We start from the raw sequence: 144,179 nt of genomic DNA, 5'->3' as shown, positions 1-144,179 counted from the left end.
AGCTTTCCCCGGTGTCTGCGTCTGCCTCTCGCTCTTGCTCTCTTCCGAGTTGCATGCGCTGCTGCTCATCTACTCGTCTCTCTCTCTCTCTCTCTCTCGCTCGTTCCTTCCTTGTTTCTCCACCTCTCTCTCCAACGTTCATGGCTGCCGCCCTTTTTAAGAGTGCAAAAGGATTCGTTAATTGCATCCAGGTGCGCGATCCACGCACCTGATCTCATTTGTGCCGCTCCCGGCACATCCCACTTCGCCGCTCGCACGCCCTCCCCGCCCTCCCCGCCTCCTTGCTGCCATCTTGGGCCGGGCTCCAGCGTGCCCTGCATTTCTTTCGGACCGTCGGCTCCGCCTCTCCACACATGAAAATATAGCTAACCTCAATGAACCCTTCCATCCATCCATTTTCTACCGCTTATTCCCTTTCGGGGTCGCGGGGGGCGCTGGCGCCTATCTCAGCTACAATTGGGCGGAAGGCGGGGTACACCCTGGACAAGTCGCCACCTCATCGCAGCTCAATGAACCCAAAAAAACCTTAAAATAAGTATATTCTCATGAATAACAAGTGCACTTTTCTTGGTAGGAAAAAAAAATATAGACCTTTTTGCTCAATATGTTGAAAAATATTCTTAAATGAAGGAAATGCTAGTGCCATTATTTTGACATAATGATATGTGCTCTGCATTACATTTCTTGAAACCAGCAAACTAAAAACTAATTTATTGTTCTTAGTGGAAAGGCAACAAGGCAAGCGCTTGTTACTCTCGGGGTTTCCTAGTCGCTCAGGCAAATCATATGGTCTAAAAATGCATTTTTCCATCGACAACATGACATCATCGCGCCAAGTGCGTTCTCTTTAAGTCAATTAGTGCACATATATACAGCCCGGCCCCACGGCCAAAAATGTTTTAAATTGTAATTTTGTCGAATTTATCTGAATGTGCATGAACCTTTTCTTTTCAAAATTGTTAGAAATGTTAAATGTTTGAACATTAACTGTCAGTTTACTGTACTGTGCCAACTGTAACGACCTGGTCGCATCGTGGTGAGGATTTCGTTTTCCCAGGGATTCAGACAAGCTTCGGACACAGCGTGCAGGTAGGAAAAATGATTTATTAAGAAATAAATCAGACTTTGACAAAACTAAAAGAGCTAGCATGGGAGCTAGAAAACAAAAGAGCTTAGCGTGGTAGCGGGCAGGAAAACAGAAATTGTTACTTGTTGTATGAAAACAAATTAGGAAGCACGACTGACTGACTGGAGAAGGCAGGCTTAAATAATGACAGTTATCACAAAACAGGTGCACGTCCGGAACAGGCGGCAGGTGAAAATAATGAGTAACTATGGAAACCAACTGAGAGGTGCACAAAAAGGAGTCCAAAACCAACAGAAAACACAAAAAGACTCAGAAATCTAAATCATAATATGATCCGAGCAGCGGATCATAACACCAACTGTTTTACTTTATTAGTACATATTTTCTATTGTTTCATTGAAAATAAAACAGCAAAGTCCATTTGGCTGTCATCTGTTTTATTTATGAGACACAATCGTGTCAAAGTCATGATTTTTTTTTTCATGCTTGATATAAAAAATGATGACTTTAAAAAAAGTAGTTTTGTACTTGGGAGTGTTGATGACACAGCTTTGCAACACTTAATGTTCTAGTCTCAAGCATGTTTTACTCAATATAGGTCGTACAATGTCAGCAACAAGCTGTCATATCTTACTGAGATCATTTAGGACCAAAAACCTTTAAAAAAAGTAAAAGACTCTAACATAGAATCTGCTTCTTTGATATGGGGGTTTGAACTCACGACCTACCGATCTCAGGGCGGACATTCTAACCACTAGGCCACGACGATGTAGGCTTTTATTTAAACTTTAGCTGATTACTACAACTAAATACATGCATCTCCTATTCTTTTTAATAACATTATTATTCTGAAGGTAACCAATAATAAATAAAACACTTTTGAACAGGTGCGGTAGGAACGGATGGATGGATTCAAATGCATGAGAATGTTTTATATTTTCAATGTTATTTTTAACACGGTGATTACCAGTGGAATTATTCATTACTTATCGTGTTGAGCAATGTCAGCTAAGATTTTTCTGAGAGCCAGATGTGGTCATCAAAAGAGCCACATCTGGCTCGAGAGCCATAGGTTCCCTACCCCTGCCATAGTGGATCTAACATAATAGTGAGAGTCCAGTCCATAGTGGATCTAACATAATAGTGAGAGTCCAGTCCATAGTGGATCTAACATACTAGTGAGAGTCCAGTCCATAGTGGATCCAACATAATAGTGAGAGTCCAGTCCATAGTGGATCTAACATAATAGTGAGAGTCCAGTCCATAGTGGATCTAACATAATAGTGAGAGTCCAGTCCATAGTGGATCTAACATACTAGTGAGAGTCCAGTCCATAGTGGATCCAACATAATAGTGAGAGTCCAGTCCATAGTGATCTAACATAATAGTGAGAGTCCAGTGCATAGTGGATTTAACATAATAGTGAGAGTCCAGTCCAAAGTGGATCTAACATAATTGTGAGAGTCCAGTCCATAGTGGATCCAACATAATAGTCAGAGTCCAGTCCGTAGTGGATCTAACATAATAGTGAGAGTCCAGTCCATAGTGGATCCAACATAATAGTGAGAGTCCAGTCCTTAGTTGATTTAACATAATAGTGAGAGTCTAATCCATAGTTGATCTAACATAATAGTGAGAGTCCAGTCCATAGTGGATCTAACATAATAGTGAGAGTCCAGTCCATAGTGGATCCAAAATAATAGTGAGAGTCCAGTCCATAGTGGATCTAATATAATAGTGAGAGTCCATTCCATAGTGGATCTAACATAATAGTGAGAGTCCAGTCCATAGTGAATCTAACATATTAGTGAGAGTTCAGTCCATAGTGGGTCTAACATAACAGTGAGAGTCCAGTCTATAGTGGATTTAACATAATAGTGAGAGTCCAGTCCTTAGTGGATCCTCCACGGTGTAAGCATCCAACGGTCGGGGGCAGCCGGTGGGAGGAGGCAAGACAGTCCACAGCTGCAGGAGGAACGACGCAAGCTCTCAGCTCATGTCTACGGTAAGAGCCGACTTATTACCACCATTTTCTCAGCGAAACCTGCCGGTTGACATGTGGTAGGGAACCATGTTCGCTTGACCGCTCTGTTCCATTGTAAAGCTTCACCCTCCTCTTTCGGGAATATAAACAAGGTGTTTGTGTTGCTAAAGGCGGCCGCAATACACCGCTTCCCACCTACATCTTTCTTCTTTGACGTCTCCATTATTAATTGAGCAAATTGCAAACGATTCAGCAACACAGATGTCCAGAATACTGTGTAATTATGCGATTAGAGCAGACGACTTATAGCTGGGATCGGCGCTGGATCAAAATGTCCGCTACAATCTGCACGCGTCATCAAACCGCGATGTTTTCAACAGGATACTCTGCGCGAAATTTAAAATTGCAATTTAATAAACTAAAAAGGCCGTATTGGCATGTGTTGCAATGTTAATATTTCATCATTGATATATAAACTATCAGACTGCGTGGTCGGTAGTAGTGGGTTTCAGTAGGCCCTAAAATTTCTTTGTTCCCCCTTGAAAAACGAGACGCTGCATCTCACGAGGTTGTCCATTAATACATTCCAATTCAAACATCATTATAAGCCTGTAATTGACATTCATGTCCATGATGCGTGTATTCTATTAATAATTGTGTTTGTTTCTGTATTTGGACCTGACACCGCATATTAATCAACGCAGAATAAATTGTAGTAAATGCGCTGGATGTATAATTAAAACAGTCATCACAACATATCATCATCATCGGCGGTCACTCGAGCGAGTATTTCGATCCTCCTGGTAGGGGTGTATCCCTTTATGAGGGATGCCTGTAAGTAACTTAGTTTAACGTGGGGAGACTGGTGCACAGACAGTCACCACACCATCCTTGACAGAATCGGGTCTGGGTCCAGTGGCATGGAGTCCAAGACCACTGGGGACCATTTTCTGCTGCGGCCTTCTTCCGCCGTTGAGGTCTTGGGTCGTCACTTCCCCATAAAAAAGAAAACTAATACATAACCAAACTGTCAGGGAGAAGCCGTAAGAGGTCGTAAAAGAGTTGAAAAAAAGAGGGTTCTAAAGAGAGTTTAAAAAAGAGGGTTTGTAAAAGAGTGCCAGGAGGGGAGTATGTTCCTGCTTCCTCTTCGCTTTTGTAGCTCTTGGGTCAGACAATATCTTTCTGTTGATTACAATACATGAAAGAAACAGAACACATTCATGTTGCTTTCCATCCTACACAGTGGAGTTTCACAATCCTTCTTCTTGGTAGGTTCAAATAATTTTTTTTGGCTTCTCGCTGGGAACTCATTGAAACGCAAACTTTTGCGATAACTTAGATGCAATTATTCTAACAGTTACGCTAAAAAAAAAAGAGGCATCCTTTACTCTTTGCCAAAAAACAAGACAATATTCCGCTTCTACGAACCATAAACACACTTGTGACATTTAATTAAAGGCCTACTGAAATGAGATTTTATTTAAACGGGGATAGCAGGTCCATTCTATGTGTCATACTTGATCATTTCGCGATATTGCCATATTTTTGCTGAAAGGATTTAGTAGATAAAGTTGGCAACTTTTGGTCGCTAATAAAAAAGCCTTGCCTGTACCGGAAGTAGCAGACAACATGCGCGTGACATCACGGGTTGTGGAGCTCCTCACATCTGAACATTGTTTACAATCATGGCCACCAGCAGCAAGAGCGATTCAGACCGAGAAAGCGACGATTTCCTCATAAATTTGAGCGAGGATGAAAGATTCGTGGATGAGGAAAGTGAGAGTGAAGGAGTAGAAGAAAAAAAAAAGACTAGAGGGAAGTGGAAGCGATTCAGATGTTATTGGACAAATTTACTAGGATAATTCCGGAAAATCCCTAATCTGCTTATTGTGTTACTAGTGTTTTAGTGAGATTATACGGTCGTACCTGTATAACCTGACGGTCGGCCGTCCATCCATCCATCCATTTTCTACCGCTTATTCCCTTTGGGGGTCGCGGGGGGCGCTGGCGCCTATCTCAGCTACAATCGGGCGGAAGGTGGGGTACACCCTGGACAAGTCGCCACCTCATCGCAGGGCCGACGGTCGGCCGGCCCCACACATTCATTCAGCACCAGTCGACGGGTGGTGGCGATGTCTATCTCTGCTTCCCACCTACAGCTTTCTTCTTTGATGTCTCCATTGTTCATTGAACAGATTGCAAAAGATTCAGCATTACAGATGTCCAGAATACTGTGGAATTTTGCGATGAAAACAGACGACTTAATAGCTGGGAACGATGCTGGACAAAATGTTTCTACAATCCATGACGTTATGCGCACGCCTCATCATACCGAGACGTTTCAGCAGGATATTTCGGCGCGAAATTTAAAATTGCAATTTAGTAAACTAAAAAGGCCGTATTGGCATGTGTTGCAATGTTAATATTTCATCATTGATATATAAACTATCGGACTGCGTGGTCGGTAGTCGTGGGTTTCAGTAGGCCTTTAAATTTTCTTATGCACATTTTACACAATTTGTTAATTGTAATTCATCCTGTTTGCACAATTTAAAGCCGCTAACGCTTCATCTTCCTCTCTGGCTCTCTTCAAAGGCGGACGCTTTCCCTTCCCCTCTCTCTTATCTGTCTTTCTCGCCTCTGTGTTTTGTATTGTCTTTTAACTTTTCCTGCAGCCTTTTCTTGCGCTGCTCTCCAAAATCGATGAATGTGTCTCAACAATGGAATTGATCTACGGGCCACTCAAAGAAATTGACAAGCTCTCGAGTTCGGGGCAACCTGCCTGTCCTGATGGAATGGTCGTTGTTCCTCGGCACAAGACCTGACTCCTTGGACAAGCGGAGTGCTGAGTGCCTGGCCGCCCTTTCAGTCAAGGACGTTGAAGCCATCTCCCGGAATCGTGATAGCAGGACAAATTGGAAGATGCTGGCAGCCGTTGAAAGTACTCCAAAACTGCCACAAATGATTGGAAGATGCAGGCAGAGCTGTGGGCACTCAAGAGTTTTGTGATTTTGCTCTAAACCGTAAACTGGACAACATCTTGGAGATGCCGTCTGCTCCGCATGACAAAATATGATTAATTTTAGGACTAGAAATATACAGTTGGTCTGAAAAGTATTTAATAATGTTTTCCCTGGCCGCAAGCGACGTGGCAAGGCTGTTACTTCGAGATTTCCCTAAACCAGGGGTGAAGTGACTTGAATTATATTTATATAGCGCTTTTTCTCTAGTGACTCAAAGCGCTTTACATAGTGAAACCCAATATCTAAGTTACATTCAAACCAGTGTGGGTGGCACCGGGAGCAAGTAGGTAAAGTGTCTTGCCCAAGGACACAATGGCAGTGACTGGGATGGTGGAAGCGGGAATCGAACCTGCAACCCTCAAGTTGCTGGCACGGCCACTCTACCAACCGAGCTAAACCGCCATAACACGGTCACCAACACGGTCGCCCGTAAGGACCAGATGAGTCGCCCGCTGGCCTGTTCTAAAAATAGCTCAAGCACACTTGATACACACTTAAATAAATTGCCAGAAATAGCCAATTTGCTCAATTTACCTTTAACTCTGTGTTGTTATTATCAATAATGAATGATATTTATCTTTGTGGAAACACTGATCATCATAATGATTTCCCACAATAAATATATATAGAAACAGATAAATATTTTTATAAATATATTTCTACTCTTTAAAATTCAACATTCAACCGAAAAAAAAGAAGAGAAAAACTAGCTAGTTTGAATCTTTTTGAAAAAATTTAAAAAAGAATTTACAGAACATCATTAGTAATTTTTCCTTATAAATATTAATGTTAGAATTTTGATGACATAATTTAAATAGGTTAAAATCCAATCTGCACTTTGTTAGAATATACAGTATAACAAATTGGACCAAGCTATATTTCTAACAAAGACAAATGTTTTTTTTTTAATTTTGATCATAATAAGTTTGAAGAAATATTTCACGTCGAAAAAACAGAAGCTAAAGTGTAGAATTAATTCACAATGTATTTCTTATTCTTGTCACGTGGGGGTCGCATTTTAATGCGGGATCGTTCCTCCAACGCAAACATAGACACTCCGGACAACAACTAAAAGGTAAGAATGATTTAATAACAAAACTCTGGTACAAAAACAGACGAAAAGAAACGCGTGGCGAAAGCACAGAAGCTAATGCTAACACTAGCACAGGATCAGGTAACAAGAAATCTAGTAAATACCAACGAAACAGTTGCATACCGCAAACAAGGGACCAAGACCGACTGACGGGACAAGGCAGGCTTAAATAAGGAAGTAATTAACAAAAACAGGTGTGCGTCTGGAACCCTCAGCAGGTGAAATTAATATGTTGCCATGGTGACCAAACTGACTCACAAAAAGGTACACAAACAACAAAGGGAGTCCAAACTAACAGAAAATAACCAAACTAAACATGATCCAGACTACGGATCATGACAATTCTTCACAATAAAAAAATAAATTTACTTCAATCAATCAATCAATGTTTATTTATATAGCCCCAAATCACAAATGTCTCAAAGGACTGCACAAATCATTACGACTACAACATCCTCGGAAGAACCCACAAAAGGGCAAGGAAAACTCACACCCAGTGGGCAGGGAGAATTCACATTCAGTGGGACGCCAGCGACAATGCTGACTATGAGAAACCTTGGAGAGGACCTCAGATGTGGGCAACCCCCCCCCCCTCTAGGGGACCGAAAGCAATGGATGTCGAGCGGGTCCAACATGATACTGTGAAAGTTCAATCCATAGTGGCTCCAAGACAGCAGCGAGAGTCCCGTCCACAGGAAACCATCTGAAGCGGATCAGCAGCGTAGAGATGTCCCCAACCGATACAGGCGAGCGGTCCATCCTGGGTCTCGACTCTGTACAGTCAGTACTTCATCCATGGTCATCGGACCGGACCCCCTCCACAAGGGAGGGGGGGACATAGGAGAAAGAAAAGAAGCGGCAGATCAACTGGTCTAAAAAGGAGGTCTATTTAAAGGCTAGAGTATACAAATGAGTTTTAAGATGAGACTTAAATGCTTCTACTGAGGTAGCATCTCGAACTGTTACCGGGAGGGCATTCCAGAGTACTGGAGCCCGCAGACTTGAACATTGATATAAATTGTCAGGATAGAAGAGGAAGGAATTTAAAAGGTAAACAAAAGTATATGTGTTTAAAAATCCTAAAATCATTTTCAAGGTTGAATTTTTTTCTCTAAAATTGTCTTTCTAAAATACTGAGTCTTGGCAGCGCGGTTCGCCAGAAAAAGATCCAACATTACCCGGTCGGTGCAATTGGCTAAACAAGCCTGGTGATGATTGCCTACAGAGCGCTCATCGACTCCTGCCCTCCCCCGGCGCCATAGCAACTGTGGATGGAAATAAAAATATTGAGAGCGAGCAGAAAAACAAGGAAAAGCAGGGATGCAATGACAGAAATGTAACAGACATGTTTAAATAAGAAATGATTCTCCTCATAAAACAAGGTTCGCGTGGATTTCCTACTAAAAATAAACCTACGTTCCACTCCAGAGAAGTAGAATTGTAGATGTAATAAAGCATTTGCATGCAAAAATTGTCAGGTTCAAACACTGATGACGTCTATTAACCAGACAAGAAGCAAGGAATCATGCGGAGACAGAGTTCAATTTAGCTCATGAGGAGACACGTATTTCAGCCTGTATTCTAGTTCCAGTTCCAAACTACGTTCTTAAAAATCAAGCCTCCTCTATTTATTAGGAAAGTCCCTATTACATCTCTGTCGCTGAGGGGAGGGGGTAAACTCGACCATCAGAATCAGACAATATCACACATACGGCGTGGCAAAGTTGGTAGAATGGCTGTGCCAGCAATCCGAGGGTTTTTGGTTCAATCCCCACCTTCTAGTCACGTCCGTTGTGTCCTTGGGCAAGACACTTCACCCTTGCTCCTGATGGGTCCAGGTGAGCGCCTTGCATGGCAGCTCCCGCCGTCAGTGTGTGAATGGGTGAATGTGGAAATACTGTCAAAGCACTTTGGGCTGCCTTAAAAAGGGGTAAAAAAAAGTGCTTTAACATATTTACCATTTACCATACTTTATTAACCTCTGAGGGTAAATTAACATTTTCAGCACAATCCCATTCAAGATCAGACAAACGTTACAGGGAGACAAGGTCAGAGTTAGTTGGTGACGAACCCCACCATGCAGAGATGGAGCGAGAAAACATGACTTATTAAAAATACTAAAACAAGAACAAACCGAAGGGGTACACCAAAAAGCGCGCACGAGGCGGATAACAAACAAAAAGGCCTAGCGTGGAAGCTAGCAGGTATCGAGCAAGAAACAGAAGTCGTGCTTATAATATGAACACAAACTTGGAACCAGGGAACAGAAGCGACAATAATCCAGCAAGTGACTGGAGGACAAAAACAGGCTCAAATAGAAGCGGGCTGATTGACACCAGGTGTGGCCAGGTGCCAATCAGCCGCAGCTGAGGGCACACGGCACTCAGGGAGACAAACAGGAAACTGAAACAAAATAAGAGCGCTGACAGGGACCAAAGACAGGAAATACTAAACACACACAGAGGAAAAACAAAAACACAAACAAACCGTCAGGGGCAAGTGTGACAAGACAGAACAGGATTGCTCAGTAGAAGCATTTAAGTGTCACCTTAAAACTCATTTGTATACTCTAGCCTTTAAATAGACTCCATTTTTAGACCAGTTGATCTGCCGTTTCTTTTCTTTTTCTCCTATGTCCCACTATCCCTTGTGGAGGGGGGCCGGTCCGATCCGGTGGCCTTGTACTGCTTGCCCGTGTATCGGCTGGGGACATCTCTGCGCTGCTGATCCGCCTCCGCTTGGGATGGTTTCCTGCTGGCTCCGCTGTGGACGGGACTCTCGCTGCTGTGTTGGATCCGCTTTGGACTGGACTCTTGCGACTGTGTTGGATCGATTATGGATTGAACTTTCACAGTATCATGTTAGACCCGCTCGACATCCATTGCTTTCCTCCTCTCCAAGGTTCTCATAGTCATCATTGTCACCGACGTCCCACTGGGTGTGAGTTTTCCTTGCCCTATGGACTGAACTCTCACTATTATGTTAGATCCACTATGGACTGGACTCTCACTATTATGTTAGATGCACTATGGACTGGACTCTCACTATTATGTTAGATCCACTATGGACTGGACTCTCACTATTATATTAGATCCACTATGGACTGGACTCACACTATTATGTTAGATCCACTGTGGACTGGACTCAAACTATTATGTTAGATCCACTATGGACTGGACTCTCACTATTATGTTAGATCCACTATGGACTGGACTCTCACTATTATGTTAGATCCACTATGGACTTGACTCTCGCTATTATGTTAGATCCACTATGGACTGGACTCTCGCTATTATGTTAGAACTGGACTCTAGGGGAGGGTGTCATTGTGGCTTGTGCAGCCCTTTGAGACAGTAGTGATTTAGGGCTATATAAATAAACATTGATAATATCGTCCTTGAATCGTAACAGCAACCAAACATTCTGAATCAAATCTAATTGTTGTTCAAACTAACTGTTGCCCCTCGCCTCCAGAAAAGGATTGAAGAAGTTGACACATCGTGCAACGACTGTCACAAGACGCTTCCAAAACATATTTGAAACACACAAAAGCTCTGATTCCATCACACTGAATAAAAAGAAAATGTTCTGTTTTTAAATTACTCCAATCATTTTTTTTTAAATCACTGTAATGCTGCTCTGTCTTTGGCAGAGTTGACAGTTTCTTTTCAGTGGAGCCCATTAAAATCAAGGTGATTATGGCAGAGTTGACATGTCCCCTGCACTCAAAAAAAACAGTTTTTTTTCCACCCTGCACTTTTTAATGTCCCAAAAAATAATGTTAAGCTTTTGAATGGAGACAAGTCAAACACTCAAGTTTAAGGCTGTAATTGCTGTCAAAGGTGCAACAATAAAATATCGAACAAATGCTGTGAATACTTATGTACATGTGATTCTTTGTTGTTGTTTAATATAATAATAATAACACTTTGGCAAAATAATAGAAAATGCAACTTTTCACATTGTCATTATGGGATATTGTCCGTAAAAAGTTGAGGACAAAAATGTATTTGTTTTTGTGTGTGCTGGAGATGGCGGCGAGGAGGCGGAGAATGCGGGCGAGCGGCGAGGCAGAGCGTGCCGGGAGCGACGCCGCAAGCGAGATCAGGTGTGTGGATCGCGCACCTGGACACGATTGACATATCTCCTCCTAATGTATTAAAGTTTGCAAGTTTATTATTCTAAGGTCAATGGTCAACAAAGCAAACCAACAGTTGTACATTCATAGATTGAAAATAAAATGTTGTACATTCATGGATTGAAAATAAAAAATGTTACAGATTGAAAGGGTTTAGGCTGAAGTTAAACACTTATTGCACCTAACCTAAAGGGGAGAGGGAGGAGAGAACGCGGCAGAAGGAGTTGGAGAGCACGCAATACCTGCAGCAGTGAAGAAAGAGCGGAAGAGACGGAGAGCAAGACGGCGACGACGACGACTCAAAGGCGGCCGAGGAGCGAGCAGTGGAGGAAGGAGCTGAAAAGCGACCACACCTGCAGACAAAGCTTATTTAGAAATAAAGCAAATCAAACCTGCTCAAGCCATGTCCTTCCTTGATGGTCCTGGGAACCCAAGAGTCCGTCACAGTTTTATTTTGGAATAAGGCTGTATCATAATAAAATGTGGACAAAGTGAATACTTTCTGGATGCACGGTAGAAACCTCAGGGATTTCTGCCTGTTTTATTCATTTCAATATTTTTATTACTGCGTTTTATGTAGAAATGTCCGATATATGCTTTAAAAGTGTCATACCTGGGTGAAGTCTGGTTTCCTGTTTTGTCATTTCCTGTTTTATTTTGAAATACTGACTCTCCCTCTCGTTTCAGATCACCATGTTCTATGTACCCTTTTTGTTCAGGTAAGATTAGTTGTTCAGCATTGCCTCCCTTGGAGCGCCTTTTGTTATATTTTGCATATTGTTCACTTTGCACCCCTTTTCCCTCCACTACTGGAGTGTTTTGACTTCATTGAGATTTTGTTAGTTTTTAGGTTTAGGTAAGCTCAGCTTTTGATAGCCTGTTTAGTTTCTCTCTTTTTGGACCCTTTCCCTTGTTCGAAAAATAAATCTTAGTTTTCAAACTCCTGCATCTGTTTCCAGAGTCCTGTTCAAGTCTTGACGAAAATGTAGTATCGGAAATTATCGGTATCGGTTTCAAAAAGTAACATTTATGACTTTTTAAAACGCCGCTGTAGGGAGAAGTAAAGACTGCCAATAAACCTTAAAGGCGTACCGACCCAGTTACAGAATATCAACGGCTTTTCACACACACAAGTGAATGCAAGGCATACTTGGTCGACAGCCATACAGGTCACACTGAGGGTGGCCGTATAAACAACTTTTACAAATATGCGCCACACTGTGAACCCACACCAAACAGGAATGAAAAACACATTTTGGGAGAACATCCGCACCGTAACACAACATAAACACAACAGAACATGTATACGGCATAGCTCGGTTGGTAGAGCGGCCGTGGCAGCAACGTAAGGGTTGCAGGTTCGATCCCCGCTTTCACCATCCCACTCACTGCCGTTGTGTCCTTGGGCAAGCCACTTTACCCACCTGCTCCCAGTGCCACCCACACTGGTTTAAATGTAAAAATTAGATATTTGGTTTGACTATGTAAAGCGCTTTGAGTCACTAAAGAAAAAGCGCTAAATCAATCAATCAATCAATCAATCAATGTTTACTTATACAGCCCTAAATCACTAGTGTCTCAAAGGGCTGCACAAACCACAACACAAACCACTACCACATCCTCGGTAGGCCCACATAAGGGCAAGGAAAACTCACACCCAGTGGGACGTCGGTGACAATGATGACTATGATAATTCACAACCCCTTGCAGCACTAACCCTTCCGGGACGCTACAGTATACACCCCCGCTACATAACCCAACCCCGTCTACCTCAACGTCCCTTCTTGGCACTCAGTATAAAGGGTTGGAATTGGGGGTTAAATCACCAAAAATGATTCCGGGCGTGGCCAACGCTGCTGCTCACTGCTCCCCTCACCTCCCAGGGGGTGATCAAGGCTGATGGGTCGAATGCAGAGAATAATTTCGCCACACCTGGTGTGTGTAACTTTAACTTTTAACTTTAACCTCCTCATGCTCTCTCAGGGAGAGCACGTCCCAAATTCCAAGCTGCTGTTTTGAGGCATGTTAAAAAAAAAAAATGCACTTTGTGACTTCAATAATAAATATGACAGTGCCATGTTGGCATTTTTTTCCCATAACTTGAGTTGATTTATTTTGGAAAACCTTGTTACATTGTTTAATGCATCCAGCGGGGCATCACAACAAAATTATGCATAATAATGTGTTCATTCCACGACTGTATATATCGGTATCGGTTGATATCGGAATCGGTAATTAAGAGTTGGACAATATCGGAAAAAAAAGCTATTATCGGACATCTCTGATTTAAATGTTCTTCACGTGTTCTGCATACACCAGGGGTGTCAAACTCAAATACAGAGTGGGCCAAAATTTAAAACTGAACAAAGTCGCGGGCCAAGGTTGAACAAATGAACCTTTTAATAGGGACCCAAACAAGTTTTGCATTGAATATTGAACAAGCAAGGCTTATATAACTTTATATGAGTTTCAAATAATAATATTAATGATAAAAAAATATCAATGGCATATCAAATACAATTTTAATAAAAATGAGGTGGCGACTTGTCCAGGGGTGTACCCCACCTTCCACCCGATTGTAGCTGAGATAGGCGGCAGCACCCCCCGCCACCCCAAAAGGGAATAAGCGGTAGAAAATGGATGGATGGATGTAATGGTTCTTTTCTATTTGTAGCCTTCTGAGGTAAATATCGAAATAAACATTTTCCACAGGCTAACAATACATTTAAAAATAAAATAACAATAATAAATGAATCGAACAGTCATGCCTTGAAGTAGCAAGATAAAGTGCATGAATAAATTGTGAATTATTGCTCAGTTTTCTACACTGATTTGCTTTAACACTGACAAATGGAACAAGCAACGCCTATATAACTTAATAGTACAAAATCAACTTTCAAAAAAAAATTAAAAAAACGTCAATGGTATATTAAATAAAAAATGTAGTGCCTCTTTTCTATTTGCAGCCTTCTGAGGTAAATATCATCAATCAATGTTTATTTATATAGCCCTAAATCACAAATGTCTCAAAGGACTGCACAAACCATCACGACTACAACATCCTCGGAAGAACCCACAAAAGGCCAAGGAAAACTCACACCCAGTGGGCAGGGAGAATTCACATCCAGTGGGACGCCAGTGACAATGCTGACTATGAGAAACCTTGGAGAGGACCTCAGATGTGGGCAACCCCCCCTCTCTAGGGGACCGAAAGCAATGGATGTCGAGCGGGTCTAACATGATACTGTGAAAGTTCAATCCATAGTGCCTCCAACACAGCCGCGAGAGTTCAGTTCAAAGCGGATCCAGGACAGCAGCGAGAGTCCCGTCCACAGGAAACCATCCCAAGCGGAGGCGGATCAGCAGCGTAGAGATGTCCCCAACTGATACACAGGCGAGCGGTTCATCCTGGGTCCCGACGAGCGGTCCATCCTGGGTGTCGACTCTGGACAGCCAGTACTTCATCCATGGTCATCGGACCGGACCCCCTCCACAAGGGAGGGGGGGACATAGGAGAAAAAAGAAAAGAAACGGCAGATCAACTGGTCTAAAAAGGAGGTCTATTTAAAGGCTAGAGTATACAGATGAGTTTTAAGGTGAGACTTAAATGCTTAATATCAACATTAACTTTTTCCACAGGCTAATACATTTGGGGGGGGGGTGTATTGTAGCATCCTGAAAGAGTTAGTGCTGCAAGGGGTTCTGGGTATTTGTTCTGTTGTGTTTATGTTGTGTTACGGTGCGGATATTCTCCCGAAATGTGTTTGGTGCGGGTTCACAGTGTGGCGCACATTTGTAACAGTGTTAAAGTTGTTTATAGGGCCACCCTCAGTGTGACCTGAATGGCTGTTGACCAAGTATGCCTTGCATTCACTTATGTGAGTGTAGTGGCCGCATATATTACGTGAGTGGGCAGGCACGCTGTTTGTAAAGAGGAAAAGCTGAAGTGATGGCAGGTTGTAAAGGATGTTAAAAGCAGTACCTTTATAGCACGCCTCCAATATTGTTGTCTGGGTGGAAATCGGGAGTCTCCCGGGAAAATCGGGAGGGTTGGCAAGTATGGTCCCCACATCTGCGGTCCTCTCCAAAGTTTCTCATCGTCCCATTGGGTTGAGTTTTTCCTTGCTTTGAGGTTGAAGGGGGCGGAGGAAGGATATTTTAGCGTCCTGGAAGAGTGAGTGCTACAAGGGGTTTCTGGGAATTGGTTCTGTTGTGTTTATGTTGTGTTACGGTGCGAAATGTGTTGGTCATACTTGTTTGGTGTGGATTCCGAGTGTGGCGCATATTTGTAACAGTGTTAAAGTTGTTTATAGGGCCACCCTCAGTGTGACCTGTATGGCTGTTGACCAAGTATGCCTTGCATTCACTTATGTGAGTGTAGTAGCCGCATATATTACGTGACTGGGCGGGCACGCTGTTTGTAAAGAGGAAAAGCAGAAGTGATGGCAGGTTGTAGAGGATGCTAAAAGCAGCACCTTTAAGACACGCCTCCAATATTGTTGTCTGGGTGGAAATCGGGAGTCTCCCGGGAAAATTGGGAGGGTTGGCAAGTATGGTCCCCACATCTGCGGTCCTCTCCAAGGTTTCTCATCGTCCCATTGGGTTGAGTTTTTCCTTGCTTTGAGGTTGAAGGGGGCGGAGGGTGGATATTTTAGCGTCCCGGAAGAGTGAGTGCTGCAAGGGGCTTCTGGGTATTGGTTCTGTTGTGTTTATGTTGTGTTACGGTGCGAAATGTGTTGGTCATACTTGTTTGGTGTGGATTCAGAGTGTGGCGCATATTTGTAACAGTGTTAAACAGTGTTAACAGTGATGGCAGGTTGTAGAGGATGTTAAAAGCAGTACCTTTAAGGCACGCTTCCAATATTGTTGTCCGCAAGCCAGAGTTTGACACCCATGGCATACAGTGTGAGTGACTTTTGTAGACCACCCCCACCCACGCACCCGGGTGGGAGTTTGCACCAAAGTCGGCAACAGTTTGATTTTCTCATACCCTACTGAACACTTGTGAACGCTAAAAAAGTACGCATGTGTGCACCCTCCACTTCTTGGACGTACTGTACTTAGCATGATTGCATGGCGAGGAATGAATAAAGCAGGAAAATTGCATGGCGAGGAATGAATAAAGCAGGAAAATGTTGGCGCTGATGAGTCTCTGCTGCGTAGCCTGCCTGGCGCCTCCTCCCAGTAGGCAGCTTTAAAGTATCCATCCAGACAGAGAGTGTGTTGCAGGGAGGCTCATTTAGGAAGCACTCATGAACAAAGTTGATTACGCATTCATTAAAACCCCGCCCGCCGTCTTGTTCACCTGCTCGGACTGTCCATGTTCGCATGAGAAGGTGCGTCTTTCATATATATTTATATATATTTTTAATAAGGGCTGTCAAAGGTAACAAGATAATAATGCCTTTGTCAGGCTTGGGATGAGAAGTGGACTAAGATGCAGAGACGAGGTTCTAATAAAGCTTTTATTTTGAAACAACTTTTAAACCTCCAGAGCCAGTGTAATACGCATTTAATGATTAAACAAAAAAACGTCAGCGGAAAAATTCCAGAAAGGGATAAACCGAAAATCACTCCACTATGGACTGGACTCTCACTATTATGTTAGATCCACTCTGGACTGGACTCTCACACTATTATGTTAGATCCACTATGGACTGGACTCTCACTATTATGTTAGATCCACTATGGACTGAACTCTCACTATTATGTTAGATCCACTATGGACTGGACTCTCACACTAGTATGTTAGATCCACTATGGACTGGACTCTCACTATTATGTTAGATCCACTATGGACTGGACTCTCACACTATTATGTTAGATCCACAATGGACTGGACTCACACACTATTATGTTAGATCCACTATGGACTGGACTCTCACTATTATGTTAGATCCACTATGGACTGGACTCTCACACTAGTATGTTAGATCCACTATGGACTGGACTCTCACTATTATGTTAGATCCACTATGGACTGGACTCTCACTATTATGTTAGATCCACTATGGACGGGACTCTCACTATTATGATAGATCCACTATGGACTAGACTCTCACACTAGTATGTTAGATCCACTATGGACTGGACTCTCATTATTATGTTAGATCCACTATGGAATGGACTCTCACTTTTATGTTAAATCCACTATGGACTGGACTCTCACTATTATGTTAGATCCACTATGAACTGGACTTTCACTATTATGTTAGATCCACTATGGACTGGACTCTCACTATTATGTTAGATCCACTATGGACTAAACTCTCACTATTATGTTAGATCCACTATAGACTGGACTGTCACTATTATGTTAGATCCACTTTGGACTGGACTCTCACTTTTATGTTAGATCCACTATGGACTGAACTCTCACACTATTATGTTAGATCCACTATGGACTGGACTCACACTACTACGTTAGATCCACTATGGACTGGACTCTCACTAATATGTTAGATCCACTATGGACTGGACTCTCACACTAGTATGTTAGATCCACTATGGACTGGACTCTCACTTTTATGTTAGATCCACAATGGACTGGACTCTCACTATTATGTTAGATCCACTTTGGACTGGACTCTCACACTATTATGTTAGATCCACTATGGACTGGACTTTCACTTTTATGTTAGATCCACTATGGACTGGTCTCACACTATTATGTTAGATCCACTATGGACTGGACTCTCACACTAGTATGTTAGATCCACTATGGACTGGACTCTCACACTAGTATGTTGGATCCACTATGGACTGGACTCACACTATTATGTTAGATCCACTATGGACTGGACTCTCACTATTATGTTAGATCCACTATGGACTGGACTCTCATTATTATGTTAGATCCACTATGGAATGGACTCTCACTTTTATGTTAAATCCACTATGGACTGGACTCTCACTATTATGTTAGATCCACTATGAACTGGACTTTCACTATTATGTTAGATCCACTATGGACTGGACTCTCACTATTATGTTAGATCCACTATGGACTAAACTCTCACTATTATGTTAGATCCACTATAGACTGGACTGTCACTATTATGTTAGATCCACTTTGGACTGGACTCTCACTTTTATGTTAGATCCACTATGGACTGAACTCTCACACTATTATGTTAGATCCACTATGGACTGGACTCACACTACTACGTTAGATCCACTATGGACTGGACTCTCACTAATATGTTAGATCCACTATGGACTGGACTCTCACACTAGTATGTTAGATCCACTATGGACTGGACTCTCACTTTTATGTTAGATCCACAATGGACTGGACTCTCACTATTATGTTAGATCCACTTTGGACTGGACTCTCACACTATTATGTTAGATCCACTATGGACTGGACTTTCACTTTTATGTTAGATCCACTATGGACTGGTCTCACACTATTATGTTAGATCCACTATGGACTGGACTCTCACACTAGTATGTTAGATCCACTATGGACTGGACTCTCACACTAGTATGTTGGATCCACTATGGACTGGACTCACACTATTATGTTAGATCCACTATGGACTGGACTCTCACACTAGTATGTTAGATCCACTATGGACTGGACTCTCACACTATTATGTTAGATCCACTATGGACTGGACTCTCACACTAGTATGTTGGATCCACTATGGACTGGACTCTCACACTAGTATGTTAGATCCACTATGGACTGGTCTCACACTAGTATGTTAGATCCACTATGGACTGGACTCCCACTATTATGTTAGATCGAACTTGCACCCCCTTAAGTTGCTGGCACGGCCGCTCTACCAACCGAGTTAAACCGCCATGTTGGCATTTTTTTTTCCATAACTAGAGTTGATTTATTTTGGAAAACCTTGTTACATTATTTAATGCATCCAGCGGGGCATCACAACAAAATTAAGCATAAAAATGTGTTCATTCCACGACTGAATATATCGGTATCGGTTGATATCAGGATCGGCAAAAAAGCCATTATCGGACATTTCTAATAATGTTAAATAATTGTTGTATTCCAAAAGAATAACAGATTGTATTGATAACTTCTTCCTATTTGGTTGAGATGCTCAACTGCCAATCAAACAAATATAACCGAAGACAAGACTCGGTATTTCCACTCGCGAATAAAATGTGAAAGAGATCCTTTGCTTGCATGCAGAATTCTTGCAGAAATCTTCCAAAAGTTGCAACCTGGCTGAACAATAAAGGCACATCATGTCCATCCCTACCGAGTTCCCATCTGGAGGCAAAATGATGGAGTGCCCGTGTTCTCCAGACAACATAATTACCTCCACAGGATCAGAACCAATCTACGAGTGAGCCTCGTTAACATGAACACAACTTGTTGAATTGAAGAAGAACGCTCCTCAATTTACCAGCAGCGGGGGACCCACATTGTTCCACCATCTGCACAACAAACACATTTCTATCTAAGGAGTCATTTACATGCAGCAACACATGCAGGCGGGAGCCATGGCTGCCAAACCCCCTTCTAGGGAACAGGAGGCATCGAGGGGCGTTCACAGTCCAATCGGGTAATAATACTTCAATTAGGTGACTCTTCTTCTCATGGAACGTTCTGTCTGGGCTTGAGACGTCTCACCGGGTGATTCCAAAAAAAAAAAATTCACCTCAACCTGAAAGCAGAGTAAGCAACAGCAGAACATGTAAAGCAGGAGTCACCCGAATTGTTCCTGTTTGCTGGTGTCCGGCAAGGACAAGTCACAGGTGGAACAAATCCTCAGTGCTGAACTCCTCAATATTTGCACCTGGCTCGCTGACAACAAGCTATCCATACACTTAGGTAAAACGGAATCCATCCTATTTGGGTCCCATATCAAACTTAAGAAGGTCAGTGACTTCACTATAAAAGTGGGTGACATGAGGTCACCTACCTAGGTTCCATTCTAGAGGCTAATCTTTCCTGTGATAAAATGGCAACCAAGGTGATCAAAGAACGAGATTCCTCTCTGGTCAACAAAAGCACCTTGAGGATTCTAGCGGGAACTCTCATTGAACCCCTTCCTCGATTACGCTTGCACCTCCTGGTACCCCAGCACCTCCAAAACCCTCAAATCTAGACTCCAAACATCCCAGAATAAGCTAGTCCGGTTACTTTTAGACCTCCACCCCAGATCACACCTCAATCCAACCCACTTCTCCAAAGTGGGCTGGCTCAGGGTGGAGGACGGAGTCAAACAACTTGCACTGAGCCTGGTCTATAAAATCCGCTACACCTCCTTGATACCGAAGTACATGTCAAACTACTTTCTTAACGTAAATGACCGCCATAACCACAACACCAGGGGGAGCTCCACAAACGACGTTAAACCTAGATTCCGATCTAACAAAGGTCTTAAGTCGTTCTCTTTCTATGCCACATCAATGTGGAAAGCACTCCCAACAGGTATAAAAGTAAGTGCATCTCTATATTCCTTCAAAACCGCTCTAAAACAACACCTCCAGGCAACTTCAAGACTTTACTAATACCCTCCTCCATTCACATCCCATCTCCCCGGATTATAAACAACTCAAATGTACTTGTAATGTATATACTTGTTCTTATGCTATGTGAACTCACTATGTTCTCTGCTGGCTGTACATATCCTACTAAATAAGACCTACACTGTTTCAATGTCCACATTTCTCTGTTGATGCAATTGTTGATGACTGAAGTTCTGATATCAACCAAAGCTCCTCATCCCACCCCCCGGATTGTAAATAATGTAAATAATTCAATGTACATACTATGATGATTAACTTGTGTGATGACTGTATTATGTTGATAGTATATATTTGTACCATGAATTGATTAACGTGGACCCCGACTTAAAGAAGTTGAAAAACGTATTCGGGTGTTACCATTTAGTGGTCAATTGTACGGAATATGTCCTGAACTGTGCAATCTACTAATAAAAGTATCAATCAATCAATCGAAAACCAACGCGGTGCCCGTGGGCACCAGGTCGCCCGTAAGAACCAGATGAGTCGTCCGCTGGCCTGTTCTAAAAATAGCTCAAATATACACTTACCAGTGAACTGCCTCTATTTATTAGATTTTATTTATTTACTAGCAAGCTGGTCTGGCTTTGCTCGACATTTTTAATTCTAAGGGAGACAAAACTCAAATAGAATTTAAAAATCCAAGAAAATATTGGTCTTCACTTGTTTAAATACTTACTTTTATTTTTTTTTCTTTGCTTCTTGTGAATTATGTGAACTGTGAATTATATTTATATAGCGCTTTTTCTCTAGTGACTCAAAGCGCTTTACATAGTGAAACCCAATTTCTAAGTTACATTTAAACCAGTGTGGGTGGCACTGGGAGCAGGTGGGTAGAGTGTCTTGCCCAAGGACACAACGGCAGTGACTAGGTTGGCAGAAGCGGGAATCGAACCTGGAACCCTCAAGTTGCTGGCACGGCCACTCTACCAACTGAGCTATGCCGCCCCGTCTGGGCTTGAGACGGCTCACCGGGTGATTCCAAAAACAAAATTTCACCTCAGCCTGAAAACAGAGTAAGCAACAGCAGAACATTTAAACCAGGGGTCACCAACGCGGTGCCCGCGGGCACCAGGTCGCCCGTAAGGACCAGATGAGTCGCCCGCTGGCCTGTTCTAAAAATAGCTCAAATACACTTACCAGTGAACTGCCTCTATTTTTTAAATTTGATTTATTTACTAGCAAGCTGGTCTCGCTTTGCTCGACATTTTTAATTCTAAGGGAGACAAAACTCAAATAGGATTTAAAAATCCAAGAAAATATTTCTAAGACTTGGTCTTCACACGTTTAAATAATTTCATTTATTTATTTTCTTTGCTTCTTATAACTTTCAGAAAGTCAATTTTAGAGAAAGAATAAAACCTTAAAAATGATTTTAGGATTTCTAAACACATATAATTTTTTACCTTTTAAATTCCTTCCTCTTCTTTCCTTACAATTTAAATCAATATTAAAGTAATTTATTTATTTTTTTATTGTAAAGAATAATAATTATATCTTGATTGAATTCTTCATTTTAGCTTTAGTTTTTTTGACGAAGAATATTTGTGAAATATTTCTTCAAACTTATCATGATTAAAAATCAAAAAAATTATTCTGGCAAATCTAGAAAATCTGTAGAATCAAATTCAAATCTTATTTCAAAGTATTTTGAATTCATTTTAAAAATTTTGTTCTGGAAAATCTAGAAGAAATAATGGTTCGTCTTTGTTAGAAATATAGGTTGGTCCAATTTGTTATATATTCTAACAAAGTGCAGATTGGAATTTAACATATTTAAAACATGTCATCAAAATTCTAAAATTAATCCTAATTTAAGAAACATTACTAATGATGTTCCATAAATTATTATTATTTTTTTTTTCAAAAAGATTTGAACTAGCTGGTTTTTCCCTTCTTTTTTTCGGTGTAATTTTGAATTTTAAAGAGTCGAAATTGAAGATAAACTATGTTTCAAATTTAATTTTCATTTTCTTTTTCGTGTATTCTCCTCTTTTAAACCGCTCAATCAAGTGTTTTTTTCATCATTTATTCCCTACAAAAAACCTTCCATAAAAGGAAAAAAAATGTACCACGGAATGACAGAAAGAAATACCCATTTTTTATATATATAGATTTATTTATTAAAGGTAAATTGAACAAGTTGGCTATTTCGGGCAATTTATTTAAGTGTGTATCAAACTGGTAGCCCTTCACATTAATCAGTACCCAAGAATAGCTCTTGGTTTCAAAAAGGTTGGTGACCCCTAATGTAAACAATTTGGAATTGTGTTGTATTGCAGTTCTCTTACGTGGAATTGCATACTCTCAGAAGTGCCCTGATTTACAAAATTCAAAAGCAGTGAAATTATTACGTCGGTAAATTGTAAATAAAAACAGAATACAATGATTTGCAAATCCTTTTCAACCTATATTCAATTAATTAGACTTCAAAGACAAGACACTTAATGATCAAACTGGAAAACTTTTGTTGTTTTTTGCAAATATTAGCTCATTTGCAATTTGATGCCTGCAACATGTTACAAAAAAGCTCGCACAAGTGGCAAAAAAGACTGAGAGAGTTGAGTAATGCTCATCAAACACTTATTTGGAACATCCTACAGGTGAACGGGCTCATTGGGAACAGGCGAGCGACTATCTCTTGAAACTCATGGAGAGAATGCCAAGAGTGTGTGTGTGGAGAGGCAGGGCACGCTGGAGCCCGGCCCAAGATGGCGGCGAGCGAGCGGCGAGGCGGGGCGTGCCGGGAGCGACGCCACAAACGAGATCAGGTGTGTGGATCGCGCCCCTGGACACGATTAACGTACCTCCTCTTGCTGTATAAAAGGGGAGAAGGAGGAGAAAACGGGGCTGGTGATGATGCGGAGCGAGAGCGACCCAAACGAGGAAGGAACGACAGAGAGAGGAGCAGCGTGTGCCATCCTGAAGAGAGCGAGAGCGAGAGGCAGACGCAGACAACGGGAAGGCTGAAAAGCAACACGCAAAAGACTTTTGTTTATTGAAAAATAAAAGAAGTCCACACCTGCTCAAAAGGCATGTCCTTCCTTGGTGGTCCCTGGAACCCGCAAGACGGCTTGAGTCGTTCACGGTGTGCAAAGCAGTAATCAGAGCAAAGGGTGGTTAGAATATAAAACATGTTTTCAGTTATTTCACCTTTTTTTTTTGTTAAGTACATAACTCTACATGTGTTCATCATAGTTTTGATGTGACAATCTACAATGTAATTAGTCATTAAAATAAAGGAAACACATTAAATGAGAAGGTGTGTCCAATCTATAGAAGTATTTTGCGTATATATCCATCCATCTACTTTCGTTTATCCGAGGTCGGGTCACGGGGGCAGCAGCCTAAGCAGGGAAGCCCAGACTTCCCTCTCCCCAGAGGTGTTCCCAGGCCAGCCGGGTGAAATACTCTTCCCAACTTGTCCTGGTTCTTGCCCGAAACACGTGCCCAAATAACTCTAAATTAAGTCGGTAACACTTTAGTATGGGGAACACATATTCACCATTAATTAGTTGTTTATTGACATGCAAATTAGTAACTGATTGGCTCTTAATTAGTCGTTATTAAGTACTTGATAATGCCTTATTCTGCATGGTCTTATTACACAGCCAGTAAGCCATTAACTAAGAGTCTTCCCTCAAATATTGCTTATTAGTAACCCTAACCCTTATATGTTTCCCTGGTGTCCAAATAACTCTAAATTAAGTCTCGTCGTAAGACCCACTTTTATTCTTTGGCTTTTAAGACTATGTGAGTTGTGTGGTCCTCTGTCCTCTGTTGTCCTCTGTGTTTTTTTATAAACTTTGATTTCTATATATAGCTCGGTTGGTAGAGTGGCCGTGCCAGCAACTTGAGGGTTGCAGGTTCGATTCCCGCTTGTGCCATCCTAGTCACTGCCGTTGTGTCCTTGGGCAAGACACTTTACCCACCTGCTCCCAGTGACACCCACACTGGTTTAAATGCAACTTGGATATTGGGTTTCACTATGTAAAGCGCTTTGAGTCACTTGAGAAAAGCGCTATATAAATATAATTCACTTCACTTCACTATTTTACTGTTTTAATTGATTTTACCCTTTAAAATAGTTTTTAATCATATTTGTTTTTATATTGTTTTTATTGGTTTTATATGTATTTCTTTTTTGTTTTTATTCAGTCATTGGTGGAGTATAATATATATATATATATTTTTTATTTAATTTTAATTTTATTTTATTTTATTATTTTTTTTTTAATTATTATTATTTTTTACAATTGTTTTTAACATGGCTGTGCAGCACTTTGGAAACGTTATTGTTGTTTAAATGTGCTATATAAACAAAGCGGATTGGATTGGATTGGATTAAGTTTTTGTTACTTTAATAGGCAACTAATTACCTGTGCTAAAATTTTACCTTGTTTTTATTTTTAAAATGATACAATCTAGATAAGGCGGCTGCAGCTGGCAAATTACGATATCAGACGTTCAGCACACAGACTTCAAGACAATTTACATTTCATGATTGATTACACAGCTAATTAAATTCAGAATAAATCTGATACTGGATACGAAGGTTTTGACACTGTTTTTTATCTACAAAACAACAATAGTGTGCACACGATACATACATTTTGTTTGTGGTTATGTAACTAAGCAATGATCTGCAGAGTTTAGTGTATATCACTGCTACTTAGTACCATTCAAGTAATAAACTACACTTACTGTATCTTTGTTATTTTAATATTAACGCATCTTTACCTTAAATGGTGATTCGATATGAATCACGATACACGATCGACAAACAATACTTTTCAAAACATCAGGATTCGATGCAGTTTAATGCAGATGCAAGCTTTGCAGGGTGAAAAGACAATCAAATATATAATGTTTCATGTCAGAACAAAGTCATTTGTTTATTTTTTTTTAAACACACACATACAAAAGAGGTGGAGTCTATATTAATTATGAGCAACTTCAAGGCATTGCGATCCCTAAAGAAAATACTTTTGGAAACGCTACCAGGGTAATTCCTGCTGTTTGCTCGGATAAAAGCAGACTGTGCATCAAGTAAGGCGTTACAACACCACAATAACACAAGTACAAGATACAATAAAGTGCCACCACGTACACCAAACAGCAGCTTCAGCGTGGAAGCTGAAATACTTCATTTATTTGTTTACTATGTCAAATGCATTAAATAAAAAATACATCCATCGTCATAGTGATTGCGAATGTAGGCAACATTCCCCCCAAAAAGTGCAGTTCCCCCTTTAAGTGGCGTATGCAGAGCCAGCTGAAACTTTTATTAGTAGATTATACAGTTCAGTACATATTCCGTACAATTGACCACTAAATAGTAACACCCGAATATGTTTTTCAACTTGTTTAAGTCAAGGTCCACGTTAATCAATTCATGGTAAAAACAAGGTGACATCGTGTCATGATTACGACAATCAGCTGAATAAAAAAAAATACCAGAAGCTGCATCACAAGTCCAGAATCTTCAGCATTGTTTGTAAACTCTTTAGATGCGGTTTGACATGTTGCTCCGTTGTAGTACGTCAGCACGGAGATCTTGCACGATTACAGCGGCCATATTTCGAATTAGGATAAAAAAATCCTGTGTGATTTGCACTGATTACATTTTACACCCCTAATATATATATATGTATATATACACACATACATATATATATATATATATATATATATATATATATATATATATATATATATATATATATATATATATATATATATATATATGTACGTTCTTGAAGAGGTTGGGCAGGTTGGACGTGACGTTGAGGATGTACTTGATGCCGTACTCCTCCAGCACGTCCAGGTTGGTGGAGTCCTTGGCGCAGTCCAGGTAGAGGTGGGTTTATATATGTATATATTTATAAGGAATATATACATATCTTCAATCTCCATCAATCTTTGCTGTGATACTTAATTTTGTAATTTGGTTTTGGTGACTTGGAATGAAAACATTAGCAATTTTACATATGTATGTATATATATATATATATATATATATATATATATAGATATATATAGATATATATATATATACATGCATATAAATATATATATATATACATATATGCATACATATATGCATAGATACATACCTCTACATACATATACATATACATGCATATATATATATAGATATATACTTACATATATATATATATATATATATATATATACATATATATATATATATATATATATATATATATACATATACACGCATATAAATATATATATATATATGCATACATATATGCATATATACATACCTCTACATACATATACATGCATATATATATAGATATATACTTACACATATATATATATATATATATATATATATATATATATATATATACATATACAAGCATATAAATATATATATATATATATGCATACATATATGCATATATACATACCTCTACATACTTATACATATATACATATACATGCATATATATATATATAGATATATACTTACATATATATATATATATATATGTATATATATATGTATGTATATATATACATACATGTATATGTATGAATTTATATATATATATATATATATATATATGTGTGTGTGTATATATATGCATATAAATATATATACATATATGCATACATATATGCATATATACATACATGCACATACATACATACATATACATATATACATGCATATATATACATACATACATATATATAGATATATACTTACATATATATATATATATATATATACATACATACATATATATAGATATATACTTACATATATATATATATACATGCATATGTATGTATGTATATATGCATATGTACATACATATACATATATACATATACATTTATATATATACATACATATATATATATATATATATATATATATATATATATATACTTACATATATATACATGCATATGTATGTACATATATATATATATATATATATGTGTATACATATATATATATATATGTATATGTATATATATATGTATACATGCATATATATATATATATATATATATAAAATACAAATTGCTAATGTTTTCATTCCAAGTCACCAAAACCCAATTGCAAAACAAAGATTGCCATCGTTAAGTTGTGCTGCTTCCCACGTGAGTGTGTGTGTGTGTTTTGTGTGTGCGTGTGCGTATCGGGTTCACATCTGATGACGTTGGAATTTAAAATAGCAGCTTTTGTATGTCGAGAATAGACCAGGGAGCTCGGGGGAAGTAAGGGGGAGAAATGACGCATTTCAACAGGTGATCACTGTGTGTACGTGTGTGTGTGTGTGTTTACGTGTGTGTACGTGTATGTGTGTGTGTGTCTTTACGTATGTGTGTGTTGCCTAATGCTGGCCACTATTATAAAAACCCCTTCATGTTTTCTTGAGGTTGTTTTAAAAAAAACACTGATTCGATTCTGTGAATGCATCTTCATTGGTTGCAAATCCCTCATGAACCCCGCTCCTGAATTTGAACAGCGGTCAGCGTGTGGCTTCACACAACGGCCGCGTGGTGTGTCATAAGTGTGTGTGTGTGTGTGTGTGTGTGTGTGTGTGTGTGTGTTTAAGCCTGCAGGATGTGATATGATCCTGATGTTATCCAACTGTCCTTTTCCTGGACTCCAGCAGAGCGAGCTGCCACTCTTCTTGCCTTGGCCTTTCACCCTCGCTGTGCGCTTAGCAACACCGTGCATGGCTGCGTGCACAACTGTGTGTGCATGGTTGTGTGCACAACTGTGTCTGCATGGTTGTGTGCACAACAGTGTGCGTCCCTTGACCATAACGTGCATGGCTGTACGCCAGGGGTCACAGACACGCGGCCCGCGGGCCAATTGCCGCCCCCACCTTAATATGAAAGTTTAATGTTAGTGCGGCCCGCGAGTTTTATATGAATGGCGCTTGACAGCGTTGTGTGCGGAGCTGAAGGAATCTACCAATCACGGTGTGGTATGTGGCTCTCGAAGGCCGAACATCCATGTCACTTGCGTGATGCAAGCAGAGAAACGTCTTGCCGCTTTTCCACTAGACCTGCATGCCGTTTTCCTCCCTCACCCACATGCTCACTCTCTCTCTTTCTCTCTGTCACTGTTTGAGTGTGCCCGGTAGCTTCCGAAGCACTCCGCCGAAGGACCGAGCGACAATACAAAACTGTGGTGCACTGGACCCCAGCGCTGAGACTCCGACAGAGAGGCGCTGGGAGAATCGGACATGTAACACGTTAGTCGTGATGTTAGCCGTTCGGGGCCAATTGTGCTACCGTAACTGTAAACTCCACGGCGAGCCCCCACCCATAAACCTCTCCCGGTGGCTCCAGACCGAGACAATTTTTGTTATTTGGGTCCAAAATGGCTCTTTCAATGTTCTGGGTTGCCTACCCCTGCGTTAGTGGAGAAGTGGCAAATGAGTGAAAGCGACAGAAACGTTGCCATGGAGACGAGGGTTTTCGTACATGCTTGACTGCAGTCACACCGCGAAACCTGTCCGTCAGTAATATTAGTCCCCACAACCTGGACCAATTCAAACCGTTTTTTTGTTTTTTTTAATCGTTTAATTTGCATTGCCTCACATTATTTAATTCTCATTTTGTTTCATTTATATTTTGATTTGATTTTGTGTTGAAAATAAAAATAAAAACTGTGGGGAGGCACAGCCGGTGAACGAGCAGCGGGGCGGGCCACGCTGGGGCCTGGCCCAAGATGGCGGCGAAGAGGCGGAGAATGCGGATGAGCAAAGAGGCGGGGCGTGCCGGGAGCGACGTTACGAGCGAGATCAGGTGCGTGGCTCGCACACCGGGAAACAATTAACTTATCTCCGCATGATGTATAAAAGGGGAGAAGGAGGAGAGATCGGGGCAGAAGGAGATGGAGAGCCTGCAGCAGTGGATGAGGAGCGAAAGAGAGAAAGAGCAAGACGCAGACGACGACGGTGCGGCTGAAGAGCGAGACGGAGGAGAGATCAGTGGGAGCGACGACTGCGAAAAAGACTTCTCTTATTTGAAAAAACCTGCTCAAGCGAGATGTCCTTCCTGAGTGGTCCATGGAACCCGAGCGACAGGGAAAGTCGTTCACAAAGACATTTAAACATATTTTTTTAAGTAATCTTTTCTTGCGGCCCAGCCTCACTCAGACTCTGCATCCTGTGGCCCCCGGGTAAATTTAGTTTGAGACCGCTGCCGTATGCAGAAGTGTGTACGCGTGCTTCATTGATGGAGCAGAATGACATGTCAATATCAGCTACATTCACGACATAACGTCGACATTCATAATAAAAACACCACATTTAACAATGGTAATAATATCGGAAACACGACATAGTTTTATATCTTTCGTCATTAAACCATTGAAACGTAGCGTGGGTCAATATTAATGAGTCATCACAGTACGCTGCCTTATATTTCTTGACAAGTTTGCTGTCATAAATGAGTGTCTTCCTGAAGAAGGAATCAGTGGTGACAAAATTCATCACCTAATTTTATTTACTGTACACAACATTTAATTCGACATGAGTATATAACAACTTTCAGTTCGAGGCACTACAGTTGTAAACAGTGGAACGCGCTTAAGTTGACGCCCCTCCGACTCGTTGACTGACATCGACGCAAAAGGTCATTGACGTAACGGAAAAAGAGAACAATAACAAAAACAAATAATTTTTCAACAATTTTTTGATATCATTTTCCATATTCCATATTCTTATTTAGATGAGTCTGTTTTCATAAGACCTGCGATGAGGTGGGGACTTGTCCAGGGTGTACCCCGCCTTCCGCCCGATTGTAGCTGAGATAGGCACCAGCGCCCCCCTATGCGACCCCAAAAGGGGAATAAGTGGTAGAAAATGGATGGATGGATGTTTTCAGATGATAATTTGGTAACACTTTAGTATGGGGAACATATTCATCATTAATTAGTTGCTTATTAACATGCAAATTAGTAACATATTGTCTATTAATTAGTCATTATTAGGTACCTAGTAATGCCTTATTATACAACCAGTAAGTCATTAACTAAGAGTCAATTATATGCTTATTAACATGCAAATTAGTAATATAATGGCTCTTAATTAGTCATTATTAAGTACTTATTAATGCCTTATTCTGCATGGCCTTATTATACCACCAGTAAGTCATTAACTAAGAGTCAATTAGTTGCTTATTAACATGCAAATTAGTAACATATTGGGTCTTGATTAGTCATTATTAAGTACTTATTAATGCCTTATTCTGCATGGCCTTATTATACGAGCAGTAAGCCATTAACTAAGAGTCAATTAGTTGCTTATTAAAATGCAAATTAGTAACACATTGGCTCTTAATTAGTCATAATTAAGTACTTATTAATGACTTATACTGCATTACCTTATTATACAACCAGTAAGCCATTAACTAAGAGTCAATTAGTTGCTTATTAAAATGCAAATTAGTAACATATTGGGTCTGGATTGGTTATTATTAAGTACTTATTAATGCCTTATTCTGCATGGCCTTATTATACAACCAGTAAGCCATTAACTAAGAGTCTTCCCTCAATAACCTCAGAATTATTGCTTATTAGTAACCCTAACCCTTATATGTTTCCTTAGTGTCCAAATAACTCTAAATTAAGTCTTTGTTACTTTAATAAGGAACTAATTAATCAATCAATCAATCAATCCATGTTTATTTATATAGCCCCAAATCACAAATGTCTCAAAGGACTGCACAAATCATTACGACTACAACATCCTCGGAAGAACCCACAATTAATGGTTTTAATTAGTCAGTATCACTTTAATAAGCAACTAATTAATGAAGGTGTCTGTTACTACATTATGTACACACTTGCAGTGTGTATATAAAAAGGAGGGTTTTGAAGATGTTTTAGAGACCAGGTCTGGATGAGTTAGTCAACATAGTGAATTATATTTTTATATAGCGCTTTTCTCTAGTGACTCAAAGCACTTTTACATCGAGAAACCCAATATCGAAGTTACATTTAAACCAGTGTGAATGGCACTGAGAGCAGGTGGGTAAAGGGTCTTGCCCGAGGACACAACAGCAGCGACGAATGTGGCGGAAGCGGGCATTGAACCTGGAACCCTCAAGTTGCTGGCACGGTCACTCTACCCAACCGAACTTAGACCGACTTAAACGTGTTCCACTGCACTCCTGCAAACTACTCCCAGAATCATAACATTCACCTATTTTTGTTCAGCTTGTGGATATTGAGTTTACAGACATGTTTTATCTTTTTTTAATAGTACGTACTTGTTTATTTTGTTAATATTATAGTAGTAGTAGAGATTATGGATAAGGAACCAAGTGTTAAATATATATATCATCATATAATATACAAAATACAGTACAATATAATTCATTTCAAAATCTACAAACCATTTACAGTTTCACAGCAACCTATCACTTCCGATCTAATATCAGTTCCGATCTAATTTAGGGTCTAACTCTTATTTTTACGCTACAGGGTGTGCAAAAATGTAGCCGACGGCAGGCTGCAACCGACTTGGTAAATATGTCAGTACATAAGTGTTCAACAAAGCTGTACATGTGTGTGTGGTGTTCAGAATGCAAGACACATATCAGAGTGGGATTTAGGGACACCACATTCCTGTTACAGTTGTTGTTCTCTTCAGTTCTTCAGACAGTTTTCAGTCTCTGGAGCGTTTTTTTGTGGCACACACAGACACACACACAGGACGCTGGCAGCTGTTCATTGTTTAGCTGGATGACACGCTTCAGGTAACAATCACAAGCTTTCGGCAGCATCTGTCTGGTCTCCCTTGAGCCAAACAGGTGCCCGCTCTTGACGTGTCCTACTTGGCTCAACGGGCCCCAGAAAATACCTCAGAAGTTCCTCCGTCTCGGTCCCTCCGCTGTGGACTGAGGAGTCGCTGCATTGACAGCCTTGCCGGTGTCAAGTTGGCTCTAAAATAGACTTGTGAGCTGAAGAATGTGTGAAGCTTCCCTGCTGTGACGAGCAGAAAAGTTTCCTGCATCAGCTTTTCAAAGTGGAATGTGCTCTCTTCTACCATCGGTAACAGTGGGTCGAACAAGTGAGGACCGAGTTCTCTTTCTCACCTGCAAAATCAATAATTCACTCGGCCGTGTCATCTTTTTGTGGCGACGTGACGCAGGCCAAGGACTCACATCCTCTCGCTGCTGGTGCGCGACGCCCGCTCTGGAAGGTTGTTGTTGGAGTAGAAGCTCGACGCCTCAGACGCCGTTTTGGAGGCGCTCCGAGAGGACGACCCGTTGGAGGTGAGATCCAGAGAGCAGCTTTGCGGTCTCGCCGACACACCGGCGCCTGCAGGCCCAGGGGCGACCCGGGCTTTGGGCTTGGATCGCTCCATTTCGTCTCCCGCCTGCACGACTGTGGACACGGTGGACTCCATCCGGCCTGCCTTGTAGATGCTGGTTTGGGTTTGAAAGTAGCGGGTGGACTTGAGTTCGAGGCCTTCGTACGAGCCTTGGGGGACACAGGGACAGCAGCGGAAAGCTTGTTTGAAACCTGCACGGAACCTGGGGAGGAAGTACGACAAAATTAAACGTATTCATCCACATCTATTATTGATTGATTGAGAAGTTTATTGACATTTTAAAGGCCTACTGAAACCCACTACTACCGACCACACAGTCTGATAGTTTATATATCAATGATGAAATATTAACATTGCAACACATGCCAATACGGCCGGGTTAATTTACCAAATTGCAATTTAAAATTTTGCGGCTGACGTCACGGATTGTCGAGGACATATTGTTCCAGCATCCTTCCCCAGTTATTAGCTCGTCTGTTTTCATCGCGAAATTCCACAGTATTCTGGACTTCTGTGTTGCTGAATCTAATGCAATTTGTTCAATGGAAAATGGAAAATGGAGACATCAAAGAAGATAGCTGTAGGTGGAAAGCCAGTGTTTCATTGTTTACATTCCCGAAAGATGACAGTCGAGGACATTTTGTCCTAGCATCGTCCCCAGTTATTAGCTCGTCTGTTTTCATCGCGAAATTCCACAGTATTCTGGACTTCTGTGTTGCTGAATCTATTGCAATTTGTTCATTGGAAAATGGAAAATGGAGACATCAAAGAAGAAAGCTGTAGGTGGAAAGCCAGTGTTTCATTGTTTACATTCCCGAAAGATGACAGTCGAGGACATTTTGTCCCAGCATCGTCCCCAGTTATTAGCTCGTCTGTTTTCATCGCGAAATTCCACAGTATTCGGGACTTCTGTGTTGCTGGATCTAATGCAATTTGTTCAATGGAAAAGGGAAAATGGAGACATCAAAGAAGAAAGCTGTAGGTGGAAAGCCAGTGTTTCATTGTTTACATTCCCGAAAGATGACAGTCGAGGACATTTTGTCCCAGCATCGTCCCCAGTTATTAGCTCGTCTGTTTTCATCGCGAAATTCCACAGTATTCTGGACTTCTGTGTTGCTGAATCTAATGCAATTTGTTCAATGGAAAATGGAAAATGGAGACATCAAAGAAGAAAGCTGTAGGTGGAAAGCCAGTGTTTCATTGTTTACATTCCCGAAAGATGACAGCCGAGGACATTTTGTCCCAGCATCGTCCCCAGTTATTAGCTCGTCTGTTTTCATCGCGAAATTCCACAGTATTCTGGACTTCTGTGTTGCTGAATCTAATGCAATTTGTTCAATGGAAAATGGAAAATGGAAAATGGAGACATCAAAGAAGAAAGCTGTAGGTGGAAAGCCGGTGTTTCATTGTTTACATTCCCGAAAGATGACAGTCGAGGACATTTTGTCCCAGCATCGTCCCCAGTTATTAGCTCGTCTGTTTTCATCGCGAAATTCCACAGTATTCTGGACTTCTGTGTTGCTGGATCTATTGCAATTTGTTCACTGGAAAATGGAGACATCAAAGAAGAAAGCTGTAGGTGGAAAGCCAGTGTTTCATTGTTTACATTCCCGAAAGATGACAGTCAAGCTTTACTATGGAACAGAGCGGTCAAGCGAACACGGTTGGATTGGACCAAACACACACAAAGTACAGTGTATTATGCAGCGATCCTTTCGAAAGATCGCGTTTCGAAGAGGGTCCCTTTGCGAAGGGCAGAGAAGGGCATCGCCAACACTCGTTGACTGGTGCTGAAGAAAGGTGGGGGGGCCGACCTTCAGGTTGTACAGGTACGACCATATAATCTCACTAAAACATTAGCAACACAATAAGCAGATAGGGATTTTCCAGAATTATCCTAGTAAATTTGTCTAATTACATCTGAATCGCTCCCACTGCTCTCGTCTTTTTTTCCCCTTTCTAATCTAGTTTGGGGACGGTGTGGCGCGGTTGGGAGAGTGGCCGTGCCGGCAACCTGAGGGTTCCTGGTTCAATCCCCACCTTCTACCAACATCGTCACGCCTGTTGTGTCCTTGAGCACGACACTTCACCCTTACTCCTGATGGTTCGTGGTTAGGGCCTTGCATGGCAGCTCCCGCCATCAGTGTGTGAATGTGTGTGTGTATGGGTGAATGTGGAAATAGTGTCAAAGCGCTTTGAGTACCTTGAAGGTAGAAAAGCGCTATACAAGTATAACCCATTTACCATTTAGTCCTTCACTCTCACTTTCCTCATCCACGAATCTTTCATCCTCGCTCAAATTAATGGGGAAATCGTCGCTTTCTCGGTCCGAATCGCTCTCGCTGCTGGTGGCCATGATTGTAAACAATGTTCAGATGTGAGGAGCTCCACAACCCGTGACGTCACGCGCACATCGTCTGCTACTTCCGGTACAGGCAAAGCTTTTTTATTAGCGAACTTTCTCGTCGATGTTCTCTACTAAATCCTTTCAGCAAAAATATGGCAATATCGCGAAATGATCAAGTATGACAAATAGAATGGACCTGCTATCCCCGTTTGAATAAGAAAATCTCATTTCAGTAGGCCTTTAAAGAATTGAATCTATGTAATGCTTTAAAAAGGCAAATTTAAGGCACGGAAAGCCAAAAGGCTTGTTTCCATTGAGGTTCATTAAATAATCATCACATTTGATACATTCAATATTAAATCTCTTTTGAACACCACATCAACCACATTACAAAAACTGCTTTCTTACGCCTCAAAAATAATGCCCGTCTCCGTCCATCCCTCTCCTTCTCTGCGGATGAAACCCTGATCCATGCCTTCATCACCTCCAGACTCGATTACCATGACAGCATCCTCTATGGCTCATCTTGCGAAATACTCAATAAACTCAAATACATTCAAAACTTCCTCTACTTGGGGCAAGATCTCCTTCCCAACCCGGAGATGGCACTCCACCCTTTTCCGGGCGAGAACCATGGACTCAAACTTGGAGGTGCTGATTCTCATTCCGGTCGCTTCACACTCGGCTGCGAACCGATCCAGTGAGAGCTGAAGATCCCGGCCAGATGAAGCCATCAGGACCACATCATCTGCAAAAAGCAGAGACCTAATCCTGCAGCCTCCAAACCGGAACCCCTCAACGCCTTGACTGCGCCTAGAAATTCTGTCCATCCATCCATCCATCTTCTTCCGCTTATCCGAGGTCGGGTCCCGGGGGCAACAGCCTAAGCAGGGAAACACAGACTTCCTTCACCCCAGCCACTTCGTCTAGCTCTTCCCAGGGGATCCCGAGGCGTTCCCAGGCCAGCCGGGTGACATAGTCTTCCCAACGTGTCCTGGGTCTTCCCCGTGGCCTCCTACCGGTCGGATGTGCCCGAAAGGCCTCCCTAGGGAGGCGTACGGGTGGCCTCCTGACCAGATGCCCGAACCACCTCATCTGGCTCCTCTCAAAGTAGAGGACCAACGGCTTTACTTTGAGTTCCTCCCGGATGGCAGAGCTTCTCACCCTATCTCTAAGGGAGAGCCCCGGCACACGGCGGAGGAAACTCATTTCGGCCGCTTGTACCCGTGATCTTATCCTTCCGGTCATGACCCAAAGCTCATGACCATAGGTGAGGATGGGAACGTAGATCGACCGGTAAATTGAGAGCTTTGCCTTCCGGCTCAGCTCCTTCTTCACCACAATGGATCCGTAAAACGTCCGCATTACTGAAGACGCCGCACCGATCCGCCTGTCGATCTCACGATCCACTCTTCCCTCACTCGTGAACAACACTCCTAGGTACTTGAACTCCTCCACTTGGGGCAGGGTCTCCTCCCCAACCCGGAGATGGCATTACACCCTTTTTAGGGCGAGAACCATGGACTCGGACTTGGAGGTGCTGATTCTCATTCCGGTCGCTTCACACTCGGCTGCGAACCGATCCAGTGAGAGCTGAAGATCCCGGTCAGATGAAACCATCAGGACTACATCATCTGCAAAAAGCAGAGACCTAATCCTGCAGCCACCAAACCAGATCCCCTCAACGCCTTGACTACGCCTAGAAATTCTGTCCATAAAAGTTGACAAAGGACAGCCTTGGCGGAGTCCAACCCTGGAAACGTGTCCGACTTACTGCCGGCAATGCGGACCGAGCTCTGACACTGATCATACAGGCCCAAGTGGAAGAGTTCAAGTACCTTCAGTAATGCGGACTCTGTATCGATCCGTTGTGGTGAAGAAGGAGCTGAGCCGGAAGTCCAAGCTCTCAATTTACCGGTCGATCTACGTTCCCATCCTCACCTATGGTCATGAGCTTTGGGTCATGACCGAAAGGACAAGATCACGGGTACAAGCGGCCAAAATGAGTTTCCTCCGCCGTGTGGCGGGGCTCTCCCTTAGAGATAGGGTGAGAAGCTCTGTCATCCGGGAAGAACACAAAGTAAAGCCGCTGCTCCTTCACATGGAAAGGAACCAGATGAGGTGGTTCGGGCATCTGGTCAGGATGCCACCCGAACGCCTCAATAGGGAGGTGTTTAGGGCACGTCCAACCGGTAGGAGGCCACGCGGAAAACCCAGGACAGGTTGGGAGGACTATGTCTCCCGGCTGGTCTGGGAACGCCTTGAGATCCCCCGGAAAGAGCTGGACGAAGTGACTGGGGAGAAAGAAGTCTGGGCTTCCTTGCTTTGACCCGACCTCAGATAAGCGGAAGAAGATGGATGGATGTACATTCAAAACTCTGCCACCCGCTTCCTTGAGCACATCATCCCGGTCCTTCAGAAACTCCAGTGGCTCCCCGTTCCTCACCGGATCCACTTTAAAATCCTCTTCCTCACCCACAGAGCCCCTCCACAACTAACCTCCTCTCCCAACCACTCAGAACCAAGCTCCGGACCTGGGGTGATCGAGCCTTCTCCAGTGGTACTCTCTTCCCAAACCCATCCATGACTGCTCAGACCTTCCTACTCTTGCAACATGCATATTCTGGTCTCCGGATCATTCCAGCAAACAGTCACTGTTACTGCCGGTGTTTTCAGCACAACACATGCGTCTCAAGTCGGTTCTGTTGCAGATCGTACCTGCCTCTGGTGTTTGGACCGCGCACATGTTTCTTATCAAGACTATTATTTAAGCCTCTTTTTGCCAGTTAGTCGACCTGGCGACATTGCCCTTTCATGCTTAGTTCACGCTGCTCTATTCAAGCCATAGATTCATGCTCTGTATTGTTTGTCTCATGCCTTGCCAAGAAAGTTTTGTTTATTCATGCCACAGTTAGCAAGTTTTATTTCATGTCCATAGTTTCTGTCTAAGTGTTAGTTTTTTTTATCCTGCGTTAAGTTTTGCCTTCGCCTTTTGCGGCCTTTTTGTTTTCACTTTTGAGTCAAATAATTAAATACCGTATTTCCTTGAATTGCCGCCGGGGCGCCAATTAATTTAAAACCTCTTCTCACTCCGGCGCTTACCAAAGGCATGTGGTAAATTTAGGCCTGCGCTTATAAATTTGAGTGTGATGTAAGAATACCATCGTAAAAAAAAAAACGTTATTATGGTCTTACCTTTACTTATAAATGAAGTCCATGCGCAGCTCCTTCTGATCAAAAGCATCGATAACTTGTTTATAGAAGTCTTCCTTATCTTTCTTCAGTTTTAAAAGTCTCTCTGTCTCGATGGAGATCTTGCTTTATTACCTCTTGCTTCGATTGAAAGTCCAGTTTAGAAAACTGTTTTATTTTAGATATATAATCCTCCATGTTAAAAGTGCAAGCGAGAGGAAAAAATAAACACACGCTGCTCACTCTTGCTGCTTGTTGTCACTTCTTCTGCAGCCGAGTAGTCGCAAGAAGGATCACTAGCGCCCTCTACCACCAGGAAGTAGGAGTCATTTAATGACTCATATTTGACACACATAGCTACGGTATATTAACAAAATATAGCTGCTTACTGTTCTTTTTAGCATATTCAATAGCTTGGACCTTAAATCCTACTGAATAGCTCTTAATCTTCTCCCCTTTATGCGATTTCAAATTATTGAAATCAGCCTTCTCCATTTTGAAAATGATGACTCGTGACGTGACGAGTTTGACCCGGTGGAAATTGTAGGCACATGCTAATTATTTGGCGAAACGAGTTTGACCCGGCTGAAATTCTAGACATGCGCCAATAAAAATAATACTTTGCGAAACGAGTTTGACACGGCGTTAATCCTAAGCCGGCGGTAATGCTAATAAGCAAGCACTAATTATTTTGTGAAACGAGTTTGACCCGGCAGTAATTCTAGTCAGGCGCATACTATATACCCGGCGGCAATTCAAGGAAATACGGTATGTTCCTACCTTCACGCCTGGTCCAGAGTAGTCCGTTTGCATCCCGGGAGAACAAACCCCGCAGTAAACTGCGTAAAACCCCACGTAAGAAAGATTGTTTGTCTAATCTTGAACATGTTTATGCTGAAAAAAATGTTTCTTTGTACTTGTGCAATGACAATAAAGATCTATCTACCTATGTGTATTGTCAGAGATAAGTGTTGAAGTTGAAGAATTCAAGTTTATTTTGAGAGCGTTTCAACAAATAAATGGCGCTAATTGGGTGATATGCCTGGTAAACAATGATGATGAATATTTTATACGTTGGCAGGTGTTCATTTCCATGTCCTAATGCAATGTTTACAGTATACAAATCAGACATGGTTGAGGTGATGCCGTGTGGAATCACAAGGAGAGGAGATGGAAATAGATAAGAAGAGATTTATGGTAGATGGAAGGAGATAGCCATCATTGAGATCATCCAATTTCCGGAGACAAAAGTCGATGCGTATTTTATAAAAAATGACTAGCTTTTATCAGGACGCTCACATAATTTCATCCTTCAGGCTAAATTCATTTCAGAGATGGAAACACCCAAAGTGTGACAGCACGGAGACAATAATCCGGTGGCCCCAGTGGAAAACTAAGCACGGAGTTCAACATCTGTCTTGTTTTTGTCAAACAAAGTCCTGGTGACAAAAGCCATCTCCAGTCAGTGTGAGAGTCGGGTCGTCACACTTGATTGACTTCACCAATTTTTATGTACAGTAGCGCTTTGAATTCAACAACTGTACTCTGTCAACATCCATTGCAGCCATTCACCAGTAAAGGGGTCCCCACATCTCCGGGCCCCTTTCCAAGGTTTGTTACCCTGACCCCATTTTAGGAATTTGGAGGTTTTCCTTGCCTGGATGTGAGTTTCAGAGCAAGGAATGTCTTTCTGGTTTGTGCAGCCTGTTTAGGTGCTTGTTACTAAAGGCTATGTAAATATACTTTGATTGATTGTGTCAGGCTTGTTACTGACAGTTCGTGTTTATTTCCTGTCAGCTCTCTTTTTTTAGTTCCGTTTCCTGCATGTCTCCCTCACCTGTCCCTGATTGGCAGCCTGGCACATCTTGGTTGCAGTTGCCAATCAGGCTACTATTTATGCCTGCCTCACCCTCCAGTCAGGGCTCGTTGATTCTGTCAGGGACTGGCATCGGTCTTGAACCTCAAGATGGCAGGCGTAGCCCAGGAAAACATGATTTTAATGTCGAAAAACTAATTGGGCAACTGGTAAGTACACATGTAGGGACTCAGGAATCAGGAAACAGCCAACAGGAAAAAAGTTAAATTACCAATGATCGTCAAAATGATTCTCTGCATTTGACTCAAGTGAAATGAATTATATTTATATAGTGCTTTTTCTCTAGTGACTCAAAGCGCTTTACATAGTGAAACCCAATATCTAATTTTTACATTCAAACCAGTGTGGGTGGCACTGGGAGCAGGTGGGTAAAGTGTCTTGCCCAAGGACACAATGGCAGTGACTAGGATGGCGGAAGCGGGAATCGAACCTGCAACCCACAAGTTGCTGGCATGGCCGCTCTACCAACCGAGCTATACTTATTCCCTCCTGGAGGTGAAGGGAGCAGTGGGAATAATTTTTGGTGATTCAACCCCCAATTCCAACCTTTGATGCTGAGTGCCAAGCAAGGAGGTAATGGGTCCCATTTTTATAGTCTTTGGTATGACTCGGCCGGGGTGTGAACTCACAACCTACCGATCTCAGGGCGGACACTAAAACCACTAGGCCACTGAGTAGGTAACCATGAATTGATTAACGTGGACCCCGACTTAAACAAGTTGAAAAACTTATTCGGGTGCTACCATTTAGTGGTCAATTGTACGGAATATGTACTGTACTGTGCAATCTACTAATAAAAGTATCAATCAATCAATCAAAAACCAGGAAACAGGATAAAAGGTTACAGGAAACAGGATACAGGATACAATCATCGAGCCCTGACTGGAGGCGAGGCAGGCATAAATAGTAGCCTGATTGGCAATTGAAAATTGAAAATTACGTTTTTGAAGGTGGTCTGTAGCAACGTTTTCAGCATTCTATCGGAAATTTATTGTGAGGTTTTGGATTAGAGTTCCTAAAAATCCAGATACATTTTTTCTCTCAAAATAATTGCCCAAACCTGCTCTATTGTATTGTTTTTAATACATTATTTGTTAAGATCCGTACTCCAATCTTCCCATATTATGGTTTATTGTTGCATTTTTGTGTCACCCTGTTTGCCCTCTTTATTTCCTGTTTAGTCCGTCACCATGGTAACTCATTAGTTCACCTGCTACAATCACGGTCCCTGCACACCTGTCCCTGTTGATTACGTCCTTTTTTAAGCTCGCCTTTTCTGTTCACTCATTCTCGGGTCCTAATTTGTTCTCATGCAACAAGTGACGACTGCTACTTTTTCTACGTTTATTCTCGCTAGCTCATATGCTAAGCCACCTGCCTTTTCTTAGCTCACATGCTAATTGTTTTTGTTTTCGCATTTTTGTGCTTTCATGCCAAGTTTAGTTTTCTGTTTGTATTTCCTAGTTTTCATACTAGCGTGTTTTGGTTTGCCTTTTTTATTAGGTCCAGTATTTCTGTTCAGAGCTCTCTTTTTGTTAAATAAATATTTTAAGATCCTACCTTTGTTGTGTTCACGTCACTGCATCCACGGAGGGACAAACCCGGCGTTACCATGCCCACCAGTCATCACATTATTCTTCATTTTATTTTATTTATTTATTTTTTTGTAATTACGTGTTAAAATTTTGATTTTTTTTTTTTTGTGAGCCCAGATTAAATTTATTTCAATGTGTAACATTGCCTTGGGATACAAGTATCTTGGACAAGGAATGTCCCAGAACCATTTAAAGCTGTGAAGCTGAGCTACCACCATTTTTTATCACCCCACAAAGAAATATTTTGGGTTAAAAATGTGACAGTAAACCATAACATATCGGCCCAAGACCAAGGTGAAATACAATGGAGACGAATAAATGGTTGTCAGGAGGGTCTTAGTGATCTGTTTCAGTTGAAAAAGCAAGATGATAATTATAGAGTGTGGATGCTGACTTGTTGTTGAGGCAGCAGTAGATGATGGGGTTGTACATGGTGGAGCTCATAGCCAACCACATGATGGCCAAGTAGACTTGCTGGATGAATCTTTCCTCAAACATGTCAGGAAAAAACTGGTGCAACAGGAAGTAGACGTGGTAAGGCAGCCAGCAGATGGCGAAGGTACAAACCACCACGATCATCATCTTTACCACCTGTAACACAAACATACACACCTGGTCAGACAGAATGTTGATGCAGCACAACCCTAAACCTAACCCTTGGGTTAGGGAAGACTCTTAGTTAATGGCTTACTGCTTGTATATTACAAACCCCGTTTCCATATGAGTTGGGAAATTGTCTTAGACGTAAATATAAACAGAATACAATGATTTGCAAATCATTTTCAACCCATTTTCAGTTGAATATGCTACAAAGACAACATATTTGATGTTCAAACTGATAAACATTTTTTTTTTTGCAAATAACTATTAACTTTAGAATTTGATGCCAGCAACAAGTGACAAAGAAGTTGGGAAAGGTGGCAATAAATACTGATAAAGTTGAAAAATGCTCATCAAACACTTATTTGGAACATCCCACAGGTGTGCAGGCTAATTGGGAACAGGTGGGAGCCATGATTGGGTATAAAAACAGCTTCCTAAAAAAATGCTCAGTCTTTCACAAGAAAGGATGGGGCGAGGTACACCCCTTTGTCCACATCTGCGTGAGCAAACAGTCAAACATTTTAAGAACAACGTTTGTCAAAGTGCAATTGCAAGAAATTTAGGGATTTCAACATCTATGGTCCATAATATCATCAAAAGGTTCAGAGAATCTGGAGAAATCACTCCACGTAAGCGGCATGGCCGGAAACCAACATTGAATGACCGTGACCTTCGATCCCTCAGACGGCACTGTATCAAAAACCGACATCAATCTCTAAAGGATATCACCACATGGGCTCAGGAACACTTCAGAAAACCACTGTCACTAAATATAGTTTGTCGCTACATCTGTAAGTGCAATTTAAAGCTCTACAATGCAAAGTGAAAGCCATTTATCAACAACATCCAGAAACGCCACCGGCTTCTCTGGGCCCAATATAATCTAAGATGGGAAATTGTGTTAGATGTAAATATAAACAGAATACAATGATTTGCAAATAATTTTCAACCCATTTTCAGTTGAATATGCTACAAAGACAACATATTTGATGTTCAAACTGATAAACCTTTTTTATTTTTTGCAAATAATCATTAACTTTCGAATTTCATGAGAGCAACACGTGACAAAGAAGTTGGTAAAGGTGGCAATAAATACTGATAAAGTTGAAAAATGCTCATCAAACACTTATTTGCAACATCCCACAGGTGTGCAGGCTAATTGGGAACAGGTGGGTGCCATGATTGGGTATAAAAACAGCTTCCTAAAAAAATGCTCAGTCTTTCACAAGAAAGGATGGGGCGAGGTACACCCCTTTGTCCACAACTGCGTGAGCAAACAGTCAAACAGTTTAAGAACAACGTTTCTCAAAGCGCAATTGCAAGAAATTCAGGGATTTCAACATCTACGGTCCATAATATCATCAAAAGGTTCAGAGAATCTGGAGAAATCACTCCACGTAAGCGGCATGGCCGGCAACCAACATTGAATGACCGTGACCTTCGATTCCTCAGACGGCACAGTATCAAAAAACGACATCAATCTCTAAAGGATATCTCCACATGGGCTCAAGAACACTTCAGAAAACCACTGTCACTAAATACAGTTGGTCGCTACATCTGTAAGTACAAGTTAAAGCTCTACAATGCAAAGCGAAAGCCATTTATCAACAACATCCAGAAACGCCGCCGGCTCCTCTGGGCCCGAGATAATCTAAGATGGACTGATGCAAAGTGGAAAAGTGTTCTGTGGTCTGACGAGTCCACATTTCAAATTGTTTTTGGAAATATTCGACATCTTGTCATCCCGACCAAAGGGGAAGCGAACCATCCAGACCAGGGGTGCCCACACTTTTTCTGCAGGCGAGCTACTTTTCAATTGACCAACTTGAGGGGATCTACCTCATTTATATATATCATTTATATTTATTTATTTATGAAAGAGACATTTTTGTAAACAAGTTAAATGTGTTTAATGATAATACAAGCATGTGTAACACATATAGATGTCTTTCTTTCACGAAGACAAGAATATAAGTTGGTGTATTACCTGATTCTGATGACTTGCATTGATTGGAATCAGACAGTAATGATGATAACGCCCACATTTTCAAATGGAGGAGAAAAAAAGTTGTCCTTTCTGTACAATACCACATGAAAGTGGTTGGCATCTAATTCATCCGGCTTCCATACACTTTACAAGAAAAACATTGGCGGCAAATTCCGTAGCTTGCTTGATTGACATTCACGGCACCCGAGGGTCTTGTGAGATGACGCTGGCTGCTGCCAGTTCATTATTATGAAAAAATGACAGAAAGGAAGGCGAGAAACACTTTTTATTTCAACAGACTTTCGCGCCGTCCCTTCTGTCAAAACTCTAAAGGCCGACTGCACATTTCCTATCTTCACAATAAAAGCCCTGCTTCATGCTGCCTGCGCTAACAAAATAAGAGTCTCGGAAAGCTGGCGTGCACAAGTGATGTGCACGCCAGCTTTCTGAGGCATCGCTTGTGCACGCCAGTTTTCCGGAGACTCTGTATTTAGTTAGCGCAGGCAGCATGAAGCAGGGCTTTTATTGTGAAGATAGGAAATGTGCAGTCGGCCTTTAGAGTTTTGACGGAAGGTACGGCGCGAGAGTCTGTTGAAATAAAAAGTGTTTCTCGCCTTCCTCTCGGTCATATTTTAATAATAATGATCTTGCAGCAGCCAGCGTCATCTCACAAGACCCTCCGGTACCGTGAATGTCATTTAAGTGACGTCTTGGTGAAGATTGATGATCACTAATTTTTAGGTCTATTTTTTTTAAAAGCCTGGCTCGAGATCGACTGACACACCCCTTGCGGTCGACTGGTAGCTCACGATCGACGTAATGGGCACCCCTGATCCAGACTGTCATCGACACAAAGTTCAAAAGCCAGCATCTGTGATGGTATGGGGATGCATTAGTGCCCAAGGCATGGGAAACTTACACATCTGTGAACGCACCATTAATGCTCAAAGGTACATACAGGTTTTAGAACAACATATGCTGCCATCTAAGCGCCGCCTTTTTCATGGACGCCCCTGCTTATTTCAGCAAGACAATGTCAAGCCACATTCAACACATGTTACAACAGCGTGGCTTAAAAAAAAAGAGTGCGTGTACATTCCTGTCCCGCCTGCAGTCCAGACCTGTCTCCCATTAAAAATGTGTGGCGCATTATGAAGCGTAAAATACGACAGCGGGGACCCCGGACTGTTGAACGACTGAAGCTCTACATAAAACAAGAATGGGAAAGAATTCCACTTTTAAAGCTTCAACAATTAGTTTCCTCAGTTCCCAAACGTTTATTGAGTGTTGTTAAAAGAAAAGGTGATGTAACACAGTGGTGAACATGCCCTTTCCCAACTACTTTGGCATGTGTTGCAACCATGAAATTCTAAGTTAATTATTATTTGCATTATGAGTTTGAACAGCAAATATCTTGTCTTTGTAGCATATTCAATTGAATATTGGTTGAAAATGATTTGCAAATCATTGTATTCCGTTTATATTTGCATCTAACACAATATCCCAACTCATATGGAAACGGAGTTTGTAGATAACAAACATTTCTATGAAGTATATTGTTCATACTCACGAAATGTATGATATTATTACAGACCACAAGAAAAAAAAACACATTCCCACATCAATACAAACCATAACAAGCACCAATTTTATTAACAATTTATAATTTCGTTAAGGCAAATAAAGGCAGCTTACCTTGCGTTTGGCAGTCAGCTGCTCCTTATAGCGGTCAGAGGAGTCTCCTGGGATTTCACTGGCCCAGAGCGTGAGTCCCACCACCAAATAAGCGCAACCCATCACACACAGGGGAAGGAAGTAGATCAGGATGGCCACACACACATAATACCTGTGGAAATACACACACCCCTCATTAATTCCACATGCTCTTTTGTCACATCTTGGCAAACTTCTTCCTGATGTCAAAAGTTGCAGAAGGGAAAACTTTATTTTTTAAGATCAATAGAGAAGCTTGTACGTGTGAAATGGAAACGGTATTGATTAATCGTCGAAAAGCAAAGCTCGATTAGAAAAAGCGGATAGATGCCTCTGAGAAAGAAGATGTACAGTTGAATGTAGGCCTGGGCGATATGGCCTTTTTTTAATATCTCGATATTTTTAGGCCACATCGCGATACACGATATATATCTCCATATTTTGCCTAAGCCTTGAATGTGTCAGGTTTGTCCCTGACAGGTTGGTCATGTTTTAGTTTTTCGTCTGTGTTTGTCTTATTTCCTGTCAGCGCTCTTATTTTATCTTTATTTCCTGCTGTTATCCCTGATGGCTTTTTCCCTTCAGCTGTGGCTGATTGGCACAGGGCCACACCTGGTGTCAATCAGCCAGCTATTATTTAAAGCTGCCTTCCCCTCCAGTCGGTGCTGGATTATTGTCACCACTACCTGTCAATGTCATTAAAGGGGAACATTATCACAATTTCAAAAGGGTTAAAAACAATAAAAATTAGTTCCCAGTGGCTTTTTGTATTTTTTGAATTTTTTTTTCAAAGTTTTACCGGTCTCGGAGTATCCCTAAATAAAGTTTTAAAGTGCCTTATTTTCGCTATCTTCGAAACCACTATCCATTTCCCTGTGACGTCATACAGGGCTGCCAATACAAACAACATGGCGGTTACCACAGCAAGATATAGCGACATTAGCTCGGATTCAGACTCGGATTTCAGCGGCTTAAGCGATTCAACAGATTACGCATGTATTGAAACGGATGGTCGGAGTATGGAGGCAGATAGCGAAAACGAAATTGAAGAAGAAATTGAAGTTATTGAGCGAATAGCTATTGACGCTATTCGGCCATAGCGTGGGTGTACCTAATGAAGTGGCCCATAGCATGGCTGCCTTATTAGCATCGTCGGCAAAATGTGTGGACCAAACGATCAGGACTTTCGCATCTTTTGACACTGGAGCAACTTAAATCCGTCGATTGGTAAGTGTTTGTTTCGCATTAAACGTGGGTATCTAGTTTCAAATGTAAATACAGCTAGCGTAAATAGCATGTTAGCAGTGATTAGCTTAGCATGTTAGCATCGATTAGCTGGCAGTCATGCCGTGACCAAATATGTCTGATTAGCACATAAGTCAACAATATCAACAAAACTCACCTTTGTGATTTTGTTGACTTAATCGTTGCAAATGCATCTGCAGGTTATCCATACATCTCTGTGCCATGTCTGTCTTAGCATCGCCGGTCAAATGTGAAGACACTTTGGTACATTCAATGGGCGTCTGGTGGCAGATTTCTTGCCAGTGGTGCAACTTGAATCCCTCCCTGTTAGTGTTGTTACACCCTCCGACAACACACCGACGAGGCATGATGTCTCCAAGGTTCCAAAAATAGTCGAAAAAACGGAAAATAACAGAGCTGAGACCCTGTGTTTGTAATGTGAAAATGAATATGGCGGGTGTGTTACCTCGGTGACGTCACGTTCTGACGTCATCGCTCAAAGACCGATAAACAGAAAGGCGTTTAATTCGCCAAAATTCACCCATTTAGAGTTCGGAAATCGGTTAAAAAAATACATGGTCTTTTTTCTGCAATGTTCCCCTTGAAAGTTTTCCTTGAATACTAATATTTCAAATGATCTTTTCTTCTATAACAGGGGTCACCAACGTGGTGCCCGTAAGGACCAGATGAGTCGCCCACTGGCCCGTTCTAAAAATTGCTCAAATAGCAGCACTTACCAGTGAGCTGCCTCTAATTTTTAAATTGTATTTATTCACTAGCAAGCTGGTCTCGCTTTGCTAAGCATTTTTGATTCTAAGAGAGACAAAACTCAAAAAGAATTTGAAAATCCAAGAAAATATTTAACTTGTTTAAATAAATTCATATTTTTTTTTACTTTGCTTCTTATAACTTTCAGAAAGACCATTTTAGAGAAAAAATACAACCTTAAAAATTATTTTAGGATTTTTAAACACATATACGATTTTTACCTTTTAAATTCCTTCCTCTTCTTTCCTGACAATTTAAATCAATGCTCAAGTAAATGTATTTGTTTTATTGTAAAGAATAATAAATACATTTTAATTTAATTCTTCATTTTATGTCAGAGTTGCCACTGACAGTTTGTTTGTGTTTTAGTTTCTCCTCTGTGTGTATAGTATTTCATGTCCTTAGTTCCTGTCTAGTGCTCTTATTTTGGTCCAGCTTCCTGTTTGTCTCCCTGTATCCTGTTTTGACTCAGCTGTGGCTGATTGGCATCCGGTCACACCTGGTGTCAATCAGCCAGCTCCTATTTTACCTGCTTTGTTCCTCCAGTCAGGGCCGGATCATTGTATTCTCGTTGCCACATGTCGCTCTTGTCGTTGCTTTCGTGTCATGTTGTTTTGATACAGCTACTACCTGTCGTGCTACATTTTGTCCTGGTCGTCGTAGTGATAAGCTGTTTCTGTCAGCATTAGCTATTTCCAGTTTTTCTGTTTGTTTTCCACTAGCTTCCATGCAAAAGTTTCTTTTTGTTTTTCTAGCTCCCAGTGCTAGCTCCCTTAGTTTGTTATTCCGCCCACGTGCGTGCTTTTTGTTTGTTCTTGTTCTATTATTTATATTAAATCATGTCTTCATATCCAATGCCTGCCTCCATCTCTGCATCTTGGGGTTCGACAACAAATAACTCTGACACTTCCGTTTTTTCGACGAAGAATATTTGTGAAATATTTCTTCAAACTTATTATGATTAAAATTCCAAAAATTCCGGCAAATCTGTAGAATCAAATTTAAATCTTATATCAAAGTATTTTGAATTTCTTTTAAAATTTTTGGTACTGGAAAATGTAGAAGAAATAATGATTTATCTTTGTTAGAAATATAGCTTGGTCCAATTTGTTATATATTCTAATACAGTGCAGATTGCATTTTAACCTATTTAAAACATGTTATTGAAATTTTGAAATAATCTTAATCAGGAAAAAATACTAATGATGTTCCATAAATTATTTTTGTAATTTTTTCAAAAAGATTCGAATTAGCTATTTTTTATACTTTTTTTGTGTTTTCTCCTCTTTTAAACCACTTAAGTGTTTTTTTTTCATCATTTAATCCCTACAAAAAACCTTCTGTAAAAGGAAATAAGATGTAAGATGGAATGAAAGACAGAAATACAATTTATTTAAGTGTGTATCAAACTGGTAGCCCTTGGCATTAATCAGTACCCCAGAATAGCTCTTGGTTTCAAAAAGGTTGGTGACCCCTGGTCTATGTTCTTCCTTCTCAACTCCAGAATGATGCAACGCAGAACATGCATTTGGCTTTTAATTAAATAATATAAACTACAGCTTTATTTACACATAAACACATCATTTTATCATGTCAGCATAATGTCTGTCTCATTATGAATTTAGAAAAGCTTAAATATGTAAGTATTTTTAGAAACACTTTCAACCTCTTCAGACCTGAGTCACATTGACCACAAGTGACTTCATCCTGCACACAGACTGTAGTCTCCTCCACAAACCATGCAGATGGGTCTCGGAGGCCATTTCCGTGGTTATTAGCTACAATTATGTTAAGAGCGCTGAAATTCCCCGTGGGTTTCAGGTCCGGTGGCCATGGTTGAAGTGCTGGCTGTCCAGAGTCAGGACCCCGGGGTGGACCTCTCGCCTGTGCATCGGTTGGGGACATCTGCACTGCTGACCGTCTCCTGCTGGTCCCACTATGGACTGGACTCTCACTATTATGTTAGATCCACTATGGACTGGACTCTCACTATTACGTTAGATCAACTATGGACTGGACTCTCACTATTATGTTAGATCCACTATGGACTGGACTCTCACTATTATGTTAGACCAACTATGGACTGGACTTTCACTATTAATTAGATCCAGTATGGACTGGACTCTCACTATTATGTTAAATCCAGTATGGACTGGACTCTAACTATTATGTTAGATCCAGTATGGACTGGACTCTCACTCTATTATGTTAGATCCACTATGGACTGGACTCTCACTATTATGTTGGATCCATTATGGACTAGACTCTCACTATTATGTTGGATCCATTATGGACTGGACTCTCACTATTATGTTAGATCCACTATGGACTGGACTCTCACTATTATGTTAGATCCAGTATGGACTGGATTCTCACTATTATCTTAGATCCACTATGGACTGGACTCTCACTATTGTGTTAGATCCAGTATGGACTGGACTCTCACTATTATGTTAGATCCACTATGGACTGGACTCTCACTATTATGTTAGATCCACTATGGAATGGACTCTCACTATTATGTTAGATCCACTATGGACTGGACTCTCACTATTATGTTAGATCCACTATGGACCGGACTCTCACTATTATGTTAGATCCACTATGGACTGGACTCTCACTATTATGTTAGATCCACTATGGACTGGACTCTCACTATTATCTTAGATCCACTATGGACTGGACTCTCACTATTATGCTAGATCCACTACGGACTGGACTCTCACTATTACGTTGGATCCACTATGGACTGGACTCTCACTATTATGTTGGATCCACTATGGACTGGACTCTCACTATTATGTTAGACCAACTATGGACTGGACTCTCACTATTATATTAGATCCAGTATGGACTGGACTCTCACTATTATGTTAGATCCAGTATGGACTGGACTCTCACTATTATGTTGGATCCACTATGGACTGGACTCTCACTATTATGTTAGATCCACTATGGACTGGACTCTCACTATTATATTAGATCCACTATGGACTGGACTCTCACTATTATGCTAGATCCACTACGGACTGGACTCTCACTATTACGTTGGATCCACTATGGACTGGACTCTCACTATTATGTTAGATCCACTATGGACTGGACTCTCACTATTATGTTAGACCAACTATGGACTGGACTCTCACTATTATATTAGATCCAGTATGGACTGGACTCTCACTATTATGTTAGATCCAGTATGGACTGGACTCTCACTATTATGTTGGATCCACTATGGACTGGACTCTCACTATTATGTTAGATCCACTATGGACTGGACTCTCACTATTATATTAGATCCACTATGGACTGGACTCTCACTATTATGCTAGATCCACTATGGTCTGGATGCTCACTATTATGTTAGATCCACTATGGACTGGACTCTCACTATTATGTTGGATCCAGTATGGACTGGACTCTCACTATTATGTTGGATCCAGTATGGACTGGACTCTCACTATTATGTTAGATCCACTATGGAATGGACTCTCACTATTATGTTAGATCCACTATGGACTGGACTCTCACTATTATGTTAGATCCACTATGGACTGGACTCTCACTATTATGTTAGATCCACTATGGACTGGACTCCCACTATTATGTTAGATCCACTATGGACTGGACTCTAACTATTATGTTAGATCCAGTATGGACTGGACTCTCACTATTATGTTAGACCAACTATGGACTGGACTTTCACTATTAGTTAGATCCAGTATGGACTGGACTCTCACTATTATGTTAGATCCAGTATGGACTGGACTCTAACTATTATGTTGGATCCAGTATGGACTGGACTCTCACTCTATTATGTTAGATCAAATATGGACTGGACTCTCACTATTATGTTAGATCCACTATGGACTGGACTCTCACTATTATGTTAGACCAACTATGGACTGGACTTTCACTATTAGTTAGATCCAGTATGGACTGGACTCTCACTATTATGTTAGATCCAGTATGGACTGGACTCTAACTATTATGTTAGATCCAGTATGGACTGGACTCTCACTCTATTATGTTAGATCCACTATGGACTGGACTCTCACTATTATGTTAGATCCACTATGGACTGGACTCTCACTATTACGTTGGATCCACTATGGACTGGACTTTCACTATTACGTTGGATCCACTATGGACTGGACTCTCACTATTATGTTAGATCTACTATAGACTGGACTCTCTATATTATGTTAGATCCAGTATGGACTGGACTCTCACTCTATTATGTTAGATCCACTATGGACTGGACTCTCACTATTATGTTGGATCCACTATGGACCGGACTCTCACAATTATGTTAAATCCAGTATGGACTGGACTCTCACACTATTATGTTAGATCATCTATGGACTGGACTCTCACTATTATGTTAGATCCACTATGGACCGGACTCTCGCTATTATGTTAGATCCACTATGGACTGAACTCTCACTATTATGTTGGATCCACTATGGACTGGACTTTCACTATTACGTTGGATCCACTATGGACTGGACTCTCACAATTATGTTAGATCTACTATGGACTGGACTCTCACTATTATGTTAGATCCAGTATGGACTGGACTCTCACTCTATTATGTTAGATCCACTATGGACTGGACTCTCACTATTATGTTGGATCCACTATGGACCGGACTCTCACAATTATGTTAAATCCAGTATGGACTGGACTCTCACACTATTATGTTAGATCATCTATGGACTGGACTCTCACTATTATGTTAGATCCACTATGGACCGGACTCTCGCTATTATGTTGGATCCACTATGGACTGAACTCTCACTATTATGTTGGATCCACTATGGTCTGGACTCTCACTATTATGTTAGATCCACTATGGACCGGACTCTCACTATTATGTTAGATCCACTATGGTCTGGACGCTCACTATTATGTTAGATCCACTATGGACTGGACTCTCACTATTACGTTGGATCCACTATGGACTGGACTTTCACTATTACGTTGGATCCACTATGGACTGGACTCTCACTATTATGTTGGATCTACTATGGACTGGACTCTCACTATTATGTTAGATCCAGTATGGACTGGACTCTCACTCTATTATGTTAGATCCACTATGGACTGGACTCTCACTATTATGTTGGATCCACTATGGACCGGACTCTCACAATTATGTTAAATCCAGTATGGACTGGACTCTCACACTATTATGTTAGATCATCTATGGACTGGACTCTCACTATTATGTTAGATCCACTATGGACCGGACTCTCGCTATTATGTTAGATCCACTATGGACTGAACTCTCACTATTATGTTGGATCCACTATGGACTGGACTTTCACTATTACGTTGGATCCACTATGGACTGGACTCTCACTATTATGTTGGATCTACTATGGACTGGACTCTCACTATTATGTTAGATCCAGTATGGACTGGACTCTCACTCTATTATGTTAGATCCACTATGGACTGGACTCTCACTATTATGTTGGATCCACTATGGACCGGACTCTCACAATTATGTTAAATCCAGTATGGACTGGACTCTCACTATTATGTTGGATCCACTATGGTCTGGACTCTCACTATTATGTTAGATCCACTATGGACTGGACTCTCACTATTATGTTAGATCCACTATGGACTGGACTCTCACTATTATGTTAGATCCACTATGGTCTGGACGCTCACTATTATGTTAGATCCACTATGGACTGGACTCTGAAGACTGTAAAATTTCAAGTCTGTACCACAAAAACTCTTTGTTTAACTGGCGCTAAAAAAAAAGTGCTCTAAATGATCTCCCCGTTGCTGCCAGCACATTTGGATCCGGCGGGCAAAGTTCTCCATGACCCTCCCACATTCTTCCCTTGGGATCGCTCTTATTGCTGCCGTGATTGCTGCCTTCAGATCGGGGCGGCATAGCTCGGTTGGTAGAGCGGCCGTGCCAGCAACTTGAGGGTTGCAGGTTCGATTCCCGCTTGTGCCATCCTAGTCACTGCCGTTGTGTCCTTGGGCAAGGCACTTTACCCACCTGCTCCCAGTGCCACCCACACTGGTTTAAATGTAACTTAGATATTGGGTGTCACTATGTAAAGCGCTTTGAGTCACTTGAGAAAAGCGCTATATAAATATAATTCACAAATATGATTCACATCAGGGATAGTCCGGGGGTTGTTGCCATACACCCTGTCCTTAAGATAAAAATCTGGGTGAATGCGGCGACCACTCCGGGTCACACCTGCGGCTGATCAGTCGCTCAGGGAGACGATGCTGCAGCCAAGCCAATGATTTGTTTGAGGTGTGTGGGGGGGAGGCACCATCCTGTTAGAACCACTTGAGGTCCCTGAGGACCTCTTTTCGTCGACCAAGTGTTTGCCATATCGCTCGGTGTTGATTGTCACATGGCGACCCGTGCAGTGCACTTGACAGACTGTAACGGCCTTTGCAGACCGTACTCAGGAGGTCTGCTACCCCAGAAGATGTTGTTCTTAGAGTTCAAATGACCAGACAGCAGAAAATGTGCCTCATCCGAAAACCAGACATTGTCAAGGAAGTCTGGCGCGGCGTCAATCGTATCGCAAAACCACTGGCACTTGATCACTCGTTTCCTCATGTCGGCAGGTGTGAGCTTTTGTTTACCATGTTTCCTTGAATTACCGCAGGGCATATAGTATGCGCCTGCCTTGAATTACCGCCGGGTCAAACTCATGATGTCACGAGTGACACTTCCCCTGTCATCATTTTCCAAATGGAGGAGGGTGATTTCAATACCGGTAATTTGAAATCGCATAAAGGGAAGAATATTAAGAGCTATTCAGTAGGATATATAAGGTCCAAGCTATTTAATACATCCATCCATCCATTATCTTCCGCTTATCCGAGGTCGGGTCGCGGGGGCAGCAGCCTAAGCAGGGAAACCCAGACTTCCCTATCTCCAGCCACTTCGTCTAGCTCTTCCCGGGGGATCCCGAGGCGTTCCCAGGCCAGCCGGGAGACATAGTCTTCCCAACGTGTCCTGGGTCTTCCCCGTGGCCTCCTACCGGTTGGACGTGCCCTAAACACCTCCTTAGGGAGGCGTTCGGGTGGCATCCTGACCAGATGCCCGAGCCACCTCATCTGGCTCCTCTCGATGTGGAGGAGCAGCGGCTTTACTTTGAGTTCCTCCCGGATGGCAGAGCTTCTCACCCTATCTCTAAGGGAGAGCCCCGCCACCCGGCGGAGGAAACTCATTTCGGCCGCTTGTACCCGTGATCTAATACTGGTATGCTAAAAAGAACAGTAAGCAGTTATGTTTTATTAATATACCTTTGGAGCCGACGGTCCGACAGACAGGCAGGGCCCGCTGGAGAGGAGGAGCGAGCAGAGAGGGGGAGCGGAAGACCGACCTGGACTGAGGTTTTATTGAAAAATAAATAAAGACAAACTGCTCAAGCCATGTCCTTCCTTGGTGGTCCGGGGAACCCGCAAGACGACGGCTTGAGACCGTCACAATACCGTAGTTGTGTCTGTCAAATATGAGTCATTAAATGACTCCTGCCTCCTGGTGGTAGAGGGCGCTAGTAAAGCAAATAGAACTAGATGTTTCAATCCCTTTGGTAAGTAGGAACAGTCTTGACGGTAGCAGTCGGTGTGGAGTTGTGAAAGGGAGGGTATGTATGTCATTGGGGTCTTCAGGTGGGCACCCTGCTTCATCGACGTTTCGTTGATTTGAAGCCCACCACGTCTCCAGAGGGCTCAACGGTGTGCTTAGCGTCCCAGGTACACCCCCCTCCATATCCTGTTGGACTATGCAAGGCAGGGTCGTCCTTTTCCCTGACCGCATACCATTGTCTCTTATCTTACCGCCCAGTTGGGGTCCTTGCGCTTAATCCAGAGCCAGTTGCTGGCTTTTTCGGCAGCATTCGACATGGACTTGATAGCCTGTTGGAGGGAGCGTCCTTTCAACCCCATTTTCCTCAACAGACTGATGGTAGACGTGGCAATAAATCCCCTGCATCCCAACCCCAACTGGGAAAATGTTGGTCTTCCAGCCGTTCTGGGATGCTTCAGCTGCCAGGTCAGAATATTTGTTTCTCTTCCTCTCGTAAGCCTCTTCAACCCCTTCTTCCCATGGTACTGTCAGCTCCACGACATAAGCCAGCTTTGCTGATGGAGACCACAGGACCATGTCTGGCCGGAGTGTTGTAGCCATTATTTCTGGGGGAAACACAAGCTTTTTATCAAGGTCTACTTCCAAATTCCAATCCCGAGCCGACTGCAGGATGCTTGCATTATTTGGTGTCGTTTGACACTCTTGATGTTGGCCAGCTGGTACAAAATGTGTGAAATGGACCTTTCCTGCTGGTGTTTGTGGGAGATTGTTTGTGGTGGTTCGCCTCCGTTCCAGTGTTTTTGCAAGCTCTCTAAGTACTTGGTTATGCCGCCAAGTATAGCGTCCATGGGTGAGACTTATAGTACACCCTGATAGGATATGTCTTAGAGATGCAGGTACTTGACACAGGGAACAGGCGGGATCTTCTCCGTACCAGGTTTTCAGATTTAGGGGGGACGGTAGCAGGTCGTACGTGACTCTGATGATAAAACTCAGCCGTGCTCCCTCCATCTGCCAGATGTCATACCAGTTGAGCTTTTTCTTCTCCAGGCTTTCCCAGTTGGTCCATCTCCCCTGCTTGGCCATTGAGACGGCTTTAGCATGTCGCTCTCTCTCCTCCTGTCTCCTGACTTCCTCTACTACTAGCCGTCTCTTCTGCTCTGATGTTGCTTTGTGCCATCGGGGAGTTTTTTGGGACGAGTCCGAGTCCTGCTCTCCCATGCTGTACTTGCCCAACCACATCTCTGAATTGAAGAGCAGACTTTGCACTTTGAACAGCTTCTGATGGAATCCACTTCCTTCCCGCTGTTACTCTGGGGGCCGCTGTTCGAATGACTGTATCCTCAGTTTCGGTTAGCGTCATGACCAGCCTTGCTTTGGTGCATTTGAATTCTTCCACCAGTCCCAGATTGGTAATTCCAATTTGCCATGCCCATATAGTGATCCTTCTTGCGACTACTCTGCTGCAGAAGAAGTGAAATGAGTGACTTGATGTGCGCTGGAGGAGGTAATAAAGGAAGATCTCCATTGAGACAGAGAGACTTTTAAAACTGAAGAAAGATAAGGAAGACTTCTATAAACAAGTTATCGATGCTTTTGATCAGAAGGAGTTGGCATGGACTATATGTATAAGTACAAGTAAGACCATAATAACGTTTCTTTTTTATTAAATGTGCTTTTCATGATGGTATCCTTAAATCACACTAATTTTTTTACTGCATGCCTTTGGTAAGTGCCGGAGTGAGAAAAGGTTTTAAAATAATTAGCGCATGCTTACTTTTACTGCATGCCTTTGGTAAGCGCAGGAGTGAGAAGGGGTTTTAAATTAATTAGCGCCCCGGCGGCAATTTAAGGAAAAACGGTAATCTGTATCCTGTAACGATAGAGGTCGAGATCTGCGATCAAAATTCTCTGCAGAGATTCCCGGTTCAGTCCAAGTTCCTGACTTCGTCGACGTACAGACTTGCCTGGGCTGTGAACAAAAGAGTCTCTGACTGCATCCACGTCCTGTGCTGTCCTTGATCATCTCGGTCGCCCAGAGTGTGATTTTCTTTACGATTGCGGTAATTAACGGTCCCATGGGTTCGGAACTTGTTGACCCATCTGTAGATCATTCTGTGGGCAGGAAATTCACGACATCCAAAACCGTTCTTTGAATTGCAATTGAGCCGCGTGGATAGAACTCAGCCGAAAATAGTCCTCAACTACAAATGTCTTTGGTTCAGAAGTCCATGGCATCTCGAAGTTGAAATTTTCTAAACTTTTAGAACATTAAATATACTTGATAAGTCTTAAAAATAAAAATAATTGTTAACTTATTTCAAAAGTTATTCAAGTTCTGGTGATGAACGCTTTTTTTGTGTCACCCTTCGTACATGTTTGTCACGTCTATGGGATCATGTTTTGTTTTGGTCATGTTCGGTTTTGTTTTTTGGACACTCGGTTCCTGTTCCTGCACTTCCTTGTTTGCTTTGTTACCATGCCAACTCATTAGTTTTGACCTTGTCCTCATGTCACGCCCCTGTCTTCATCTCTCACAACTGTTTGCAATTATCATGTCTTTAGCCTGGCGACTTAACCCCTACTCCTTTCATGCCATGTCATGCCTGCTAATCACTCTGCCCATAGTTTCCCTCCTACTCATGCCACGTAAGATTTTTTTTTTATGTCACAATTGTTGAGTTTTGTTTTTTTGTCTACAGTCATGCCATAGTGCAAGTTTTGTTTTCTAGTCAAGTTTGTTCTCCGCCATTGTGCGCGCCTTTTGTTTGCCTTTTTTTGTTATAGTAATAAAAATAAATATGTACTTACACTCACAACTTGCTCGTCCCAATTTCCCTTTGCCTCGGAAAAACAAACCACCTCATAGTCCAAGTCCTGACAATGTTCTGCAATTCATATGCATGAAAGGTGCTCCATAAATAAAGTTTGATTAAGTTTTGGTGATGAACGCTTTTTTTGTGTCACCCTTCGTACATGTTTGTCACGTCTATGGGATCATGTTTTGTTTTGGTCATGTTCGGTTTTGTTTTTTGGACACTCGGTTCCTGTTCCTGCACTTCCTTGTTTGCTTTGTTACCATGCCAACTCATTAGTTTTCACCTTGTCCTCATGTCACGCCCCTGTCTTCATGTCTCACAACTGTTTGCAATTATCATGTCTTCGGCCTGGCGACTTAACCCCTACTCCCTTCATGCCATGCCATGCCTGCTAATCACTCTGCCCATAGTTTCCCTCCTCCTCATGCCACGTAAGTTTTTTTTTTTAATGTCACAGTTGTTGAGTTTTGTTTTTTTATCTACAGTCATGCCATAGTGCTAGTTTTGTTTTCTAATCAAGTTTGTTCTCCGCCATTGTGCGCGCCTTTTGTTTGCCTTTTTTTGTTACAGTAATAAAAATAAATATGTACTTACACTCACAACTTGCTCGTCCCAATTTCCCTTTGCCTCGGAAAAACAAACCACCTCATAGTCCAAGTCCTGACAATGTTCTGCAATTCATATGCATGAAAGGTGCTCCATGAATAAAGTTTGATTGAGTTTTGGTGATGAACGCTTTTTTTGTGTCACCCTTCGTACATGTTTGTCACGTCTATGGGATCATGTTTTGCTTTGGTCATGTTCGGTTTTGTTTTTTGGACACTCGGTTCCTGTTCCTGCACTTCCTTGTTTGCTTTGTTACCATGCCAACTCATTAGTTTTGACCTTGTCCTCATGTCACGGCCCTGTCCTCATGTCTCACACCTGTTTGTAATTATCATGTCTTTTACTTAAACCCGGCGACTTAACCCCTACTCCCTTCATGCCATGCCATGCCTGCTAATCACTCTGCCCATCGTTTCCCTCCTGCTCATGCCACGTAAGTTTTTTTTTTTAATGTCACAGTTGTTGAGTTTTGTTTTTTTGTCTTCAATCATGCCATAGTGCTAGTTTTGTTTTCTAGTCAAGTTTGTTCTCCGCCATTGTGCGCGCCTTTTGTTTGCCTTTTTTTGTTATAGTAATAAAAATAAATATGTACTTACACTCACAACTTGCTCGTCCCAATTTCCCTTTGCTTCGGAAAAACAAACCACCTCATAGTCCAAGTCCTGACAATGTTCTGCAATTCATATGCATGAAAGGTGCTCCATAAATAAAGTTTGATTAAGTTTTGGTGATGAACGCTTTTTTTGAGTCACCCTTCGTACATGTTTGTCACGTCTATGGGATCATGTTTTGTTTTGGTCATGTTCGGTTTTGTTTTTTGGACACTCGGTTCCTGTTCCTGCACTTCCTTGTTTGCTTTGTTACCATGCCAACTCATTAGTTTTGACCTTGTCCTCATGTCACGCCCCTGTCTTCATCTCTCACAACTGTTTGCAATTATCATGTCTTTAGCCTGGCGACTTAACCCCTACTCCCTTCATGCCATGCCATGCCTGCTAGTCACTCTGCCCATAGTTTCCCTCCTACTCATGCCACGTAAGATTTTTTTTTTATGTCACAATTGTTGAGTTTTGTTTTTTTGTCTACAGTCATGCCATAGTGCAAGTTTTGTTTTCTAGTCAAGTTTGTTCTCCGCCATTGTGCGCGCCTTTTGTTTGCCTTTTTTTGTTATAGTAATAAAAATAAATATGTACTTACACTCACAACTTGCTCGTCCCAATTTCCCTTTGCTTCGGAAAAACAAACCACCTCATAGTCCAAGTCCTGACAATGTTCTGCAATTCATATGCATGAAAGGTGCTCCATAAATAAAGTTTGATTAAGTTTTGGTGATGAACGCTTTTTTTGAGTCACCCTTCGTACATGTTTGTCACGTCTATGGGATCATGTTTTGTTTTGGTCATGTTCGGTTTTGTTTTTTGGACACTCGGTTCCTGTTCCTGCACTTCCTTGTTTGCTTTGTTACCATGCCAACTCATTAGTTTTGACCTTGTCCTCATGTCACGCCCCTGTCTTCATCTCTCACAACTGTTTGCAATTATCATGTCTTTAGCCTGGCGACTTAACCCCTACTCCCTTCATGCCATGCCATGCCTGCTAGTCACTCTGCCCATAGTTTCCCTCCTACTCATGCCACGTAAGATTTTTTTTTTATGTCACAATTGTTGAGTTTTGTTTTTTTGTCTACAGTCATGCCATAGTGCAAGTTTTGTTTTCTAGTCAAGTTTGTTCTCCGCCATTGTGCGCGCCTTTTGTTTGCCTTTTTTTGTTATAGTAATAAAAATAAATATGTACTTACACTCACAACTTGCTCGTCCCAATTTCCCTTTGCCTCGGAAAAACAAACCACCTCATAGTCCAAGTCCTGACAATGTTCTGCAATTCATATGCATGAAAGGTGCTCCATAAATAAAGTTTGATTAAGTTTTGGTGATGAACGCTTTTTTTGTGTCACCCTTCGTACATGTTTGTCACGTCTATGGGATCATGTTTTGTTTTGGTCATGTTCGGTTTTGTTTTTTGGACACTCGGTTCCTGTTCCTGCACTTCCTTGTTTGCTTTGTTACCATGCCAACTCATTAGTTTTCACCTTGTCCTCATGTCACGCCCCTGTCTTCATGTCTCACAACTGTTTGCAATTATCATGTCTTCGGCCTGGCGACTTTACCCCTACTCCCTTCATCCCATGCCATGCTTGCTAATCACTCTGCCCATAGTTTCCCTCCTGCTCATGCCACGTAAGTTCTTTTTTTATGTCACAGTTGTTGAATTTCGTTTGTTTGTCTACAATCATGCCATAGTGCTAGTTTTGTTTTCTAGTCAAGTTTGTTCTCCGCCATTGTGCGCGCCTTTTGTTTGCCTTTTTTTGTTATAGTATTAAAAATAAATATGTACTTACACTCACATCTTGCTCGTCCCAACTTCCCTTTGCCTCGGAAAAACAAACCACCTCATAGTCCAAGTCCTGACAATGTTCTGCAATTCATATGCATGAAAGGTGCTCCATAAATAAAGTTTGATTAAGTTTTGGTGATGAACGCTTTTTTTGTGTCACCCTTCGTACATGTTTGTCACGTCTATGGGATCATGTTTTGTTTTGGTCATGTTCGGTTTTGTTTTTTGGACACTCGGTTCCTGTTCCTGCACTTCCTTGTTCGCTTTGTTACCATGCCAACTCATTAGTTTTCACCTTGTCCTCATGTCACGCCCCTGTCTTCATGTCTCACAACTGTTTGCAATTATCATGTCTTTAGCCTGGCGACTTTACCCCTACTCCCTTCATGCCATGCCATGCCTGCTAATCACTCTGCCCATAGTTTCCCTCCTACTCATGCCACGTACATTTTTTTTTATGTCACAGTTGTTGAGTTTTGTTTTTTTCTCTACAATCATGCCATAGTGCAAGTTGTGTTTTCTAGTCAAGTTTGTTCTCCGCCATTGTGCGCGCCTTTTGTTTGCCTTTTTTTTGTTATAGTATTAAAAATAAATATGTACTTACACTCACAACTTGCTCGTCCCAATTTCCCTTTGCCTCGGGAAAACAAACCACCTCATAGTCCAAGTCATATGCATGAAAGGTGCTCCATAAATACATTTTAATTAATTTGGGCAGCAGGTACAATCTCTACACACACTGGCCTGGCTCACTTCCTGTCATGTATCTTTCTGCAAAGCTGTGTTAACGAGGAAACTTTGCCACCACTTACTTCTGGCTCACCTGCTTTGTCAAACTGTCTGATTGTCAGAAATACACCGAATTCCTCATCAGGACAAGGCACACGGTGCTTATTAGGAAAAAGAAAGGAGACGGATATGGAGTTGTTTATTGTTCTGTGTGAGTTTTAGGAACAAATAAACCACCCCCACACACATATCATAAAAATGATTAAATGATTCCCTGCCCGGAATCTTTCTAGAGTCCCAACTCTAAAAGTACCACGGAGACTGAGTAAACAAAACGTGGGATGCTTTGTTTGGGCACTCGTTCGATGTTAACTAAGACAGTGAATGAAAACCGAGACAGATTTTTGGCATTACTATTCGTCACAAAGCGGGGGGTGGGAAAACAGATATGTGCCAATCTCGCCTTCCCTCTAAGCCATGGGTGTCAAACTCTGGCCCGCCGTGTAATTTAATTTGGCCCTTGAGGCAATATCAATATAGCATTAGAGCTGGCCCGCCGGTGTTATACAGTGTCGGAGACGCTGTAACACCGCATTCACCGCTAATACTCATACTTGCCAACCCTCCTAATTTTCCCGGTAGAATCCCGAAGTTCAGTGCCCCTACCGAAAATCTCCCGGGGCAACCATTCTCCCGAATTTCTACCGCTTTCCACCTGGACAACTTTATTGGGGGCGTGCATTTAAGGCACTGCCTTTAGCGTTCTCTACAACCTGTCGTCACGTCCGCTTTTCCTCCATACTAACAGCGTGTCACATAATATTTGTGGCTTTTACACACACACACACACACACGCACAAGTGAATGCAAGGCATACTTGGTCAACAGCCATACAGGTCACACTGAGGGTGGCCATGTAAACAACTTTAGTACTGTTACAAATATGTGCCACACTGTGAACCCACACCAAACAAGAATGATAAACACATTTCGGGTGAACATCTGCACCGTAACACAACAGAACAAATACCCAGGATCCCTTGCAGCACTAACTCTTCCGGGAAACTTCCAGCAAACTGACCAATAATTAACGTTTTATTCATGCATTTTCTCTTGCTACTTCGAGGCTCGAATGTTTGGTTAATTCATTATTGTTATTTTATTTTCAAATGTATTATTAGCCTGTGGAAAAAAAATTATATTTACCTCAGAAGATTGCAAATAGAAAAAAAGACATAACATTTTTATTTAAATTTTATTTGATATGCCATTGATATTCTTTTAAGTATTATTATTATTATTTGAAACTGGATTTTGCATGTCACTAAAGTTATATAAGCCTTGCTTGTTCAATATTTAATGCAAAACTTGTTTGGGTCCCTATTAAAAGGTTCATTTGTTCAACCTTGGCCCGCGGCTTTGTTCCGTTTAAAATTTTGGCCCACTCTGTATTTGAGTTTGACACCCCTGATCTAAACCATCTCAGTCTGGCCTCTTGGACCTAGTCTCACAGACGTTAACGAGGTCTGTTCCTCTGATTTGATCCTCGTCACTCCCAACGACAATCTAAATCAGACCTGGGCAAATTAAGGCCCGGGGGCCACATGCGGCCCATGACCTCTGATGCTTTTTCCCGACATGAAACCATACTGCTGCTCACTCATTTCTAGTGAAGTGAACTGAAGTGAATTATACTTTGTGAACGACTCCAGCCGTCGTTGTGTGGGTTGCGTGGACCACCCAGGAAGGACATCGTGTTGAGCAGGTTTGACTCTTTTATTTTTTCAAATAATACATTTTCTGTGTCGATCAGGTCGCTTTTCAGCCCCTTCTCCGCTGCTCGTCTCGGTCTGCTTTTCAGCTGCCGTTGTCGTCGTCTTCGCCTGTGGCTCATTCTCAGATCATTCTTGCTTCTTCCGGCACTGCTGCGTCTGTTGCGGACACTCCACCTCTTCTCTCTTGATCTTTCCTCCTTTTTCCCTTTTATACACTGCGAGGAGATAGGCAGATGGTGTGTGAGCCACGCACCTGATCTCGATCGCTACAGCGTTGCTCCCGGCACGCCCAGCCTCTTCGTTTTGCCGCATTCTCCGCCTCCTGGCCGCCATCTTGAGCAGGGCTACAGCGTGTCCTGCCCCGCAGTCGTGCCGTCGGCTCCGCCTCTCCACATACTTATATAGCGCTTCTCTCTAGTGACTCAAAGTGCTTTTTAATAGTGGAACCCAATATCTAAGTTACATTTAAACCAGTGTGGGTGGCACTGGGGGCAGGTGGGTAAAGTGTCTTGCCCAAGGACAAAACGGCACTGACTAGGCTGGCGGAAGCGGAGATAGAATCTAGGACCCTCAAATTTCTAGCACGGCCACTCTACCAACCGAGCTATTTCTACCACTTTCCTTAGCCTTGGTTATTTCTCTTTCCCAGTGGGTGTCTCATCAGTTTGATTACCTGGTGGTTGTTAAAGAGGTCGAATAATCTCGCAAAAAATGCCAGTTCTGTCTTCCCTAAACTTTTCCATTGGTGTGTCATCAGACCCTACTCAGTGTCCTAGATCGGTAGGTTGTGAGTTCAAACCCCGGCCGAGTCATACCAAAGACTATGTATATTGGACCCATTACCTTCCTGCTTGGCACTCAGCATCAAGGGTTGGAATTGGGGGTTAAAGCATCAAAAATGATTCCCGGGCGCGGCACCGCTGCTGCTCACTGCTCCCCTCACCTCCCAGGGAGTTATCAAGGGGATGGGTCGAATGCAGAGGACAAATGTCACCACCCCTAGTGTGTGTGTGACAATCATTGGTACTTTAACTTTAATTTAACTTTAATTATCATTGGTAACCGATCGGTAATCCTCAGTAGAGCTGCTTTTATTTCAGACTTACTGATGCCTGGAAGTTCCTCATTTCCATTTCTAACTTTCTCATTTTCTACATTTATCGATTCTCCCAAGTATTCTTCCATCTCGTCCTTGCACTTTTCTTTCTCACTTATGAGCTCATTCCCGTCTCCACCCTAACCTGCTGCAGAGCCTCATAATGTCTCATTCTTGCAAAGATGTAAAGGCTCTTTTTCTTCTTCCTTTTCTGTCGAATCACTCTTACAACCCATCAAGGGCGTTTCGTTAAGACTTTACCGGTTCTAGGCAGGCATATATGAGGGGGAGTCAGACATGTGAAGGGGACATCATGCTGCAGCTGTTAAGACTAGGACTGGTGCGGTTTGTTTTCCCATGGTGTGAAGGTACTGAAATCTTTTAATTAATCACTCAAAAAAAAAGGAACCGTCACAGTTTGTTGGTGACGAACCCCAAGATGCAGAGATGGAGGCAGGCATGAAGTGAGAAAACATGATTTAATAAAAATACTAAGACAAAAACAAACAAAGGGTACAAACAAAAAGCGCGCACGTGGGCGGATAACAAAAAAAAAAAAAGGCCTAGCGTGGAAGCAAGCAGGTATTAGGCAAGAAACAGAAGTCGTACTTATAATATCAAAACAAACTTGGAAGCAGGGAACAAAAGACAATAAGCTACAAACCACTATTGAATATAGCTTACCGCAACGCTGCATAGACAAGATATGATACGACACGACAGGTAGCAATGACAAGAGCGACAAGTAGCAACGACAACGACAAGACAATAATCCAGCATTGACTGGAGGAACAAAGCAGGTAAAATAGGATTGGGCTGATTGACACCCGGTGTGGCCAGGTGCCAATCAGCTGCAGCTGAGGGAAAACAGCACACTGGGAGACAAACAGGAAGCTGAACCAAAATAAGAGTGCTGACAGGAACTAAGGACAGGAAATACTAAACACACACAGAGGAAAAACTAAAACACAAAAAAAACTGTCAGTGGGAAGCCTGACAGGAACAAACAAAAAGCGCTCTCAGCAGAGGTTCAAAACTTGGCTATGAAAACAAAACTATTACTATAACGTAAACTACGGACATTAAACAAAACTTGCAAACTATGGCATGAATAACGAAAACTTACTTGGAACGAGATGTGGGCATGGATCATCAGCATAGATAGCAAGGGTGTGCAGAGAGTTATGTCGCCAGGCTGACTGCCTGGCAAATACAAGCTTAAAAGGTGACGTGGTGATTGACAACGGGTGCATGAGTCCGACTGAATCAGGTGCGTGGCATGAGGACAGGTGAAAACTAATGGGTTGGCATGGTGAAAAAAACAAACAAGAGTGCACCATGAGTCCAAAACCAAACAGAACGTGACCACAAAACATGACAGCAGCACTATTTTTCTGTGCTAATACGACAGTAACATTGCTTTCTTTAAACTATGGACATTAAACAAAACTTGCAAACTATGGCATAAATAACGAAAACTTACTTGGAACGAGATACGGGCATGGATCATCAGCATAGATAGCAAGGGTGTGTAGAGGGTTATGTCGCCAGGCTGACTGCCTGGCAACTACAGGCTTAAACAGTGACGTGGTGATTGACAACAGGTGCATGAGTCCGACCGAATCAGGTGCGTGGCATGAGGACAGGTGAAAACTAATGGGTTGGCATGGTGAAAAAAACAAACAAGAGTGCACAATGAGTCCAAAACCAAACAGAACGTGACCACAAAACATGACAGCAGCACTGTGCTAATACGACAGTAACATGGCCTTCTTTATGGAATTTGATGGTTAAAAGGGAACATTATCACAATTTCAAAAGGGTTAAAAACAATAAAAATCAATTCCCAGTCGCTTGTTTTATTTTTCAAAGTTTTTTTCAAAATGTTACACTTCCCGGGATATCCCCAAAAAAAGCTTTAAAGTTCTTGATTTTCGCTATTTGCGATGCGGACTGTCCATTTCCCTGTGACGTCATACAGGGCTGCCAATACAAACAACATGGCGGTTACCACAGCAAGATATAGCAACATTAGCTCGGATTCAGACTCGGATTTCAGCGGTTTAAGCGATTCAAAAGATTACGCATGTATTGAAACAGATGGTCGGAGTATGGAGGCAGATAGCGAAAACGAAATTGAAGAAGAAATTGAAGCTATTGAGCGAATAGCTATTGACGCTATTCGGCCATAGCGTGGGTGTACCTAATGAAGTGGCCCATAGCATGGCTGCCTTATTAGCATCGCCGGTAAAATGTGCGGACCAAGCGATCAGGACTTTCGCATCTTGTGACACTGGAGCAACTTAAATCCGTCGATTGGTAAGTGTTTGTTTCGCATTAAACGTGGGTATTTAGTTTCAAATGTACATACAGCTAGCGTAAATAGCATGTTATAATAATAATAATGATAATAATGGATTAGATTTATATCGCGCTTTTCTATTATTAGATACTCAAAGCCCTCACAGAGAAGTGGGAACCCATCATTTATTCACACCTGGTGGTGGTAAGCTACATCTGTAGCCACAGCTGCCCTGGGGTAGACTGACGGAAGCGTGGCTGCCAGTTTGCGCCTACGGCCCCTCCGAGCACCACCTATCATTCATTCATCATTCATTCACCAGTGTGAGCGGCACCGGGGGCAAAGGGTGAAGTGTCCTGCCCAAGGACACAACGGCAGCGACTTTGATGTCAATCGGTGGGAAGCGAACCTGCAACCCTCGGGTTTCTGGCACGGCCGCTCTACCCACTACGCCATGCCGCCCCATGTTAGCATCGATTAGCATAGCATGTTAGCATCGATTAGCTGGCAGTCATGCTGCGACCAAATATGTCTGATTAGCACATAAGTCAACAACATCAACAAAACTCACCTTTGTGATTTCGTTGACTTAATCGTTGCAGGTTATCCATACATCTCTGTGCCATGTCTGTCTTAGCACCGCCCGTAAAATGTGCAGACACTCTGGCACATTCAATGGGGGTCTGGCGGAAGATTTCTTGCCAGTGGTGCAACTTGAATCCCTCCCTGTTAGTGTTGCTACAACCTCCGACAACACACCGACGAGGCATGATGTCTCCAAGGTTCCAAAAAATAGTCGAAAAAACGGAAAATAACAGAGCTGAGACCTGGCGTTTGTAATGTGAAAATGAAAATGGCGGCTGTATTAAAAGACCGATAAACAGAAAGGCGTTTAATTTGCCAAAATTCACCCATTTAGAGTTCGGAAATCGGTTAAAAAAATACATGGTCTTTTTTCTGCAACATCAATCAATCAATCAATCAATGTTTATTTATATAGCCCCAAATCACAAATGTCTCAAAGGACTGGACAAATCATTACGACTACAACATCCTCGGAAGAACCCACAAAAGGGCAAGGAAAACTCACACCCAGTGGGCAGGGAGAATTCACATTCAGTGGGACGCCAGCGACAATGCTGACTATGAGAAACCTTGGAGAGGACCTCAGATGTGGGCAACCCCCCCCCCTCTAGGGGGGGGGTCAAGGTATATATTGACGCTTGCATAGGTTTGGTGATAATGATCCCCTTTAACTACAGTAAGAGGCTAATTTACTAAGGTCCAAATACCACGCACTAGACAGCGTGTGCAATCTATTAAATAGCAAGTGCTATTAGTGAGCATGTTTGCGTGTGATTTACTAAGACTGCTTGACAGATTGTAAAGTGGCGCAGGCCGCCTTATTTAAATATGGATTACACATTACTCAAGACGCCTCACCGATACTTTTGTCAACCTCACGATCCATTCTTCCCCCACTCGTGAACAAGACTCCGAGGTTTTTGAACTCCTCCATTTGGGGGCAAGACCTCCTCCCCGACCCGGAGATGGCTAATGATGATATAATGAATATGAATATCATGATGAGATGATATCATGAATATAATAATATAATTAGGGTCCTTGGCCCATGCAAAGCCAAGGACCCTATTGAAACTGGTGCGTTTTATTATTATTCTGCACCTATGCGCTGTAATTTGACCCCCTTAACATGCTTCAAAACTCACCAAATTTGACACACGTCGGTCTGGCATGCCTTCCCAACTCAATAGGCAGCCAAACCAGAAAAATCTAAATTGCGCGCTAGCGCCCCCTAGGAAGGAAAGAAAAACAGATTGCTTGTAACTTCCGTTAGGAATGTCGTACAGACATGAAACAAAAACTGTCACGTAGGTCTAACTTAGACCTACATTTCATAATTCTACCTTCTAGGACAAAAATCAACAGTAAGTTGGAAAAAAACCCTTCAAAACAAAATTTTCGCAAAAAAATCAATTTTTGCCTCTTTGAGCTGAAATTTGACCCCCTTTAAAATGCTTCAAAACTCACCAAACTTGGCAAACACATCAGGACTGGCAGAAATTGCAATCTAATGAAAAAAAAACCCCAAAAAACTCAAAATTGCGCTCTTGCTCTTGCGCAATTTTTGATCAAAACACAGCAAAAACTGCTTCGAGGAAGAAAACACAGACACAACTGCTTGTAATTTCCAGTAGGAATGCCGGAAAGACATGAAACAAAAACTTCTATGTAGGTCTCACTTAGACCTACATTTAGATAACTGACATTCTTCGGCAAAAATCAACAGGAAGTTAAAAATTACCCCTTCAAAATAAAAGTTTTGTAAAAACCCATCACCTTTTTCAAACGTAAACTCCTCCGAGTGCGTTTGTCGTTTCGGCTTCAAACTCGCACAGGAGAGATTGAACCCTTTTGATTAAAACCATCCAACAAAGTTTTGATTACTGCTCCGGTTTTTATTTTACGCGCCTTCAAAGAACCCCTGCGCAAAGTTTCCTAAAAAATGTAATTTTTGCCTCTTTGAGCTGTAATTTGACCCCCTTAAAATGCTTCAAAGTGCAAGTTAAAGCTCTATTATGCAAAGCGAAAGCCATTTATCCACAACATCCAGAAACACCGATCTGTAATTTGACCCCCTTAACATGCTTCAAAACTCACCAAATTTTACACACACATCAGGACTGGCGAAAATGGCCCTCTAATAAAAAAACAAACCCCAAAAGTCAAAATTGCGCTCTAGCGCCCCCTAGGAAAAAACCCAGACAAAACTGCTTGTAACTTCTGTTAGGAATGTCGCAGACACATGAAACAAAGACCTCTATGTAGGTCTGACTTAGACCAGGGTTTGGCAGCGGCCAAAGGCGGACCCGACCAACGCTGCTTGCAGCTTTTATTTATCTTGAAGCTTGTGAAATGCGGGGGAAACAGTCAGCTCCACTTTGCACGTGCAAACATAAGTGAGGAGCGATCACAATACATTTGGTGATATGTTTGTGCTCTCCTCCTCCTCACAGCTGGAAACTGACATCAATGTCATGGATGCTCGGGACAATTTGCTTTATCGACAATAAAAGAAGAAACATTAAATACGTCTCAATTTATGGAATGGATTTTGTTCTATTCTCTCAATAATTCCACCGCCTCTGGGTGTGTCATACATGTCGTCAATCTCTCCGGCAGCTGCAAATCTATGCGGCACAAGGAAGGAAACACGACTTTCTCTGTAAATCAAATAAACTCATGAGACTGTGTTCTCTACCATTTTACTCTACAATTCTGTGAGGAAAGAACAGATACAACAATGACGAACAATATCTCGCCTAATCATAATGAAGCGGGAATAGCTCGGTTGGTAGAGTGGCCGTGCCAGCAACTTGAGGGTTCCAGGTTCGATTCCAGCTTTCGCCATCCTAGTCACTGCCGTTGTGTCCTTGGGCAAGACACTTTACCCACCTGCTCCCAGTGCCACCCACACTGGTTTAAATGTAACTTAGATATTGGGTTTCACTATGTAAAGCGCTTTGAGTCACAAGAGAAAAGCGCTATATACAAACCGTGTTTCCATATGAGTTGGGAAATTGTGTTGGATGTAAATATAAACGGAATACAATGATTTTAAATCCTTTTCAACCTATATTCAGTTGAATGCACTACAAAGACAAGAGATTTGATGTTCAAACTCATAAAGTGTATGTATTTTTTTGCAAAGTAGTTGGGAAAGGGCATGTTCAAAATTGTGTTACATCACCTTTTCTTTTAACAACACTCAATAAACGTTTGGGAACTGAGGAAACTAATTGTTGAAGCTTTGAAAGTGGAATTCTTTCCCATTCTTGTTTTATGTACGCTTCATAATGCACCACACGTTTTCGATGGGAGACAGGTCTGGACTGCAGGCGGGCCAGGAAAGTACCCGCACTCTTTTTTTATGAAGCCACGCTGTTGTAACACGTGCTGAATGTGGCTTGGCATTGCCTCGCTGAAATAAGCAGGGGCGAAATGAAAAAGACGGTGCTTAGATGGCGCATATGTTGTTCCAAAACCTGTAAGTACCTTCCAGCATTAATGGTGCCATCACAGATGTGTAAGTTACCCATGCCTTGGGCACTAATGCACCCCCATACCATCACAGATGCTGGCTTTTGAACTTTGCGCCGATAACAGTCTGGATGGTTCACTTCCCCTTTGGTCCGGATGACACGATGTCGAATATTTCCAAAAATAATTTGAAATGTGGACTCGTCAGACCACAGAACACTTTTCCACTTTGCATCAGTCCGTCTTAGATGATCTCGGGCCCAGAGAAGCCGGCGGCGTTTCTGGATGTTGTTGATAAATGGCTTTCGCTTTGCATAGTAGAGCTTTGACTTGCACTTACAGATGTAGCGTCGAACTGTATTTAGTGACAGTGGTTTTCTGAATTGTTCCTGAGCCCATGTGGTGATATCCTTTAGAGATTGATGTCGGTTTTTGATACAATGCCGTCTGAGGGAACAAAGGTCACGGTCATTCAATGTTGGTTTCTGGCCATGCCGCTTACGTGGAGTGATTTCTCCAGATTCTCTGAACCTTTTGATGATATTATGGACCGTAGATGTTGAAATCCCTAAATTTCTTGCAATTGCACTTTGAGAAACGTTGTTCTTAAACTGTTTGACTATTTGCTCACGCAGTTGTGGACAAAGGGGTGTACCTCGCCCCATCCTTTCTGGTGAAAGACTGAGCATTTTTTTGGAAGCTGTTTTTTACCCAATCATGGCACCCACCTGTTCCGAATTAGCCTGCACACCTGTGGGATGTTCCCAATAAGTATTTGATGAGCATTCCTCAACTTTATCAGTATTTACTGCCACCTTTCCCAACTTCTTTGTCACATGTTGCTGGCATCAACTTCTAAAGTTAATGATTATTATTTGCAAAAAAACAAAAAATGTTTATCAGTTTGAACATCAAATATGTTGTCTTTGTAGCATATTCAACTGAATATGGGTTGAAAATGACTTGCAAATCTTTGTATTCCGTTTATATTTACATCTAACACCATTTCCCAACTCATATGGAAACGGGGTTTGTAGATATAATTAACTTCACTAATCAACTAAGACGTTATAAGGATGACGAGAAGAAGGTCAAAAACGATCGCTTTATCGAGCAAAACCGGTTACTATGTTGTTCAAAACAACATCAGCAACAAACAACCTTAATTTATTGATTGAACAATTTAAGTGCCTTTTAAAGTAGCGTCAATTTGCAATGCCATAAAAAAAAGGCACGTTAACAAATGTGCAAACACACGCACACACACACACACACACACACACACACACACACACACACACACACACACACACACACACACACACACACACACACAAAGTATCACAAGATTAAACATACAATCCATTACAAAGTCAACCCTTTAAAAATGAATCAAAGATATAATTCTACACACCGAGTTTATTAGAGTGCTAAAACTGCCAAGAGTTATTCAATAATCAATATACCAGTGCGCAGCTTTTTAAACATCACAAAATGATTTTTTTTGTCATGTTCTATGGTCTGGATTATCTTTTCTTATTTTTTGGACTCCATTGGTTCCTGTTTGCGCTCCCTTGTTTGTTGTAGTTTTAATGACCACTGATTAGTTTCACCTGTCTCATGTGTTTGGATCACGCACCTGCTCTAATCAGAGACTATTATTTAAAGGGGAACATTTTCACAATTTCAAAAGGGTTAAAAATAAAAAAAATCAGTTTCCAGTGACTTTTTGTATTTTTTGAAGTTTTTTCCAAAATTTTACCGGTCTCGGAATATCCCTAAATAAAGCTTTAAAGTGCCTTATTTTCGCTCTCTGCGAAGACACTGGCCATTTCCCTGTGACGTCACACAGTGCTGCCAGTGTAAACAAACAATGGGAATACCACAGCAAGATATAGCGACATTAGCTCGGATTCAAACTCGGATTTCAGCGACTTAAGCGATTCAACAGATTACGCATGTATTGAAACAGATGGTTGGAGTATGAAAGTATTGAAGAAGAAACTGAAGCTAATGAGCGAATTAATAGTCATAGCATGGCCGAATAGCTGCGTTAGCATCGCCGGTAAAATGTGCGGACCAAACAATCAGGACTTTCGCATCTTTTGACACTGGAGCAACTTAAATCCGTCGATTGGTAAGTGTTTGTTTCGCATTAAATGTGGGTGGAAGGAAACGTAATATGGTTGCAAATGCATCTACAGGTTATCCATACATCTCTGTGCCATGTCTGCTTTAGCACCGCCGGTAAATAGCATGTTAGCATCGATTAGCGTAGCATGTTAGCATCGATTAGCTGGCAGTCAACATCAACAAAACTCACCTTTGTGATTTCGTTTACTTCATCGTTGCAAATGCATCTGCAGGTTATCCATACATCTCTGTGCCATGTCTGCTTTAGCACCGCCGGTAAATAGCATGTTAGCATCGATTAGCGTAGCATGTTAGCATCGATTAGCTGGCAGTCAACATCAACAAAACTCACCTTTGTGATTTCGTTGACTATCGTTGCAAATGCATCTGCAGGTTATCCATACATCTCTGTGCCATGTCTGTCTTAGCATCGCCGGTCAAATGTGGAGAAACTCCGGCACATTCAATGGGGGTCTGGCGGCAGACACTTTCGCATCTTCGGGCCAGTGGTGCAACTTGAATCCCTCCCTGTTAGTGTTGTTACACCCTCCGACAACACACCGACGAGGCATGATGTGTCCAAGGCTCCAAAAAATAGTCGAAAAAAACGGAAAATAACAGAGCTGAGACCCGGTGTTTGTAATGTGTTGAAAATGAAAATAGCGGGTGTGTTACCTCGGTGACGTCACATTCTGACGTCATCGCCTCCAGCACGATAAACAGAAAGGCGTTTAATTCACCAAAATTCACCCATTTAGAGTTCGGAAATCGGTTAAAAAAATAGATGGTCTTTTTTCTGCAACATCAAGGTATATATTGACGCTTACATAGGTCTGGTGATAATGTTCCCCTTTAAGACTGTTTTGCCAGTTAGTCGGCCTGGCGACATTGCCCTGTTTTGACTTTTCTTGCCATAGATCAGGGGTAGGGAACCTATGGCTCTAGAGCCAGATGTGGCTTTTTTGATGACTGCATCTGGCTCTCAGATAAATCTTAGCTGACATTGCTTAACACAATAAATAGTGAATACTTCTACTGGTAATCACAGGGTTAAAAATAACGTTCAAAATATAAAACCTCCATCCATCCGTTTTCAACCCCACTTGTTCAAGAAGTCGCATTAATGGTACGAAGTATTTTATTTATTGTTGTTTAGCTTAAGAATAACAATGTTATTAAAAAGAATAAGAGACTTATTATCCTCTAAAAAAGTTGGTCTTACTTAAAAATGCACGCATTTAGTTATATTCAGTGTTAAAAAAAAACAAAAAAACTATATGGCTCTCACGGAAATACTTTTAAAAATATTTGGCTTGTGTGGCTCTCTTAGCCAAAAAGGTTCCCGACCCCTGCCATAGATCATGCTGATCCATTCATGCCGTGTTCAGTAAATCTTTTTTGTTTCATGTCCATAGTTCTTGCCATTTGTTCAAGCAACAGATTAGTGAGTTTTTTTTTTCATGTTTTTAGTTTAGTTTCTGTGATGACTCTTTTTCGGCATGGTAATGCCGGTGTTGTTTTCCCTGGATTACTTCGAAGCAGAACACAGCAAAGGTTAGATATAATGTATGTATTAAATAATAAAAAGGCTAGGAACAAAAACACTGGTGTAAAGAGAAGGCAAACAAAAGACGCTACTATGAGAACTAGGAAATACAGAATGATAAACTAAGCTGGCACGAAGGCACACAAAAACAGAAAAACAATTCCTTAGCATGTGAGCTGAAAATAAACAAATGGCTTAGCGTAAAAGCTAGCTTATAAAGGGTGGTGATAACAAGAACAAGGTGTGCAGGGACCGTGATTAGCATGTGGACTGATGAGTAACCATAGCGATGGACAAAACTGGAAATAAACGGGTCAGACGGAGGATGAAAACACAGATGGAAAAATAAACAACAACATGTGAAGATCCGAGTAACGGATCGCAACAGTTTCATGTCCATAGTTCTTGCTATTTGTTCAAGCAACAGATTAGTGAGGTTTTTTTTCATGTTTTTAGTTTGGTTTCTTGTCCATAGTATATGCTAAGTCTTAGTTTTTGTTTCCTGAGTCAAGCTGTGCCTTCGCCTTGAGCGCTTTTTGTAGTACTTTGAGTTTGAATGCACCTGGGGATAGGTTGATTGGCAACACTAAATTGGCCCTAGTGTGTGAATGTGAGTGGGAATGTTGTCTGTCTATCTGTGTTGGCCCTGCGATGAGGTGGCGACTTGTCCAGGGTGTACCCCGCCTTCCGCCCGATTGTAGCTGAGATAGGCGCCAGCGCCCCCCGCGACCCCAAAAGGGAATAAGTGGTAGAAAATGGATGGATGGATGGATGGAGTTTGAATGGTTAAATAATGTTCCTACTTTCAAGCCGTGTCCAGTATAGTCCGATTGCATCCCGGGAGAACACTCCTTGCAGCAAGCTCCGACCCCCCCGTCACGACATATTTTTTGGGGGGAATGTGAGATTCTCTATTTTGTTGTTTCAACTGTTTTTTTCTTTTATTCATTAACAAGGTTAATTTTTTTTATTTTCTAACAATTTGCCCTTCCTTTCCTTTAAATCAGGGGTAGGGAACCCATGGCTCTAGAGCCAGATGTGGCTCTTTTGATGACTGCTTCTGGCTCTCACAAAAATCTTAGCTGACATTGCTTAACGCGATAATTATGAATAATTTTGCTGGTAATTACAGTGCTAAAAATAACGTGCAAAATATAAAACATTCTCATGCATTTAATCCATCCATCCGTTTTCAACCCCACCTGTTCAAGAAGTCGCATTAATGGTAGAAAGTATTTTATGTCACGATGGGGGGGTTCGCAGCTTGCTGCAGGGTCGTTCTCCCAGGAAGGCAGACGGACTGCCGCTTCTTTTCTTTCTCCTATGTCCCCCCCTCCCTTGTGGAGGGGGTCCGGTCCGATGACCATGGATGAAGTACTGGCTGTCCAGAGTCGAGACCCAGGATGGACCGCTCGTCGGGACCCAGGATGGACCGATCGCCTGTATCGATTGGGGACATCTCTACGCTGCTGATCCGCCTCCGCTTGAGATGGTCTCCTGTGGACGGGACTCTCGCTGCTGTCTTGGATCCGCTTTGAACTGAACTCTCGCGGCTGGGTTGGAGCCACTATGGATTGAACTTTCACAGTATCATGTTAGACCCGCTCGACATCCATTGCTTTCGGTCCCCTAGAGGGGGGGGGGGGTTGCCCACATCTGAGGTCCTCTCCAAGGTTTCTCATAGTCAGCATTGTCACTGGCGTCCCACTGGATGTGAATTCTCCCTGCCCACTGGGTGTGAGTTTTCCTTGCCCTTTTGTGGGTTCTTCCGAGGATGTTGTAGTCGTAATGATTTGTGCAGTCCTTTGAGACATTTGTGATTTGGGGCTATATAAATAAACATTGATTGATTGATTGACTACTCGGGACATGGCATTTACGTAAAAACATGATTTAATTTAAACTAAAAAAAAGATACAAACAAAAATCGCTCACAGTGGAGGCACAACTTGGGCTAAGGAACAAAGCTAACGCATAAACAGACTGTGATCACAAATCAAAACTTACTTGGCATGGCATGAAGCACTAAACAATGACAAGGCATGAAACAAGTCAGCACAGAGCAAGAAAAGATCACATTGACGCCAGGGCGACTGACTGGCAAAGACAAGCTTAAATACTGCCTCTGATTAATGCTCGGGAAGCAGGTGAGCGGCATTTTGTCCACCAGAGACAGGTGGACTAAATGAGTAACCAAGGAAACCAGACAAGGGAGTGGAAAAAAAACAGGAACTTAAAGAGTCCAAAAGACAATAGCCAAACAAAAACATGATCAACAGACATGACATTTGATTCATTATTGGTTAGCTTCAGAATAACAATGTTATTAAAAAGAATAAGAAACTTATTATACTCTAAAAATGTTAGTCTTACTTAAAAATGCACACATTTAGTTGTATTCAGTGTTAAAAAATATGACATGGCTCTCACGGAAATACATTTTTGAAATATTTGGCTTTCATGGCTCTCTCAGTCAAAAAGGTTCCCGACCCCTGCTTTAAATGGTCAACATTGTACACAATTGTGGAAATAAGAGCTAAAAGGTGATGTCCACGCATGTGGACACTAAGGCCTTTAGAGGGCCCCAGGAACATCCCCGCTCTGCCTGATGGTTGAGGCTTTATGACAGAGACGCCGCACTCTGTTAACTTAAAGTCACTCAAGCTGAATCAATAAAACCCTGGTAAGCGCAAGACATCAGTGACAAATTATTGACTTGGGGATGCTGCTTCATCCCTTCACTAAGCATGAGCGCTTGCTGAAGTGCTGTGTACAATACTGCACATGTGGGAATGTGGACACAAACACTAACAAGCTGGGGAGAACAAACTTTGGGCCAACTTTATAGTGTCTCTGCAGGTTTTAACAAGTCAATCAATCAATCAATCAATGTTTACTTATATAGCCCTAAATCACTAGGGTCTCAAAGGGCTGCACAAACCACAACACAAACCACTACGACATCCTCGGTAGGCCCACATAAGGGCAAGGAGAACTCACACCCAGTGGGACGTCGGTGACAATGATGACTATGAGAACCTTGGAGAGGAGGAAAGCAATGGATGTCGAGCGAGTCTAACATGATACTGTGAAAGCTCAATCCATAATGGATCCAACACAGTCGCGAGAGTCCAGTCCAAAGCGGATCCAACACAGCAGCGAGAGTCCCGTTCACAGCGGAGCCAGCAGGAAACCATCCCAAGCGGAGGCGGATCAGCAGCGCAGAGATGTCCCCAGCCGATACACAGGCGAGCAGTACATGGCCACCGGATCGGACCGGACCCCCTCCACAAGGGAGGGTGGGACATAGGAGAAAAAGAAAAGAAACGGCAGATCAACTGGTCTAAAAAGGGAGTCTATTTAAAGGCTAGAGTATACAAATGAGTTTTAAGGTGAGACTTAAATGCTTCTACTGAGGTGGCATCTCGAACTTTTACCGGGAGGGCATTCCAGAGTACTGGAGCCCGAAATGAAAACGCTCTATAGCCCGCAGACTTTTTTTGGCCTTTGGGAATCACTAATAAGCCGGAGTCCTTTGAACGCAAGTCAAATTTAAGACTTTTTTTAAGATGATAATGAATCACATTTAAGACCAATTTAACATCCATACTGACAGGACAAAGACAGGAAAGAAAATCAGAGGCTTTGAATAAAAAAGAGGCTGTTGGCAAGAATTCTGCAGTTTCTTCTAGGCCAGGGGTCGGCAACCCAAAATGTTGAAAGAGCCTTATTGGACCAAAAATACAAAAAAAATCCACCTGGAGCCGCAAAAAATCAAAAGCCAGATTACATACAGAAAGTGTGTCATGAGATAAAAATAGAATTATGAGGACTTAAAGGAAACTAAATGAGCTCAAATATAGCTACAAATGAGGCATAATGATGCAATATGTACATATAGCTAACCTAAATAGCATGTTAGCATCGATTAGCTTGCAGTCATGCAGTGACCAAACTTGTCGGATTAGCACTCTCCACACAAGTCAATAACATCAACAAAACTCACCTTTGTGCATTCATGCACAGCGTTAAAAGTTTGGTGGACAAAATGAGACAGAAAAAGAAGTGGCATAAAACACGTCTTAGAAAGTCGGAGAAAGTTATACATGTAAACGAAATATGGTGAGTTCAAGGACCGCCAAAATTTGTAGGACAAAACGGCGCTCACCAAATACTCGAATCATTGAAGCATGTTTAATATAAACAGTGTGCTTTATATTATTTAGGGAGGTTTGTGTCATGTTTGTCCTCCTACAGAAATCATATTAAAACAAAAAATATGTTTTTTTCCCCTCATCTTTCTCCATTTTTAATATATTTTTGAAAAAACTCCATAGAGCCACTAGGGCGGCGCTACGGGTTGCCGACCCCCGTTCTAGGATGACCCCCAAGAAATTTGATTTCAGACACCTTCTCAATTTTCACATTGTATATGGACAAACTAACTTCTACCTTTCTTTTACTACTGAGGCATGGGACTACGGTCCATCCAGACCCACACCTCCCGCCACCTGAACAGTTTTTTCCCCCTCGGCCATCAGGCACATGAACAATAACAAGATCTGATAGCTCAGTTACAGCTCTTGTTATTCTAGTTTGTGTTTTATGTTGCACAATTGCACCAAGTAACATTCCTAGTTCTCAAACAATGGCAATAAAAACTCTTCTGATTCTGGTTCTTCTGATTCTTTGAATTCTTTGAAGGGGAAGGGGGCGCCGCCCGGGTCAGGCGAACGGACTGGGAAGGGGCTGGGTGGGTGTAAGGTACGTCTCCATCTCACAACAGCCTGGGGGTGGCAATAGACTACAGACTATGTTGAAGTAGGCCGGCTTCGTCGCATGAAAGAAGCCTACAATTTTTGGTTGTGTTTTCCGCTTCGTATTCAGAGTGGCAATATACGATATATATTTACGTAAAGTAAAAACAAAACAGTCCTATTTACCTGAGATACTAAAATAATGACTTAACAAAGTCAAATTAATGACTTACTGTAAGTAAGCGTTTGCAATAAGCGTTTGAAAAAAATAGTTAAAAGTGGGACCTGTGATACTAAGTATTTCATTATTTTGACTTAGTAAATATTGACCTACTAAGACAAAATAATGACTAAGTCAAATTAATGAGAAACTGTAAATAAGCATTTGCAATAAGCATTTGAAAAAAAGAGTTAAAAGTGGGGCCTGAGATACTAGGTATTTCATTATTTTGACTTAGTAAAGGTTGACTTACTAAGACCAAATAATGACTAGGTCAAATTAATGAGTAACTGTAAATAAGTGTTTGCAATAAGCGTTTGAAAAAGAGTTTGAAAAAGAGTTAAAAGTGGGGCCACATGCTGACATATGCTCAACTCATCATGCTTAAGGACAACAAAAACCAAAACAAAAAAAACAAAAACAAAATATATATATATATATATATATATATATATATATATACATATATATTTTTTGTTTGTTTATTTTTTTTGGTCCTGTAAATCAGTGGTCCCCAACTTTTTTGTGTCCGCGGACCGGTCAACGCGTAATAATTTGTCCCGCGGCCCGGGTGCGGGGGGTGGGGGGGTGGTTGGGGTGGTCATTATTTATTTATTTATTTATTTTTTATTTAATTTTTCTTTGTCATGAAAAAGGGACGTTTTTGTCATGAAAAATTTAGATTTTTGTGGTTGGTGCCCTAATTGTAAGTGTATATTATGTTTTTGATGTTGATTTACTAAAAAAAAAATATATAATAAAATAAAAAATAAAATACAATTTTTTTTATTTTTTATATATATATATATTTTTTTTTTTAAATAAAAATGAATAAAAAATTCTTCTGCGGCTTGGTACCAATCGGGCCACGGCCCGGTGGTTGGGGACCACTGCTGTAAATTAAGCATGATGAGTTCAGCATATGACAGCATGTGGCCCCACTTTTAACTCTTTTTCAAACTCTTCAATCTCTAAAGACGACATTAAAAGAAGTGGTGGCGACCGGACCTGCTCTAATGTCTCCCGTTTATTATTTTATTAAATAAGTACACTGTATAGGCGAACCCAGGATACATATATATATATATATATGTAGGTGTGGGAAAAATCACAAGACTACTTCATCTCTACAGAACTGTTTCATGAGGGGTTCCCTCAATCATCAAAAAAAAAAAATATCCTGATGATATATATATATATATATATATATATATATCCTGGGTTCGCCTATACAGTGTACTTATTTAACAAAATAATAAACGGGAGACCTTAGAGCAGGTCCGGTGGCCACCACTTAATGTAAACTTTACACACTTTCTTCCACAACCCCACACTCATAGACCTTTTATGTCCCAGACCTACGGCAACTCTGGAGGGACAAAACTCCTCCTTACCTCACACTCTGGTAACTTGGAACACCCTCAACTGTTTGTTACATAAATATATTAGTTTAGGCGTTAGTTTTTTGTTGTTAAGGTGGCCGCCTTAATAACGAAGCGCTACGGGAAACCCTGCCAGACATTTAGTCTTTCCCAAATTTAAAGTTACCTTATTTACATCAAACTCCAATTTTAGTTTAACTCTTTCCTCTTCAATATTATCGGCTAAGATTTTCAAGTGAACAGTAAAAATGTGTACTGTCTGCGTTATGTGGTATAAATGGTGATGTGTATAATTAATATGCACGCTTGCTGTTTACTGTAAACATTGTTATGATTGTATCAGGCTGCATAATTGACTTAAGTGCGTCGCACAGCAGCTGCTCGGAAGGGAAATAGTCGTGACAAAAGAACGCGGGGCGCCTCTCTCCCTGCGTCTGCGTGCAATTACTGTTCGTGGCTGTCTTTCTTCAGCACAAAACCCAAATGCATTCTGTGAAGTGTTCCTGCATTCCGTTTGACGTGGCGCTTCAAAAGACGGAGAGTGGCCATTAGTCGGTGTTGAGGGGGATCCGTGGGGGTCAATGTCACCCTTTGGAAGAGCTCTCTCAAGTCCACAACAAGGGACCATTTGATGTATTTGGTAAAGTGCACAACCATGCTTTGTATCATCTTCAGATTTGTGTTGATTTTATGGCGCCACCTGGGATCTTGAAGCAAGCGCTAAAAATACTCACATACCACATCGGCTATAGTGCAGACTCCAAAACAGGGGTAGGGAACCTAAGGCTCTCGAGCCAGATGTGGCTCTTTTGATGACTGCATCTGGCTTTCGGATAAATCTGAGCTTACATTGCTTGACACGATAAGTAATGAATAATTAGGGACCGAATGTCCCTTTAGGACAGAGAACCCTATTGTATTTCTACGGTTTTATTATTATTATACCGCCGCCTCTTTAAGCTGTAATTCAAAACTCACCAAATTTAACACACACACATCAGGACTGGCGAAAATTGTGATCTAATCAAAAAACCAAAACCCAAATCTCAAAATTGCACTATAACGCCCCCTAGGAAAAAACACGGACAAAACGGCTTGGAACTTCCGTTAGGAATGTCGTAGAGCAGGGGTGCCCACACTTTTTCTGCAGGGGAGCTACTTTTCAATTGACCAACTCGAGGGGATCTACCTCATTTATATATATCATTTATATTTATTTATTTATGAAAGAGACATTTTTGTAAACAAGTTAAATGTGTTTAATGATAATACAAGCATGTGTAACACATATAGATGTCTTTCTTTCACGAAGACAAGAATATAAGTTGGTGTATTACCTGATTCTGATGACTTGCATTGATTGGAATCAGACAATAATGATGATAACGCCCACATTTTCAAATGGAGGAGAAAAAAAGTTGTCCTTTCTGTACAATACCACATGAAAGTGGTTGGTTTTTGGCATCTAATTCATCCAGCTTCCATACACTTTACAAGAAAAACATTGGCGGCAAATTCCGTAGCTTGCTTGATTGACATTCACGGCACCCGAGGGTCTTGTGAGATGACGCTGGCTGCTGCCAGTTCATTATTATGAAAAAATGACAGAGAGGAAGGCGAGAAACACTTTTTATTTCAACAGACTTTCGCGCCGTCCTTTCCGTCAAAACTCTAAAGGCCGACTGCACATTTCCTATCTTCACAATAAAAGCCCTGCTTCATGCCGCCTGCGCTAACAAAATAAGAGTCTCGGAAAGCTGGCGTGCACAAGTGATGTGCACGCCAGCTTTCTGAGGGATCGCTTGTGCACGCCAGTTTTCCGAGACTCTGTATTTAGTTAGCGCAGGCAGCATGAAGCAGGGCTTTTATTGTGAAGATAGGAAATGTGCAGTCGGCCTTTAGAGTTTTGACGGAAGGTACGGCGCGAGAGTTTGTTGAAATAAAAAGTGTTTCTCGCCTTCCTCTCGGTCATATTTTAATAATAATGATCTTGCAGCAGCCAGCGTCATCTCACAAGACCCTCGGGTGCCGTGAATGTCATTTAAGTGACGTCTTGGTGAAGATTGATGATCACTAATTTTTAGGTCTATTTTTTTTAAAAGCCTGGCTCGAGATCGACTGACACACCCCCCGCGGTCGACTGGTAGCTCGCGATCGACGTAATGGGCACCCCTGTCATAGCGACATGAAACAAAGCCCTCTATGTAGGTCTGACTTAGACCTAGATTTCATACACTGACCTCCTTCATCAAAAATCAACAAAAAGTTGGCAAAAACCCCTTCAAAACAAAAGTTTCCTAAAAAATGTCATTTTTGGCTTTTTGAGCTGTAATTTGACCCCCTTAAAATGCTTCAAAACTCACCAAACTGGACACACACATCAGGACTGGCAAAAATTACGATCTAATAAAAAAATAAAAATAAATAAATAAACTCAAAATTGCGCTCTAGTGTCCCCTAGGAATTAAACACGAACAAAACTGCTCCTAGGAAGAAAACACAGACAAAACTACTAGTAACTTCCAGTAGGAATGTTGTAGAGACATGAAACACAAACCTCTATGTAGGTCTCACTTAGACCTACATTTCATTCATTTACATCCTTCAGCAAAAATCAACAGGAAGTTGGCAATTACCCCTTTAAAACAAAAGTTTTGTAAAAACCTGTCACCTATTTTCAAACATTATCTCCTCTGAGCGCGTTTGTTGTGTCGGCTTCAAACTAGCACAGGAGAGAGATTGAACCCTTCTGATTAAAAGTTATAAAAGAGTTTTATTAACTGTTCCGGTTTTGATTTGACGAGCCTTCAAAGAACCGCTACGCTGATGCTGCTGCGGTGCTGCCGTCTCAAGATGGCCGCTTAAAAGCAGGAAGCACCAGCGTGACCACACAATGCAGAGAAGGTAGGTAGTGTGCGGGTAAAGATATGTTGACTGGGTGAAAGAAGGAGGCACCAGTTTGACTCCAGGATACAGAGAAGGTAGGTAATGTGCAGGTAAAGATATGTTGTCTGGGTGATGGCAGGAAGCACCACCGTGTATGGGTGAAAGAAAGAAGCACCAATGTGACCCCAGGATGCAGGGAAGGTAGGTAATGTGAAGGTAAAGTTATGTTGAATGGGTAAAGGCAGGAAACACCAGCAAACGTCAGTCCTGTCCATCGCTGCTTAAAGCTTTACTTCCACTTGTAATCACAGTGTTAAAAATAATGTTCAAAATATAAAACATTCTCATGCATTTTTAATCCATCCGTTTTCTACCGCACTTGTTCAAGAAGTTGCGTTAATGGTCAGAAGTGGTTGGGGCGTGGGGCGTGGTTAAGAGGGAAAGAATATATTTACATCTACAATTCACCAACTCGAGTATTTTTATATATATATATATATATATATATATATATATATATATATTTTTTTTTTTTTTTTTTTTTAATTTTTTTATTATATATATAAATAAAATAAATAGTTGAATTTCAGACGGCACCTATCAAATACACAGTGATAAAAACACAGTTGTTCTACTAACTGTATTGTGATTGCTGGTTACTAAAAAAACAACAACAACACTTACCTTTCACTATTTGAGTAACATTTGTTCTGCCATTTATTTCTTCATTTTGCTCGTCGACGGTGTAATATATTTGGTTGGAGTCAATAACCAGGCGACGTGATGAAATTATGTCTCTTTACTGTGGGCTTCAGAACAGACTCCCTCACTTGCCGCCAGGTACCCAACACCTCGTAAATCGTTGTACACAAAAAGCAACCCCATAACGCTATAGCCAACATTCACCAGGAGATGGCAACAGACAACAGAGAATCATTCTATTACAGACGGCAATGGATTCGTCTCTTTGTGTGTGCAGTTTTTTATTCAAATCCGTAGATGTAACGTGATTGGGCAGGCAAGCTGTTTATATCGTGGGAAAAGAACGTGAAAACAGGTTGTCCCCACTCAGGTCCGCAAAGAGCTGGAGGGGGCGTGGCCTCCAGCTCCGGCTGAATTTCGGGAGATTTTCGGGAGAAAATTTCTGCCGGGAGGTTTTCGGGAGAGGCGCTGAATTTTGGGAGTCTCCCGGAAAAACCGGGAGGGTTGGCCAGTATGCCGTAATATCGCAAAAATGTATTCTGTTTTGTCCACTAGCGACGCTGAGATCATTATATTTATAAACCTGGGTGGACCGCTCGTCTGTGCATCGGTTGGGGACATCTCTGCGCTGTTGACCCGTCTCCGCTCGGGATGGTCTCCTGCTGGCCCCACTATGGACTGGACTCTCACTATTATGTTAGATCCACTATGGACTGGACTCTCACTATTATGTCAGATCCACTATGGACTGGAATCTCACTATTATGTTGGATCCACTATGGACTGGACTCTCACTATTATGTTAGATCCCCTATCGACTGGACTCTCACTATTATGTTAGGTCCACTATGGACTGGACTCTCAATATTATTTTAGATCCACCATGGACTGGACTCTCACTATTATGTTAGATCCACTATCGACTGGAATCTCACTATTATGTTAGATTCACTATAGACTGGACTCTCACTATTACGTTGGATCCACCATGGACTGGACTCTCACTATTATGTTAGATCCACTATGGACTGGACTTTCACTATTACGTTGGATCCACTATGGACTGGACTCTCACTATTATGTTAGATCCACTAAGGACTGGACTCTCACTATTATGTTAGATCCTCAATGGACTGGACTCTCACTATTATGTTAGATCCACTATGGACTGGACTCTCACTATTATGTTAGATCCACTATGGACTGGACTCTCACTATTATGTTAGATCCACTATGGACTGGACTCTCACTATTATGTTAGATCCACTATGGACTGGACTCACACTATTATGTTAGATCCACTATGGACTGGACTCTCACTATTATGTTAGATCCACTATGGACTGGACTCTCACTATTATGTTAGATCCACTATGGACTGGACTCTCACTATTATGTTAGATCCACTATGGACTGGACTCTCACTTTTATGTTAGATCCACTATGGACTGGACTTACATAATATTATGCTAGACCCATTTGGCGTCCATTGCATCCGGTCTCCTCTAGAGGGGGACAGGGGGGCGGGGGGGGGTCACCCACATCTGCGGTCCTCTCCAAGGTTTCTCATAGTCATTCACATTAACATCCCACTGGGTTGTGAGTTTTTCCTTGCCCTTTTGTGGGCTCTGTACCGAGGATGTCGCCGTGGCTGTGCAGCTCTTTGAGACACTTGTGATTGATTGAAAGTTAATTGTTTTTTTTTGTTTGTAATTTGCTTTTCCTGTTCTCTCCCGCAGCATCCACTTCAATTATAACCACACGCGTCGTGGCCAATTATGCAAATTAGACAATGACGTCATCAACCAACCTCGGACCAGATCAAGCCTAATAAGCAGGTGAAAATATGAGGAGCCGTGATGCAAACGGCAATAGTCGCCGTGGGTCAACTGGACTGTGGAACATGTGAGACCTCACCCCCGGACCAGACCTAATCAGCCATGCAGCTTCACCAGATGATTTGGCAGATGTCACACAATCACTTAGCTCCCATGTTCTGCCGGGTCCCGTCATTAAAAAAAAGTAATAGGTGCGGAAGCAATCCCATCATGAACAAATTACCGCGGACCGCTGCTGCACAATTCATCATAAACGATATTTCCGCTGAGAAATTCAACCGGAGCCATAAAACAGGCATAAAAAAATGGCTGCTTTGAGGGATAAACACAGAAAAGTTGCCATCAGCAGCGAGGCCTTGGAAGCGACTTACCCAGTGCTGCTTTTAGTTTTTGAAGTACAGCAAAGCCGCCAACTTTGGCTGCTTGCAATCCAGCAGATTCCCCTCTAACCCCTCTCCCTCACACACGGTTTGATATCGTATTTTTCCGAATGCATTTTTACTCAATGCGATAATGAAAAACATGACCGGTTTTGTGACCGCATTACGAGTAAGGCTGGGCGATATTTCGAATGTACTCGATATATCGCGGGTTTCTCTCTGTGCGATATGGAAAATGACTACACGGCATAGCTCGGTTGGTAGAGCGGCCGTGCCAGCAACTTGAGGGGTGCAGGTTCGATTCCCGCTTCCGCCATCCTAGTCACTGCCGTTGTGTCCTTGGGCAAGACACTTTACCCACCTGCTCCCAGTGCCACCCACACTGGTTTAAATGTAACTTAGATAATGAGTTTCACTATGTAAAGCGCTTTGAGTCACTAGAGAAAAGCACTATATAAATATAATTCACTTCACTTCACTCCTTTTCATCTTTAATTAGATTTGAGTGCGCATCAATATAATATGTGTTGTAACTATTTCTTGACACCGGTCCCTCAAAGTTGTATCGCAAAATAAATGTTATTTTAAGTTTGGGTTGGTGTGAGGGGGCGTGGCCGGCAGTCCTGCAGCAAGGCGGGACGCGCCGGGGACGAGCGTCAGGTGCGTAGATGGCCCACCTAGGCACAGTTAACTAAATCGACCTGCACTGTGTAAAAAGGCAACAGCAGAGAAGGACAGGGGAGGAGTTGGAGAGCCGGTGAACGAAGAGCGAGACGCAGACGACGACGGCGTGCGGCTGAAAAGCAAACAGAAGAGCGAGCAGTTGGAGGAGCTGAAAAGCGACCCGACGAGAGACGCTGCTCGCAGTCATGTCTGTCCTTGGTGGTCCATGGAACTCGGAGGGAGGAAGACCTCCACAGTTGGATTTTATTGGGCAAGACACTTTAACCAGCCACCCACACTGGTTTAAATGCCATCCATCCATCCATCCATCATCTTCCGCTTATCCAAGGTCGGGTCGCGGGGGCAGCAGCCTAAGCAGGGAAGCCCAGACTTCCCTCTCCCCAGCCACTTCGTCTAGCTCTTCCCGGGGGATCCCGAGGCGTTCCCAGGCCAGCCGGGAGACATAGTCTTCCCAACGTGTCCTGGGTCTTCCCCGTGGCCTCCTACCGGTTGGACGTGCCCTAAACACCTCCCTAGGGAGGCGTTCGGGTGGCATCCTGACCAGATGCCCGAACCACCTCATCTGGCTCCTCTCCATGTGGAGGAGCAGCGGCTTTACTTTGAGTTCAAATGTTCCAGTTCCATTCACACATTTAAAAAACACTTTAAGACCAATGTCTTGAAAAAATATATCACTCTTGAATTAACATTGTAGTTAATACTATGATTAATGTTGATTAAAAATTCAACATGAGATATAAATAATAAAAGAAGTACAATTGTTTGTATATATTAGTGCAAAGGTCTATATGTACACAGGGATATTTCACATGCCTGTACTTTGTATAAAATTTAACTACGTTCATGTTGTTTATAATGTGTATTTATAATAAGTTGTGCAAAGGACTTTTTATAACTTTCGGAAGTTTATTTTGTACTTGGAATTGTTTATAGGGTTAGGCGCAATAAGTGTTTAACTTCAGCCTAAACCCTTTCGGTCTGTAACATTTTTTATTTTCAATCTATGAATGTACAACTTTTTATTTTCAATCTATGAATGTACAACTGTTTTTTTTTTTCTTTGTTGACCATTGACCGAAGAACAATAAACTTGAATAAACTTGAACTTGAGTTCCTCCCGGATGGCAGAGCTTCTCACCCTATCTCTAAGGGAGAGCCCCGCCACCCGGCGGAGGAAACTCATTTCGGCCGCTTGTACCCGTGATCTTATCCTTTCGGTCATGACCCAAAGCTCATGACCATAGGTGAGGATGGGAACGTAGATCGACCGGTAAATTGAGAGCTTTGCCTTCCGGCTCAGCTCCTTCTTCACCACAACGGATCGGTACAACGTTCGCATTACTGAAGACGCCGCACCGATCCGCCTGTCGATCTCACGATCCACTCTTCCCTCACTCGTGGACAAGACTCCTAGGTACTTGAACTCCTCCACTTGGGGCAGGGTCTCCTCCCCAACCCGGAGATGGCACTCCACCCTTTTCCGGGCGAGAACCATGGACTCGGACTTGGAGGTGCTGATTCTCATTCCGGTCGCTTCACACTCGGCTGCGAACCGATCCAGTGAGAGCTGAAGATCCCGGTCAGATGAAACCATCAGGACCACATCATCTGCAAAAAGCAGAGACCCAATCCCGCGGTCACCAAACCGGAACCCCTCAACGTTCTGACTGCGCCTAGAAATTCTGTCCATAAAAGTTATGAACAGAATCGGTGACAAAGGACAGCCTTGGCGGAGTCCAACCCTCTTTAAATGTAACTTAGATATTGGGTTTCACTATGTAATGCGCTTTGAGTCACTAGAGAAACGCGCTATATAAATATAATTCACTTCACTTCACTATATTGTGATATTCGAGTACAGGTGCTGTTCATATTATTCGAATATCATGAAAAAGTTGATTTATTTCAGTAATTATATTGAAATGTTTATTTCTTTAAATGTTGATGATTAGTACTGACAATTACTGAAAATCCCAAATTCAGTATCTCAGAAAATTAGAATATTAGTGACGACTAGTACCAAAAAAATATTTTTTTAGAAATGTGGGCCAACTGAAAAGTATGAACATGGAAAGTTTCAGCATGTACGGCAATCAATACTTAGTTGCAGCTCCTTTTGCCTGAATTGCTGCAGCAATCCGGCGTGGCTTGGAGTCCAGCAGTCTGTTGCACTCCTCAGGTGTTATGAGAGCCCAGGTTGCTTTAATAGTGGCCTTCAGCTCTTCGGCGTTGTTGGGTCTGGCATCTCGCATCTTCCGCTTCATAATACCCCATAGGTTTTCTATAGGGTTAAGGTCAGGTGAGTTTGCAGGCCAATCAAGAACAGGGATACCATGGTCCTTAAACCAGGTACTGGTAGATTTGGCACTGTGTGCAGGTGCCAAGTCATGTTGGAGAATGAAATCTTCACCTCCATAAAATTGGCAGCATTAAGTGTTCTAAAACTTCCTGGTAGACTGCTGCATTGACCCTAGACCTCAGGAAACACAGTGGACCAACACCAGCAGATGACATGGCACCCCAGACCATTACCCATTGTGGAAATTTGACACTGGACTTCAGGCAACGTGGATTCTGTGCCTCTCCTGTCTTCCTCCGGACTCTGGGACCTTGATTTCCAAAGGAGATACAACATTTACTTTCATCTGAAAACATAACTTTGGACCACTCAGCAGCAGTCCAGTCCTTTTTGGCTTGAGCCCAGACGAGACGCTTTTGACATTGTCTCTTATTCAAGAGTGGCTTTACACAAGGAATGCGACAGCTGAAGCCCATATCTTGCATACGTCTGTACGTGGTGGTTCTTGAAGCACTGACTCCAGCTGCAGTCCACTCTTTGTGGATCTCCCCCACATTTTTGAATGGGTTTTGTTTGACAATCCTCTGCAGGGCGCGGTTATCCCTCTTGCTTGTACACTTTTTTCTACCGCATCTTCGTCTTCCCTTCGCCTCTCTATTAATGTGCTTGGACACAGAGCTCTGGGAACATCCAACCTCTTTGGCAATGACCTTTTGTGTCTTGCCCTCCTTCTTTAAAGTATCAATGGTCATCTTTTGGACAGTTGTCAAGTCAGCAGTCTTCCCCATGATTGTGTGTCATACAGAATCAAAACGAGAGACCATTTAAAGGCTTTTCCGGGTGTTTTGAGTTAGTTAGCTAATTAGAGTGTGGCACCAGGTGTCTTCAATATCTGACCTTTTCACCATATTCTAATTTTCTGAGATGTTGAATTTAGGGTTTTCATTGGTTGTCAGCTACAATCATCTCCTTTTTGGCAAAAAAACACTTGAAATGTATCGGTCTGTTTGGAATGAATGTATACATTCTACAAGTTTGACTTTCTAAATGGAATTAATGAAATAAATCACCTTTTTCATGATATTCTAATAATATGACCAGCACCTGTATACGTTCTCACGCAGTTGCTTTTAGCTGCGGGCATTACATTAACGGCCCAACGGCACATTCTAAAAATACGACTAAAAAAATACAAAACACAAACAGTGGTTTAAAAGAGCAAACAGGTGAAATTTAACACGAAAATGTTGCAATTTTGACTTTAATAACACAAAGTGTTGCGTGCGCGACACATTTTGGATGCGCGTGAGTAGTCACCCCCGGATGCTACAGGACGAGGAGCAGCAGGATTGAAGGTAGAAGCTTGTTTTAATATAAAAATATAACAAAAGAACACTTGTACTAAGGGTAAAATAAAGTTGTGCCAATGCACAGAAAGCGAAATGCTAACATTTAGCAAGAGTCGAGTTCAAAGTCCATAGAAGCGCGTGCCTAAGGTAAGACTTAGCAAAGTACATACAAAAGCCAAGAATATCACACGCAATTATTGCAAAAAGCAAACAAAATGTCCAGAAAAAACTAAAGTAGCAGGCGGTCCTAAATACAAAACAATAATCAAAGACAGATGCCAGTGCAGGTGGAACAAATGAAGTCGCCATGGTGATGAATATAAACTAGGAAGTGCTCAAAAAATGGGATCGGCAGAGTCCAGAAATGATCAAAACACAAAAAGGATACAAACATAAACTTGTGATGTAATCCAGGAACCGGATCAAAACACAAAAGTGCCATGCAGGCTGTTTCTTTCTTAAAAAAAAAATAATGAATCAAAATCAATGTCATTATGAATTATTGACCTATTCAAGGCTCCGATTACCTCACATTAAATATTCCACTTTGAGATATTTTTTTTGTGTAAAATGTTGCATATTTTGTGTTTGCCACACGTTTTTGTTTTGAAACGAACAAACAAAAAACATAAACAACAATAAAACTTATAATTGACGGATAGATCTGAAGTTGATCTCGAGGTTATTGTGTTAAAAGTAAACAAAATAATAATAATTTATTTTTTTAATGAGTAGTGTGATTTTTATTTAAGTGTCACTGCTCAAAAAATAATAATGAATCAAAATCAATGTCATTATGAATTATTGACCTATTCAAGGCTCCGATTACCTTACATTAAATATTCCACTTTGAGATATATTTTTGTGTAAAATGTTGCATATTTTGTGTTTGCCACACGTTTTTGTTTTGAAACGAACAAACAAAAAACATAAACAACAATAAAAATGTATAATTGACGGATAGATCTGAAGTTGATCTCGAGGTTATTGTGTTAAAAGTAAACAAAATAATAATAATTTATTTTTTTAATGAGTAGAGTGATTTTTTTTTAAGTGTCATTGCTCAAAAAATAATAATGAATCAAAATCGATGTCATTATGAATTATTGACCTATTCAAGGCTCCGATTACCTCACATTAAATATTCCACTTTGAGATATTTTTTTGAGTAAAATGTTGCATATTTTGTTTGCCACACGTTTTTGTTTTAAAACGAACAAACAAAAAACATAAACAACAATAAAACTTACAATTGACGGATAGATCTGAAGTTGATCTCGAGGTAATTGTGTTAAAAGTAAACAAAATAATAATAATTTATTTTTTTAATGAGTAGTGTGATTTTTTTAAAGTGTCATTGCTCATAAAATAATAATGAATCAAAATCAATGTCATTATGAATTATTGACCTATTCAAGGCTCCAATTACCTCACATTAAATATTCCACTTTGAGATATTTTTTTGGTGTAAAATGTTGCATATTTTGTGTTTGCCACACGTTTTTGTTTTGAAACGAACAAACAAAAAACATAAACAACAATAAAATGTATAATTGACGGATAGATCTGAAGTTGATCTTGAGGTTATGTGTTAAAAGTAAACAAAATAATAATAATTAATTTTTTTAATGAGTAGTGTGATTTTTTTTTAAGTGTCATTGCTCAAAAAATAATAATAAATCAAAATCAATGTCATTATGAATTATTGACCTATTCAAGGCTCCGATTACCTCACATTAAATATTCCACTTTGAGATATTTTTTTTGTGTAAAATGTTGCATATTTTGTGTTTGCCGCACGTTTTTGTTTTGAAACGAACAAACAAAAAACATAAACAACAATAAAACTTATAATTGACGGATAGATCTGAAGTTGATCTCGAGGTTATTGTGTTAAAAGTAAACACAATAATAATAATTTATTTTTTTAATGAGTAGTGTGATTTTTTTTTAAGTGTCATTGCTCAAAAAATAATAATAAATCAAAATCAATGTCATTATGAATTATTGACCTATTCAAGGCTCCGATTACCTCACATTAAATATTCCACTTTGAGATATATTTTTGTGTAAAATGTTGCATATTTTGTGTTTGCCACACGTTTTTGTTTTGAAACGAACAAACAAAAAACATAAACAACAATAAAATGTATAATTGACGGATAGATCTGAAGTTGATCTCGAGGTTATTGTGTTAAAAGTAAACAAAATAATAATAATTTATTTTTTTAATGAGTAGTGTGATTTTTTTTTAAGTGTCATTGCTCAAAAAATAATAATGAATCAAAATCAATGTCATTATGAATTATTGACCTATTCAAGGCTCCAATTACCTCACATTAAATATTCCACTTTTAGATATATTTTTGTGTAAAATGTTGCATATTTTGTGTTTGCCACGCGTTTTTGTTTTGAAACGAACAAACAAAAACACAAACAACAATAAAATGTATAATTGACGGATAGATCTGAAATTGATCTTGAGGTTATTGTGTTAAAAGTAAACAAAATAATAATAATTAGTTTTTTTAAAGAGTAGTGTGATTTTTTTTTAAGTGTCATTGCTCAAAAAATAATAATGAATCAAAATCAATGTTGTTATGACTTATTGACCTTTTTAAAGCTACACTTATTATATAATCTAAAATATTCCACTTAAAAATGTTGTTGGGTGAAACTATTGCATATTTTGTGTTTTTTCTATAAAAAAAATGTTTTTTTTTGACAAAAAGAGCATACAACTTAATTTTTTTTAAAATGTTATATTGTCAGATAGACCGAATGTTAATCTAGAGATTTAAGCCTATAATAATGATAATACTGAATAATGACACATTTTTTTATATATATTTTTTTATCAAAACCCTTTGGTGTCACCGGGATCAAGCCTGAGTGGAGGCCTAAATGTATATTTTTATACATATATTGTATTGGTTTTTAAAATAAAAAATATCAAAATGACTCCAGCTTGCTTTGATTTTTCAGTGTGCGGCCCTCAGTGGAAAAAGTTTGGACACCCCTGCACTCCAGGCTCTTCTCACTCTTTCTTGTCTCTCCTTCTCACAGAGAAATAAAACAAGCGCACCTTGTCACATACGTCACATACTGTCGCGAGTGCAACGTCACACATGGGTAACGTTAGCTGTGGTGCAAGCGGAGTGGTAATACGAGAGAAAGAAGGTGCGAATCTGGTAACAAATGGAGGAAGGAGAATTAATTCCCAAGGAAAACAGCACAAGGTGTCACGCCTCATTCTTGCGGTCTGGTTCGCACCTCGGGACACGCCCACGGCCGCGTATATCCAAGGACCTGGCCTGCAGCAGCCACCAGGTGCAATCATTTTCCAGCAATCAGCACACCTGGTTGAATGAAGGAGCTGCCTTCATAAGCCTGCTGAACCTGCCACCAAGGGCCGGAATATAGTCTCCTGACCGAATGGTAAACGTAATACAAACCCTGGTTCAATATGAGTTGGGAAATTGTGTTAGATGTAAATATAAACGGAATACAATGATTTGGATATCCTTTTCAACCCATATTCAATTGAATGCACTACAAAGACAAAATAGTTGATGTTCAAACTCATAAACTTTATTTTTTTTTTTTGCAAATAATAATTAACTTAGAATTTCATGGCTGCAACGCGTGCCAAAGTAGTTGGGAAAGGGCATGTTCACCACTGTGTTACATCACCTTCTCTTTTAACAACACTCAATAAACGTTTGGGAACTGAGGAAACTAATTGTTGAAGCTTTGAAAGTGGAATTCTTTCCCATTCTTGTTTTATGTAGAGCTTCAGTCGTTCAACAGTCCGGGGTCTCCGCTGTCGTATTTTACGCTTCATAATGCGCCACACATTTTCGATGGAAGACAGGTCTGGACTGCAGGCGGGCCAGGAAAGTACCCGCACTCTTTTTTTTACGAAGCCACGCCGTTGTAACACTTGTCTTGCTGAAATAAGCAGGGGCCTCCATGATAACATTGCTTGGATGACAACATATGTTGCTCCAAAACCTGTATGGACCTTTCAGCATTAATGGTGCCTTCACAGATGTGTAAGTTACCCATGCCTTGGGCACTAATACACCCCCATACCATCACAGATGCTGACTTTTGAACTTTGCGCCTATAACAATCCGAATGGTTATTTTCCTCTTTGTTCTGGAAGACACCACGTCCTCTGTTTCCAAATATAATTTGAAATGTGGACTCGTCAGACCACAGAACACCTTTCCACTTTGCATCAGTCCATCTTAGGTGAGCTCAGGCCCAGCCAAGCCGGCGGCGTTTCTGGATGTTGTTGATAAATGGGTTTAGCTTTGCATAGTTGAGTTTTAACTTACACTTACAGATGTAGCGACCAACTGTGGTTACTGACAGTGGTTTTATGAAGAGCCCATGTGGTGATATCCTTTACGCGCTGATGTCGGTTTTTGATGCAGTACCGCCTGAGGGATCAAAAGTCCGTAATATCATCGCTTACGTGCAGTGATTTCTTCAGATTCCTCGAACTTTTTGATGATTTCACGGACCGTAGATGGTAAAATCCCTAAATTCCTTGCCATAACGCGTTGAGAAATGTTGTTCTAAAACCGTTCGACAATTTGCTTACAAAGTGGTGACCCTCGCCCCATCCTTGTCTGTGAATTACTTAGCATTTCATGGAAGCTGCTTTTATACCCAATCATGGCACCCACCTGTTCCCAATTAGCCTGCACACCTGTGGGATGTTCCAAATAAGTGTTTGATGAGAATTCTTCAACTTTATCGGTATTCATTGCCACCTTTCCCAACTTCTTTGTCAGGTGTTGGTGGCATCACATTCTAAAGTTAATGATTATTTGCAAAAAACTTCACACTACTAATATTCTGTTTGGCTATTTGCTTCATAACACGCACACAACAAAACCCCGGCCAGCAGATAACACGATGTTAGTCTGTTATGGTCGACTGGCTGGCTGGTATTCTTCTTTCTCTTCAGCTTTTCACACATTTCCTCTCCGGTTCCGTTGTTACACTGGGAAAACATAATTGCGTGTTTGCACTCAGACCGTGAGGCTTGCTGAAAGGCAGATGCTAAGAAACGCTCACATGATGAGCTAAACATACACCAGGTGTTAAAAGCAGAAGAGCTGGGTGGCGTGGAGCTGTAAAATCAAAATAGTTTTTCCTCTGCAATTCTGTTTTTTATTTTTATCCGTAATGGTCTGGGTTTTTTTTTCCTCGCTTTAATTCCTCCTTTGATGCAGCATCACAGTCAAGGCTTTTATCTACACCTTAACTAAAATATAAACAGAACACTTTTGTTTTTGCTCCCATTTTTCAAGGGTTGAACTCGAACATGTAAAACTTTTACTATATAAACAAAAGACCTATTCCCCTCAAGCATTGTTCACAAATCAGTGTTAGTGAGCATTTCCTCCATGCCAAGATAATCCATCCCTCCTCACAGGCGTGGCATATCAAGATGCATGATTATTGCTTTAGGCTGCCCACAATGAAAGGCCACTCTGAAACGTGTAGTTTTATCACACAGCACAATACCACAGATGTCACAAGTTTTGAAGGATTGTAAGGTTGGCATTCTGACTGCAGGAATGTTGCCCGTGAATTTAATGTTAATTTCTCTACCATAGGCCGTCTCCAAAGGCGTTTCAGTGAATTTGGCAGTACATCCAACCGGCTTCACAACCGCAGACCATGTGTAACACCAGCCCAGAACCTCCACACCCAGCAGGTTGTCTGAGACCAGCCACTTGGACAGTTGCTGCAACAATTGAGGGTTCCAGGTTTGATCCCCGCTTCCGCCATCCTAGTTACTGCCGTTGTGTCCTTGGGCAATACACTGTACCCACCTGCTCCCAGTGCCACCCATACTGGTTAAAATGTAACTTACATATTGGGTTTCACTATGTAAAGCACTTTGAGTCACTAGAGAAAAAGAACTATATAAAAATAATTCACTAATTCACTTCACATTTATACAATCACATAGGCACTCCTTAGAGATTTTGATGTGTTTTTTTATTACTTTTGAAAATAACATGGCTACAGCATCGTTTCCCTGACTAACTGATCAGTCGCAGATGTGACCCGGAGTGGTCGCCACATACCGGACTTGAACGCCCCAGATTTTTATCTGTAGGGAATACCTTAAGGACAGGGTGTATGGCAACAACACCCAGACTATCCCTGATCTGACGGCAGCAATCACAGCAGCAATATGTCACGTCTATGGGATTATGTTTTGTTTTGGTCATGTTCGGTTTTGTTTTTTTGGACAATCAGTTCCTGCTTTCGCACTTCCTGGTTTGTTTTGTTACCAAAGCAACTCATTAGTTTTCACCCTGTCCTCATGTCTCCCACCTGTTTTCACTAATCATGTCCATTATTTAAAGGGGAACATTATCACCAAACCTATGCAAGCGTCAATATATACCTTGATGATGCAGAAAAAAGACCATGTATTTTTTTAACCGATTTCCAAACTCTAAATGGGTGAATTTTGGCAAATTAAACGCCTTTCTGTTTATCGGTCTTTTAGCGATGACGTCAGAACGTGACGTCACCGAGGTAACACACCCGCCATATTCATTTTCACATTACAAACACCGGGTCTCAGCTCTGTTATTTTACAATTTTTCGACTATTTTTTGGAACCTTGGAGACATCATGCCTGGTCGGTGTGTTGTCGGAGGGTGTAACAACACTAACAGGGAGGGATTCAAGTTGCACCACTGGCAAGAAATCTGCCGCCAGACCCCCATTGAATGTACCAAAGTGTCTTCACATTTGACCGGCGATGCTAAGACAGACATGGCACAGAGATGTATGGATAACCTGCAGATGCATTTGCAACGATTAAGTCAACAAAATCACAAAGGTGAGTTTTGTTGATGTTGTTGACTTATGTGCTAATCAGACATATTTGGTCACGGCATGACTGCCAGCTAATCAATGCTAACATGCTACGCTAATCGATGCTAACATGCTATTTACGCTAGCTGTATGTACATTTGAAACTAGATACCCACATTTAATGTGAAACAAACACTTACCAATCGACAGATTTAAGTTGCTCCAGTGTCACAAGATGCGAAAGTCCTGATCGTTTGGTCCGCACATTTTACCGGCGATGCTAATAAGGCAGCCATGCTATGGGCCACTTCATTAGGTACACCAGCTTCAATTTGTTCTTCAATTTTGTTTTCGCTATCTGCCTCCATACTCTGACCATCTGTTTCAATACATGCGTAATCTGTTGAATCGCTTAAACCGCTGAAATCCGAGTCTGAATCCCAGCTGATGTCGCTCTATCTTGCTGTGGTAACCGCCATGTTGTTTGTGTTGGCAGCCCTGTATGACGTCACAGGGAAATGGATAGTCGCATCGCAAATAGCGAAAATCAAGAACTTTAAAGCTTTTTTTAGGGATATTCCGGGAGGTGTAACATTTTGAAAAAAAAACTTCGAAAAATAAAACAAGCCACTGGGAACTGATTTTTATTGTTTTTAACCATTTTGAAATTGTGATAATGTTCCCCTTTAAACCTGTAGTTGCCAGGTGGTCAGCCTGGGGACTTTATCCCTACTCCCTTCATGCCATGCCATGCCTGTTAACCACACTGTCCATAGTTTCCCTTCTGCCCATGCCACGTAATTTTTTTTTTATTTTTATGTCACAGTTATTGAGTTTTGTTTTTTGTCCATTGTCATGCCTTTGTGCCAGTTTTTGTTTTCAGTAGTCAAGTTTGTTCTCCGCCATTGTACGCGCTAGAGATGCGTGGTTTGGGGTCACAACCGCGGAGTCCGTGGATAAACCGCAGGTCGGGCGGGTGACAAGACGAAAAAATTGATTTTGAATAGATTCCGGCGGGTGGCGGTTGAACCAATTCGGAAATATATATTGTAATAATCCCAGGAATGTAGGCTCATAAAACTTATTCGTTTGTCTTGTCTTTATTGCTTTGTTGGGTCTGCTTCTGTCTCTGGCCATGCTCCCCCCACCCCAGCGGACGATGGCGTGGAACACCCCAGAGGCCACCACAGTGGATATGTTTCTTTTACTTTTTATTCATAGCTGTATGTAGAAGTGTCTGCTTGTATCTGCTGCTTTAATGTCTTTAATGTCCTCTGTGTTCTTTGATGTTTGATGTTTCCCTCTTACACACATGGAAGAGGGATGTGTACTATGGCTATGAGTTGTTGTTTTTTCCCTTGGCCTCAGTCTGCACCCCCTCTCCAGGGCCCAGGCTAAGACCGATTTTTTTTAATTTTGTTTTAATCTTCTATTCTCCCCCCCCCCTGTATCTCATCTTTTTTGTAAGGGGCGCTGGAAGCCGGCAGACCCGTCAGCGATCCTGTTCTGTCTCCCTGTAATGTTTGTCTAAACTTGAATGGGATTGTGCTGAAAATTTAAATTTTCCTGAAGGAACTCTCCTGACGGAATAAATAAAGTACTATCTAATCTAATCTATTGCACAAGATGTAATACAACCACACAACAGCTCTCATGTCTCTACGCTTTTCCCGGGACAACTCGAACTCTCACTTCCTGTCGATAACGTCACTTCCCTATCCCTCCCGGAAGTCCCGCCCCCCCCCAGCCAAAGTCATCGGCTAACACCCCGTAGCCAACCGCTACATTATACATAGTTAAATGTTATGTTGAAGATGTTCATTTAGCCTACTGACGTGTATTTATAAATGGTTGATTTCTATAGGCTAGTAGGTAAAGTGTTGTACCTGACAACTCTTGATGGTACAATCCATATAACACATCACAGACAACGTGACGCTAACATCACGTGACACCTCTGATGAAGGCTGCAGAAGCAAGGTAACCCCAACTTGTCAGGTACAACACTTTACCTTACTAGCCTATAGAAATCAAGCATTTATAAATCAATCAATCAATCAATCAATGTTTACTTATATAGCCCTAAATCACTAGTGTCTCAAAGGGCTGCACAAACCACTACGACATCCTCGGTAGGCCCACATAAGGGCAACGAAAACTCACACCCAGTGGGACATCGGTGACAATAATGACCCAGTGGGACGTCGGTGACAATGATGACTATGAGAACTTTGGAGAGGAGGAAAGCAACGGATGTCGAGCGGGTCTAACATGATACTGTGAAAGTTCAATCCATAATGGATCCAACACAGCAGCGAGAGTCCCGTTCACAGCGGAGCCAGCAGGAAACCATCCCAAGCGGAGGCGGATCAGCAGCGCAGAGATGTCCCCAGCCGATACACAGGCGAGCAGTACATGGCCACCGGATCGGACCGGACTCCCTCCACAAAGGAGAGTGGGACATAGAAGAAAAGGAAAAGAAACGGCAGATCAACTGGTCTAAAAAGGGAGTCTATTTAAAGGCTAGAGTATACAAATGAGTTTTAAGGTGAGACTTAAATGCTTCTACTGAGGTGGCATCTCGAACTGCTACCGGGAGGGCATTCCAGAGTACTGGAGCCCGAAATGAAAAAGCTCTACAACCCGCAGCCCGCAAATAGTTAAATGTTGTCACCCACATACGAAAAACGAGCAGCACTCTTTGAAACAGTGTGTGGGCATACTTTTATTTTGAAGTGTCTCGTTTGGTCTGCCGACGGATGTAAGGAAGCTACTTCCGGGTACGGCCAACGAGGCATTTGTCATTTGTTGGTAATTTACTTTGTAAAAATGTTTGATCCACATGCTGTGCATGTTATAATTTTTACGTTTGTAACGTGCTTTATTTATAACAGTTTTCACGGTGAATTTGAAGGGAAAGTAAGCCTTCAAATAAGTACAAGAAAGCCATTGTGTCTGTGCTATTTGGAGGGAGTTACACTTTCTAACCTCACTAATGCCTTGCATTGTCTATATTGGATATATGACAACGGGCAGGTGTGGCTTTGATAAAATGTTGGTTCGGGTGGATGGCGGATGGCGGATGGATGACGACGTTAGTGATGCGGTTGCGGATGATATAATTGCCTATCCGCGCATCTCTAGTACGCGCCTTTTGTTAGCCTTTTGTTAGTTATAGTGTTCAAAATAAAGGATGTACTTACATTCATGTCTTGCTCGTGCCAACTTTCCTTTGGATTGCGGAAAAACAAACCCCAAAGTCCACGCTTTGACACAATAAGAGCGATCCGTGGGAGGGTCATCGAGAACTTTGCCCGCCGGATCCAAACGTGCTTGCAGCAACGGGGAGCTCAATTAGAGCACATTTTTTGAGCTTTTTGTGGTACAGACTTGAAACTTTAGACTTAATCTAATGTAGCTGAATTTTTGTGTTAATCTAAATAATATTTTGGAAGTTATTCGATTTTTATTGATGAACGTTTTTTTTGTGTCCCCCTCTAGTGGCAGCGATAATAATAGGAGTCCGTCTTACTAACGCTGTCAAATTACCATCAACAATTAATCCTTTTTTCTCCCAGTTCGGGCTAGATGCTTCATCAACCTTTTTCTTCAGTTTGAAGCTTTAATTTACAACATGAGGCAAAATGGGGATTGCCTTTTGGTTCATATCCGCAGAACACAAATAATCCTTGGCCGTGCTCTGCCTCAATTATGCTGAATATGAACAATACCTGCCCGCCTTAGCTGCTCGTTAAGAAGAAAATGAACGGATTTTTTTTGAAGAGACTCACATCTTTTTGAAGTCCCACATTGTGTATTCAGGCCAGTCGATGTAGCAGACCACACGGTCAGGGAGCTGGTCCGTGTTGGAGTAGTAGTACTGAGGAAAGGCCAGGAGCAGAGCCAGGATCCAGATCACTCCGATCACCAGCTTGGTTTCCGTAGACGACATACGCTGCTGCAGTGGGTGTATGATGGCCACGTACCTGCAACACAAACCAAGTAGCTTAGATCAGGGGTGTCCAAACTTTTTTCCACTGAGGGCCGCACACGGAAAATTAAACCATGCGGGGGCCATTTGGATATTTTTCATTTTCAAACCATCCATCCATCCATTTTCTACCGCTTATTCCCTTTTGGGGTCGCGGGGGGCGCTGGCGCCTATCTCAGCTACAATCGGGCGGAAGGCGGGGTACACCCTGGACACATCGCCACCTCATCAAAGGGCCAACACAGATAGACAGACAACATTCACACTCACATTCACACACTAGGGCCAATTTAGTGTTGCCAATCAACCTATCCCCAGGTGCATGTCTTTGGAAGTAGGAGGAAGCCGGAGTACCCGGAGGGAACCCACGCATTCACGGGGAGAACATGCAAACTCCACACAGAAAGATCCCGAGCCTGGATTTGAACCCAGGACTGCAGGAACTTCTTATTGTGAGGCAGACGCACTAACCCCTCTTCCACCGTGAAGCGTTCCAAGTAAGTTTTTCGTTATTCATGCCATAGTGCAAGTTTTTGTTTTATTTCCGTAGTTGAGAGCGCCTTTCGTTTGTACCTTTTTTTGAGTTATTAATTAAAAGATGCCCTTAACTTCACGCCATGTCCGTTCCAATCGCTTTGCACCACGGGAAAGCAAACCACACCATAGTCCACGTCTTGACATATATATACTGTTGAGCATTTTACCATCATGCTGACATTTTACCAAAACAATTAGTGGCTATAAATAGTGTACATATTGGCCTGGTAATTGCATACATTTATTTATTTAAAGGTCAAAGCTAATGATGCATTGTTTGAAATATACACAATGCCATCACACTCATTACTATAGTTCAGGAATGTTACGATAAACAAGTAGCCGTCGGTGCTTCCTGTAGGCTTGTTGTTGGGAAGCTGTACTGATATCAAAAATAATTATCTTGTGGACTTTGTTGGGTAGATAAACTAGATGGACAGACACTCAATACCACATAGGCTCGGCTATGCTAACACTTCCGGCGGTGGGCGCTTCTTCGTTGGTGTTCAGTGGCTTCTTCTTCCGGGTCGGCGGACTTATTTTTTTCCGGTCAGCGGACTGGGTATCGAAACTAGGAATTTAAATTTAAACTTTTGAACGATTCCGGGAGAATCGGAAAGTTAGTCCCGATACTCGATACCCAACCCTAGTCATCACTGCACCTTTTTAAGCCTGTAGTTGCCAGGCAGTCAGCCTGGCGACATCACCCTCCATCACCCTCTATCACCTTCTACTCACCCTCAAAACACCCTTGTTATCCATGCCATCCATTTCTACCACTTATTCCCTTTTGGGGTCGCGGGGGGCGCTGGCGCCTATCTCAGCTACAATCGGGCGGAAGGCGGGGTACACCCTGGACACATCACCACCTCATCACAGGGCCAACACAGATAGACAGACAACATTCACACTCACATTCACACACTAGGGCCAATTTAGTGTTGCCAATCAACCTATCCCCAGGTGCATGTCTTTGGAAGTGGGAGGAAGCCGGAGTACCCGGAGGGAACCCACGCATTCACGGGGAGAACATGCAAACTCCACACAGAAAGATCCCGAGCCTGGATTTGAACCCGGGACTGCAGGAACTTCTTATTGTGAGGCAAACGCACTAACCCCTCTGCCACCGTGAAGCGTTCCAAGTAAGTTTTTCGTTATTCATGCCATAGTGCAAGTTTTTGTTTTATTTCCGTAGTTGAGAGCGCCTTTCGTTTGTACCTTTTTTTGAGTTATTAATTAAAAGATGCCCTTAACTTCACGCCATGTCCGTTCCAATCGCTTTGCACCACGGGAAAGCAAACTACTCCATAGTCCACGTCTTGACACATATATACTGTTGAGCATTTTACCATCATGCTGACATTTTACCAAAACAATTAGTGGCTATAAATAGTGTACATATTGGCCTGGTAATTGCATACATTTATTTATTTTAAAGGTCAAAGCTAATGATGCATTGTTTGAAATATACACAATGCCATCACACTCATTACTATAGTTCAGGAATGTTACGATAAACAAGTAGCCGTCGGTGCTTCCTGTAGACTTGTTGTTGGGAAGCTGTACTGATATCTAAAATAATTATCTTGTGGACTTTGTTGGGTAGATAAATTAGATGGACAGACACTCAATACCACAGTAATCCTGGTAAGTACTTGCTGCCTGGTAGAACCTTGCAGGATAATAAACTAGACAAGCAGCTGTAACTCATAGACCGCTGGTTGTGGTTAGTTTTACGGTGTGTCCATGCAATTCAAAGAACGACAAACGGGACAAGCGGTAGGAAATGAATTGGATGGATGGGGCATTCAACTTCAAGTGTTGAAGAAGCTAAGATGAAAGGAACGAGGAGGACAAACACGGAGCACAGTCAGTCAATTATATGGAAGTTCAAACAAGGACTGGTATGTTTTTATTACTGACTGATTATGCAGGGTCGGAAGGATTTGATCCATCCTAAGTGTGACGTTCGCTAAGCATGGTGGGTAAAGGTGCTTCTTCCAAGACGCAGATCAGGCATGGACACAGCGTAAAGGTAAGAAATGTCGATTTATTAACTAAAAACACGCTAAAAACAAAAACACCGGCGCTAGGTAGATAAGACAAACCAAAAGCGCTAGCAAGGAGGCTAGGGAACTATACACAGGGATAGCGTGGAAGCTAATCGGTATAAAACAGGATTACCAGAGTCAGGAGATAGCGAGCGTCACTGTTGCGGGAAACAAGGCTAGGATCAGAGCGCGAGTAATAGAAAATGCAGGCTTAAATAAGGATGGTGATCAACAAGCAGGTGAGAGTCCAGAAACAAGGAACAGGTGAAACAAATTTGCAACCATGGCAACAGAAACCAATCAGGGGTACGTTGATGGGGGGGGGGTTGCCCACATCTGAGGTCCTCTCCAAGGTTTCTCATAGTCAGCATTGTCACTGGCGTCCCACTGAATGTGAATTCTCCCTGCCCACTGGGTGTGAGTTTTCCTTGCCCTTTTGTGGGTTCTTCCGAGGATGTTGTAGTCGTAATGATTTGTGCAGTCCTTTGAGACATTTGTGATTTGGGGCTATATAAATAAACATTCATTGATTGATTGAAGTGCGCAAACAAACTCAAAAATCTAAACAACGAACGATCCGAGTAGCGGATCGCAACACTAAAGTCAATAACATTTGTAGCTCCCTAAATGAGAGGAAAACACTCCTCATTTGAGACAACAACAATTAATGTATTAATTTAAAGGCCTACTGAAACCCACTACTACCGACCACGCAGGCTGATAGTTTATATATCAATGATGAAATATTACAACACATGCCAATTCGGCCTTTAGTGTGTGGTCATTAATTATGTATTCTGATGTAGGTTCTTCACAGAAAATGAGCCAAAGTCAGAGAGTCTGAGTTTAAAAAGTTAATTAATTGTACAATTTTTATTGTAATAAAAAATAACCCAAACACCACACAAGGTTCATCAAGTCTATTTGGGTGATGTTTGGCGGGCCAAATGAAAAGCCAGTTGAATACAGCTGCGCTAAAGAAATCTAACCAAGGGTTAAATCACACTGCTATGAACGTCCTCACACTAATGGATTCAAAGACATTTTCCTGTCTTAGTTTTGTTTTGGTCCAGGCTTCAAAGGCCAAAAGCAGCTGTGTGGCTTGCCTTTATTTATACGACTGTCGTGGAATTGGGAATCAAATGAACACTTAACAGAGGCAAGACTTCAGCTTGATTGATAGCAGCACCCATTCAAAGCATCTCTTCAGTGAGCAAAGTGAAACTCTATTGAGACAACAATTACAACAATAACAGTGAAGTGCAGCACAAGAAAAGAGTAATACATGACTTCAAGGCTTGACAATGGGGACGGATGTCTACCCCGCAGGTTTGAGGACCAGTCATAGACAATTTAGAGTGAAAAGCAAATGTTATTTTCACTTGTATACAAAACATTCTAACTTAGGTTGTTTCCCTGGCTTCGAGACTCTCCTGAAGGACAGTGCAGCGAAGACACAACAAACTCCCTTCTTGTCTCTCATGGACACACACCAGTTGTTGTTGACTTTGGACTAGCGACTCCACGAACATCAAGGCCGCGGAACAGAGACACACAAACATGCATCGACAAAAATATACGCAACTGTGGAGAGGCAGAGCAAACGGGCTGATGGCGGGGCGGGGCTGCAGAAGGTGGCAAGGAGGCGGAGGATGCGGCGGAGCGGAGAGGCGGGGATTGCTGGGAGCGACACCGCCAAAATCTAAATCAGGTGCGTGGCACACGATTAATTAATCTCCTCCTGCTGTATAAAAGGGGAGAAGGAGGAGAGATCGAGGAGGGCGTCGGAGAGACTGCAGCAGAGATCAAGGAATGGAAGCAAAAGAGCGCACAACGACTGAAGGATCGCGAGGAGCGAGCAGGAGGGAAGGAGATGAAAAGCGACCAGACCGAAAGACAGAGCTTGTTATTGAAAGAACGAAAGAGTCAAACCTGCTCAAGAGAGATGTCCTTCCTGGGTGGTCCATTCAACCCACACCACGACGGCTTAAGTCTGTCACAGCCACACACATACATACATACCACACCGCCCCAATCCAACGCCCTCGACGCAATTCCCATAGGGGTGATGTAAGGATGGTCAGCGCCTGAGAGCTGCGGCCTACCACCATGACCCCGCACTCCCTTCCCTCTGTTGCTAGATATCTCAAGATGTATGTTGTCATATGTATATGTGCTTTGCATGGAGGTTTTTTCCCACTCCAGACTGGGCGCCCTTAGGATCTCAGTCTAGATTGTATTTTTTACCTTTTTCCCCCATCTTTTACGGGGCGACCCATCAACGTTCCTGTTCTGTAACTTTGTGCACTGTTTGTTTGTCTAATCTTGAACGGGTTTGTGCTGAAAACTAAGTTTTTTTGTATTGAAATGACAATAAAGACCTAGCCTATCCTTTCCTATCCTAAATATGAGTCCATTGGAGAATGAGTGACAGATGAGGTACAACCCTGCTAATTTCGGGGTGGTTTAAAATGATAATGGCTTCCAGTGTGGCACTCGAGTAGGTTTATTCTAATAAGATACTCCATGAATGTAAAGGTTATGTACATGTACATGGTTCCTCAAAAACGAAAACCTTCATAAGGTCGCAGCAGAGAGGCCGGCCAGTGCAATGTGGCGAAGGCACACGTTCATTCATTTAATTATTCCAGAATGGGAGCTAACCTGCATTGGCAATGCAGTGGTTCAATATAAACACTGTGAAGCTGCTTTCCTGGGGGAAAAAAAAGTGAGGTAATTTAAGAAGTAGGCTGCTAAAGAACCAACCTTCATGCCCGGAAATTTCTTTGTCAATTGCATTTGAAACCAAGTTGGAGTAATTCGATCAAACATTTGAAGAGTTCGTACGCAAAAACCGATAAACGCCATTTTGATAAAGTTTAGCCCAGCCTCGGTAATATATAGTCCGCCACTTCTATTGTGGTATACCAAAATCAATTTGTTTGCAAATGCGGACAAATGCCGCTTTTAACGTCATTTAGTTCAGCGATTTATTGCAAGAGCCGATAAGCGCCATGGATCATCTACCACAAAAGCCGATATATCCGTTTGCCCAACCAGCGCTGCAATACGGGATCATGTGACAAACGGACTCACTCAGTGTTGTTATCCACGCATGAATAATTTGGAAGCTTCTCCTGTGAACAAAACTGTTAAGCCAGCGAAAAAAACTGACCTGTTGAAGTTATTTGATGTTGGCGCTAGCACGCGTGTCCGTGAGTTTTACACCGCTGCGTTAAACGACGTTGTCGAGCATGGAGCTAATGTCGATAGCGATGATGAGTGAGCTGTTATCTGCACAGGAGTGTTTTTGATAGGCAAACCAGGTTGAGCATTTGTGGTTGTTTTATTAATAAAACATTGTCTTAATTGCAACACTGTTTTTTTTGTTTTTTCATTTTGTGCTGAAAAGCACAAGGTAAATATGTGAGGTCACAGTTCCAAAAAAGCATGTACGAAAAAACAATGTTCGCAGGGACAGCTAGATTTATGCGTACCGAGGGATCGAAACTGTTAAATAATGAAGTAAAGAAATGTGAAAAGTTGTTACCTTGAAATGTGGCTTTCGATACATTTCACGTTCTGTTTTTCTCTCTATCTTTATATTGAATATTATGCGAAATAACGACCGCAAAGAAAACGATTTTGGAGATATCTGTTTTTTGCGACATATCATAATTTGGATATATCTGCTTTTGACGTAAAACCACATCAAACACTCTTACTTGAAAGCCATTCATTACATCAGCATTTCTTAAAAGTTTAGGCTTTCATGACTTGCGTATTTTGATATTAAATAAACCATTGTACGCTTGTACACCAGCAGGCAGAAAATCGTTAATATACAGAATCGGTCAAAATGGATTCATCTGCTTTTGCATATGAACTCTTCATTTTTTTCCAATGGTTTATTGGCCTTTCGGGCAATTTTGCAGAAAACGTAAAACTCCAAGAGGGAAGAAGCAAAGGCAGTTTGTGTATTGCAGTGTTTTCAACCACTGTGCCGTGATACAGATCAGAGCAACGTACGGCACCTTGCCTTGTCCCCGAAACCTCCACCAATGGTTTGGTGCCGAGGAGACCTGTCCCCTCTGCAACACCATCAATGCAAACCTCCAGCACATCCTGTCAGGCTGCATGACAGCGTTGTCTTGAGGAAGCTGGCAGAGGTGTCAGAGACCTGCAGAAAGGAGGCGAATAGCAGATTCCAGCCAAACATCGGATCCAGTTCGCAAGGGCTGGAGAGGGTGCCAAACCCCCACCCACCAGAGATCTACAGCGAGACTCCTCTCACCAGGAAATGAGTGGAGCATGAGGGTCGACCTGGGGAAGCAGCTCCAGTTCCCCAGGGAGATCGTCGAAACATCCTTATGGCCAGACCTGGTCTTCTGGTCAGAGGCTTGCAAGACGGTTCTTCTGGTCGAGCTCACTGTCCCATGGGAGGGAGGGTTGGAGGCTGCTTATGAGCGGAAGCGAGCCAAATACTCTGACCTGGCAGCAGAGTGCAGGGAGGCTGGCTGGAAAGCCGTCATCTGCCCTGTGGAAGTGGGGTGTAGGGGCTTCGTTGGTTCCTCAACTGCCCGCCTTCTCCGAGACAGGAGCGGGGGCATCGGAAAGCCATGAAAGAGCTGGCGGAGGAGGCGGACAAAGGCAGCTTCTGGCTGTGGCTAAGGAGGAACAATAAGAGTTGGGGTGCAAACACCTAGGGCATCAGCAGGGGGTGGCAGAGAGACATGCCTGCCATCGCTCCGCCACCATGAGATGTTCTGGGGTTAAAGGAGCGAAACGTTGATGAGTGGTGGTCGCCAGCTGATGACCCGTTTATGCCCACAGAGGTGTTCAGTGGGGTGTCACAGCACACCTGTCGAAAGGCACTGGAGGAGGTGCGTCACCTGTATCTTAATATGGTGTGCTGTGGGAGATGATTTAATTTCACCTATTTGGGTTAAAGATATTTTTTGCAAACCAGTAATTATAGTCTGAAAATAATGTGTTGTTGTTGAGTGTCGGTGCTGTCAAGAGCGCGGCAGAGTAACCGTGTAATACTCTTCCATATCAGTAGGTGGCAGCAGGTAGCTAATTGCTTTGTATATGTCGGGAACAGCGTGCAGGTAAAAAGGTGTCTAATGCTTAAACAAAAAAATAAACAAAAGGTGAGTGCCCCTAAGAAAAGGCATTGAAGCTTAAGGAAGGGTATGCAGAACGAAAATAAAACTGAACTGGCTATACAAAGTAAACAAATCCAGAATGCTGGACGACAGCAAAAACTTACAGTGGAGCAAAGATGACGTTCGCAATGTAGATCCGAACATGACATGAAAATTGTCATGTCTTGTGATCATGTTTTGTTTAGTTATGTTCTTTTTTTGTTTAAGACTCCGTTGCTTCCTGTTTTTTCACTCCCTTGTTTTGTCGCCTTGGTCACTTATTGTGTTCACCTGTCTCTGATTAGTGTTCGCCCGCTCACCTGCTCCCCGAGCAGTAATCGGAGGCAGTATTTAAGATTGTCTTTGCCAGTCAGTCGGCTGGCGTCAATGTTCTTTTCATGCTCTGTTCATGCTAGTTTTTCATGCCAAAGTTCATGCTTTTCAAGCCACAGTAAGTGTTGTTTGTTTTATGTTCATTGTTTACGTTAAAATGTTAGTTTTGTTTCCTTAGCCAAGTTGTACCACCGCTGTGAGCGCTTTTTGTTTGTACCTTTTTTAGTCACAATTAAATCATGTTTTTACCTGCACACCACTTCCCGAGTAGTCCGTCTACCTTCCTGGAAGAACGACCCCGCAGCAAGCTGCAACCTCCCCATCTTGAGAAAAATCAACAATGTCCCCACAAAGAAGGATAAAATACACTGAAATATTCCGGATTGCTAAAACAAAGTAGATGCGGGAAATATCGCTCAAAGGAAGACATGAAACTGATACAGGAAAACACCAACAAAACAGGAAAAGCCACCAAAATGGAAGCGCCAGACAAGAACTAAAACACTACACACAGGAAAACAGCAACAAAGTCTAAATAAGTCAGGGCGTGATATTACAGGTGGTGACAGTACACCTACTTTGAGACAAGAGCTATATTAACACATAGTTGGTTATGGTTAAAAGTCATTGAGGAGAGCCGGCGAACGAGCAGCGGGGCGGGGCAGGCGGCGAGGAGGCGGAGAATGCGGCTGAGCAGAGAGGCGGGGCGTGCCGGGAGCGACGCTACGAGCGAGATCAGGTGCGTGGCTCGCACACAATTAACCCATCTCCGCATGATGTATAAAAGGGGAGAAGGAGGAGGGATCGCGGAAGGAGTTGGAGAGCCTGCAGCAGAGGATGAGGAGCGAAAGAGAGAAAGAGCAAGACGCAGACAACGACGGGGGCGGCTGAAGAGCGAGCAGTGGGAGTGACGACGGAGAAAAAGACTTATTTTATTGAAAAATAAACGAGAGTCAAACGTGCTCGATCATGTCCTTCCTGAGTGGTCCATCGAACCCGAGCGACGATGGCTTAAGTCGTTCACAGTCGTATCCAACAATTGCGACGACGACTTTTTACTGTCAACTGAGTTTCGTTTTTGAATAATTTCTGCTGGTGTTGATGATTTTTTCAAGGCAAAAAATATGCCTTAGCTCAAAAAGGTTGAAAAACACTGGTGTATTGCACTATAATGGTACACCTTTTTTTTTCATTATTGTTCATATGCATATTGTATATCCATCTGTCTCTACCGCTTGTCCCTTTCTGGGTCACAGGGGTGGCTGGAGCAGAATCAAAAAACACAGGACGAGATGTTAAACAGTCCTTTGTGTAACGATTGCTGGGCATTGTGATGCGGATTCGTTCTTCCAAGGATGCAGTCGAGCTAGAACACAGCGTGAAGGTAAGAAATGCTAAATTTATTTACCAAATAATAACAGTCTTAGTCAAAACAAGCAGAACTAGCATGGGAGCTAGAAAATAACTAAAAGCGCTAGCATGGGAGCTAGAGAAAAAAGGAGAAACATTTGCAGGAGCACAAAAGGCAAAACAAAAACTACTAGCATGAAAGCTAGAGAGTCAAGTAGAAATATAGAATAGGAATCGTTACTAAAGTGAAACACAAACTGCGTGAAACACTTACTAGGACGCGAGAATGAATGAACAGAAAAGGCAGGCTTAAATAAGGACGGTGATTAGCAAAAACAGGTGTGCATCGAAAGCAAGGGGCAGGTGAAACTAACAAGCTACTATGGAAACAGACTAAACAAGGAACCAAGGCAAACCTTGGCAGACTATAAAACAAAAACGGAACAAAACCAGAATATGAGATGATCCGGGCAGCGGATCCTAACACTTTCGAGACACATTCGAGATGTCCTTGTTGTTGGGAGTGTTAGACATACAACGTTCTCCTGAGTTGTGTGGGATGTGAGAATTGGTCAGGGTCGAATTTCAGGACAATTGGACGAGCGACACATCTTCGGTAGTGTGCCCTTCATCATTGGGGGTTTCGGCCTTCAAACACCACACACCCTCAACAAGGTTGGCCCGCCCCAGGATGATCAGTCCTCAGCTTGTGTCCCGTACTCAACTGTTCACCCTGTTACACTACTGTTTTCGGAGCCCAACCTGGGTCCTTCCGCTTAAGCCAAATCCACTGGCTCCTTCTTTCAGACTCCTCTGATGGTCCTCCGCAGAGTCTGACCGTGGCTGCCGAGTACCCCTCAGCAGTCTGATGGTAGACGACGCCGCAAATGCTCTGCATCCCACTTTAGCTGGATAAACTTTGGTGTTCCAAACCCAGCCATGTTGCCTCGCTTCTTCTGCCAGCGCTGAGTAGCGCAGCTTCTTACGTTCACAGAGTTCCACAGAAATCTCCCATGGGACTGTGAGCTCTATGATGTAAGCAGTCTTCACCGAAGAGGACCAGAGCACCAAATTTGGTGCTCTGGTCCAGAGATGGCGTGAAGGTAGAGACATGTTTTTATTTTGACACTATAACTGAAAACAGGAAAAAACAAAAGGCGCGCAGAATGGTGGTGCAAAAACTGGGCTATAAAACAAAAGACTAGCACAAAGGCAATTAACTATGACTATAAACAAAAACTTATTTGACATGGAACTGAGAACGGGACATGGATCATTGAAAGGTGCGTAGCAGGTGGTAGACGTGGGAAGGGGGTGATGTTGCCAGGCTGACTACCTGGTAACTGTGGCTTAAATAATACTATGGTGATTGAAAACAGGTGCGTGACATGGGGACAGAAGAAAACTAATGGGTTGGCATGGAAACAAAGCAAACAGGGAAGTGCAAAAGCAGGAAACAATGGAGTTTTAAGCAAAACAGAACACAACTAAACAAAACTTGATCACAAGACATGACAGATACTAAAGTGTTAACAAAAACATATAGCGTTGTCTTGAATTTGAAAAAAAGGAGGGTTCTGTGAATTAACATATGAAACTGGTGGGGTTTGGTACCTCAAACAAGGTTAAGAACCACTGGTTTAAAGGGGAACATTATCACCAGATCTATGTAAGCGTCAATATATACCTTGATGTTGCAGAAAAAAGACCATATATTTTTTTAACTGATTTCCGAACTCTAAATGGGTGAATTTTGGCGAATTAAACGCCTTTCTGTTTATCGCGCTGGAGGCGATGACGTCAGAATGTGACGTGGCCGAGGTAACACACCCGCCATTTTCATTTTCAACACATTGTAAACATTGGGTCTCAGCTCTGTTATTTTCCGTTTTTTCGACTATTTTTTGGAACCTTAGAGACATCATGCCTCGTCGGTGTGTTGTCGGAGGGTGTAACAACACTAACAGGGAGGGATTCAAGTTGCACCACTGGCCCGAAGATGCGAAAGTGTCTGCCGCCAAACCCCCAATGAATGGGCCAGAGTGTCTCCACATTTTACCGGCGATGACAGACATGGCACAGAGATGTATGGATAACCTGCAGATGCATTTGCAACAATAAAGTCAACGAAATCACAAAGGTGAGTTTTGTTGATGTTGACTTATGTGCTAATCAGACGTATTTGGTCGCGGCGTGACTGCCAGCTAATCGATGCTAACATGCTACGCTAATCAACGCTAACATGCTATTTACCGGCGGTGTTAAAGCAGACATGGCACAGAGATGTATGGATAACCTGTAGATGCATTTGCAACTATATTACGTTTCCTTCCACCCACATTTAATGCGAAAAAAACACTTACCAATCGACGGATTTAAGTTGCTCCAGCGTCACAAGATGCAAAAGTCCTGATCGTTTGGTCCGCACATTTTACCGGCGATGCTAACGCAGCTATTCGGCCATGCTATGGCTATGAATAGCATCAATAGCTATTCGCTCAATAGCTTCAGTTTCTTCTTCAATACTTTCATACTCCAACCATCTGTTTCAATACATGCGTAATCTGTTGAATCGCTTAAGCCGCTGAAATCCGAGTCTGAATCCGAGCTAATGTCGCTATATCTTGCTGTGGTATTCCCATTGTTTGTTTACATTGGCAGCGCTGTATGACGTCACAGGGAAATGGATAGTGGTTTCGAAGATAGCGAAAATAAGGCACTTTAAAGCTTTATTTAGGGATATTCGGAGACCGGTGAGATTTTGAAAAAAACTTCAAAAAATACAACAAGCCACTGGGAACTGATTTTTATTGTTTTTAACCCTTTTGAAATTGTGATAATGTTCCCCTTTAAGGGGTTAAACCAGGGGTGCCCATTACGTCGATCACGATCGACTGGTCGATCTCGGAGGGTGTGTCAGTCGATCTCAAGCCAGGCATTAAAAAATAGACATAAAAATGAGCAATCATCAATCATACCAAGACTTCACTTTCGTCAGTTGTTTGACATTCTCGGCACCCGAGGATCTTGTGAGATGACAGCTGGCTGCTGCGAGCTCATATTTAAGAAAAAAATCACTAACAGGGCGGACGCAGAGAAACACATTTTATTTCTAGAGACTCCGTACCTACTGTCAAAACTCTAAAGACCGACTGCACAGTTCCTGTCTTCACCATAAAAGACCTGTTTCATCCTGCCTGTGCTAACAAAATAAGAGTCTCAGAAAGCTAGCGTGCACAAGCTAGCAAGCTACGGAGTTTGATGCCAATGTATTTCTCCCCCGCCCTCAGCGACCGCTTTCTCACTTGCTTGCCCACCCGCACAGTCACTGACTGTGCGGGTGGGCAAGTCTGCTGCCAGACATTAAAGGGCCACACACATATGCTACTCTCATAACAAAGTGTTTAAAAACGAGTATGCAAGTTGGACAAATGAGATGCCAAATCCAACCACTTTCATGTGGTATTGGACAGAAAGGAGGACTTTTTTTTTCCTCCATTTGAAAATGCGGACGTTATCAGCACCACTGTCTAATTCCAATCAATGCAAGTCATCAGAATCAGGTAATACACCAACTTATATTCTTGTCTTCGTGAAAGAAAGACATCTATATGTGTTAAACATGCTTGTATTATCATTAAACACCATTAACTTGTTAACAAAAATGTCTCTTTCATAAATAAATAAATATAAATTATAAATAGGAATGAGGTAGATCTCCTCGACTTGGTCAATTGAAAAGTAGCTCGCCTGCAGAAAAAGTGTGAGCGCCCCTGGGTTAAACGATTTAGTGTAGACATGGCTTTAGTCAAATAGTTCAGTTTGATGCAAATTACACAACCACATGGTCTCAAACAACCCCCCCCAACCCCCTTGGCTTAGTTTTATAAAAATATATCAGAAAAATGCACTTTCCACAAGAAAGTACGGTAAGAATGAACCCCTTCGAGCAACGCTGAAGACGGAAAATGAGGGCGAGTAATCACCAATGAGTCCTACTAAAGGTCAAGACTGGCAATCTGCGGCTGCCACGCAGGAGGTCTGTTCCTGGGCGGATAAATTAGCCTCACTCAATGACATCATGAATTTCAGTCTCTTTTGTCACTTTTAAACGATCTCAGCCAAATCCATTCCGCATTCTTTCTAATTCCTATAAATGTGTCATGGTCATACCCACAGGCCTACTGAAGGGGTTTTTATATGCTGCTAAAATGGAGCATAAACGGTGCAGACCTAATATCACAGCATGTGAGCTGCATGAGGGATGAGAGAGAATAAAGATAATTGAGCATTTAGTAAGTACAAAGATCTCCCCAAAACTTTGCCAGTATTTATTTGCTTCCGTTTGTGTCCATTTTTAATATTTTGTTACATTCATTTAACGATTAATCAAAGCATCAGATGTATTTTTCTAATCTGGGTATTATCTTCAACCCAACTCTCTCGTTTGAGTCACACATCGAGTGTTACTAAAACGGCCGCCTTTCATCTACGTAATATCGCTAAAATTTGTTCCATTTTGTCCACTAGCAACGCTGAGATCATTATTCATGCGTTCGTTACGTCTCGTCTCGATTACTGTAGCGCATTATTTTATTTTATTATTTTTGTGGGCGGCATAGCTCGGTTGGTAGAGCGGCCGTGCCAGCAACTTGAAGGTTGCAGGTTCGATTCCCGCTTTCGTCATCCTAGTCACTGCCGTTGTGTCCTTGGGCAAGACACTTTACCCACCTGCTCCCAGTGCCACCCACACTGGTTTAAATGTAACTTAGATAATGGGTTTCACTATGTAAAGCGCTTTGAGTCACTAGAGAAAAGCACTATATAAATATATAATTCACATTATTTTCGGGTCTCCCTATGTCTAGCATTAAAAGATTATAGTTGGTACAAAATGCTGCTGCTAGACTTTTGACAAGAACCAATGTACAGATATACCTATACTGGCTCACCTTCACTGCCTTCTTGTGCACATAAGATGCGACTTTAAGGTTTTACTACTTACCTATGAAATACTACACGGTCTAGCTACATCCTTGTCACGATTTGGGTCGCAGCTGACTTTGCGGTTTGTTCTCCCGGGATGCAGAACGGACAACCCCAGACAAAGCGTGAAAGTAGGGGTATGGTTTAATCTTCAAAATCAACGAAGCGACCAAAACCGAAAAAAACAAGACTCAGGAAGAAAGTGCCGATCGCACATGATGCTAGTTTAGCATGAGCTAGGAGGCAAGCATAAGTTCGTAGCATGAAGAAAAACAAAGAAGCCAGGATGAGTGATCAATCAATCAATCAATGTTTATTTATATAGCCCCAAATCACAAATGTCTCAAAGGACTGCACAAATCATTACGACTACGACATCCTCGGAAGAACCCACAAAAGGGCAAGGAAAACTCACACCCTAGTGGGCAGGGAGAATTCACATCCAGTGGGACACCAGTGACAATGCTGACTATGAGAAACCTTGGAGAGGACCTCAGATGTGGGCAACCCCCCCCCCCCCTCTAGGGGACCGAAAGCAATGGATGTCGAGCGGGTCTAACATGATACTGTGAAAGTTCAATCCATAGTGGCTCCAACACAGCCGCGAGAGTTCAGTTCAAAGCGGATCCAAGACAGCAGCGAGAGTCCCGTCCACAGGAAACCATCTCAAGCGGAGACGGATCAGCAGCGTAGAGATGTCCCCAATCGATACACAGGCGAGCGGTCCATCCTGGGTCCCGACGAGCGGTCCATCCTGGGTCTCGACTCTGGACAGCCAGTACTTCATCCATGGTTATCGGACCGGACCCCCTCCACAAGGGAGGGGGGGGACATAGGAGAAAGAAAAGAAGCGGCAGATCAACTGGTCTGAAAAGGAGGTCTATTTAAAGGCCAGAGTATACAGATGAGTTTTAAGGTGAGACTTAAATGTTTCTACTGAGGTAGCATCTCGAACTGTTACCGGGAGGGCATTCCAGAGTACTGGAGCCCGAACGGAAAACGCTCTATAGCCCGCAGACTTTTTTTGGGCTCTAGGAATCACTAATAAGCCGGAGTCTTTTGAACGCAGATTTCTTGCCGGGACATATGGTACAATACAATCGGCAAGATAGGATGGAGCTAGACCGTGTAGTATTTTATACGTAAGTAGTAAAACCTTAAAGTCACATCTTAAGTGCACAGGAAGCCAGTGCAGGTGAGCCAGTACAGGCGTAATGTGATCAAACTTTCCTGTTCTTGTCAAAAGTCTAGCAGCCGCATTTTGTACCAACTGTAATCTTTTAATGCTAGACATGGGGAGACCCGAAAATAATACGTTACAGTAATCGAGACGAGACGTAACAAACGCATGGATAATGATCTCGGCGTCTTTAGTGGACAAAATGGAGCGAATTTTAGCGATAATACGGAGATAATCAACAAAGTCAGGCTTAAAAAGTGGCTCTTGATTATAAACAGGTGAGTGTCCCGAACAACAGTGGCAGGTGAAAATCATAAGTAACCATGGTGACTCAACCCAGGAGGTGCACTAACAGGAACTAAAAGAGTCCAAAACAAACAGAAAGCACAAAACATGATCCGGACCACGGATCGTGACAACCCTATCTTGCTGATTGAATTGTACCATATGTCCCGGCAAGAAATCTGCGTTTCCAGAGCCTCCAAAAAATCTGCGGGCTGTAGAGCGTTTTCTATTCGGGCTTCAGTACTCTGGAACAGTTCGAGATGCTACCTCAGTAGAAGCACTTAAGTCCAATCTTAAAACTAATTTGTATACTGTAGCCTTTAAAAAGACCCCCCTTTTAGACCAGTTGATCTGCCGTCTCTTTAGTTCTCTGCCCCTTTCCCCTGTGTGGAGGGGGGGGGGGCACAGATTTGGTGACCAAAGGTGAGGCACTGGCTGTCCAAAGTCGGGACCCAGGGTGGACCACTCATCTGTGCATCAGTTGGGGACATCTCTGCGCTGCTCACCTGTCTCCACTCAAGATGATCTCCTGCTGGCCCCACTATGGACTGGACTCTCACTATTATGTTAGATCCACTATGGACTGAACTCTCACACTATTATGTTAGATCCACTATGGTTTGGATTCTCACACTATTACGTTAGATCCAGTATGGATTGGACTCTCACACTATTATGTTAGATCGACTATGGATTGGACTCTCACACTATTATGTTAGATCCACTATGGACTGGACTCTCACACTTTTATGTTAGATCCACTATGGATTGGACTCTCACACTGTTATGTTAGATCCACTATGGACTGGACTCTCACACTTTTATGTTAGATCCACTATGGACTGGACTCTCACACTTTTATGTTAGATCCACTATGGATTGGACTCTCACACTATTATGTTAGATCCACTATGGATTGGATTCTCACACTTTTATGTTAGATCCACTATGGATTGGATTCTCCCACTATTATGTTAGATCCACTATGGATTGGATTCTCACACTTTTATGTTAGATCCACTATGGATTGGATTCTCCCACTATTATGTTAGATCCAGTATGGATTGGACTCTCACACTATTATGTTAGATCCACTATGGATTGGATTCTCACACTTTTATGTTAGATCCACTATGGATTGGACTCTCACACTATTATGTTAGATCCACTATGGACTGGACTCTCACACTTTTATGTTAGATCCACTATGGATTGGATTCTCACACTATTATGTTAGATCGACTATGGACTGGACTCTCACACTATTATGTTTAATCCACTATGGATTGGACTCTCACACTATTATGTGAGATCCAGTATGGATTGGACTCTCACACTATTATGTTAGATCCACTATGGACTGGACTCTCTCACTATTATGTTAGATCCACTATGGACTGGACTCTCACACTATTATGTTTAATCCACTATGGATTGGACTCTCACACTATTATGTGAGATCCAGTATGGATTGGACTCTCACACTATTATGTTAGATCCACTATGGACTGGACTCTCTCACTATCATGTTAGATCCACTATGGACTGGACTCTCACACTATTATGTTAGATCCACTATGGACTGGACTCTCTCACTATTATGTTAGATCCACTATGGACTGGACTCTCTCGCTATTATGCTAAATCGACTCGACGTCCATTTCCCCGGTCGCCCAGGGGGTGGGTCCCCACATCTGCGGTCCCCTCCAAGAGTTGTCATTGAAATCCCATTGGGATGAGTTTTTTCCTGCCCTGATGTGGGATCTGAACTGAGGATGTCGTTGTGGCTTGTGCAGCCCTTTGAGACACTCGTGATTTAAGGCTATATAAGTAAACCGATTGATTGATTGATTGATTGATATTGAGTAATCGTTGCAGACAAGTCTTTACTACAGGTACGAATTTACTGTCAAGTGCCATATCTTTGCCTTAATGGGTCATTTGTAGTCTTTTCCATTATTTCCTATTAAGAAAGTCTCTCCTTTAGTGTATGTGCCTCACAATTTGAAGGTCCTGGGTTCGATATTGCGCTCTGGATCTTTCCGTGTGGAGTTTGAATGTTCTCCCCGTGGCTGTGTGGGTTCCTTCCGGGTACTCCGGCTTCCTCCCACCTCCAAAGACATGCACCTGGGGATAGGTTGATTGGCAACACTTAATTGGCCCCTAGTCTGTGAATGTGAGTGTGAATGTTGTCTGTCTGTGTTGGCCCTGTGATGAGGTGGCAACTTGTCCAGGGTGTACCCCGCCTTCCGCCCAAATGCAGCTGAGATAGGCTACAGCGACCCCAGAAGGGACAAACGGTAAAAAATGGATGGAAAGATGAATAGCCTCTGCATATTTTCCGAAAATTTGAAATCAAACCATGCAGGCATGGCAGAGATATTTATAAAACAATCTTGCCCAAATGAGCCTTTTGAAATATGCCCAATTTGTGACGTTTTTTTCCAGTTGGTGACATCCGTAAGGATATTTACCTGAAGAGTTTTTGCACAGTTCTCGGTCATTATAGTGCGACACTGTAGTCAACAGATTCCTTCGTTTTCTCTATCCTCTTGTTGTGGGGCAGACTGGCTCATACATGCACATGCATCATACGCTGTTGCCATTTCTGATACAAAGTAGCATACAGTTGTAAATTATGTTCGTCAGTAGACTCGATATGGAAGCAGCAACAACGACAACATGGCGGATGAGAAAAAAACACTGTCAAAGTGGAGGCACGTAAATAAGTCATGTCAGGCAGACACACTAACCCCTCTTCCCCTGTCCTTCCCAAGCAGAGATCAAATACACAAAAATGGGCAAGAAAAGTTGGTTGTGCATGATGTGTCCTTTAAGTTGAAGTATTATTCTCATCTGATTGTGGCACCATATTTATTATCACATTGGAACTGTAAGCATGTTTTAAACAAACTTGAACCATAAACCATAAACCCTGATAAGTGACATCCAGTGGCATAAATGCTGTCTTTGTTTGATGTTCCCAGGGAATGAAGAGGTGTGGTCGTGTGTGTGTGTGTGTGTGTGTGCGTGTGTGTGTGTGTGTGTGTGTGTGTGTGTGTGTGTGTGTGTGTGTGTGTGTGTGTGTGTGTGTGTGTGTGTGTGTGTGTGTGTGTGTGTGTGTGTGTGTGTGTGTATGGGAGGGAATACTGTTGGAATCAGGCCGGTTGTTGGCATAAGACTGGCAATAAAAGTTAAAAATAGCATCAGACTATGTGTGACTTCTTTGTTGAGGCTACAATACATTGGATTACTTTTATTTGTTTGCACCTAAAAAGCCTTTTTTTAAGGTCTGGCAGCCATAATTGTGGGTGGCAGTGTGCCACGATCAGTTCCATTAAGTGTAGATTACGATCATCACAGGATCATTTAAACAGTGCTTAAACTGAAACCCTGTTTCCATATGAGTTGGGGAATTGTGTTAGATGTAAATATAAACGGAATACAATGATTTGCAAATCCTTTTCAACCCATATTCAGTTGAATATGCTATAAAGACAAAATATTTGATGTTCAAACTGATAAACATGTTTTGTTTTGCAAACAATCATTAACTTTAGAATTTGATGCCTGCAACATGTTACAAAGAAGTTGGGAAAGGTGGCAATGAATACCTATAAAGTTGAGGAATGCTCATCAAACACTTATTTGGAACATCCCACACATGTGCAAGGCTAATTGGGAACAGGTGGGTGCCATGATTGGGTATAAAAACAGCTTCCCAAAAAATGCTCAGTCTTTCACAAGAAAGGATGGGGCGAGGTACACCCCTTTGTCCACAACTGCGTGAGCAAATAGTCAAACAGTTTAAGAACAACGTTTTTCAAAGTGCAATTGCAAGAAATTTAGGGATTTCAACATCTACGATCCATAATATCATCAAAGGGTTCAGAGAATCTGGAGAAATCACTCCACGTAAGCGGCATGGCCAGAAACCAACATTGAATGACCGCGACCTGCGATCCCTCAGACGGCACTGTATCAAAAACCGACATCAATCTCTAAAGGATATCACCACATGGGCTCAAGAACACTTCAGAAAACTGTCACTAAATACAGTTTGTCGCTACATTTCTAAGTGCAAGTTAAAGCTCTACAATGCAAAGCGAAAGCCATTTACCAACAACATCCAGGAACGCCGCCGGCTTCTCTGGGCCCAAGATCATCTAAGATGGACTGATGCAAAGTGGAAAAGTTTTGTGTGTTCTGACGAGTCCACATTTCAAATTGTTTTTGGAAATATTCGACATCGTGTCGATTATTTCAGACTGTTATCGACGCAAAGTTCAAAAGCCAGCATCTGTGATGGTATTGGGGTGCATTAGTGCCCAAGGCATGGGTAACATACACATCTGTGAAGGCACCATTGTTGCTGAGAGGTTCATACAGGTTTTGGAGCAACATATGTTGCCATCCAAGCAACGTTATCATGGACGCCCCTGCTTATTTCAGCAAGACAATGCCAAGCCACGTGTTACAACAGTGTGGTTTCGTAGTAAAAGAGTGCGGGTACTTTCCTGGCCCGCGTGCAGTCCAGACCTGTCTACCATCGAAAATGTGTGGCGGATTATGAAGCGTAAAATACGACAGCGGAGACCCCGGACTGTTGAACGACTGAAGCTCTACATAAAACAAGAATGGGAAAGAATTCCACTTTCAAAGCTTCAACAATTAGTTTCCTCAGTTCCCAAACGTTTATTGAGTGTTGTTAAAAGAAAAGGTGATGTAACACAATGGTGAACATGCCCTTTCCCAACATCTTTGGCACGTGTTGCAGCCATGAAATTCTAAGTTGATTATTATTTGCAAAAAATAATCAAGTTTATCAGTTTGAACATCAACTATCTTGTCTTTGTAGTGCATTCAACTGAATATGGGTTGAAAAGGATTTGCAAATCATTGTATTCTGTTTATATTTACATCTAACACAATTTCCCAACTCATATGGAAACGTGGTTTGTAGTTTTAATGCCATGATTTCAATAGTCGGGCCCTCGTATGCATGCACAGATTTTCCTCCACGCGGCCCCTGAGCTGAAATGACTTTGACACCCCTGCTCCCAAAGGAGAGGGGAAAAAACGCAGAGATTGTTCTGTGAGCAATAATGTCTGCCGTCTTATCTGACAAACTAAAAACTGTGTCAGCATAGTTTTCCTCACATCATTTATTCGTGGGGGACAAGAGACCACCACAATTATATTCCTATCCAACTGGTAAGAGAAAAAGAATGGTAGATAAAGGTGGCCAGTACACTTTTGTACACACACAGCTTACAGTTGTTTTTATGCAGCTCATCCTCAATCATCCTCACTGACAGGAAGAACAGCCCACTGATGAATTCACCTCTCTCACATACACACACGCACACACACACACACACACACACACACACACACACACACACACTAAATACATGTGGCAAGGGCTGATAAAACAGCACGGCTTGAGTAATGAAAGTGTTGCACTAACTACCTTATTTTAGTTTTTTTAACAGCCTTTATCTGCTCAAGCACATAAGTATATGCAACAATAATACACACCATTCGTACGAGCACGGGTATTATTTATTACCTGCAGAAGGTTGTATAAGATTTATTAAATATAATACAGCAATAATCATTTATAAAGCATTTAACAAATTATTGCTGCCGAATCTAAGTTTGTTTATAAGACGAGTGCAGGGTCGTAACTTTGGATAATTCTCATTGCCGAGAGCTCAGACCACGCGTGAAGGTTTTTGTGTGTGTGTATGCGGAGTAAAACTATGGAACAAACTGGACGTACAACACAAGCAATGCCAAACTATTAGTCCATTTAAACTATTATACAAACATTGGGTCTGGTTCAAATATAGAGATGAGGGTTTTAATTTGATTTGTTGTTGTAGTCTGTCTCAAAGTGTTAACATGTGCTCAATGTCTATTACCATTGTTGGTATTTTGTCTATTACCATTGTTGATATAATGTCTGTTATCATTGTTGTTATTTTGTCTGTTATCATTGATGGTGTTTTGTCTATCATCATTGTTGGTATTTTGTCGATTATTATTATTGGTATTTTGTCTATTAGCATTGTTGCTATGTTGTCTATTACCATTGTTGGTATAATTTCTATCACCATTGTTGGTATTTTGTCTATTATCATTGTTGGTATGTTTTTATCACCATTATTGGTATTTTGTCTATTACTATTGTTGGTATTTTGTCTATTGTCATTGTTGGTATTTTGTCTACTACCATTCTTGGTATTTTGTCTATTATTATTGTTTGTATTTTGTCTATTACCATTGTTGATATTTTGTCTGTTATCATTGTTGGTATTTTTTCCATTACCATTGTTGGTATGTTGTCTATTTCTTATTATCATTGTTGGCATTTTGTCTATTACCACTATTGGTATTTTGTACATTATTATTATCATTATTGGCATTTTGTCTATTACCATATTGCTATGTTGTCTATTACCATAGTTGGTATTTTGTCTATTACCATTGTTGGTATTTTGTCTATTACCATTGTTGGTATTTTGTCTATTATTATTGTTGGTATATTGTCTGTTATCATTGTTGGTATTTCGTCTATTATTATTGTTGGTATGTTGTCTATTACCATTGTTGGTATTTTGTCTATTATTATTATCATTGTTGGTATTTTGTCTATTACCATTGTTGGTATGTTGTCTATTACCATTGTTGGTATTTTGTCTATTATTATTATCATTGTTGGTATTTCGTCTATTACCATTGTTGGTATGTTGTCTATTACCATTGTTGGTATTTTGTGTATTACCACTCTAGGTATTTTGTCTATCATTATTATCATTGTTGCTATGTTGTCTATTACCATTTTTGGTATTTTGTTTATTACCATTGTTGGTATTTTGTCTACTACCATTCTTGGTATTTTGTCTATTACTATTGTTGGCATGTTGTCTATTACCATTGTTGGTAGTTTGTCTATTATTATTATCATTTTTGGTATTTTGTCCATTACCATTGTTGGTATTTTGTCTATTATTATTATCATTGTTGGTATTTTGTCTATTACCATTGTTGGTATTTTTCTATTATTATTATCAATGTTGGTATTTTGTCTGTTACCATTGTTGGTATGTTGTCTATTACCATTGTTAGGTATTTTGTCTATTATTTTTACCACTGTTGCCATGTTGTCTATTACCATTGTTGGTATTTTGTCTATTATTAATGTTGGCATGTTGTCTATTACCATTGTTGGTATTTTGTCTATTACCATTGTTGGTATGTTGCCTATAATTATTACCATTATTGCTATGTTGTCTATTACCATTGTTGTTATTTTGTCTATTATTATTACCATTGTTGCTATGTTGTCTATTACCATTGTTGGTATTTTGTTTATTATTAATGTTGGCATGTTGTCTATTACCATTGTTGGTATTTTGTCTATTACCATTGTTGGTATGTTGCCTATAATTATTACCATTATTGCTATGTTGTCTATTACCATTGTTGTTATTTTGTCTATTATTATTACCATTGTTGCTATGTTGTCCATTACCATTGTTGGTATTTTGTCTATTATTATTGTTGGCATGTTGTCTATTACCATTTTTGGTATTTTGTCTATTACCATTGTTGGTATTTTGTCTACTACCATTCTTGGTATTTTGTCTATTATTATTGTTGGCATGTTGTCTATTACCATTGTTGGTATTTTGTCTATTATTATTATCATTGTTGGTATTTTGTCTACTACCATTGTTGGTATTTTGTCTATTATTATCATTGTTGGTATTTTGTCTATTACCATTGTTGGTATTTTGTCTATTATTATTATCATTGTTGGTATTTTGTCTATTACCATTGTTGGTATTTTTCTATTATTATTATCAATGTTGGGATTTTGTTTATTACCATTGTTAGGTATTTTGTCTATTATTTTTACCACTGTTGCCATGTTGTCTATTACCGCTGTTGGTATTTTGTCTATTATTAATGTTGGCATGTTGTCTATTACCATTGTTGGTATTTTGTCTATTACCATTGTTGGTATTTTGTCTATTACCGTTGTTGGTATGTTGCCTATTATTATTACCATTGATGCTATGTTGTCTATTACCATTGTTGTTATTTTGTCTATTATTATTACCATTGTTGCTATGTTGTCTATTACCATTGTTGGTATTTTGTCTATTATTATTGTTGGCATGTTGTCTATTATCATTGTTGGTATTTTGTCTATTATTATTGTTGGCATGTTGTCTATTATCATTGTTGGTATTTTGTCTATTAACATTTTTGGTATGTTGTCTATTACTATTGTTGGCATGTTGTCTATTACCACTGTTGGTATTTCGTCTATTATTATTGTTGGCATGGTGTCTATTACCATTGCTGGTATTTTGTTTATTGCCATTTTTGGTATTTAGTTTTTTACCATTGTTGGTATATTCATTTTTCCCACATTGTTGCTACAAATTATTGTTACAGTGCAATAATTACTGTTCCCTGAGGTAATGCCACCATCACACAACATTTGGTTTATAATCCTTGAACAAAGTAACAGTGAAACTCAATATATTATTTACTGGGTGTGGGATTAAATACATTATCGGTAACACTTTAGTATGGGGAAAATATTCACCAGGAATTAGTTGCTTATTAAAATAACAAAGACTTAATTTACAGTTATTTGGACACTATGGGGAACATATAAGGGTTAGAGTTACTAATAAGCAATAGTTATTGAGGGAAGACTCTTAGTTAATGGCTTTCTGCTGGTATAATAAGGCCATGCAGAATAAGGCATTACTAAGTACTTAATGATGACTAATTAAGAGCCAGCGTGTTACTAATTTGCATGTTAATAAGCAACTAATTAATGATGAATATGTGTTCCCCGTACTAAAGTGTTATTCTTCTCTCTCCCTTTCAGGCAAAACTGGACCATCATGCATACATACTGTGCATTACCTTTTGCATTATAGTAAAGGCCTACTGAAACCCACTACTAGCGACCACGCAGTCTGATAGTTTATATATCAATGATGAAATATTAACATTGCACACATGCCAATACGGCCTTTTTAGTTTACTAAACTACAATTTTAAATTACCCGCGAGGTATCCTGTTGAAAACGCTTATGTTGACGCGTGCTTGTGACGTTATTGGTTGGAGCGGACATTTTATCCCAGCACCACTCACGGCTAAAAGTCGTCTGCTTTAATCACATAATTACACAGTATTTTGGACATCTGCGTTGCTGAATCTTTTGCAATTTGTTCAATTAATAATGGAGACGTCAAAGAAGAATGCTGTTGGTGGAAAGCGGTGGATATGCAGCTGCCTTTAGCAACCGAGACACAGCCGGTGTTTCTTTGTTTGTTGTGAAGCTTTAATATGGAACAGATGCGGTCAAGCGAACATGTTTCTCTACCACATGTCAACGGCAGGTTTCGGTGAGAAAATTGTGATATTAAGTTGGCTCTTACCGGAGACATGAACGATCGATGTTTGCGTCTTCCTGCAGCACCTGTCAAAAACGCAGCTGTGACTTTCTTGGCTCCTCCATATGGCTTCTCTCAGAGACACAGGCGGTCACCGCAGCCCTCTGACTTACAGGTACGACTTTATAATCTCACTAAAACACTAGCAACACAATAAGCAGATAAGGGATTTTCCAGAATTATCCTGGTAAATGTGTCTAATAACATCTGAATCGCTCCCACTGCCGTCGCCTTTTTTTTATTTTTCTAGTGATTCACTGTAACTTTTTTTTTTTTTGTATTAAATCAACATTAAAATATACAAGATACACTTTCAATTAGTGCGTCAATTCCCCCCCCCCCCCACCCCCCCCATCCACCCCCCGCCGGTCCACTAACATTATCATTAATTACTATTTTTTATGTAATTGTTTTATATTATGTTATTTTCTTTTTTATCCAAGAAAATTTTATTTATTTTTTATTTATCTTATTTTGTTCTATTAATTGAATAAATAAACAGGACCTTATCTTCACCAGACCAGGTTGTTAATGAAATTAGACTTGTCTAAAGGTTTTTAAAAGCAGGTCCAGTACAGATAATGTCCAAGTCGGGCTCAGCAACACAACCCCTCATCCAAATGTCTTAAAGAAAGTAATACTAAGTGAATATCTATTTTTATCTATCTTCACTCTAACTTTCCTCATCCATGAATCTTTCATCCTCACTCAAATTCAATCAATTAATCAGTCAATCAATGTTTACTTGAATAGCCCTAAATCACTAGTGTCTCAAAGGGCTGCACAAACCACAACACAAACCACTACGACATCCTCGGTAGGCCCACATAAGGGCAAGGAAAACTCACACCCAGTGGGACGTCGGTGACAATGATGACTATGAGAACCTTGGAGAGGACGAAAGCAATGGATGTCGAGCGGGTCTAACATGATACTGTGAAAGTTCAATCCATAGTGGATCCAACACAGCAGCGAGAGTCCAGTCCACAGCAGGAAAACATCCCAAGCGGAGGCGGATCAGCAGCGCATTAATGGGGAAATCGTCGCTTTTTCGGTCCGAATCGCTCTAGTTGCGGGTGTCCATGATTGTAAACAATGTTCAGATGTGAGGAGCTCCACAACCTGTGACGTCACGCTCACATCGCAGGCAAGGCTTTTTTATTAGCGACCAGAAATTGCGAACTTTATCGTCGATGTTCTCTACTACAGTGGTTCTCAAATGGGGGTACGCGTACCCCTGGGGGTACTTGAAGGTATGCCAAGTAGTACTTGTGTCAGGCTTGCCCCTGACAGTTTGTCTATTTTAGTTTTTTCCTCTGCATTTGTCTGTTTCCTGTGTTTAGTATTTCCAGTCTTTTAGTTCCTGTCAAGTGCTCTTAATTTGCCAGCTTCCTGTCTTGTTCCCTGAGTGCTGTGTTCCTCCTCAGTGTGTTTAGTATTTCCTGTCCTTAGTTCCTGTCTAGTGCTCTTATTTTGTCAGCTTCCTGTCTTGTTCCCTGAGTGCTGTGTTCCCCTTCAGCTGCGGCTGATTGGCATCTGGCCACACCTGTTGCCAATCAGCCCGCTCCTATTTGTACCTGCTTTGTCGTGTGTCAGTTGCTGGATCATTGTATTGTCATTCGGACGTGCCGTTGCCATATGTTGCTCTTGTCGTGTCTGTGATTATTTCAGCTATTACCTGTCGTGCTACATCTTGTCCTGGTCGTCGTAGCGGTAAGCTGTTTTTGTTAGCCATTGGCTATTTCCAGTTTTTCTGTTTGTTATCCTCTAGCTTCCATGCTAAAGTTCCTTTTTGTTTCTTGTTAGTTTCTATGCTAAAGGTCTTTTGTTTTTTTGTCCGCCCACGTGTGTTCTTTTGTTTTGAACCCTTCGTTTGGTTTTGTCTTAGTATTTATATTAAAATCATGTTTGCTCACTCCATGCCTGCCTCCATCTCTGCATCTTGGGGTTCGTCATCAAATAACTGTGACAACTTGAGATTTTTCAAAAATATTCTAAAAATAGCAACAATTCAAAAATCCTTTATAAATATATTTATTGAATAATACTTCAACAAAATATAAATGTGAGTTCATAAACTGTGAAAAGAAATGCAACAATGCAATATTCGGTGTTGACAGCTAGATTTTTGTGGACATGTTCCATAAATATTGATGTTAAAGATTTTATTTTATTTTTTTTTTGTGAAGAAATGTTTAGAATGAAGTTGATGAATCCAGATGGATCTCTATTACAATCCCCAAAGAGGGCACTTTAAGTTGATAATTACTTCTATGTAATTAGCGCTTTGAGTCACTAGAGAAAAGCGCTATATAAATATAATTCACTTCAATTCACTATGTGTAGAAATCTTTATTTATGAAGTGAAGTGAATTATATTTATATAGCGCTTTTCTCTAGTGACTCAAAGCGCTTTACATAGTGAAACCCAATATCTAAGTTACATTTTTAAACCAGTGTGGGTGGCACTGGGAGCAGGTGGGTCAAGTGTCTTGCCCAAGGACACAACGGCAGTGACTAGGATGGCGGAAGCGGGAATCGAACCTGCAACCCTCAAGAGGCTGGCACGGCCGCTCTACCAACCGTTTATTTGTTTATTTTTCAACAAGTTTTTAGTCATTTTTATCTTTTTTTCCAAATAGTTCAAGAAAGACCACTACAAATGAGCAATATTTTGCACTGTCATACAATTTAATAAATCAGAAACTGATGACACAGTGCTGTATTTTACTTCTTTATCTCTTTTTTTTAACCAAAAATGCTTTGCTCTGATTAGGGGGTACTTGAATGAAAAAAAAATGTTCACAGGGGGTACATCACTGAAAAAAAGGTTGAGAACCACTGCTTTAGATCAGTGGTTCTCAAATGGGGGTACGTGTACCCCTAGGGGTACTTGAAGGTATGCCAAGGGGTACGTGAGATTAAAAAAAAAAAAAAAATCTGAAAATAGCAACAATTCAAAAATCCTTTATAAATATATGTATTGAATAATACTTCAACAAAATATGAATGTAAGTTCATAAACTGTGTGTTGATAGCTAGATTTTTTGTGGACATGTTCCATAAATATTGATGTTAAAGACTTCTTTTTTGTGAAGAAATGTTTAGAATGAAGTTCATGAATCCAGATGGATCTCTATTAAAATCCCCAAATAGGGCACTTTAAGTGGATGATTACTTCTATGTGTAGAAATCTTTATTTATAATTAAATCACTTGTTAATTTTTCAACAAGTTTTTAGTTATTTATATATCTGTTTTTTCCAAATAGTTCAAGAAAGACCACTACAAATGAGCAATATTTTGCACTGTTATACAATTTGATAAATCAGAAACTGATGACCTAGTGCTGTATTTTAGTTCTTTATCTCTTTTTTTTCAACCAAAAATGCTTTGCTCTGATTAGGGGCTACTTGAATTAAAAAAAAAATTCACAGGGGGTACGTCACTAAAAAAAAAGGTTGAGAACCACTGCTCTACTAAGCCTGCAATGAGATGGCGACTTGTCCAGGGTGTACCCCGCCTTCCGCCCGATTGTAGCTGAGATAGGCGCCAGCGCCCCCTGCGACCCCAAAAGGGAATAAGCGGTAGAAAATGGATGGATGGATAGGCCTTTAATTTATATTATTACATGTTGCCTGGAAAAAAAAGTTGGCAGCTTATGTTTTGCCAACTTGGCCCTGCGATGAGGTGGCGACTTGTCCAGGGTGTACCCCGCCTTCCGCCCGATTGTAGCTGAGATAGGCGCCAGCGCCCCCCGCCACCCGAAAAGGGAATAAGCGGTAGAAAATGGATGGATGGATGGATGCTCTACTAAGCGGTATAGCTCGGTTGGTAGAGTGGCCGTGCCAGCAACTTGAGGGTTCAATTCCCGCTTCCGCCATCCTAGTCACTGCCGTTGTGTCCTTGGGCAAGACACTTTACCCACCTGCTCCCAGTGCCACCCACACTGGTTTAAATGTAACTTAGATATTGGGTTTCACTATGTAAAGCGCTTTGAGTCACTAGAGAAAAGCGCTATATAAATATAATTCACTTCACTACTAAATCCTTTCAGCAAAAATATGGCAATATTCGAAATGATCAAGTATGACACATAAAATGGACCTGCTATCCCCGTTTAAATAAGAAAATCTCATTTCAGTAGGCCTTTAATTTATATTATTACATGTTGCCTGGAAAAAAAGTTGGCAGCTTATGTTTTGCCAACTTGGCCCTGCGATGAGGTGGCGACTTGTCCAGGGTGTACACCGCCTTCCGCCCGATTGTAGCTGAGATAGGCGCCAGCGCCCCCCGCGACCCCAAAAGGGAATAAGCGGTAGAAATGGATGGATGGATGGATGCTCTACTAAGCGGTATAGCTCGGTTGGTAGAGCGGCCGTGCCAGCAACTTGAGGGTTGCAGGTTCGATTCCCGCTTCCGCCATCCTAGTCACTGCCGTTGTGTCCTTGGGCGAGACACTTTACCCACCTGCTCCCAGTGCCACCCGCACTGGTTTAAATGTAACTTAGATATTGGGGTTCACTATGTAAAGCGCTTTGAGTCACTAGAGAAAAGCGCTATATAAAATATAATTCACTTCACTACTAAATCCTTTCAGCAAAAATATGGCAATATTCGAAATGATCAAGTATGACACATAGAATGGACCTGCTATCCCCGTTTAAATAAGAAAATCTCATTTCAATAGACCTTTTAATTGATATTATTACATGTTGCCTGGAAAAAAAAGTTGGCAGCTTATGTTTTGCCAACTTGGCCCTGCGATGAGGTGGCGACTTGTCCAGGGTGTACCCCGCCTTCCGCCCGATTGTAGCTGAGATAGGCGCCAGCACCCCCCGCGACCCCAAAAGGGAATAAGCGGTAGGAAATGGATGGATGGATGGATGCTCTACTAAGCGGTATAGCTCGGTTGGTAGAGCAGCCGTGCCAGCAACTTGAGGGTTGCAGGTTCGATTCCCGCTTCCGCCATCCTAGTCACTGCCGTTGTGTCCTTGGGCAAGACACTTTACCCACCTGCTCCCAGTGCCACCCGCACTGGTTTAAATGTAACTTAGATATTGGGGTTCACTATGTAAAGCGCTTTGAGTCCCTAGAGAAAAGCGGTATATAAAATATAATTCACTTCACGACTAAATCCTTTCAGCAAAAATATGGCAATATCGCAAAATGATCAAGTATGACACATAGAATGGACCTGCTATCCCCGTTTAAATAAGAAAATCTCATTTCAATAGGCCTTTTAATTGATATTATTACATTTTGCCTGGAATTTTTTTTTAAAAAGATGACTACTTTTTGCAGCTTATGTTTTGCCAACTTGGCCCTGCGATGAGGTGGCGACTTGTCCAGGGTGTACCCCGTCTTCCGCCCGATTGTAGCTGAGATAGGCGCCAGCGCCCTCCCCGCGACCCCAAAAGGGAATAAGCGGTAGAAAATGGATGGATGGATGGATGGATGCTCTACTAAGCGGTATAGCTCGGTTGGTAGAGTGGCCGTGCCAGCAACTTGAGGGTTCGATTCCCGCTTCCGCCATCCTAGTGACTGCCGTTGTGTCCTTGGGCAAGACACTTTACCCACCTGCTCCCAGTGCCACCCACACTGGTTTAAATGTAACTTAGATATTGGGTTTCACTATGTGAAGCGTTTTGAGTCCCTAGAGAAAAGCGCTATATAAAATATAATTCACTTCACGACTAAATCCTTTCAGCAAAAATATGGCAATATTCGAAATGATCAAGTATGACACATAGAATGGACCTGCTATCCCCGTTTAAATAAGAAAATCTCATTTCAATAGGCCTTTAATTTATATTATTACATTTTGCCTGGAAAAAAAAATAAAAAAAGATGACTACTTTTTGCAGCTTATGTTTTGCCAACTTGGCCCTGCGATGAGGTGGCGACTTGTCCAGGGTGTACCCCGCCTTCCGCCCGATTGTAGCTGAGATAGGCGCCAGCGCCCTCCCCGCGACCCCAAAAGGGAATAAGCGGTAGAAAATGGATGGATGGATGTTTTGCCAACTTACATGACACATTTAAAATGAGAATAAGTACCTGTCCAGGGCGATGGCGGTCATGGAGTAGATGCTGGCGAAGACGGCAGCGATGGGGAAGAAGTTATGGAAGCGGCAGTAGACCAGCCCGAAGTACCACTCGTTGTGCACCGCGTACACGAAGTTGATGACGGTGTTGAAGGCCGACATGGACGCTTCGGCGAAGGCCAGGTTGAGCAGGAAATAGTTGGTGACGGTCCTCATGCGCTTGTGCGCCAGGATGATCCAAATCACCGTCACGTTGCCCACCACGGACACGGCCACGATGCAGCAGTAAGCTGCGGCCCACAGCGCGATCCTCCAGGCGGGCTGCACGAACTGGTTCCAGTACTCCGTCCCGTTGTTGGTGTCGTTGGAGGAGGAGTCCGCGGTCCAGTTGCCTTCGTCCGTGCTGGGGAATATCGGATCCATGGCACCAGGTTGCCGGTCACAGACTTGATTGCACTCGGAACTTCGGCCGCGGGAGTTTAGTTTGACTTTGGATGAGGTTGTAAGGCGCGTAAAAAGGCGAGCGGCGCGTATTTTACGCGCGTCTCTCTGGCGGCGCGGAGGAGAGTGAGAGTTTGCATGCTGCTGCTCTGCGCTCCAACACACACACACACACACGCACACGTACACACACGCACGCACGCACGCAAGCACACACACACACACACACACACACGCACGCACACACACACACACACGCACGCATGCACGCACACACACAAACACACACACACACGCACGCACACACACATGCACGCGGGCACACACGCGCAAACACACACGCACACACACACGCACACGCACACACACACATCTTATATCAGACGCACTCACACACACACACACGCATCTTATATCAGACACACTCACACAAACACACGTGCACACAAACACACACACACACATGAACGCGCACACACACACACGCACGCACACACATCTTATATCAGACACACTCACCCACACACACGCATCTTATATCAGACACACTTGCACAAACACACACGCACACAAACACACACACACACGCATACGCACACACACACACACACGTCTTATAGCAGACACACACTCACACAAACACACTCACGCACACACACACGCACGCGCACACACACACATCGGAACACAATAACACTCACACACGCACACACGCACACGCACACACACACTCACACATACGTACACACACACAGACACACACATCAAAACACACCAACACACAAACACACTCACACACGTAAACGCACACACACATAAAAACACACCAACACACACACGTACACACACACACACACATCAAAACACACCAACACGCTCACACACACACGCACGTACACATACACACACGCACACACACACACATTAAAACACACCAACACACACACACACACACGCACGTACACATACACACACGCACACACACACACATCAAAACACACTAACACACACACGTATACATAAAAACACACCAACACACACTCACGTACACTCACGTACACACACACACACACATCAAAACACACCAACACACGTACACTTACACACACGCGCACACACACACACACATATACACACACATAAAAACACACCAACACACACACACACGCACACACACACACACACATCAAAACACACTAACACACACACACACACACCCACATATACACACACATAAAAAACACACACACACACACACACACACACACTCACTCATGCCTTATATCCCGCCTTCTGCTGCCCCCTGTGGTTCTGACAAATGTACTGGTTTTTCAACCTCCAGGGACAAGAAGCCAAAACACATGGAAATTAAATTTTCTCCGAAGCACGTTTTGGCATTAAAAAAAAACATTTCTTATTATTTGTAGTATTATGAGGTGTTTGCAGAGGCAGTCTTCTCCTGGTGTTATATTTCATAGTCTACTTTTCACATTTGGTTTAATTTATTTCACTTTCCACCTAAGACAGATATGCATGAAAAGTATTGTTTCCCTGAGACGGATTTAGATTTTAATATATATATATATATATATATATATATATATATATAACCCCATTTCCATATGAGTTGGGAAATTGTGTTAGATGTAAATATAAACAGAATACAATGATTTGCAAATCCTTTTCAACCCATATTCAGTTGAATGCACTACAAAGACAACATATTTGATGTTCAAACTTCAAACTCATAAACTTCACGGCTGCACCACGTGCCAAAGTAGTTGGGAAAGGGCATGTTCACCACTGTGTTACATCACCTTTTCTTTTAACAACACTCAATAAACGTTTGGGAACTGAGGAAACTAATTGTTGAAGCTTTGAAAGTGGAATTCTTTCCCATTCTTGTTTTATGTAGAGCTTCAGTCGTTCAACAGTCCAAGGTCTCCGCTGTCGTATTTTACACTTCATAATGCGCCACACATTTTCCATGGGAGACAGGTCTGGACTGCAGGCGGGCCAGGAAAGTACCCGCACTCTTCTTTTACGAAGCTACGCTGTTGTAACACTTGTCTTGCTGAAATAAGCAGGGGCGTCCATGATAACGTTGCTTGGATGACAACATACGTTGCTCCAAAACCTGTATGGACCTTTCAGCATTAATGGTGCCTTCACAGATGTGTAAGTTACCCATACCTTGGGCACTAATACACCCCCATACCATCACAGATGCTGGCTTTTGAACTTTGCGCCTATAACAATCCGAATGGTTATTTTCCTCTTTGTTCTGGAGGACACCACGTCCTCTGTTTCCAAATATAATTTGAAACTTGGACTCGTCAGACCACAGAACACCTTTCCACTTTGCATCAGTCGATCTTAGGTGAGCTCGGGCCCAGCCAAGCCGGTGGCGTTTCAGGATATTGTTGATAAATGGGTTTGGCTTTGCATAGTAGAGTTTTAACTTGCACTTACAGATGTAGCGACCAACTGTAATTACTGACAGTGGTTTTATGATGTGGTCCTGAGCCCATGTGGTGATATCCTTTACACACTGATGTCGGTTTTTGATGCAGAACCGTCTGAGAGATCAAAAGTCCGTAATATCATCGCTTACGTGCAGTGATTTCTCCAGATTTTCTGAGCCTTTTGATGATTTTACGGACCGTAGATGGTTAACGCCCTAAATTCCTTGCTATAGCTCATTGAGAAATGTTGTTCTAAAACTGTTCGACAATTTGCTTACAAATTGGCGACCGTCGCCCCATCCTTGTCTGTGAATTACTTAGCATTTCATGGAAGCTGCTTTTATACCCAATCATGGCACCCACCTGTTCCCAATTAGCCTGCACACCTGTGGGATGTTCCAAATAAGTGTTTGATGAGCATTCCTCAACTTTATCAGTATTTATTGCCACTTTTCTCAACTTCTTTGTCACGTGTTGCTGGCATCAAATTCTAAAGTTAATGATTATTTGCACACAAAAAAAAAGTTTATCAGTTTGAACATGAAATATGTTGTCTTTGTAGCATATTCAACTGAATATGGGTTGAAAAGGATTTGCAAATCATTGTATTCCATTTATATTTACATTTAACACAATTTCTCAAATCATATGGAAACGGGGTTTGTACAACTTACACAAAAAAGATGCAAACAAAAGGCGATTGATCATAGGGAGAGTACTAAACACCACGGGAAACAGGAAATAAAAAGGATATTAAGGGCGACCAGGCGGTAGGCAAGCGGCAAGAGCCAAACTGAAATGGCCAGGAGACGCCGGCAGAATAAACAGGAAAATGGAGAAGTGACACAAAGGAATATACGAGTCCAAGCAGGCATGATTAATTTAATTTGCATCACAGGGAATTGTATCAGCATGGCCCCAGAATTAATTAATCAACTCTCATCTCATACGACATCTGCAACACCGAGAGGCTGGAGTGCAAACTATGAGGCGCTAAAGTGAAACGTAACCAGCACTTTAATAGAGATGATCTTTGACGAACTTTTCTGTTACAAATCTGTGTTCTGGTGCCTCCTGCTGGCGTTGCGTTCAGGTGCCTTTTCTGTTTCCTCTCAGTTGCCATGGTTCCCAGGGGAAGGCGAGTACACCTGCTTCCAATCACCCCTCTGCCTTTTTAGTTTGATTATATTATATATGTATATATATATATATATATATATATATATATATATATATATATATATATATATATATATATATATATATATATATATATATATATATATATATATATAAAACCCATTTCCATATGAGTTGGGAAATTGTGTTAGATGTAAATATAAACAGAATACAATGAATTGCAAATCCTTTTCAACCCATATTCAGTTGAATATGCTACAAAGACAACATATTTGATGTTCAAACTGATAAACATTTTTTTTTGCAAATAATCATTAACTTTAGAATTTGATGCCAGCAACACGTGACAAATAAGTTGGGAAAGGTGGCAAAAAATACTGATAAAGTTGAGGAATGCTCATCAAACACTTATTGGGAACATCCCACAAGTGTGCAGGCTAATTGGGAACAGGTGGGTGCCATGATTGGGTATAAAAACAGCTTCCGCAAAAAAATGCTCAGTCTTTCACAAGAAAGGATGGGGCGAGGTACACCCCTTTGTCCACAACTGCGTGAGCAAATAGTCAAACAGTTTAAGAACAACGTTTCTTAAAGTGCAATTGCAAGAAATTTAGGGATTTCAACATCTACGGTCCATAATATCATCGAAAGGTTCAGAGAATCTGGAGAAATCACTCCACGTAAGCGGCATGGCCGGAAACCAACATTGAATGACCGTGACCTTCGATCCCTCAGATGGCACTGTATCAAAAACCGACATCAATCTCTGAAGGATATCACCACATGGGCTCAGGAACACTTCAGAAAACCACAGTCACTAAATATAGTTTGTCGCTACATCTGTAAGTGCAAGTTAAAGCTCTACTATGCAAAGCGAAAGCCATTTATCAACAACATCCAGAAACGCCGCCGGCTTCTCTAGCCCCAATATAATCTAAGATGGGAAATTGTTAGATGTAAATATAAACAGAATACAATGAATTTGCAAATCCTTTTCAACCCATATTCAATTGAATATGCTACAAAGACAACATATTTGATGTTCAAACTGATAAACATTTTTTTGTTGTTGCAAATAATCACTAACTTTAGAATTTGATGCCAGCAACACGTCACATAGAAGTTGGGAAAAATGGCAATACATACTGATAAAGTTGAGGAATGCTCATCAAACACTTATTGGGAACATCCCACAGGTGGGCAGGCTAATTGGGAACAGGTGGGTGCCATGATTGGGTATAAAAACAGCTTCCAAAAAAAAATGCTCAGTCTTTCACAAGAAAGGATGGGGCGAGGTACACCCCTTTGTCCACATCTGCGTGAGCAAATAGTCAAACAGTTTAAGAACAACGTTTGTCAAAATGCAATTGCAAGAAATTTAGGGATTTCAATATCTACGGTCCATAATATCATCAAAAGGTTCAGAGAATCTGGAGAAATCACTCCACATAAGCGGCATGGCCGGAAACCAACATTGAATGACTGTGACCTTCGATCCCTAAGACGGCACTGTATCAAAAACCGACATCAATCTCTAAAGGATATCACCACATGGGCTCAGGAACACTTCAGAAAACCACTGTCACTAAATATAGTTTTTCGCTATATCTGTAAGTGCAAGATAAAGCTCTACTATGCAAAGCGAAAGCCATTTATCAACAACATCCAGAAACGCCGCCGGCTTCTCTGGGCCCAATATCATCTAAGATGGACTGATGCAAAGTGGGAAATTGTCATGTGGTCTGACGTGTTTTTGGAAATATTCTACATCGTGTCACCCGGACCAAAGGGGAAGCGAACCATCCAGAGTGTTATCGACGCAAAGTTGAAAAGCCAGCATCTGTGATGGTTTGGTATATTTACATCCAACACAATTTAGCCAACTCATATGGAAAAGGGGTTTTTAGTATAATGTGAGGTTAAAGAGTGGAACATGCATGTTTTAGAATGAGGCAGGAAACGGCAGAAAACATGCAAACTCCACGCAGAGATGTTACAAATAAGGTTAAATGAAAAGCTCGCCATTTGCGGCCCAATTGCGACCATCGTAACCATAATTACAGTCGTTTTCCTTTCGGGAGCCATACTGTTTTTTTATTGTTGACAACACCTTATCAATTTCATTAGCACTTTGCTTCTGGGCGCTTTTTATGTTCACCAGGGGTCAATTGAGTGGGTTAATGAGGTCATTAGACTTTATTATGTTGCGGTCCTTACGGCACAGGTTGTCGTCAAGATGAGTTATGCGTAAAAGAAACAGGACTTGGTGATAATAAATGTGAGAGGTTTGAGTTGTCGTATTTACTGCCATGAGTGAAACATCAGATAACAAACATGTTGATGGCAGACGGGCTGATTGCTCAGCACAATGTGGCAAGATGCAAATGACATTCATCACAGACCTCGTTAACCTTCATGTTGTTTTCTCAAGCACAATTTGGCAAAGAGCATGCTAAGAGACTGCTTGCAAAATAAACATCGTCGTAACCTTTAGTACATCGTGCATTAAAGTTTCAATTTCACCTGTTTAGTCATTTCACAGCAGCAAAAATGCCCTAAATGTCATTTTTTATGATGATGGATGATCAAGTAATATTTACTTTACCAGAGACATACGACAAATGGGTGGTAATGAAGGACTTTTTTGGTAGACAACAATATTTGAGCTTTTGTTGAGTGACTGTGTCATAAAGTGTAGTGTTACTATCATATGTGTAGTGTCACTGTCATAAAGTGTAGTGTTACTATCATATGTGTAGTGTCACTGTCATAAAGTGTAGTGTCACTGTCATAAAGTGTAGTGTCACTGGCACAAGTGTAGCGTCACTGTCATAAGTGTAGTGTCACTGTCATAAGGTGTAGTGTCACTGTCATAAGGTGTAGTGTCACAGTCATAAAGTGTAGTGTCACTCTCATAAGGTGTGGTGTCACTATCATAAGTGTAGTGTCACTGTCATAAGGTGTACTGTTACTGTCATAAAGTGTAGTGTCACTGGCACAAGTGTAGCGTCACTGTTATCAGTGTAGTGTCACTGTCATAAGGTGTAGTGTCACTGTCATAAGGTGTAGTGTCACAGTCATAAAGTGTAGTGTCACTCTCATAAGGTGTAGTGTCACTATCATAAGTGTAGTGTCACTGTCATAAGGTGTAGTGTCACAGTCATAAAGTGTGGTGTCACTGTCATAAAGTGTAGTGTCACTGTCATAAGGTGTAGTGTCACTGTCATAAGTGTAGTGTCACTGTCATAAGGTGTAGTGTCACTGTCATAAGGTGTAGTGTCACAGTCATAAAGTGTAGTGTCACTCTCATAAGGTGTAGTGTCACTCTCATAAGGTGTAGTGTCACTGTCATAAGGTGTAGTGTCACTAGCACAAATGTAGTGTCGCTGGCATTAGTCTAGTGTCACTGTCATAAGTGTAGTGTCACTGTCATAAGGTGTAGTGTCACTGTCATAAGGTGTAGTGTCACAGTCATAAAGTGTAGTGTCACTGTCATAAGGTGTAGTGTCACTGTCATTAATTGAAGTGTCACTGTCATAAGGTGTAGTGTCACTAGCACAGGTGTAGTGTCGCTGGAATTAGTGTAGTGTCACTGTCATAAGGTGTAGTGTCACTGTCATTAATTGAAGTGTCACTGTCATAAGGTGTTGTGTCACTAGAAAAGTGTAGTTTCACTGTCATAAATTTAGTGTCACTATCATAAGTGTAGTGTCACTCTCATTAGGTGTAGTGTCACTATCATAAGTGTAGTGTCACTGTCATAAGGTGTAGTGTCACTAGCACAAATGTAGTGTCGCTGGCACAAGTGTAGCGTCACTGTAATAAGTGTAGTGTCACTGTCATAAGGTGTAGTGTCACTGTCATAAGGTGTAGTGTCACAGTCATAAAGTGTAGTGTCACTCTCATAAGGTGTAGTGTCACTATCATAAGTGTAGTGTCACTGTCATAAGGTGTAGTGTCACTAGCACAGGTGTAGTGTCTCTGGCATTAGTGTAGTGTCACTGTCATAAGGTGTAGTGTCATTGTCATTAGGTGAAGTGGCACGGTCATAAGGTGTAGTGTCACTAGCATAAGTGTAGTGTCACTTTCATAAGGTGTAGTGTCACTATCATAAGTGTAGTGTCACTTTCATAAGGTGTAGTGTCACTATCATAAGTGTAGTGTCACTGTCATAAGGTGTAGCGTCACTAGCACAAGTGTAGTGTCGCTGGAATTAGTGTAGTGTCACTGTCGTAAGGTGTAGTGTTACTGTCATTAGGTGAAGTGTCACGGTCACAAGGTGTAGTGTCACTGTAATAAGGTGTAGCGTAAATGTCACAAGGTGTAGTGTCACTAGCATAGGTGTAGTGTCACTGCCATAAGGTGTAGTATCACTGTGCTAAAGTATAGTGTCACTGTCATAAGGTGTAGTGTCACTGTCATAAAGTGTAGTGTCACAGTCATAAAGTGTAGTGTCACTATCATAAGTGTAGTGTCACCGTCAAAAGGTGTAGTGTCACGTTCATAAGGTGTAGTGTCACTGTCATAAAGTGTAGTGTCACTGTCATAAGGTGTAGTGTCACTATCATACTGTCATAAATTGTAGTGTCACTGTCATAAGTAGAGTGTCACTGTCATAAAGTGTAGTGTCACTGTCATAAGGTGTAGTGTAACTGTCATTAAGTGTAGTGTCACTGTCATAAGGTGTAGTGTCACTCTCATAAGTGTAGTGTCACTGTTATAAACTGCAGTGTCACTGTCATAAGATGTAGTGTCACTCTCATAAGTGTAGTGTCACTGTCATAAACTGTAGTGTCACTATCATAAGTGTAGTGTCCCTGTTATAAGGTTATAGTGTCACTGTCATAAGGTGTACTCTGACTGTCATAAAGTGTAGTGTCACTATCATAGGTAGAGTGTCACTGTCATAAAGTGTAGTGTCACTCTCATAAGGTTTGGTGTCACTGTCATTAAGTGTAGTGTCACTGTCATAAGGTGTAGTGTCACTCTCATAAGTGTAGTGTCACTGTCATAAACTGTAGTGTCACTGTCATAAGGTGTAGTGTCACTGTCATAAGTGTACTCTACTTATGATAGTGCCACTATCATAAGTAGAGTGTCACTGTCATAAAGTGTAGTGTCACTCTCATAAGGTTTAGAATCACTGTCATTAAGTGTAGTGTCACTGTCATAAAGTGTAGTGTCACTATCATAAAGTCTAGTGTCACTGTCATAAGTGTAGTGTCACAGTCATAATGTGTAATGTCACTGTCATAAGGTGTAGTGTCACTGTCATAAGGTGTAGTGTCACTATCATAAGTGTAGTGTTCCTGTCATAAGGTGTAGTGTCACTGTCACAATGTGTACTCTGACTGTCATAAAGTGTAGTGTCACTATCATAAGAAAAGTGTCACTGTCATAAAGTGTAGTGTCACTGTCATAAGGTGTAGTGTCACTGTAATTAAGTGTAGTATCACTGTCATAAGGTGTAGTGTCACTCTCATAAGTTTAGTGTCACTGTCATAAACTGTAGTGTCACTGGGTTGTTTTTCAGGACACCAAAACATTTTGGACAATTCCATGCTCCCAACCTTGTGGGAACAGTTTGAAACAGGCCCCTTCCTTGTCCAACACGACTTTTGCACCAGTGCACAAAACAAGGTCTATAAAGACATAGATGACTGAGTCTGGAGTGTATGAACTTGACTGGCCTGCACAGAGTCCTGACCTGAAACGGATAAAACACCTCTGGGATGAATTAGAACAGAGGCCGTCTCGACCAACATCAGTGTGTGACCTCACCAATGCGCTTTTGGAAGAATGGTGGAAAATTCCTTGTGGACAGCCTTCCCAGAAGAGTT

General features: G+C 41.6%; 1 protein-coding gene across 2 annotated transcripts; it reads right to left on the bottom strand.

Moving 5' to 3' along the window:
* Positions 1-30,295: 30,295 nt before the first annotated feature.
* tacr1a (tachykinin receptor 1a) lies at positions 30,296-134,918 on the bottom strand. Of its 2 annotated transcripts, XR_009807586.1 has the most exons (6): positions 134,307-134,918; positions 102,693-102,887; positions 46,469-46,619; positions 42,578-42,774; positions 32,935-33,375; positions 30,296-32,824 (listed from the first exon to the last, which is right to left on the bottom strand). XR_009807586.1 is itself a non-coding variant. In XM_061906983.1 (5 exons), the coding sequence occupies exons 1-5, from the start codon at positions 134,714-134,716 to the stop codon at positions 33,000-33,002; spliced, it is 1,329 nt and encodes a 442-aa protein (XP_061762967.1). In that variant the 5' UTR covers positions 134,717-134,918; the 3' UTR covers positions 30,296-32,999. The 2 variants fall into 2 exon arrangements, 1 of the variants encoding a protein (XP_061762967.1); XM_061906983.1 differs by having other exon boundaries at positions 30,296-33,375.
* Positions 134,919-144,179: the final 9,261 nt, after the last annotated feature.

The sequence above is a fragment of the Nerophis ophidion genome, linkage group LG07 (assembly GCF_033978795.1).
Source record: "Nerophis ophidion isolate RoL-2023_Sa linkage group LG07, RoL_Noph_v1.0, whole genome shotgun sequence".
Lineage (NCBI taxonomy): Eukaryota > Metazoa > Chordata > Actinopteri > Syngnathiformes > Syngnathidae > Nerophis > Nerophis ophidion.
The sequence above is the reverse complement of the archived record's forward strand: the minus strand, read 5'-3'. Positions and strand labels throughout refer to the sequence as shown.

What these genes read in the sequence shown, in the direction of transcription:
- tacr1a (XM_061906983.1), bottom strand. Translation starts at nt 134,716, where the DNA reads ATGGATCCGATATTCCCCAGCACGGACGAAGGCAACTGGACCGCGGAC. An exon ending in AGCTGACTGCCAAACGCAAG is followed by an intron (nt 42,775 to 46,468) that starts GTAAGCTGCCTT and finishes TTTGTGTTACAG; the next exon opens with GTGGTAAAGATGATGATCGT. An exon ending in TACTGCTGCCTCAACAACAA is followed by an intron (nt 33,376 to 42,577) that starts GTCAGCATCCAC and finishes CTTCCTCCCCAG; the next exon opens with GTTCCGTGCAGGTTTCAAAC.